The following is a 144,179-nucleotide window of genomic DNA, read 5'->3' as shown; positions in this document are numbered from 1 at the left end:
GGGCTTCACTAATCCACCCAAGGCAGGTAAGTAAAAGACCCACGGGAGACGCGTGCAGTGTGAGAACACAGCCACGGGTTCCCTATTGATTTCAATGGAGCAAGTCGCGGTTGGATTTTTAAAGTTTAAGGGTACTTCTAGGAGGTCTACAAGCATGCCACTTACAAGGTAAGTAGTTCGAGGGCCAACACACACAGGAGCACCGGAGTGCACGAGTTACCTCACCCAGGGAAGCCGGGTGCATAGGTGTCTTTTGGTGTCGGGTCGTGTCGTCGTTTTCTATGGAAGCCGAAGAAGTTTTGCTGCTTGTGAAGACTGAAGAAGTGTCCGGTGGAATCCAAGGCTCGATTCAAGATGAAGAAGACCTGAAAGCAGAAGGGACTGTGTTCACAGTCACTTGCCAGTGATCCGGGGCAAGGAAGATGGATGCCCACGGAAGTCGGGTGATTTCAGGTGATCATGGGTGTTTTGACTCTTCAGCCACGAGGTCCAGGAGGCGTTGAGGATGACCAAAAGCTGGATTCGGAGTGTCCCACAAAGTCTGCAGCTTACTGGGGTGTCAGAAACCGGATTCGAGCCAACAGGCCTTGGCAACAGCAAGTCTTGTGGAATCTGAAGAAAGTCAGCGGTGCAGACCAGCAAGGTCTGAGGGACTCACCCAGCAAGGGTAAGTCAGGGCAGGCCTAGAGCAACCAGGGTGAGCCCTTTGGTTTGATGGGAAAGTCTTCAGGGGACCCACAAGCCAATGGGCAAGGGATCGCGTAGACGCCTCGTGAGGATTTGCTTCACAGTAGACCATGGTCAATTGGGATGAGGTAGGCCTCTGATTTTCAAGGGAAATCCTGCTGGGGGCTTGGACCACATGTGGTCCAATGCACAAGTTCGTAGAATGTCGTGAAGGGGTTGCACTCAACAATAGTGCACGATACCCGGGTATTGCTGTTCCTCGTCACTCGTGGGGTCCACTTGCCTCAGCTCTGCTGGGGACTCACAATGGCCGTTGAGAAGTCAGAAAATCTACTTCCGGGGCTGCAGGGACTTCGGACTCCGGCGGGAGAAGGAAAGTTTGCGACAGTTGATTCAAGTTTTTGGTGCCTGCCAAGCAGGGGAGTCACTCCTTGACTCCAAGGGAGATTCTTTTGTCTTCCAAAGGTAGTGGAATGTCGAAGGGCTAGGATTCTTCTTGTAGAGCGTCGTCCAGGTATATCTGTTTTGCAATGGCAAGGGATCCCTAACTTATACTAAAATAAAGGGAGGGACTAGCTCTATGACCACTCCTCTGGGAGGGTCAGGTGAGTCGATGGTTACACCCACTTCCCTTTGTCCAGTTTCGCGCCAGAGCAGGGGCAGGTAGCCCCTGAACCGGTTTGAGCTGGCATATGCACAGAGGAGCCTACTGCTCCCCCAGTGCAGGACTTCAAAGCACTCTAAGAGTGCACCCACCCAGCCCCAATACACTAAACCCTGTCCGGAAGGTGGTGACACCTCCCTGTGACAGGATGCCTATTGTTGGGCCTCCTCCACTGCGAGTTTCAGTCAGCAGCAGGAGGGCAGCCCAGTGTCTGTGCTGGTGGCATCCATTTTGTGATACCAGGGCTTCTTCAGAGTTCTACCGTGTTTCCACAGTAGGTACATGTCGTCCCCTCTAGAAGGGTGGGATCATACTCCCACACCAGTTGCTGGTGTGGGGGTATGATTCCAAGTTGTTTGACACCAAACACGACATGTTTTGATGCAGTCATTCTAAAGTTAGCATTTAACGGGAGGTTATAATGCACTTAAGAGTATATGGTTTAACCGCATCCACAAACAGCCACAGAGGATAGACTCTGCCAGCTGCAGAGGGGTCCTGCTCATGCAGAGGCACCCCTCACATTGGAAACCAAGCACCCTGCCCTCAGGGTTTATAGGGCCTGCCTTAGGGGTGACTGATAGGTTTATATGTGTGTGTAAGGTGAGATATAGGACCCTATACCTCAGTGAGGAGTGCAAACACTACCTCACCCAGGCTGCAGTAGCAGGCCTGAGGTGTCAGATTTAGTCTGCTTCTCAGGGGTGGCATAGTACATGCTTCAGTCCCTGGTAGGCCTGTGAAGTACCTATGCCCTAGGTACCTAAGGTACCATATACTAGGGGCTCATAAGGTACCACAGTATCCAATCACTAGTGCATCTAATATGCACTCCAAGTTGTTTAGAGAGAACAGAGAGACTGGGGCCCTGATTAGCAGGGACCCAGCCAGACTATAGCCAGAAACCAGTGTTAACATCAGAAGTGGGGGTAACATAAGTGCAGATCCTACTCTCCTACACAACCCCCGCCCCCCCGAAACACAGGGACACTAAACTAACCTTGACCAGTTAAGTCTTTGTGTTCTAAGTGGAAATACCTTGAGAGTCCATCTGCATTGGCATGTTGGGTTCTAGGTCTATGTTCCACTGTATAGTCCATCCCCTGTAGGGAAATGGACCACCTTAGCAGTTTAGGATTTTCACCTTTCATCTGTTTGAGCCATAGGAGGGGCTTGTGGTTAGTCTGAACTATGAAGTGAGTGCCAAACAAGTATGGCCTCAGCTTCTTCAGGGCCCACACCACAGCAAAGGCCTCCCTCTCTATAGCTGACCAATGTTTCAGTCTAGGGGTCAGCCTTCTGCTTATAAAAGCTACTGGCTGGTCTTGACCTTCATCATTCAGTTGAGACAGTACAGCTCCCCCACCTAGCTCAGAAGCATCTGTTTGGACAATGAACTTTTTTGTGTAGTCTGGACTCTGTAAGATGGGGGCAGTGCATATGGCCTGCTTTAGGTCATCAAATGCCTTTTGACAGCTTGCTGTCCACTGAACCTTTTTTGGCATTTTCTTTGAGGTAAGATCATTTAAGGGGGTCACTATAGATCCATATCCCTTAACAAACCTCCTATAGTACCCAGTCAGGCCTTAAAAGGCTCTCACCTGTGTGTGGGTGGTTGGAGCTTCCCATTCCATTATGGTCTGGAGTTTGCTCTGCAATGATTGAACCTGGCCTCCACCTACAAGGTGGCCCAGGTACACAACCTGACTCTGCCCTATCTGGCACTTAGTGGCCTTGATAGTGAGGCCTGCTTTTTGCAGGGCCTCCAAAACATTTCTGAGGTAGACCAGGTGATCCTGCTTGGTGGAACTAAATACAGAAATATCATCTAGATAAGCTGAGCTTATATGTTTCCATACCTGTCAGAACTTTGTTCACCAACCTCTGAAAAGTGGCAGGTGCATTTTTCAAACCAAAGGGCATCACCACAAAGTGGTAGTGCCCACCATGGGTTGAGAATGCTGTTTTGGCCTTGGCATCATCAGCTACCTTGATTTGCCAGTAGCCAGCTGTTAGGTCAAATGTACTCAGATATTTGGCTGAGGCCAAAGTATCAATGATCTCATCTGCCCTGGGAATTGGATAGGTATCAGTCCTGGTGACTGCATTGAGGCCTCTGTAGTCTATACAAAACCTAATTTCTTTCTTACCACCCTGGGTATGAGGTTTAGGCACAAGGACTACTGGACTAGCCCAAGGGCTATCTGAAGGCTCAATTACACCTAGTTCCAACATTTTCAGGACTTCAGTCCTGATACAGTCCCTGACATGGTCAGGTTGCCTGTAGATTTTACTCTTGACAGGCAGACTGTCTCCAGTGTCCACCTCATGGGTGCACCAGGAAGTCTGACTAGGGGTCAGGCCAAACATATGTCTGAACTGCTGCAGAACTTGTCTGCATTCAGTTTGCTGATGGTCAGTGAGGCTGCTTGCCAAAGCAACACCATCTACTGACCCATCAAAAGGGTTCTGTGAGAGCATGTCAGGGAGAGGGTCACTCTCCGCCTCCTGTTCCTCATCAGTTACTATGAGCAAGCCCATGTCAGCCCTGTCAACATATGGCTTTAATCTGTTGACACAGAGCACCCTAAGGGGGCTCCTGGGAGTTCCCAAATCCACCAAGTAGGTGACCTCTCCCTTTTTCTCATTTGTATGGGGGCCACTCCACTTGTCTAGGAGAGCTGCTGGGGCCACATGCTCCAACATCCACACTTTCTGTCCTGGCTGATATACAGTCAGTACAGCCTTTTGGTCATGCCAAGCTTTTTGTAGTTCTTGGCTTGCCTCCAGGTTTTTGGTTGCCTTCTTCATGTATTCAGCCATCCGGGAGCGGAGACCAAGTACATAGTCCATCACATCCTGTTTGGGAGGTTTGAGAGGTAACTCCCAGCCCTCCTTCAGCAAACATAATGGACCTCTTACAGGATGCCCAAACAGAAGTTCAAAAGGGCTGTAGCCAACCCCCTTCTGTGGGACCTCTCTGTATGCAAACAGAAGGCAGGGAAGTAAAAGGTCCCATTTTCGCCTAAGCTTTTCTGGGAGGCCTTTAATCATTCCCTTTAGGGTTTTGTTGAACCTTTCAACTAACCCATTGCATTGTGGGTGATAGGGAGTAGTGAACTTGTAGTTTACACCACACTCCTTCTACATTGCTTTTAGATACCCTAACATGAAGTTGGTACCTCTGTCAGATATAACCTCCTTAGGGAAACCCACTCTGGAGAAAACTCCAATGAGGGATCTTGCCACCACAGGGGCTGTGGTGGTCCTGAGGGGAATTGCCTCTGGGTACCTGGTGGCATGATCCACTACCACCAGGATAAACCAGTGCCCAGATGCTGTTGGAGGGTCAAGGGGGCCAACAATGTCAATCCCTACCCTTTCAAAGGGCACCCCCACCACAGGTAGTGGTATCAGGGGGGCCTTTGTTGTGCCACCTGACTTGCCACTGGCTTGGCAAGTGACACAGGAACGACAAAACTCCTTGGTGTCCTCTGACATGTGTGGCCAATGAAAATGGGTAACAAGCCTATCCCAGGTTTTGTTTTGGCCCAAGTGTCCTGCCAATGGGATATCATGTGCTAGGGTCAAGAGGAACCCCCTAAACCTCTGAGGTATTACCAACTTCCTGGTGGCTCCAGGTGTAGGAGCTCTAGCGTCAGAATATAGGAGTCCCTCATGCCAATAAACTTTATGGGATCCACCAGCACTCCCAGCAGCCTCAGCAGCTGCCTGCTGTCTGAGGGGTTCAAGAGAGGGGCAGCACTGTTGCTCCATACTCAGATCTTCCCCGGAAGGTCCCCCTGCCCCCAAGAACTTAACCTGATCAAGCTCAAGTCCCTCTGGGGCAGTTCCTTCTTCAGGATCTGCTTCTCCTCCCTCAGGAGGGGAATCTGAGATCTGAGACAGAGGGGAAGGCACTGCCTTAACCCTACTGCTCCTCCTCTTGGGTAGCATCTGGTCCATAGTTTCAGGATCCAGAGCTGGTTCAGCTTTATGCATTTTGGCTTGTGACCTGGTCACAGCAAATACCTCTGCAGGTATGCCCAACATCTCAGCATGAGTCCATAACTCTACTTCAGACCAGGCTGAAGTCTCTAGATCATTGCCCAATAGACATTCGACAGGGAGGTCTGCACTGACTACCACCTTCTTGAGGCCAGTTACCCCTCCCCAGGAGAAATTCACAACTGCCAGACTATGGTTGGTCCTGACATTGCTTGCATTGGTAACCTGGTACATTTCACCCAGGATGATCTGCTTAGGGTCCACAAGATCCTCTGCCTCCATGGTGACACTAGCACCTGTGTCCCTGAATGCCAACGCCTGTTTGCCATTTATTACAGGCTGCTGTTTGTATTTGCCCAGATTACTGGGGCTCACTAGGAAGGACATATCAATGTCTCCCTCACAAACCAGCAATGCTTGAGTGGATACTCTGACTAGGCCAGAGTCCACTTCAGAACCCAGGGTCAACCTTACTACACCCTTATTCTGATTACCACCTCCACTTGTAGCTGTACTAGGGGGAAAAGTTGCCTTAGGGGCAGGAGTGGTGGTGGTTTGGTCTTTGGACTTGGTACAATCAGAAGTCCAGTGCCCTTTCTGTTTACAGAATTTGCACCAGGGCTTCTTTTGGCCTTTTCCCTTTGTAGACTATGAATCCCCACAAGATGCAGATTTTTGGGGCCCTTGTGAAGCTTTCTGGTCTTTTGACTTATCCCCACCTTTCTCAGAGCCTTTAGGATCCTGCTTCTTAGTGTCACCTCCTTGGTTCTGGGTTTTCTGCCACACCCTTGTTCTGACCCATTTGTCTGCCTTCTTTCCTAATTCTTGGGGAGATGTCAGATCAGAGTCCACCAGGTACTGATGCAACAACTGGTTGTGGCAATTATTAAGGATCTGTTCTCTCATCATAAGATTATACAATCCCTTAAAATCAGTAACTCTACTACCAACCAGCCAACCCTCCAGAGCCTTGGTTGCACAATCTCCAAAGTCTGCCCAGTCCTGATTCTGAGCTTTCTGGGTGTCTCTGAACTTCAACCTGTACTGTTCAGTGGTTAAGCCAAACCCATCTATTAATTCACTTTTCAGGATATCATAATCATCAGCATCCTCTTCTCTAACAGTGAGGAGCTTGTCTCTACCTTTATCTGAAAAGGAGAGCCACAAGATTGCTGCCCACTGTTTCTGGGGTACCTGTTGTACTTTACAGGCCCTCTCCATAGCAGTTATCCACTTGTGGATATCATCCCCATTCTGGTAGGGAGGAGCAACCTTGGACAGGTTCCTATGGTCTGGGATATAATCTCTGATTCTAGGGACACTGTTGCTGCCACCAGGGGTTTCTAACCCCTCTTTTCTAGAAGCTCTCTGGGGCTCAAAGGCTTCTTTATCTAATGCCAACTGCTTGGCCTTAAGGGCAAACCTTGCTTCCTCATACTGCAGCAGTTTGTACATTCTTTCAGTGTAGGTCTCTCTTCTATTAAAATATGAGCTCCTCTGATGAACAGATTCTCTTCCAGAGTGATATGAGTGATTCCCTTGAAGGGGACCTAACCCTCTCTTCTACTCTGTCAGTTCTCTTAGGGTGAATTCCTCTGTTCAGTTCAGGCCCTTCTGGATCTGGCCCTTTAATCACAGAGTCCTGGTCATCATGATTTTCATCATCTGACCCAGACACTGTAATTGACCCACTCCCTGTTTCAGATATGTTAGCTCCTAGAGCCAACCTCAGATCATCTGTTGTTAGCAGATCTATCAGGCCTAGTGTGGAGGGACTCTGTCCTAGCTTCAGGTGTCCCAGGTTTTACAGCGCCAAGATGCTCCCTTTGGAGCGAACGTTTGCGCTCTATAAATACCTATCCAATATCCAATATCCAACACACATGGCCTTCAGGTCAAAGAAGGTCATGTCCTTATACTGAGGCTGAGTGGACCCACTGGCTCCACCCTTTGAGGACATTCTAGTGTTGTGCAGTGTTGTACTACCTACACTAGTTTGTGGCCTACTGATCCTAGCTTGAGCTGTAGCAAGGGTGTGCAAGCTTCACAAACAGCTCTAAGTTCAGTAGAACTTATTGATACTAAGCTTGACTTTTATATGTACCTTAAGTACCTTTAGTGGTTTTCAGTTAGTAATTCAAATAGAGATTTTCTGGTAAAACAATGGCAAGCTGGAATCCCACATGCTGCCCACCAATGTGAGAAGTTGGCCTGGCATATGCTGGCCACTAGTTATAGTGGCCACCTTGCACCAGTCCAATTCAACTCTTATGGTAGATAGGTTTTAGACAACCTTTTAAAGAAAGCTATCCTAGTGGTAGCTGTGGAGAGCAGCCTTCAGGCTAAGTCTCAGAGGAACGTAAAGCAGCTTGTTTTACCTTATAATCTCTTGAATTACCAAATGAAAGGACACCACACAGGTATATATATCAAATATATATGTATTTATGTCTAGACACACTCTACTAATCTCTTTATGAGATTAGAAGTCAGGAACATATGCAAATATCAACGTTTCACAATAAGTTAAGCACAAATATGGCTGGGGCCCTAGGGGCGTACCAGACCATATACTAAAAAAGAGGTTTAGGAAAGTTGACTTGCAAGGGGACAAGGCCTAGGGCCTGTAGAATCGCTGGGGCTTCACTAATCCACCCAAGGCAGGTAAGTAAAAGACCCACGGGAGATGCGTGCAGTGTGAGAACACAGCCACGGGTTCCCTATTGATTTCAATGGAGCAAGTCGCGGTTGGATTTTTAAAGTTTAAGGGTACTTCTAGGAGGTCTACAAGCATGCCACTTACAAGGTAAGTAGTTTGAGGGCCAACACCCACAGGAGCACCGGAGTGCACGAGTTACCTCACCCAGGGAAGCCGGGTGCATAGGTGTCCTTAGGTGTCGGGTCGTGTCATCGTTTTCTATGGAAGCCGAAGAAGTTTTGCTGCTTGTGAAGACTGAAGAAGTGTCCGGTGGAATCCAAGGCTGGATTCAAGATGAAGAAGACCTGAAAGCAGAAGGGACAGTGTTCACAGTCACTTGCCAGTGATCCGGGGCCAGGAAGATGGATGCCCACGGAAGTCGGGTGATTTCAGGTGATCAAGGGTGATCAAGGGTGTTTTGACTCTTCAGCCACGAGGTCCAGGTGGAGTCGAGGACAACCAGGAGCTGGATTCGGAGTGTCCCACAAAGTCTGCAGCTTACTGAGGTGCCTTGGCAACAGCAAGTCTCGTGGAATTTGAAGAAAGTCAGCGGTGCAGACCAGCAAGGTCTGAGGGACTCACCCAGCGAGGGTAAGTCAGGAGCAACCAGGGTGAGCCCTTTGGTTTGATAAGGGGACCCACAAGCCAACGGGCAAGGGATCGCAAAGACGCCTCGTGAGGATTTGCTTCACAGGAGCCCACGGTCACTCGGGACGAAGTAGGCCTCTGATTTTCAAGGGAAATCCTGCTGGAGGCTTGGACCACACTTGGTCCAATGCACAAGTTCATAGAATGCCGTGAAGGGGTTGCACTCGACAATAGTGCACGATACCCGGGTATTGCTGTTCCTCGTCACTCGTGGGGTCCACTCGCCTCAGCTCTGCTGGGGACTCACAATGGCCATCAAGAAGTCAGGAAATCCACTTCCGGGGCTGCAGGGACTTTAGACTCTAGCGGGAGCGGGAAAGTTTGCAACAGTTGATTCAAGTTTTTGGTGCCTGCCAAGCAGGGGAGTCACTCCTTGACTCCAAGGGAGATTCTTCTGTCTTCCAAAGGTAGTGGAACGTCGAAAAGCCAGGATTCTTCTTGTAGAGCGTCGTCCAGGTATATCTGATTTGCAATGGCAAGGGTTCCCTAACTTATTCTAAAAGAAAGGGAGGGACTAGCTCTATGACCACTCCTCTGGGAGGGCCAGGGGAGTGGGTGGTTACACCCACTTCCCTTTGTCCAGTTTTGAGCCAGAGCAGGGGCAGGAAGCCCCTGAACCGGTTTGAGCTGGCATATGCACAGAGGAGCCTACTGCTCCCCCAGTGCAGGACTTCAAAAGCACTCTAAGAGTGCACCCACCCAGCCCCAATACACTAAACCCTGTATGGAAGGTGGTGACACCTCCCTGTGACAGAATGCCTATTGTTGGGCCTCCTCCACTGCGAGTTTCAGTCAGCAGCAGGAGGGCAGCCCAGTGTGTGTGCTGGTGGCATCCATTTTGTGATGCCAGGGCTCTTTCAGATTTCTACCGTGTTTCCACAGTAGGTACATGTCGTTACCTCTAGAAGGGTGGGATCATACTCCCTCACCAGTTACTGGTGTGGGGGTATGATTCCAAGTTGTTTGACACCAAACACAACATGTTTTGATGCAGTCATTCCAAAGTTAGCATTTACCGGTAGGTTATAATGCACTTAAGAGTATATGGTTTAACCGCATCCACAAATAGCCACAGAGGATAGACTCCTCCAGCTGCAGAGGGGTCCTGCTCAGGCCCTCACATTGGAAACCAAGCACCCTGCCCTCAGGGTTGATAGGGCCTGCCTTAGGGGTGACTGATAGGTTTATATGTGTGCATGTAAGGTGAGATATAGGAACCTATACCTCAGTGAGGAGTGCAAACACTACCTCACCCACGTTGCAGTAGCAGGCCTGAGGTGTCAGATTTAGTCTGCTTCCCAGGGGTGGCATAATACATGCTTCAGTCCCTGACAGGCCTGTGAAGTACCTATGCCCTAGGTACCTAAGGTAGCATATACTAGGGGCTCATAAGGTACCACAGTATCCAATCACTAGTGCATCTAATATGCACTCCAAGTTGTTTAGAGAGAACAGAGAGACTGGGGCCCTGATTAGCAGGGACCCAGCCAGACTATAGCCAGAAACCAGTGTTAACATCAGAAAAAAGTGAGGGCAACATAAGTGCAGATCCTACTCTCCTACAGAAAGTCACTAGTTTAGGCCAACCACTATGGAGCACAGACCAGATATATGAACAAGGTAAGCCTTGCTAAAATGTTACCTGCACAAGTCCGGCACAATGAGTTCCATTCACCTTGGAGTGGGCCGCAAGGAGGAGGCTTTCGGTGTGAAGAGCAGGTTGAGCATTGCAGATGGTCATTGCTATAGTGCAAAGAGCTGATCGTCGCTGGAGCTTCACGTTGGTTGATTGTCGCGGACCGTCCCTGTTGGTGCAAAGTGCAGATCTCACATTTGTGGGCATTGTGGACGATCATTGTTGACACAAACAGGAGGGTCTGCTGGAAATTCACGTTGGTGATTGTTGCGGGGGGCAGAGTCTTTGCTCATATCAGCTGTTTCACAGTTATGAAGAGCCAAAACTTCAGGATTTTGATCTTCTTCAGGAAGAACTTTCATTGATTCCACCCAAAGCTCCAAGACATAGGGGGCACCTCTTGGGGATCATAACTCGCACCAGCAGAGGCCAGCACCTGGGCTCAGGTAGGTCCTTCAGTCCAGTTGGTGGTTGTCAACTGGGCATGTGCAGGGAAGCCTCTTGAAGCTTGTTGTGTCCCTGTTACTTACAAATAAGGGCAGTCATCTGATCCACACTGTCACTCTGGATATCCTGGGTTCAAAGCAAGCAGGTCCAATCTTCCTTTTTCACAGGCTGCAGGGGCAGATCTGTAGTTTTACAGTGCTACTTTGTGGGTGGCACAATGAGTGCTGTGGCCCCCTATTAATTTACAGGCCCCGGGTACATGTAGTACCATTTAGTAGGGACTTACATGTAAGCTAAATGTGCCAATCAGGTATTTGCCAATTGTAACATGTGTTAGGGAGAGAGCAGAAGCACTTTACCGCTGGATACCAGGGAAAAAGTGTACAGAGTGCTAATGTCAACAAAAACGAATTTGGCAACAGAAGCGAATAATCTGGGGGCAAAGATGCAAAAAGGGCAAGACCCAACAATGACACATCATGTAGTTGAAGTGTTGTTCATATAAAAAACCCTATTGTAGGAACAAAGTAAAAGAACAAAATGTGGGGAGCTGTTGCTGTCTCATTTCACAATGTTGCGCTATTGTTGCGGACAAAATGCTTCCTGGTATCCAAAATAGACACAAGGACGCACTTTGTGCTAAAAAACAAGTGCAACAATGAATTTTGCCCCAGAAGATAGCGCTAAATGCCAGACTAGCGTTTTGTGCCACTTTTCAGACATTTCCATTAATTGTGTGTAATGTTTAGGGCATTTGGCCTAATTTCTTTAAAGGAAATTTTGCAAATTTCATCCAGTCCTAATACTGATACTTGCCTCGTATTTCTTTAATTCTGAGGTGTGAACAACTCCTTCCAAGTTTGTGGAAGAAACATAGAAACAGACATTCAGTCATATGAACGGTTGACATACTGACACATATGTAATAAACTCAGTTATCCATGTAAGTACAATATCTGTGACCCATTTTTAGTTCATGACTAGGCCCCCAACCAGCTGATCAAAATCAGGTTACAAATAGCTCATTTACAACCATTACTTAATTGTGATAAGCTTATGTCACATGTTTGGTCTTATTGAAACATGGCTTGGGATTAGCACTATAATCACTCTTGATGACAGGATATTAGCAAATACAGATCATTTACAAAGAAGATGAGAATGGAAGGAGGAAGAGCAGTATTTGTGCACACTGGAGAGATTGCACCACAGTGCAAGTGAGCCTGCATTACAAGAAGGATAGTTTTTGTGTAGGAAGGGACAACTTAGATAAAGATATTTGACAAAAGTGTATTTTATTCAAATATATATATATATATATATATTCCAAACACAGTTTGCCCGCAGGGAGCCTGGACCATCACCAGGGCGGTCATGGCGTTTGGGGGCGGACAACCTCCAACTATATCCAGCACAAACCTCCAATCTTCAGAAAAAGAGGCACGCCAAACCAAAACTTCAAGATCAGCTTGTATTTTAATCCAACAGAAAAAGCAGCCTTCTTTCATCCTTACGCGTTTCAGCTAAATGGTTAGCCTTGTTCACAGGTGAGTTGCATCATGGATTTGCGGCGTAACAACTTGTTTTATACGCCTTCGGTTGGACTACTACAGTGCTACGTAGCCCCTACATACCACAAATCCCAGCATGCATTGTGAATATAAAGAGTCTCGTAATTTGCGTAAAGTCACTGAAAATCTTTTTCCTTTTAAATTTCATTCACGGGTGTTTTCACAGTGACTAATAAATCATAGAGAGTCAATTCACAGTGCATCTCTTCACTCAATGTTAATTATGGCTGTTAGTCCTTAATACAATTCATGGCAATACCTGACTGTCTTGAAGTCAAAACGTGAAGGACCGATGTCATTCACTTTCCCTTGCCAGCGGTGTTCACTGAAACTTCCCGGCTGAAACTTCATGCCTAATTGTTTCAAACAGCGCGGGCGGGTCCTGCTCCTTTTACATCAATTCCAAACACAGTTTGCCCGCAGGGAGCCTGGACCATCACCAGGGCGGTCATGGCGTTTGGGGGCGGACAACCTCCAACTATATCCAGCACAAACCTCCAATCTTCAGAAAAAGAGGCACGCCAAACCAAAACTTCAAGATCAGCTTGTATTTTAATCCAACAGAAAAAGCAGCCTTCTTTCATCCTTACGCGTTTCAGCTAAATGGTTAGCCTTGTTCACAGGTGAGTTGCATCATGGATTTGCGGCGTAACAACTTGTTTTATACGCCTTCGGTTGGACTACTACAGTGCTACGTAGCCCCTACATACCACAAATCCCAGCATGCATTGTGAATATAAAGAGTCTCGTAATTTGCGTAAAGTCACTGAAAATCTTTTTCCTTTTAAATTTCATTCACGGGTGTTTTCACAGTGACTAATAAATCATAGAGAGTCAATTCACAGTGCATCTCTTCACTCAATGTTAATTATGGCTGTTAGTCCTTAATACAATTCATGGCAATACCTGACTGTCTTGAAGTCAAAACGTGAAGGACCGATGTCATTCACTTTCCCTTGCCAGCGGTGTTCACTGAAACTTCCCGGCTGAAACTTCATGCCTAATTGTTTCAAACAGCGCGGGCGGGTCCTGCTCCTTTTACATCAATTCCAAACACAGTTTGCCCGCAGGGAGCCTGGACCATCACCAGGGCGGTCATGGCGTTTGGGGGCGGACAACCTCCAACTATATCCAGCACAAACCTCCAATCTTCAGAAAAAGAGGCACGCCAAACCAAAACTTCAAGATCAGCTTGTATTTTAATCCAACAGAAAAAGCAGCCTTCTTTCATCCTTACGCGTTTCAGCTAAATGGTTAGCCTTGTTCACAGGTGAGTTGCATCATGGATTTGCGGCGTAACAACTTGTTTTATACGCCTTCGGTTGGACTACTACAGTGCTACGTAGCCCCTACATACCACAAATCCCAGCATGCATTGTGAATATAAAGAGTCTCGTAATTTGCGTAAAGTCACTGAAAATCTTTTTCCTTTTAAATTTCATTCACGGGTGTTTTCACAGTGACTAATAAATCATAGAGAGTCAATTCACAGTGCATCTCTTCACTCAATGTTAATTATGGCTGTTAGTCCTTAATACAATTCATGGCAATACCTGACTGTCTTGAAGTCAAAACGTGAAGGACCGATGTCATTCACTTTCCCTTGCCAGCGGTGTTCACTGAAACTTCCCGGCTGAAACTTCATGCCTAATTGTTTCAAACAGCGCGGGCGGGTCCTGCTCCTTTTACATCAATTCCAAACACAGTTTGCCCGCAGGGAGCCTGGACCATCACCAGGGCGGTCATGGCGTTTGGGGGCGGACAACCTCCAACTATATCCAGCACAAACCTCCAATCTTCAGAAAAAGAGGCACGCCAAACCAAAACTTCAAGATCAGCTTGTATTTTAATCCAACAGAAAAAGCAGCCTTCTTTCATCCTTACGCGTTTCAGCTAAATGGTTAGCCTTGTTCACAGGTGAGTTGCATCATGGATTTGCGGCGTAACAACTTGTTTTATACGCCTTCGGTTGGACTACTACAGTGCTACGTAGCCCCTACATACCACAAATCCCAGCATGCATTGTGAATATAAAGAGTCTCGTAATTTGCGTAAAGTCACTGAAAATCTTTTTCCTTTTAAATTTCATTCACGGGTGTTTTCACAGTGACTAATAAATCATAGAGAGTCAATTCACAGTGCATCTCTTCACTCAATGTTAATTATGGCTGTTAGTCCTTAATACAATTCATGGCAATACCTGACTGTCTTGAAGTCAAAACGTGAAGGACCGATGTCATTCACTTTCCCTTGCCAGCGGTGTTCACTGAAACTTCCCGGCTGAAACTTCATGCCTAATTGTTTCAAACAGCGCGGGCGGGTCCTGCTCCTTTTACATCAATTCCAAACACAGTTTGCCCACAGGGAGCCTGGACCATCACCAGGGCGGTCATGGCGTTTGGGGGCGGACAACCTCCAACTATATCCAGCACAAACCTCCAATCTTCAGAAAAAGAGGCACGCCAAACCAAAACTTCAAGATCAGCTTGTATTTTAATCCAACAGAAAAAGCAGCCTTCTTTTGTATTAAGGACTAACAGCCATAATTAACATTGAGTGAAGAGATGCACTGTGAATTGACTCTCTATGATTTATTAGTCACTGTGAAAACACCCGTGAATGAAATTTAAAAGGAAAAAGATTTTCAGTGACTTTACGCAAATTACGAGACTCTTTATATTCACAATGCATGCTGGGATTTGTGGTATGTAGGGGCTACGTAGCACTGTAGTAGTCCAACCGAAGGCGTATAAAACAAGTTGTTACGCCGCAAATCCATGATGCAACTCACCTGTGAACAAGGCTAACCATTTAGCTGAAACGCGTAAGGATGAAAGAAGGCTGCTTTTTCTGTTGGATTAAAATACAAGCTGATCTTGAAGTTTTGGTTTGGCGTGCCTCTTTTTCTGAAGATTGGAGGTTTGTGCTGGATATATATATATATATATATTTTTTTTTTTTCTCCAATGGCCCACGCTTTTCAGAAGGCACTCAACAGCTCCCCCATTACTCAGCAGTACGATGTCTGATGTTCAGCCCTACGCGTTTCGAGGCCATCCGCCTCTCTTCAGGGGCTCGCTTCACAGTTCTGGCGCCTGCGACGTCTCTATGGTGCATGCAATTTATTCAATTAATGACGTTGGTACGTTATAAACTGTAGTTGCATGCTGGGACATGTGGTCCCTTAGAGAAATATTGTTACCCTTAGTGGGCTACATGCGCCAAACAAATTGAAGACACTTTCCTCCTATGTAGGAAATCGTCTGCTGGTACACTTTCCTTTAGTAGTTGGGCTCACTGTGCTGTTCGGTCGGGCTTTGTTCCCAGCCTCAGCCTCTTTGTGTTCAAGATGGTGCTCTTCTTCACGGCTGGACGGCCGTGTAATAATTTTTTCTCCAATGGCCCACGCTTTTCAGAAGGCACTCAACAGCTCCCCCATTACTCAGCAGTACGATGTCTGATGTTCAGCCCTACGCGTTTCGAGGTCATCCGCCTCTCTTCAGGGGCTCGCTTCACAGTTCTGGCGCCTGCGACGTCTCTATGGTGCATGCAATTTATTCAATTAATGACGTTGGTATGTTATAAACTGTAGTTGCATGCTGGGACATGTGGTCCCTTAGAGAAATATTGTTACCCTTAGTGGGCTCCATGCGTCAAACAAATTGAAGACACTTTCCTCCTATGTAGGAAATCGTCTGCTGGTACACTTTCCTTTAGTAGTTGGGCTCACTGTGCTGTTCGGTCGGGCTTTGTTCCCAGCCTCAGCCTCTTTGTGTTCAAGATGGTGCTCTTCTTCACGGCTGGACGGCCGTGTAATAATTTTTTCTCCAATGGCGCACGCTTTTCAGAAGGCACTCAACAGCTCCCCCATTACTCAGCAGTACGATGTCTGATGTTCAGCCCTACGCGTTTCGAGGCCATCCGCCTCTCTTCAGGGGCTCGCTTCACAGTTCTGGCGCCTGCGACGTCTCTATGGTGCATGCAATTTATTCAATTAATGACGTTGGTACGTTATAAACTGTAGTTGCATGCTGGGACATGTGGTCCCTTAGAGAAATATTGTTACCCTTAGTGGGCTACATGCGCCAAACAAATTGAAGACACTTTCCTCCTATGTAGGAAATCGTCTGCTGCTACACTTTCCTTTAGTAGTTGGGCTCACTGTGCTGTTCGGTCGGGCTTTGATCCCAGCCTCAGCCTCTTTGTGTTCAAGATGGTGCTCTTCTTCACGGCTGGACGGCCGTGTAATAATTTTTTCTCCAATGGCCCACGCTTTTCAGAAGGCACTCAACAGCTCCCCCATTACTCAGCAGTACGATGTCTGATGTTCAGCCCTACGCGTTTCGAGGCCATCCGCCTCTCTTCAGGGGCTCGCTTCACAGTTCTGGCGCCTGCGACGTCTCTATGGTGCATGCAATTTATTCAATTAATGACGTTGGTACGTTATAAACTGTAGTTGCATGCTGGGACATGTGGTCCCTTAGAGAAATATTGTTACCCTTAGTGGGCTCCATGCGCCAAACAAATTGAAGACACTTTCCTCCTATGTAGGAAATCGTCTGCTGGTACACTTTCCTTTAGTAGTTGGGCTCACTGTGCTGTTCGGTCGGGCTTTGTTCCCAGCCTCAGCCTCTTTGTGTTCAAGATGGTGCTCTTCTTCACGGCTGGACGGCCGTGTAATAATTTTTTTACCATAGAGACGTCGCAGGCGCCAGAACTGTGAAGCGAGCCCCTGAAGAGAGGCGGATGGCCTCGAAACGCGTAGGGCTGAACATCAGACATCGTACTGCTGAGTAATGGGGGAGCTGTTGAGTGCCTTCTCAAAAGCGTGGGCCATTGGAAAAAAAATTATTACACGCCCGTCCAGCCGTGAAGAAGAGCACCATCTTGAACACAAAGAGGCTGAGGCTGGGAACAAAGCCCGACCGAACAGCACAGTGAGCCCAACTACTAAAGGAAAGTGTACCAGCAGACGATTTCCTACATAGGAGGAAAGTGTCTTCAATTTGTTTGGCGCATGGAGCCCACTAAGGGTAACAATATTTCTCTAAGGGACCACATGTCCCAGCATGCAACTACAGTTTATAACGTACCAACGTCATTAATTGAATAAATTGCATGCACCATAGAGACGTCGCAGGCGCCAGAACTGTGAAGCGAGCCCCTGAAGAGAGGCGGATGGCCTCGAAACGCGTAGGGCTGAACATCAGACATCGTACTGCTGAGTAATGGGGGAGCTGTTGAGTGCCTTCTGAAAAGCGTGGGCCATTGGAGAAAAAATTATTACACGGCCGTCCAGCCGTGAAGAAGAGCACCATCTTGAACACAAAGAGGCTGAGGCTGGGAACAAAGCCCGACCGAACAGCACAGTGAGCCCAACTACTAAAGGAAAGTGTACCAGCAGACGATTTCCTACATAGGAGGAAAGTGTCTTCAATTTGTTTGGCGCATGGAGCCCACTAAGGGTAACAATATTTCTCTAAGGGACCACATGTCCCAGCATGCAACTACAGTTTATAACGTACCAACGTCATTAATTGAATAAATTGCATGCACCATAGAGACGTCGCAGGCGCCAGAACTGTGAAGCGAGCCCCTGAAGAGAGGCGGATGGCCTCGAAACGCGTAGGGCTGAACATCAGACATCGTACTGCTGAGTAATGGGGGAGCTGTTGAGTGCCTTCTGAAAAGCGTGGGCCATTGGAGAAAAAATTATTACACGGCCGTCCAGCCGTGAAGAAGAGCACCATCTTGAACACAAAGAGGCTGAGGCTGGGAACAAAGCCCGACCGAACAGCACAGTGAGCCCAACTACTAAAGGAAAGTGTAGCAGCAGACGATTTCCTACATAGGAGGAAAGTGTCTTCAATTTTTTTGGCGCATGTAGCCCACTAAGGGTAACAATATTTCTCTAAGGGACCACATGTCCCAGCATGCAACTACAGTTTATAACGTACCAACGTCATTAATTGAATAAATTGCATGCACCATACAGACGTCGCAGGCGCCAGAACTGTGAAGCGAGCCCCTGAAGAGAGGCGGATGGCCTCGAAACGCGTAGGGCTGAACATCAGACATCGTACTGCTGAGTAATGGGGGAGCTGTTGAGTGCCTTCTGAAAAGCGTGGGCCATTGGAGAAAAAATTATTACACGGCCGTCCAGCCGTGAAGAAGAGCACCATCTTGAACACAAAGAGGCTGAGGCTGGGAACAAAGCCCGACCGAACAGCACAGTGAGCCCAACTACTAAAGGAAAGTGTACCAGCAGACGATTTCCTACATAGGAGGAAAGTGTCTTCAATTTGTTTGGCGCATGGAGCCCACTAAAGGTAACAATATTTCTCTAAGGGACCACATGTCCCAACATGCAACTACAGTTTATAACGTACCAACGTCATTAATTGAATAAATTGCATGCACCATAGAGACGTCGCAGGCGCCAGAACTGTGAAGCGAGCCCCTGAAGAGAGGCGGATTGCTTCGAAACGCGTAGGGCTGAACATCAGACATCGTACTGCTGAGTAATGGGGGAGCTGTTGAGTGCCTTCTGAAAAGCGTGGGCCATTGGAGAAAAAATTATTACACGGCCGTCCAGCCGTGAAGAAGATCACCATCTTGAACACAAAGAGGCTGAGGCTGGGAACAAAGCCCGACCGAACAGCACAGTGAGCCCAACTACTAAAGGAAAGTGTACCAGCAGACGATTTCCTACATAGGAGGAAAGTGTCTTCAATTTGTTTGGCGCATGGAGCCCACTAAGGGTAACAATATTTCTCTAAGGGACCACATGTCCCAGCATGCAACTACAGTTTATAACGTACCAACGTCATTAATTGAATAAATTGCATGCACCATAGAGACATCGCAGGCGCCAGAACTGTGAAGCGAGCCCCTGAAGAGAGGCGGATGGCCTCGAAACGCGTAGGGCTGAACATCAGACATCGTACTGCTGAGTAATGGGGGAGCTGTTGAGTGCCTTCTGAAAAGCGTGGGCCATTGGAGAAAAAATTATTACACGGCCGTCCAGCCGTGAAGAAGAGCACCATCTTGAACACAAAGAGGCTGAGGCTGGGAACAAAGCCCGACCGAACAGCACAGTGAGCCCAACTACTAAAGGAAAGTGTACCAGCAGACGATTTCCTACATAGGAGGAAAGTGTCTTCAATTTGTTTGGCGCATGGAGCCCACTAAGGGTAACAATATTTCTCTAAGGGACCACATGTCCCAGCATGCAACTACAGTTTATAACGTACCAACGTCATTAATTGAATAAATTGCATGCACCATAGAGACGTCGCAGGCGCCAGAACTGTGAAGCGAACGCCTCAAGAGAGGCGGATGGCCTCGAAACGCGTAGGGCTGAACATCAGACATCGTACTGCTGAGTAATGGGGGAGCTGTTGAGTGCCTTCTGAAAAGCGTGGGCCATTGGAGAAAAAAAAATATATATATATATATATATTCACTGAAAAAACCATAGGTTTCACACAAGTTATAGTTAGCTGTACATTTCACTCGTAAAAAACCAATGAAATTCCCACGTTATAGTTAGTGCAGGCAACTATAACTCACACGACCGCAATCCTCTGCTGATGCTAATACTGTATTTGGACACTTATTTGCCCATGTCTTCTTCCATTAAATTTTAGCTATACATATATTACAAATATTTTTTTTTCATAAAGACACATATGTCATCAGCAGAGGATTGCGGTCGCGTGAGTTATAGTTGCCTGCACTAACTATAACGGGGGAATTTCATTGGTTTTTTACGAGTGAAATGTACAGCTAACTATAACTTGTGTGAAACCTATGGTTTTTTCAGTGAATTTGCAAGGTTTTTTAAATGCTAATTCCTAACTATAACGTGTGTGAAACCTATGGTTTTTTCAGTGAATTTGTACGTTTTTTTAAATGCTAAGTTACTTTACGCCATTCGTGGCGTGCGCTTCCAGTTAACGCAGTTCGTTTCGTGCGCGCACGGTGCGCTTCGCGCACCGCGCGCCCACTTTACGCAGTTAGTGCCGTGCACGCACGGTGGTCACGCGGTGCGCTGCGCGCACCGCGTGCCCACGTTACGCGGGATGGGCCATGTACGCACGATGCGCTTCGCGCACCGTGCGCACATGGGGGACATATTATGTGCTTCGTTGTGAATGGTATTCATTTATACATTCAATGATTACACATGCCAGGCACAAATGGTGCCCTTCGGGCACCATTTGCACACGGGGTGGGGATAGTGTGGATAATTTTTTTTTTTAAATAATTTTAACCGTACGCGTACGGTAAGCGTAATCGGCGATTTTTCGAAAAAAAAAATAAAAAAATTTTTTGGGCCTTGGGGGTTGTTTGGGGACACCTATATCGATGCTGGGTGGTTAAGAACTGAATATACTGCCCCTTTAGATGTTTTTTGTCTTGGTTTTTGCTGCCCCCCTCAGAGTGCGAGAGAGAAAATGGCGGCCGCCGCTTCCTGGTTTCGACCGATTCGAATGTTTACTTAGATCGAACAGCCAATCAGAATCACGCTCGCGCACGTCCCCGTACGCGTACGGTAAGCGCACCGTAAGCGCACCGTAAGCTGGCTCAGATATATATATTGATTTAAAGGCTATTTTCTCAGAATCTACTGAACAGATTTACACCAAACCTACAAAAGGCACTTCCTTGACCTGTAGACTACCTCTCTGCCAAATTTCAAGGAACTCTGTTCAGCCGTTCGGGCTGTAGCTGTGTCTAAAGGTCCTATGGAAAAATGCATGGGAAAAATGCGTTTTGGGACCCCCCTTTTATCTCAGCCCCCGCTTGACGAATCCCCCCGAGACTTTCAGGGTAGGAGCGAAGCGGAGCGCCCCACCTATTTTGAACATTTGGCGAGGATTCGTCGACCGGCGCCAAAGTTATTCAAAATAGAATGTTGCGGTTTTCCTATGGAAACAGGGTCCTAACTATAACTACCTACTGGCGACCGCCAGTAGGTAATATATATATATATATATATATATATATATATATATATATATATATATATATATATATATATATATATATATATATATATATTGAAAATAAAAAGATTGTGGGTTACAGGTCAATTGCCCGGCGCTTAAAACAGTCTCAGAAACTGGTCCCCACCAGTGTAGTACAGTATATTGAACACAGATTCTTCTGAGATCAATGTAAGTCTAACATTCAAAAACAGAAACAGATGATAGGTCTCCTTATTCATTTGTTTTTATTCTTGTTCCGTCAGAAGTCAAACTTCACAAAAATAACACACAAAGTGCCAACACGTGTTTCGCGCCAACTGCGCTTCTTCAGGGCTGTCACATAAACAGAAAATAATATACTTTAGAACTCATAAGGACATACTTTTTCATTTACAAACTACACACATTTTGAAAAAATCAATATTCAAATAAAGAGGAACTCCATCTTTGTATTATTCATATATACATACTTGTTTGTATACAAATTACACATACATTGTATAGATCAATATATTTAAATTAAATTAAAGAGGAACTCCATCATTATACATTTTAACAGTACCCCGCAACTCAATACAGAAAGGAGTTGGAAAAAGGAGTGAAAAGAGAAAGAAAGAGAAAAGTGATAATTGGGTAATTCAGTAATTCGGGGGATTCATGGAGGACTGGCCTAAGCTCGAAATTTTGTACATTTGAGTATTTAATAGCTATGTGATCTAATAATCGGTTTAATGTACGAAAAAAGTGTACCTTTTGATTCCTTATGTAATCTCTGTTAGAGTGGCTCCAATGTTGTTCCAAATTATATCAGGCTTCCTATTTTAAAACCAGTTCCTAAGGGATAAATCTATTATTTAATATAATGTTCAATGACTTGTCTGATTAGACCCACGTTTATTTATACCAAACTAAAATAAAATAATCTCACCTTATTTATGATATATATATATCGAACCAAGTTTCCCTCAAGCTTAAGGACGCCACTCCACGAGAAACAGGTTCTCAAAACCAATTTATTAATGAGACCAGCTCCGGCTTTTCAATGATTTACTTCCCCACGCGTTTCAAAGCTCCCGCTTCTTCTCCAAAGGGAAACACCATCTGTCAGCCACGGAAGGGCGCAGCACACCTTCCATCCTTTTTGCATTTCTTTCCTTAATTGAACCCTCCAGTTGGCCTCACACTCGCAGGTGAGTAATTCCCAATGCATTATGGGAATGGAAGTCTTTGAATATATATATATATATATATATTTTTTTTTTTCTCCACAAAGTGTTTCTCCCAATGCCTCGAGAAAAATGAGAAACTCTCTCAAACTGGCAGCAATCATCTTTATTGTAGTTTAAAACTCGGAATAGTGCTTGCCTCCCCAACGCGTTTCAGTGACTTCCACCTTGATCACGTTGTGCGGTATCACAGATATATATATCAGCCGAAATGCGTATTGGCTGTTTGAATGATAAATAATATTTGCACAGATATCGTGGTTTATGCCCGTTTGTGGAAAGAATACTGCAGTGCTTGACAGAATCCAAAATATATATACGTACTTTGCAGAGGCTCTCTCGGACTACTTAAAAGTATCTTTGACTTACACTTAGTAGTGTGAATAAAGCTGAAGACGTACTCTGAAGGAGCACTGGGGTGGAGTGCATAAGGATAAAAAATCAAACAAGTAATATATTTAAAAACGTTAAGAATATGAGGTCCACACCAAACCAATGTATGAAGTACTTTTGTGGTCACAAAACCTGTGATTCAGAACGTGGCAGGTTTAGCCACTGCAAAAAGAGAATTTTCAATGCGCTAGAGGCACTTTAAAAATCTGTCCGATTCTCTAGCTGTATTTTGCAACTCATTCAGAATCACAGAGGAGAAGCCCTGAAAAAGAAGCTTCGGTCCCCATTGCAAGTTGCAGTGGTATGTATCAGTCAATCAATCAGGTGTTTGTTAAGCGCGACTACTCACCCGTAAGGGTCTCAAGGTGCTGGGGGGGGGTTGCAGGTTCCAGTCCATCAAGGAAGGGGTCTGTCGAAGCCAGGTTTTGAGGTTTCTCGTGCAGATGGGGAGCGATGTTGTCTGTCTGAGGTGGAGCGGAAGAGCGTTCCAGGCCCTGGCCGCCAGGAAGGAGAAGGAGCGGCCTCCCTATCTGGTCTTTCTGGTGCGGGGTACCACGGCTTAGGATAGCTGGGCTGATCGTAGGGTCCTTTGGGGTGCATGGAATTTGAGTCGGCAGTTCAGGTATGCTGGTCCAGTGTCGTGGAGGGCTTTGTGTGCGTGGGTGAGAATCTTGAAGGTGATTCTAGCCTCGATGGGGAGCCAGTGGAGAGTGCGCAGGTGCTGGGAGATGTGACAGTGTCTTGGCAGATTGAGGACGAGTCTTGCGGCTGCGTTCTGGATGTTTTGTAGCTTGCGGGTGAGGTTTTTGTTTATATCGAGTGCGTTGCCGTAGTCGAGTCTGCTGGTGACGAGGGCGTGAGTGACGGTCTTTCTGTCCTCGAGGGGGATCCATTTGAAGTTCTTACTTAGGAGGCGGAGGGTGTGGAAGCAGGAGGATGTGATGGAGTTGATCTGGGGGGCCATTTTGAGCTTGGAGTCCAGGATGATCCCAAGGTTGTGTGTGTGTGGTCTGTGGGGGTAGGTGGGCTTCTGAGGGCAGGGGGCCACCAGGTGTCATTCCAGGTGTCGGGGTTTGGGCCCATGATGGATACTTCTGTTTTGTCGGTGTTGAGTTGCAGGCAGCTGCTTTTCATCCATTTGGCGACGGCTTCCATGTCTCATCCCTGCGTCGTGGAGTCTGCGTGTTAGGGTGAGGTGAGAGACTGTGTTGAACGCCGCTGAGAGGTCGAGGAGGATGAGGGCTACTGTTTCTCCTCTGTCCAGTAGGGAGCAGATGTCGTCTGTTGTCGCGAGGAGGGTGTTTTTTCTTCTGCAGCCGGATTGGGAGGAGTCGAGGATGTTGTGCTCTTCGATGAAGCGGCGAGTTGGCTGTTTATGGCTTTCTCAATGACATTCGCTGGGAACGGGGGCAGGGAGATGGGTTTGTAGTTCTTGAGGTCGGTGGGGTCCTCCGAGGGCTTCTTCAGGAGGGGGTTGAACTCGGCGTGTTTCCAGTCATCGGTGAATGAGGTGTTCGTCAGGGAGCAGTTGATGGTGTGGCGGAGCATGGGTGCGATGGTGTCGGCGGCTCTGTTGAAGATGTGGTGGGGGCAGGGGTTCGTGAGGCCCCAGAGTGGATTTACTTCATTGTCTTCAGTGTGTCTTCGGTGGTGAGGGCTGTCCAGTTGTCAAACGTAGGCTTCAGGGTGTCGGGGGTGGCTGGTGAGGGTTCAGTGTGTTGGTTGTCTTCGTCAAAGTTGTTGTAAATATTCTTGATTTCAGGTGGAAGAAGGTGCTGAGTTTGTTGCAGAGGTCTTGTGAGGGAGGGATGTCAGTAGACTCGCTGGTGGGTTGGGCGAACTCCTTGATGATGCTAAAGAGTTCTCTGCTGTTGTGCACATGTGTGGAGATTCTGTCTTCAATTGTTTTTTTTCTCATTTTTCCGATGAGTTGGTGGTGTGCGTTGGTGGTGGCTCTGAAGTCGTTGTGGGCCTCTGTGGATTTGGAGTTCCTCCAGGCCTTTTTGAGGCAGTGGCAGATGTGTCTGGACTCTCGAAGTTCAGTGGTAAACCATCTGGCTTTCTTGGCATGAGTGTTGTTGTTTTTCTTGAGGGGGCTATGGTGTTGACGCTGTCGGAGATCCATCTGTGCAGATTTCAGGCTGCGGTGTTGGGTTGTCGTCTTCTGCGATGGTTGGGGTGGAGTTCCTGATTGAGGAGGTGAGCTGGTCATCAGTGATTTTGGTCAATTTTCTTCGTGGGAGCAGGTGCTCGTGTCTGTGGATGGTGGGTGTTCTGAAGGTGAAGTGGATGCATTGGTGGTCTGTTCATGGGAGTTCGGTGGTGTGGCTGAAGGTGATGGAGTTTCCTGTTGTGAAGAGGGGGTCGAGGGTGTGTCCTGCTGATTGTGTGGCTTTGGTCATGATCTGGTGGAGTCCAATGTTGTGGAGGTTGTCCCGGAGGGATTTGGTGTTGGGGTCCAGTTGGTTGTCGAGGTGGAAGTTGAGGTCTCCCAGCAGGGTGTAGTTGGTGGATGCGATGACATGCAGGGAGATGATGTCCATGATGGAGTTGGCAAATGGTCCGTGTGGTCCAGGGGGCCAGTAGATGAGGGTTCCCGGAGGGTGGTGGTAGGGCTGGCCAGTATCCTGAAGTGAAGGTGTTCCATCAGGTCTGTGGGCTCATCGGGGAGTGTGCTCAGGCGGAGGGTGGATTTGTGGATGATGGCGATTCCTCCTTCCGGGCAGGTGGGGCGGTTCTTCCTGGAGATCTTGTATCCTTGGGGAATGGTGATGGCGATGTCCGGTCCCGAGGTGGTGTTGGTCCAGGTTTCGATGAAGAATGCTACGTCTGGGGCGGTGTTGTCAAGGAGGTCCCAGATTTCGGTGGCGTGTTTGTAGAGTGATCGGACCTTGAGGAGGATGCATTGCAGGGTCTTCGGTTTCGGGTGTGTTCTTGCAGGCAGGTTGTGCTGGGTCCGTGTTCCTGGTGCTGCAGCAGGTGTGCCGGCAGCAGTGACAGCTGAAGGGTCCATAGGTGTCAGCTGGTGATGCTAGCTTTCAGTTGTTGGTGCGGCCTGGTTTGAGTGCCGCTGGGTTGTAGCATTGGTGGTGCAGAGGTCCAGGGTTCCTGGCGCTGGTCGCGGACGGGTCACGGACGGCTTGCCTTTGCCGCGTCAGCTGTGCACCCGCTGCACGCAATTAAGTAGGGATCGCGGAGGGCTGGACAGCTGGGAGGCGGGGAGGGGAACTGGATTGGGCCGGTGGCGCCTGTCGTGCTAAGGGGGAGGGGCTGCCGGGGCAGCAGCGGCGGGGAAAAGGATCTAAAAAAGGGAAAGGAGTGGAATAAAAGGAGAATAGAGCAGAAAATGCAAGAAAAGTGGATGAAGAGATAGAGGGAGAGTGAAAGGGAGAGCTTGAAATTAGGGTAATAAACGAGTGAAACGGAGAGGAAAAGCGGAGCGAGAGAAAGAGACCGAGGTCCACTGGACCACCAGGGATCAGGTGCAGGTATAACCTGCGGGTGGAGGAGGGCCTCAAACACCAACACTCGAGAGTGCAGGGGCTCAGGAGGGCCTCACTTGATGGTGGAGCTGCGAGGGTGGGAGAGCAATTTCACTGACAATGAGTCAGTGGTCTTGCTCGTCTGTCCCCGCAGCGACTGCAATTAAGTAGGGGTCGGGGAGGGCTGGACAGCTGGGAGGTGGGAGCAGGGAGGGGAACTGGATTGGGCCGGTCGTGCTGGGGGGGAGGGGCAGCAGCAGCAGGGAAAACAGTTTAAAAAAGGGAAAGGAGTGGAATAAAAGGGGAATAAAGCAGAAAAGTGCAAAAAAGTGGATGAAGAGATAGAGGGAGAGTGAAAGGGAGAGCTTGAAATGAGGGTAAAAAATGAGTGAAACAGAGAGGAAAAGCTGAGCGAGAGAAGGAGACAGAGGTCCAGTTGACCACCAGGGAAAAAAGTGGAATAAAAGGGGAATAAAGCAGAAAAGTGCAAGAAAAGTGGATGAAAGGGATAGAAGGGGAGTGAAGGGGAGAGCTTGAAATGAGGGTAAAAAACGAGTGAAACGGAGAGGAAAAGCGGAGCGAGAGAAGGAGACAGAGGTCCACTGGTCCACCAGGGATGAGGCGCAGGTATAACCTGCGGGTAGAGGAGGGCCTCGAACACCAACACTCGAGAGTGCAGGGGCTCAGGAGGGCCTCACTTGATGGTGTATCAATGCTTTGTGTCCGTAATTATGCTCACAAACCATTGACAGATTACTGACACCAAACATTGGGTGGTAACTGATTTGTTTAGTGGATGCTGTCCATACATGACAGCTTTCCCCTTGTGAATGGTGTCATGTGGCCTCGGTTATCACTACCTGCTTCCCTTTATGTCCCTGCATGCCAACTTTATTTAAGAACAGTCCCTGCCTCTTCAAGTGTCATTCAGGAATTGAGAACATAATGCTGGATGTCTGCTGTCTCCTTCAGGTCGCCACCTGTACATTTGCAGTGAGTATCAAAATGCTTTCTGCCTCATACACATTAATGAGGCAGGAGTTTTTTGCAATCTCCTGCAAATTAGGGGTGGGATGAATTTGATTCTGTAGAATTATATGAAAATTCTGCAAGTTTCCATGAAATTCTGCAACGGGCAGAGTGGGCATTTGGTGCTTTTTTACCCCTCAGCACCCTGACATACTCTGCAGTGATTACTGCAGAGTATGTAATGGAGCCGCCACCAAGCAGTATGCAGTGATTTCTAAACTTTAGAAACCACTGCATATAACTCTGCATTGCATACCCCTAAGCACCCTTAGACAGGGGTAGGCACTACTGTGTAGTGATATTTAAACAGGGTTTAAAGAGGGAGCAGTCCCTCTATGTTTAAAAATCTCTGCAGATTAAACTTTAATCTGCTGTGATTTTTAAACATAGAGGGACTGCTTACTCTTCTAGCCCTCTTTAACAACTTAGTTTACTGCAGATTAATTCCACCAGTGGAATGGCAGAATTTATAAGTAATTCTGTTCTACAAGAGTAACTCGGAATTAGAAAACCCCTCCGAATCCGACGGTGGAATCAAACATTTTGCTGAGACCTACTGCAAATGTGCATTCTGCGACTCGACTTAGTACATCAGTCACATCGCAAAATGAAGAACAGGAAAAAACCGTTCGCTGGGGCAAAAAATAATTTGCACTATAGCCCCCAAGTTCCTAAAAGAAAAAATGGGATAATAACCACATTATCTTAAAAGAAAAAGAATTAAGGGTAGGCCGAGAAAAAGAGGTTCAACAATTTCTTATCAATGACAATGGAAGCAGTCTTTATAATGGAGTCTATTGAGATCACTGTAAAGCTATAGGAACAAATAACAATGGTGGAAAAATCACAACTTGTTTCCATGGGACTTTTTTTTTGGGGGGGGGGGGTCTTTGACCAACAGGGATCTGATTTACAAGTGTAGATAGGATCAACCTTAACACTTACCCTCTTATAGTTTGGTGGAGTGGGAGCTCTACTATAAGTATGAAGATGTCCTGACCTACCAATCTTGTGTCTCCTCCACCTTATTTAAAGTTAGAGGAACTGCTGGGTTTCTGATGGTGGAGCTTTAACAGTCGTGTTGTCCAAAAAGCTTGACCTGGTGACCTGTGTTCAACAGGTCACATTGTGACAGCTATACCATATTTAGGGCAAGGCTACCACCACTCATTTTCTATGCTCGGGGAAATACAATTAATGTGGTGATAACTGTGAGCCCTTGTGTTTTGGACTTGGAGCAAGCAAAGCTATTTTAGCTCTAGCAAGTACAAAGGATACACTACATGAATATTTAGGGTGTGTGGGTCATTCAAAATGTATGGTACCAGAATACCACCACCAAAATATCTCTGAAAGAAATATTGTGTCCTAAATATCATTTGCAAACATATAAACCCATTGGAGCTTTAATAAACTAATATCTACACCCAATGGAGTGATACATTTGTAAATTATATTTAGGAAAAAAATATTTCTCACAGGTGATATTTTTGCCAATTATATTTTGACATGCAATGTTGTAGACAAGGTTAAGTGGAGAAATACCACACAACCTTCTCAGGAAGTCCGCAATGTCATTTAGAAGGCAGATCTTGTAAAACAAATTCTATCACTAGTTGTTTCACAAAAAGTTACGTAGTCACCCTACAAATTTAGCCTCTACCACGATGCCAATCTGAATTTATACTTCTATGGCTAGATATTAATACCAGAGGGTTTGTAAGCATCATTAGCTTAACTCACACTGCCATGTCAGAAGACGTAGAGGCACAGTTTAGAAAAGAGAAGCTGATTTTTCCTTTTGTGTCCCTTTAAAAATAGAGGAGGCTAAAAAAGGTTGTGTGATCCACAGCCAGGATCACTAAATGTTTTATGTAAACAGCACATCCTTGCACATACAGCAAGGCCTGATTGGTTTTACATCAGCCTCATTTTATGAGTGTGGCCTGCACTTAGGTGAAAGCCAGTTGGGCGTGGCTGGCACAGGTAAAAGTGGTGGTGTGAAGCCGCGGGTGCAAAGTAAGTGGTTTTGTTTATTTTTAAATTTTATTTTACCTATCCCGTCGTCTGTCGACTCCCTCCGCCTTGGCTCCGCTCTACCGCTCTTACCTGTGCCGGCCACCCCGAAGCCAGTGTTCATTTAGAGAAGCAAATGAGGACAGAGGCACTCAGTAGAGATCAGTCAAATGATATAGCAAACGTAAAAGGTTTAGATTTTCTAGTTCCCACGTAGAGCAGATAGAGTCCCTACAAGCAAGAAGGCCTTAGTACTCTACATGATTGGCAGTCAGCTTTCCAGCTGATCAGTGAAGCAAAACGGTTTGGCCAAATTAAAAGAATACTTGGTCAACTCCTTGCACAAGTGTTTCCGTGTTCTAACTCCAGGTGATGGCAAATTTGGTATAGCTTACTAAACAGATGCCTGAAAGTTCTCCATTGACTACAATATTGTAATATTGAACTCTTTTGGGGACATCGGGTCTGATGTATTAAGTGATTATGTGGTTACAAAGCCTGCAGTCAGTTTTGAATGGCCTATAGGGGTATCTGGCAGTGTCCGAGGGACTGGATCTGATAGGTCATGTTTTTGGAGGTGCATGGGCTGGTTTCATTGTCTGGTGGGCCAGTTTTTATTGTTGATTTCCCTGATGTTAAAACAAACAGCACTGGACAGTTTGTGTTCTCTGAATGCACACTGAGTGTAAGTGTGCATATAATGGTACATTTCATGGAGGACCCTATGTTTTGGGAAGCCCAGGCCTTCCTGGTGAAGAGATGAGGAGTAGACTAATTCCCCCAGACAGATTTGTGAATTACTGCATTCCTAGGAGCTGAGCGGGAGTGGCTGTGCACCGATCGGGTCGTTGCCCGTGTGCAGTGTCGGTTCGGTAAGCCTTGCCAAGCCCGTACCAACGCATTGCGGTGACCCCAATATGCCAGAGTGGGCCACCGTTGTAGTTGCTACTGCAAGTGATAGCTGAGATTTTAACCACCGTGGTAGAGGTGACTGCAACGGAGGTGTCAGCGCTTGATTTGTAAAGTGCCTCAGGAACCTCGTACGCCCAGAGGGGTGCCAGTACCAATGCTGATAAGAAGATTGGCCAGTCACTGAGGGAAAACTGAGGCTGTGTTTGGCAGGTTGAGCCTGCACAGTGAGAGAACTGCTGCTGACTGACCCCCGAGGACTGTGGAGGATGCCACAGATGATGTTGCACTCTTGCTGGGCTCAAGTCGGGAGCTGAAGAACCAAATTCCTTTCACCCTCCCCTGGTGTGGGTAAGATTGACTTACCTCATCTTCACAGTCTGTGAGAAACTCTGATCACTGGGAAAGAGAGCCCATGGCTGCTGAGTGCTGTAGCATGTACAGCGAGCAGCCTGGCTTCTCCAAACAGGATCAGAACTCTTGAGTGCTTGCAATCATGACACTCACTGCAACGACAAACGATTCCATGCTGCAGGACTGGGAAAGACTTTAACTGGGCCTGTGGGGTCCTGGGGGACCCGCTTTTGATGGGGCTGCGGCACCATAGACACTTTTGACTACATTCTAATGAGTCAAAGGGGAACTCTTCAGTAATACCTAGTTGTACGCATTCCCTGGATGCAGCCACCAGTAAATGAGGAATATCCCAAACCACTTTACAAGAAGGAACGCCTAGAGCTCTGACTTCAGTGGGATTGTGTTTTGCTAATGAATCTAGTTATTCCTTTGCATATGTAGAGTTAGAAAGGTTTATTTATAAAATCAAGTATTTGACTGGACACTGATTTATTGACAATACAAGTTATGAGTCACTAATTCACAAATCTGTACATTCACTTTCCCCCTGAGGCAGGCTGTAATTGCTCATCCACAGCTACCATTGAGAGTCAAGTGCAGAAGGGATACCTGGCCTATTTACCCAGGATCCATAGTAGGTTGGTCCCCCATATATCAGGAGTGGAAGACCTCAACTACCACAATTGGGCACAACAGCTCTTCTGTAATGGGTTCTGATATAGACCCTGTCTGTAGTTCACAAAATCACAGTTTTGGAGAAAACAAAATTACAGGTCTCAATGCACAACATCCATTTTGTAAGACAGAAAAGACTTTCTGACTTGCAAAATGGCTTTCACGACCCATTCCAACTCATATATAAAAGGGAGCATGAAAGAAGTAACCTCCTCTTAATTGTAAATTGGAATGTAATGTATCAATATTGTACGACCATAAATGCAAACCATCGATCAGTTACAGATGCATGGCTTTGGATGGTAATTAATTTGCATTGTGGCGTCTGCTGCCAAAGTACAGCTTCCACCTTGCGAATTGTGGTAACTGGCGTGGAGGGTAACAGACAGCAGTCCAGGAGACCACTGAAGGCTCTGCTCAATGTTATTCCTTAGATGGAAATATTCTTTTTAATAGCAACCCCTGCCTCTCTAATTATTCATCTTTCAAGCAAGGGGATACAACCATAAGGATGGAGGGCTGCTGTGCCTTTCAGGTTTACTACAGCCCTATGTTCAGAAGCATTTCCAGAGAGTCACAAAATGCTCCTGTTTCAGTTATATTCACAAGATAGGAGGCTTTTTGTCCCCCTGCAGATGTACAATTTTCAATGTGACTTATTTGTGATGTAGAAGTTGTTGTGTATTTTTTGATTTTGTGCATCATTAACAATGTGCAGAATATAGATATACACTCCAATGTATATGTATGAATTAAAATTATTTTGCTAATGCCTGTTAAGTGAATTTTCATGGCTGTTGCTAATCAGGCCTTTACCAGGCCTCAGCCCCATCTTGTTCAAAATGAATGTCTCGTCATGTCACATTCACTGTTTATTATTTCTGTTACACTCAGTCAAGCAAACTTATGTTTATTTATTTCCTATTGGCGCTGTTCTTGGAGAAGGCTTTCTAAAAGGGTCTCAGTATTGTATACTTCTCAAGGTTTCAGCAGCTTGCACTCTGAATTGAATTCATTCACAATGGTACACTGTTGTTTTTTAACTAGTTTGTTCTAATACCTCCGGATGACATTATCGTAGAAGGGGCTGAATTGATAATTATGTAGTGGGCTAATGCTAAGGAATAGGGGTATGTGATGTTTATTAATTTCACTGTTCTGATTTAAATAATTGTCTTCATAGCTCACACCATGATGAATCTGCACTTTCATTGTTAGTCTTGAAAAGATTTTCTATTTCAACCCTTAAATTCGGGGTTGAGCCAGATGACTTTTCAATGCTACTAGGCTGTCTGATTTCATACTGATTTTGCTGTTAATTTTGGACTTAGAATATTTTTAACTCTGCCCATCATTGTGAATTGCCCTTTACTGAGCGCTCTTATGGCAATGCCTTTATGTATCTGCATTTAAAATTTCTGTATTGTATCCATTTCAATTTTTAAATAAATCATTTTAGATCTTCCACTTGAACTCGCTTATTGAGTTTGCCCTTTCTTAAATCACTGTATTTTGATATGCCATTTCATATCTATCTTAAGACCTATTACCTCATGAAATTGAAGTTTATCATCATCCTTCATCCATCCACCCATTGGAGTATTGTTGAGGTATAATTCCGATGTAAGAATTGTTGGCGTATCTTGCGCCCACAGTACATTAGTCACAGCATGAAATTTAGTCCTGTTAACTAAGCAGCTGATAGCAATTAGCACCTACAGTTATGCACACAGGACTTCAACTATCATTCCAATATCACCTGTAACCAAGCACCCCCCTCTACTTGGCCCAAACATATTTCAGCGTAGGATAAAACTGTAACACAATAATAAAATCCTTAACTGTTATGTTGATATGGATATCGATGCGTTTATTAATAAAAATTAACTATCGTCCTTATTAATAGAATCACCGGTTCTGAACTCCACATCTACCTCGACACGCAAGTATGTAGTCAGGCAGGCCGTGCAACCTAGGACTGGGAATACTGATTGATAGGTCACAGATGGGAGGCTGCATAGCTCATAGGCAAACACTCGGGCAGGAAACTGTTGATCAATTCCACAGATAGGCGAAACAACATTACAATGGTCATGGGAGATTGCCCCAATAAGGCACACATGGCCAGTGGGGGTATGCACTCCTGAAAAACGCCATAAAGTCAGAAGCCACGTGAGTTAGGAACACACAGCCAATCAGAGCCTAGCACACGTAGTGATCATGCGTGCCCCATGCCGGACATCTGGACACCTTCACCACTGACCGCCCTGTGTCCACGCAGGGCAAGAACCACCTGTAGTAATCATTGACCATTAATCTATGACTAAAGGCAGCAACCAACATTCCTCACCATATATAGTATGCTGGAAACCTTTATTGCTTGTTGTAATACTGTATATAAAGAGACCTCAAACTCTATGTAAATTGAGATAGTCCTCAGACCTAGTGACTGTAAGTAACTGTTCTCCCGACTAACTGTTTAAACAAACAAACTGTTCCTGTTTTGCCAAACACCTCTTCTCTTCTGTTTTTATAAGGAAATACAATTCGAGCACCAGCTGAAAGGTTCATGGACAACAGATTATTTTCACCTCGAGGATGAATCTGAGTAATGCATGTGGTCTGATGAAAAAGGCAAAATAATACAGAAAAATACATTAATAAATGCGCGACCTCAAAAATTCCTGTTTGTGACATGTTTTAGATTGCAGAATTATGTAAAAATAAATTCGGAATAAAAATAAAAATACAAAAAAACAAAACTAATGCTTTCATAATTTAAGTCATTATCAATGATGCATTGAAGATGAAAGCAGCGATGGGAAGGCGGCTCGTCCAATGGAGAGAAAGCTGAAGAGGTTTGTGAAAGCAGAAAAACACCAGGCGCAGAATGAGGATGCTGAAGGACAAAAATAATGGATTTCGACTACAAAGGATGAGCAGACATGAACCGCCGGCGGCTGCGCAGGGGACTGCTTCTTTCCCTTGTGTGTCTGCCTTTGTTGTTGGAATGCGCGGGACCTTCACAGAGGATGTCAGGGAGTTTGAAAGTGGATCAGACAGGGGAGCTCAGACCTTTGGCCCTCGCGGTTGCAGGAGGTGAAGTCACATCTTATGACAAATGTGATTTGTCTCCTGGGCCTTTCGTGCTCTGGTAGCTGCTGAGAGAGACGTTGCTGGGCTGAAAAGAGAAAGCACGAGTTGATGTTATCAGAGCCTCTTAGGCAAGGACAAGGGATGTATGACGTTACAACAAAAGTTGCGTTGTAAAGGTTGTTTCCCAGGACAAGGGGATGGCTAACACGTGAAGCTTGTTGAAGCAACCTTTGGCAAAGCCAATGGTTTTGACGTTTGTATACCGAAAAGATGCCTGCAAGAGGCAGTTATACACAGAAAAAGTGGAACCAGGGCTACAGCAATGGATGCTTCTCCCTCACTTGTCGGGGATCTTGATTTGCTGCTGCATATATTGTGCTTATTTTTTCACTAAATTAGCAGCCGCAGCCCGTGCAGGTAAGATCGGTTGAGCGGTAGACCCGGTTGGGAGAGGGGGGATTCGACAGACGACCATGAGGGAAAATTAAATAAATAACTAATTTCCCTCGTCGTGGTCTGTTGAAATCCCCCCTACCGGATGTATGTCGTTACAACGCACACTTTTACAACGCATGCACTTACAACGCATTTTTTACAACGCAACATCCACTACAACGCATTCCATTACATAGCATGACACTACAACACATGTTTAAAAACTACCTTTACAACGCATTCCATTACATCGCATACTACCTTTACAACGCATACCATTACAACGCATAATATTAAATTGCATTTAAGGTAAGTATTGGATAGTATAGGGGTAAAAATTACTATTCTAACTCCAGGGGGTGCAACAGTAGGGTAAGTGTTGGATTGCGTTGTAATGGTATGCGTTGTAAAGGTAGTTTTTAAACATGCGTTGTAGTGTCATGCTATGTAATGGAATGCGTTGTAGTGTAGTGCGTTGTAATAGTTGCGTTGTAAAGGTTGTTCACCCCCCTACCCAGCCTGACCGCTCTTACCTGCATGGACCGCAGCTTTAAACATATACTGCGTTACCGTGCGGTATGCATGCTGTAAATGTTCTTTGTGTTAGGGAAGCTTTCCTGCTTCAGAACATGCTGCCTCTGTCGTGTACGTTAGTGAACATCTTCTCAATACAAACATTTCTAAGTAATTGTCAATATCGAAGGTAGGCAGGTGCAATGCAGAATGAAAGAGGGTACACCATATGATTCAAGGGCCAGTGCAAAGTTGGGTAGGTGCAATGCAGAGTGCAAGGGGTAACTGCACAGAATGCAAGAGGGCAGTGCAAAGGTGGGTAGGGGCATTGTACAGTGCTAAGGAGTAGCAGCACAGGATGCAAAGGGCAGTGCAAAGTTGGGTTGGCTCAATGCAATGTGTAACGAGGGTAGCAGCACAGGAATAAAGGAACAGTACAAAGGTGTGTGTGCTCAATGCAGAGTGGAAGGGAGTAGCAGCACAAGGTGCAAGGGGCAGTGCAAAAACAGATCGGTGCAATGATGAGTGGAAGTGAGTATCGGTACAGGGCGCAAGGGGCAATGCAAAGGTCGGTAGGTGGAATGCTGAATGTAAGGGGTAGCAGCATAAGATGCAAGGGGCAGTGCAAAAGTTGGTAGGTGCAATGCAGAGTGCAAGGGAGTAGCACCACAGGATACAAGGGGCAGTGCAAATTTGGGTAAGTGCAATGCAGAGTTCAATTGGGGTAGCAGCACAGGATGCAAAGGACAGTGGAAAGGCAGCTAGGTCAATGCAGAGTGCAAGGGAGTAGCAGCACAGGATGCAAGTGGTAGTGCAGGGGTTGGTAGGTCGACTGCAGAGTGTAAGGGGTAGCAGTACACGATACAAGGGGAAGTGGAAAGGCAGGTAGGTGTAATGCAGAGTGCAAGGGTGTGGCAGAATAGAATGCTAGGGGCAGTGCAAAGTTCGATTTGTACAATGCAGAGAGTAAGGGGTAGCAGCACAGGATGCAAGGGGTAGTCAGTGGTTGGTAGGTGGACTGCAGAGTGCAATATGATAGCAGCACAGGATCCAAGGGGCAGTGCAAAGGGTGGGGAGTTGCAATGCTGAGTCTAAAGGGGCAGCAATGCAGGATGCAAGGGGCAGTGCAAAGGTGGGTAGACTCAATGCAGGGTTTAAGGGGGCAGCAGTACCGGATGCAAGGGTTAGGGCAAATGCAGGTAGGTGCAATGAAGAGTGCAAAAGGGAGGTGGATAGGATGCTAGGGGCAGTGCAAATTTCGGCTTGTCCAATGCAGAGTCTAAGGGGTAGCAGCACAGGATGCAAGGGTTGGTGCAAAAGTTGGTAGTTGATGCCAGGGTTCCAACTTTCGCCACTGCATGCCCCTATAATGTGCAACTTGTGCACTAAGAAGCATGGACAACTGGATCCTTGGTTTATTAAAAAACTGCCCTCATCCCCAGGGTATGTGAAGCGCTAAACTGAGGTTTCTTGATTTATACATTATTTTGTATAGCTATAAATATCATTTGTGGCAGTGGTAGCTATACAATGAATGATGTATTTGTGATTCACTTCTTCTGTAAAATATCTCTGTTGGCAGTGGTTGCACTGCAACAGAATCCTGCACAATCTAGAAAGGCACATGCCGTTTACACGTGCTTTCACAAGTTTTCACCAATGTGTTCTAATGGTCGCATCTGACCACACCCAGCCACTTTAACACCTGATCCAATGGCTGCACGTGTTTCTGGCTCCCATGTGCAGACACGGCTATAAAAGCTCCTTCCACACGCACGGCGGTGCTTGGCCATGTTGCATCATGCACCACTTTCTTGCTCCTGGCTTCTGACTCCCGCGGCAATTTACCAGTTAACAACTTTTGCCTCTCTCATTCATCGGCATCACCTTCGGCCTCTGGGTCTTCTCAACCTTCCGCTTCCTGCAAGTCCAGCTCCTGCAAAAACAAACATTTGCAATGCAATTGGTCTCGCCTTTGGGTGCCTAATGTATTTGGCTATGCAGCACATTGCCTGGGTGCTGAACATCTACTGTTCTTTAAAATGGAGAGAGAGTAAGCACCAAACTGTGTGACACGCCAGGTATGGGAACACATGGAGAGAAATATTGCCTTTCAGCTGGGAAATTGTATAGTCCAAAGCTCTGTTTGCAATATAAAATCAGGGCCTTCGGTGGTCATATCACTGAAAATACAAGATTTGAAAAAAATATTTTTGTCTACGGGTGCTCGTGGAAGACAATTTCTATGGACTGGAATCTAGAGCATGCTAAAGTGATTCTGGTCTTTTACTGACCTCTGCTGGTCGTTTTCTATCAAGAGAAATAGAGGCAGTTGAACAGAAAAAAAAAGTCCTTAAGCGGAAGCAGACAAGTCCTAGGGCTGATCTCCAGAGCCCACATAGTACATACACATATATGTATATAATGAGTGTATACTAAAGTATATACAAGAGGTCTCAAATGCTTAACCTAAACACACAAAGGGGAAAGAAGAAGGATGAGAAAGACTTAAGTACCGTGACAAAGCGAGACAGCAGGAACCAGCAAGAGGAATAAACTAGCCAAGGGTGTCAGGTACTGGATTAAAGAGGCCTGAGGTGGTTTCAATTCTAGAGAGCCCTGGTATTTGGCCCGCCGACATATATTTAATAGGGCTTCCGAGCAGAGCTTTGGGCACCGGTACTCATTATTTGACAAATGAAGCACTGACGCATCTGAAAAATACTTTACCTTCGACGATGCACACAGCACTCATCCCACTGTGGCGCAATGCTTTCCTATTCACATTCCACTCGCAGGCTCCCGTACCCCGCATGTGGAAGTGCTTCGGGCTCGTGCTCTGACCAACTTGCTCCTTTAATGGACTGTAATGGAAGTGAAGTTCCTTGTGCGCTGCAGGGCTCGGGGTTTACTGCTCCGGTGTCCCGGTGGGAGAAACACCGAGCAGCTGAAGCACGAGGCAGGAAATGCAGAAAATTACCCGAGAGCATAGCTGCCAAGGTTTTAGATTGCTATGTGTGACATTTTCATAATTTCTGTGTAATTATGAGTGCCATTAGAACCACTATGAGTGACACTTTTCTCGCCAGCAAAATCAAACCATAAAAGATGAGGGAAACATAAATATCAGAAATCTGACCCATTTGAGCAACGAGAAACTCTAAGATCTTAAAACTGCTGCAAATTCATGAGGTGGCTGAGTCATAATTACAACAAAATTATCAAAATATCATACATATCAATCTGAAACCTTGGCAAATATGAAAGAGGGCAAGCATCACTTCACATGACATAGGATTGAAGACCATGCCCATACTTCTGTTCTTGACACCGAGTCTTGTTTACTTAAATATTTCAGAAAAGTGATAGGAAGTATGTGTTTTATTCTATTGCTATTTTTTTGCTTCTCTTGTGCAATGCTGATCATATAATAAACTTGTGAATTTTGGTTGGCATAATGTATTGACTAATAAGAATAAAAAGGCAGAAGCAATGCCAATTAGACAAAAAGAAAAGAAAAGGAGCATGGTCAAAAAAAAGGAGAATAAAACAAATCACTTTTACCAGGTGGGGTTTGTTGTCCAAGATGAGACCATGCAAAAATTAATGTGATGGAAAAAGGTTTTTCACTTGGAGTGGGGTGAAGTAAGTCGGTAAAGCTGTCACTGCAGGAGGCACCTTTTTTATAAGCAAATGCTGTAAGCAGGAAAGTAGGACTTGTGAAGTAACTACTAATATTAGCCTCAGATGTCACCACTGGGAAAAAAAGCGGACAGCTAGAAAGCAGGTCACATGGCTCCGCTAAGAATTAACACTAAAAGGAGCAAGGACTTGCGTTTATACTGCAGAACCACCTAACATGGTGTGAGAGGCCCTAACACAGAGCCCAGCTGCCTCGGCCTATAACGTACATTAATTAGAGTCAGCTGACTCCCGGACTCCGGCTGGTGCAGCTAGCAGTGTCATGACAGCATGGTGCTGGGCAAGCCTCAGGAGAGGCTGGGAGATCTACACAGTGGTCACAGCAGGCTGTATTATTTCAAAATGTAACACCGGTGAAGTGAGCAGTCCAGGAGTCTGGTGCACCACAGCTACACAATTCACTTACTTAAACAAGCCAATAAACTAAGAGAACTGCATGTATTATGTAGCAAAGAGAAACCTTTTAAGTCATTTTTAAAACATACTTACTGTATATTTGCTGCGCACGGTTCACCCTGCAGCAGAGCCTCTCTTCCTCCTGCAGAGTACATCTTCTTGCCCGCGCTGTGACCTGGGAAATGTCTGGGATCCCCAGGAGATTGTCACATACAGGAGACTGGTCGGGCCAGGAGAGGTAGGGGACACGTTTGTACACAGCAAGGAATGTTCGAGTACTTAAATCTCAGATTTTTTTAAATTAAATCCCGGATGTTTATTTTCTAGTGCAAAAACACTTAAGTCGCTCTTTTTAACCTCTTCAGTGCCCATGACGAGATAGTCTCGTCATGGAGCACGGTTGCGCTGTGCCCATGACGAGACTATCTCGTCATGAACCCCACCCACTAGTGCAACGCCCGGCACAGGGGGGGGGAAAGGCGTGGCACTGAAGGGGTTAACGAGTAGATAAACCTTTCCTCTTGAAGCAATATCGTGATTGGAACAAGAGGACAATACTCCCTGGGGCGCAAAATGGAAATGTCTGAAATCAGTTCTTAAGTGTGTTGGATTGCTGAATTTTACTTAGCCCCCATATATGGAAATGGAGAATTTTCATATTGTGCAGCGTACATTGAAATGATGGTTCCGAGATGGACAGTTTGATTGTCTTGAAAATAAATTGCTGCAAAGTCATTTTGTTTGGAGCTCTGCTGCCCTCTTGTGGGCACTGCCATTGGCACGGCGAATAAGAGAAAGACAGAGAGCATGCATTATCTTTCGTCTAATGGCTGAACCGCGGATATTGTCTCATCTAAAGCACTGCGTGAAACAGACTAGAGTAATACCAACAAACATTGGCAATGCAATAGGACTCGCATTTACGCGAGACCTATTGCATTGCAAATAGCAATGCGTGTGGGCAACGAGGCATGTGGGGGGACGACGGCGAGAAGGCTCGGACTGCAGGAGGGTGCACAGGAAGAAAGTAGTCTGTGCTGTGAAGGGGCCAATAGCCATGGAATGAAACAAATGACTGACATGGCTGTTATGGGGAGGGACTAACAAGCTTAAAACCAATCGAAAGGCAGCATTTAGAACCTAAGCCAATGAAGAAAATGGGCTGGGGAGTGGGCGGAGCTTCCACAAAGCTTCCACACTATAGTGTATACTGCATGCCTCACAAAGCGATGGGCATTGGCGCTGCAACGCTAGGGAGACCTAAGAAGACGAAAGTAGTCTGTGCTGTGAAGGGGCCAGGAGCGGTGGAAGGACACAAATGACTGACATGTCTGTTATGGGGAGGGACTAACAAGCTTAAAACCAATCGGAAGGCAGCATTTAGAACCTAAGCCAATGAAGAAGATGGGCCTGAGAATGGGCAGAGCTTCCACAAAGCTTCCACACTTTAGTGTATACTGCATGCCTCGCAAAGCGATACCAGCGCCTTCGCGCTGCAACGCTATGCGAGACCTAAAAAGGGATCAAAAAGAAAATGACATAAACAAGGTTTGATTCACATGCATAGTGCGGCGCGCCACCTGCATAATCATAAGCCTCAAAGACTCGCATGACCGGTTGTGGTTGTTGGCGTTAAACTTTTAAAGTGCTATTGTTGGTGCTACACAGACTCGCAAAGAGACCGAAGAGAGAGTTTGTGATATATGGCATATTACGCTAGTGCTAGCACACAGACACTTCCATGATAAAAGGAAATGAAGAGATATTTCTAGTGCTACAGAAAGACGAAGTTCAGAGGTTTATTGTATACGTTTGGAACTGTATCAAGCATTGTCAAAGAACTTACATGATTGTTATGCAGCTTGTGATAATGTATCTTATGTTTCCTTGTTCATGATCAAAATTCAAGCGAGTTTTCCATGATATGGCAGACAATTCAACTGCTCCTTATGTTCCTAATCATCTGTCCTAATGCATGTTATATACTCCATGAACCCCTCAAGCATATGAATCCTAAGAACAAAATGTAGTTTCTAGGCGACGCCCTTGTCATTTAGGGGAGCGATACAGACAAATTTAGACTAATGTATAATATGAGTACATTTATGAGGAGTTAGAGTTAGTTGTTTATTTTTCATTGACAGATGCCCAGTGCAGTATCTCTGCCAACATCCTAAGGCCAAACATCCTTAGGTCCTGAAGCCGATGAAGAGTTGCCAGTGCTGACGCAGTTGTGCCGTGACCAGGTGAAATGCTCTACATCTCTCTCTCTTGCCAATCCCATACTCCCCTTCCCCTCAGGTACTGATACCAGCACAGAGTCTATCATCTTACGCTGAGGTTAGTGTTCAAGTGGAGATGGGATTCAGCGTTTCCCCATTGGGGCCACCTGGACTCCAGGTGAGTGGTGCAGCTTAGAACGTTGAGAGTTGCACTGTAGAGTGGAAGGGAGTAGCAGCACAGGATGCTCAGGGCACTGCAAAGGCAAGTAGGTGTAATGCAGAGCGGAAGGGGGCAGCAGCATAAGGTACAAGGAGCACTGCAAATGTCGGTTGGTGAAATGCAGAGTGGAAGGGGGCAGCAGCATAGGGTACAAGGGGCAGTGCAAAGGTCGGTAGGTGCAATGCAGGATGGGGTGGTAGCACCGGATGCAAGGGGGCAGTGAAAAGGTCGGTAGGTGCCATGCAGAGTGCAAGGGGGTAGCAGCACAGGAATCAAGGGGGGTAGTACAAAGGTGGGTAGGTGCATTGCAGAGTGCAAGGGGACAGCAGCACATGATGCAGGGTCAGCACGAAGGTAAGCAGGGGTAATTATAGAGGGACAGAGGGTAGCAGCACTGGATGCAAGGGGGTAGTGCAAAGGGCAATAGGTGCAATATAGAATGTAAGTGGTAGCAGCACATGATGCAAGGGGTAGTGCAATGGTTGGTAGGTGCAATGCATATTGCAAGAGGGTAACAGCACAGGATCCAAGGGGCAGTGCGAAAATGGGGAGCTACAATGCAGAGTGTAAGAAGGTAGTAGTACGGGATGCAAGGGGCAGTCCAAAGACAAGTAGTTGAAATGCAGAGTGCAAAAGCAGTGGTGAAATATAATACTAGGGGCAGCAGCACAGAATGCAATGGAACAGTACAAAGGTGGGTAGATACAATGCAGAGTGTAAGGGGGTAGCAGCACAGGATGCAAGCGGCAGTACAAAGGTGGGAAAGTGCAATTCAGAGTGTAAGGGGGGAGCAGCACAGGATGCAAAAAGCAGTGCAAAGGCAGGTAGGTGCAATGCAGAGTGTAAGGGGGCAGCAGCAGAGGGTGCAAGGGGCAGTGCAAAGGCAGGTAGGTGCAATGCAGAATGTAAGGGGGAAACAGCACAGGATGCAAGGGGGCAGTGCAAGAGCAGAGCAGTGCAGAGTGCAAGGTTGTTTCTACACAGGATGCCAGGGGCAGTGCAAAGGTGGGTAGGCTCAATGCAGAGTGTTAAGGTGTAGCAGAACAGGATGCAAGGGGCAGTACAAAGGCAGGTCAGTGCAATGTAGAATACAAAGGGGTGCAGAATAGTATGCTAGGGGCTGTGCAAAATTCGGTTAATGGAATGCAGTGTAAGGGGTAGCAGCACATGATGCAAGGGGTAGTGCAAAGGTCGGTAGTTGCAATGCAGATTGTAAGGGGATAGCAGCAGAGGATACAAGGGGGGGTGCATAGGTCAGTGGGTGCAGTGCAGGTGGCAAGGGGGTGCCAGCACAGGATACAAGGGGTAGTGCAAGGATCGGTAGTTGCAATGCAGATTGTAAGGGGATAGCAGCAGAATATACAAGGGGGAGTGCATAGGTCAGTGGGTGCAGTGCAGGTGGCAAGGGGGTGCCAGCACAGGATACAAGGCGTAGTGCAAGGATCGGTAGTTGCAATGCAGAGTGCAAGGGGTTATCAGCACAGGATGTAAGTTGCAGTGCAAAGTGAAGAGGCGGAATGCAAAGTTCAAGAGGGTAGCTGCACAGGGTGCAAAGGAGTAGTGCAAAGGTAGGTTGGTGAAATGCAGAGTGCGAGGGGGTAGCAGCACAGGATGCAAGGTTCAGTGTACAGGTCAGTAGATGAAATGCAGAGTGTAAGGGGTAACAGTACGGGATGCAAGAGGACAGTGCAAAGGTGGGTAGATACAGTGCAGAGTGTAAGGGCATAGCGGCGTAGGGTAAAAGGGGCAATGCAAAGGTGGGGATGTGCAATGCAGAGTGTAAGGGGCTAGCAGCACAGAATGCAAGGTGCAGTGCAATGGTTGGTAGGTGCGATGCAGAGTGTGAGGGGGTAGCAGTACAGGATGCAATGGAACAGTGCAAAGATAGGTAGATAAAATGCAAAGTGTAAGGGGTGGCAACACAGGATGCAAGTGACAGTGCAAAGGTGGGGAGGTGTAATGCAGAGTGGAAGGGGGTAGCAGCACAGTATGTAAGCAAGGGACAATGCAATGATGGGTAGGTGTAATGCAGTGTAAGGGGGTTGCAGCATAGGATGTAAGGGGTATTACAAAGGTGGGTAGGTGCAATGCAGAGTGTAAGGTGGTGAAAGAGCAGAGCAGCACAGGGCTGACGCGGGAGCAGCACAAAGGGCAAAGTGAGTAGCACAGGATGCAAGTAGAGCAGCACAGGGTGGAAGGGGGTGAATTGCATGTTGCGACAGGGGAACAGCATATGGTACTGCACTAAAATGAGGGAAAAACCAGTGCAGGTGCAGGGAAAGCAATGGAGGATACCGGGGTTGCAGCCGTGCATGATGCAAGCAACGGATGATACTTTGGAAGCAACTAATGCTGCAAGGTGGAGATCAGCACAGAATGCCAGGAAATATGGCATGTTGACAGAGCGGGGGAATGCATTTGGACAAAAGGGAAGAAGTACATTTTGAAGGGGTTAATAGTCCATTCTGCAAGCTTCCCTTACACACAAATAACAGATACAGCACAATAAGCAATGCATGCTTTCACTACACTAAAAAGAGAACGGGTACCACACAGACAGGTATTAGCAATGAAGACTTCCTCACACAAACAGAACATGTACAGCGTTGGAAGCAGTAGAGCATGCTCTCTCCAAACGATTAGAGATGAGTAATCCCTCATGGGCATGTCACAGAGCAAGTAGGCACTACATGAGATTGAGCCAAGAGATCTTCCTCCACCCACAGGATTAGTGCCTGCTTGCAAATCCACCCTGCTTAACTGTACCATGTAGACCTCAGAAATGTAAGCTTCTCTCACCCAAAGAGCACTGGGTGAGGGTCTTTCCTGGATCTTTGCTTTGGGATGTTAGGACTTTGGGCTCCACATGTTATCTGGTTTGGGTGGAGCTGCTCTTATGACTTCGGCAACTCAAATAATTGAGTGAACCTTACTCGCATATTGTTGTAACGTAAGGTCCGTCTTGACTGCCACATGGCTGCGGGCCTTTCTTCGCCAGCAGCAGGGCTTGCCTGCGTGGTGCCAGTTGTGCTGCAAAGATTGCTCCTTTTTTAGTTGTTCCTCCATGTAAATGCTGTAAGATCTGGTTCTGGGCATTTGGTGGCAAACTCATAGTTTCTGTTACTGTTAGTACTGCAGAGGTGATAGGTTGGCTGGATGGCAACATCCAGAGCTGACTCCCTGACAGAAGGTCAGAGGCAATTATTAAAAAAGACCACCATAGTCAAATAGCAGACAGTCATTTCCCAAATCAATCAAGGACAATGTAGTATTTACTAAAACAATTCAATCAACAGGTGCTCTATGTTGATGGAAGAGTCCTCATTTGCTTAGTGTGACAAGCTGATCACTTGTCACCAATGCAGAAGGGTTGTATGACTTTACAACGCATTCCGTTGCAACGCATGACTTTACCACGCATGCGTTACAACGCGAATGCCATCACCACGCATATCCTTTACCACGAAAATCCCTTTTACACGCATACTTTTACAACGATTTTCGTTGTTAAATTATGCATGTTAATGGCATTTTCATGTTAAAGGATATCACACTAAAAATGTACCCTTTAAATTTACTCCTGTGCGACACCACCCCCTCATTCCCCCTTACCTCTCCTCTCCTCGATCTTCCTTGGTGACGTTGCACGTCGTTAAGAGGAAGCGGAAGTGTCCTTCTGTTTCCCCTAAAGACACCGATTGCCTCCACATCTCCTTCTTTACACGACGGAAACAGGTGCGTTTTTTAAATATTTTATTTTGGGGGTGCCCCCCCAAGCCCCTTTTCTTAATCCCACACTTTTTGGGGGGGAGGGAGACCCCCCTTTTTTTTCTTTTTACTTTAGCACACATGCCTTTACTACGAATCTCGTAGTAAAGGTATGCGTGGTAAAGGCTTTTCGTTGTAACCACTCATGCGTTGTAATGCATGCGTGGTTATGGTCATGCGTGGAAACGGCCGCGTTGTAGTGGCCGTTTCCCATGCAGATGGTTTCTAGTCCAGGTCTTCCATTTAACAAATAAAGACACTTTCTGAGAATCATACACTTGGTTGGCATTAGATGAATCATAGAAATGAACACCTAATAGTAAGGATTTTAAAAAGAATTCCGGGACTGAAATGGTGCCTTTGGGACATGGAAGCATTTGGTCACTCACTGACTGTGGCAACAGGCAATCAGAGATGCTCTCTTTAAATCATTCTGACCATTTAGTATCAAACCTTAAAGGACTTTTCCCTCCATGAAGGCTGGTTGTAGAGAAATCTGAATTAATTTTCGAGAGGACAATTGATTGGATAAAGTGTCAGATTTACATGAGCGGGTCCCCAATGAAGATGGGTTGGTTGACTTTACTACGAAAGATAAGCCTTTCAAAGGCACTGGCCGGATGGAAAATCTCAGACTTGACCTGTAGGCAACTCCAATGTCTCTGCCTCCTACTGCTCAAGATGTCACAGGAAGAATCCGCTGAAAATTGCTGAAAGAAGAAGAATTCAAAATCAGCCACCCAAGCATACACATGAGCATGGAATTTGTACCTTGAAGAGCAGATTTGCTGCTGATTGGTCTGCACATATGCCAATAATTACATAAAGTCAATTCTGAGAAAAAAATATAATTTTAAACAGACACAAACAGAGCAATGACTTATATTTCGAGAACCAAGGTAGGTAGTAATGCTCTTCAGTATTTATGCATTGGGTGCTTAGAGGACACACAAGTGAAAGCGACGCTTCTACAAATATTAAATAACAATAACGTGATGGATGTAGTAGCTTCTGTTGGATGTACATTGTAAATATATTTTGCCCCTGCTGTCATGAACATGTAAATGCCTGCAGCTTGGCCTGGTGCTTATGGAGGATCTCATACCACACATAAAAGCTCTACAATAACACAACCTACTCGTACTGTCACCTTCCCCAACATAGTGAGACAGAGTAAAACACAAGCAGTCCTATTCACAAAGTGTATTCGGTCATAAACATATGTTTTAGACCAAATTAGGTCGGAAATGTCATTTTATGACCAAATTTATCTTTCTTTTATGCTGCCATGATTTCATAAATGGATTCCTGACAGACGTAGATCCATTTAAAGGCGTCAGTGATCACTGCCATGAGTGTGGACTGCTATTCCCAGACGTGGGTCCTGTGCAGTCCATGCCGCTGGAGTCAAGCTAGCCTGGCTGATGAGGGGTGAAACCCCGAAACTGGTCTCAGGATGCTTGCTTCCAGTCCTACTGTGCTGAGTTCTCTGCTATGGAAAACTCATACAGCGGGAATAGGAGTTTGCTGATAAAGTCACGTGTGATAATTTGTACCTGACACAGCTTTCCAGAATGACTCCTGGGAATCTTTGTGAGTAGAAAAAGGTAGAAAAATCCCATTCAGGGGTGTCGCAAGCCCCGCCTTTATTTTATCCACTTTTTTGTGTATCACACACAAGGCATCTATATGCCCTTTGCGGGGTTTGATCAATATGTGCTGGGCCGCTCAACATGAATACACCCATTAAAATACCTGGTGATGTGGATCCTGTCAATAACATTGCAGTATTATTATACCTCGTGGTTACGCCCTCGCACAGGTGTAAAGGTGCCAGCCTTGCATGTCATCTACAGCTCACAAGTTTTAATCCTGTTTAGACCAACTCACTCTTCCAGTACTTCCAACCTTGGTCACTATTGCACTGGGGAGCAGTAATAGCTAGTTTCATTTGTAGCCAACACTTAGACATTTCTGCTGTTTTCTTTCTCCTTGAACGTAGGTCAGTGAGCGTGATTTAAAGTGGGTCAGGGCCCCTTCAAGTAAGTAAAAATAACGTTTCTGTGTAATACATTGGTTCTCCTGGTTATCAACACCGCTTTAGACATCAGAGGCTGTAGCCGCCTTTTTGCAGTCCAGCTGTTCTACTCGCTGGAGCTGCTGTGCTTGAAAATGAGGGCTCGGTATGAAAAGCACCATTCACGCTGCAGCTCCCTCACAAGCCTCTTTGCACGCGGAACAAGTGAGAAAAGCCTTCTGGTCATAGCTGCCAGGAACCCGCTGTTAGTCCTGGCACACTGCAACTGAGAGGAGGCGCGCGGGAAGATGCAAACACCTTGTTGCGCGTACACGCCGGACACCTCACATGCCACACCAATGTTATATTGTCTACGTTGTTCAAAAGATTTTCAAATCTACAAATAATCGTTTTTTTATAAGAAAACAGACAAAATCTAAGCTATTCTGTCTTGGACACTGCTGTCAGAAATGTACTTTTTAATCCTTTGGTATCACTAAACCCTTTCAACCTGGTAGTCACCTCGTGGCTTAAGGAGTCGTCTGTGTGTTGAAACCTCCCGTCTTACATATGTCTTTCTTGTCTGCGTGATCTCCTCCAATGCGCGCTGAGGGCATGTCGGAAGCATGCCCACTAACATGCCCCTATTGCCAGCCCTTGCCTACACTACTGTCTACACAAATGGGGTTGAGACGTAAAATATGCTGTACTAGAATATATGACGTATATCTATCTATGCCTCCATGTTTCATTGAGCAAAGCATACAATGATGACTACCTCCTGGAGGCATGGACAGATGCCTGAGGTCAAAGGTTAGAACATCTGATATACAAGTCCATGTTCTCAAGACAACAAACAAAGTATTATTTCAGTTTCGCATCTACATTATGCCCCTCCTTGCCAGTAGTGGATCTTGTGGCTTTGCTCTCTTCCAGTGGCGTCACTAGGGTTGGTGTCACCCGGTGCGGGTAACTCATGGTGTCACCCTCTCACGACTTACCGCATGGACCTCCTCCGCTCCGAGTCCGCCAGTGGACACAGTTGGCAAATAACGGGACCATACAGAATCCTTAGTAACGTTTGTAAATGTAGGTCCTATATTTACAAAATGTGCCTGTTAACTACAGTGTGATAATGACTCATTAATCAGGTTGTACAGTGGGCTACCTGCTGGTCAACAGTTTATTGGAATTTATAATATCATAGGTATGGTACTTTTTACTGGTGTGGTGTTCCCACTATCCAAAAACACAATATATCAGTGGTCGAAGTGGGGAAAAAAAAGTAGGGGAACTGTGGGCGGAGAATCAGAGGGCGGGAATAACCCAAGGATTGGATCAGTGGGCAGAGCCAGAGGCGTGGCCAGAATGCGTAAACTTCCCAGTTTTTTGTATTTGTTTGGTTTCACTGCCCAGTTTTATCAACCAATGGATACACATGATTAGTTAAGGTTATAATGAGTTATTGACAGTAAAATGTATTCACAAAGTGGGATATGCTTCTAATCACAGAATGTCCCCAAATACGATAAAATGTGGAAGCCCAAGCCATTTGTCTCCGAGCCATGGAGTTTCTGTCATCAGCACTTCTCCCTTTTCCAAAACAGCAGTTCAAACATGAATGGCTAAAAATCCTAGTTTGCAAATGTTTTCTAAATAATAATGGCTCTGCCATATTTGCCTCATAATGCAAGATCTGTAGCATGATCTGACCATTTAAACTAATACATTGTTTGTAGCTCAACCGTAGAAAAAGTTAATAGAAAATGTGACTTGTGTTGCTGCGGAGTAGATGACAGTTAATAGCTCACTGTTCTATATTAGGATTTTAACTTATAAACTGCAAGTAACAATAGGGTCTCTCTGACAAAAGAAGTAGCCCACTGGCCTATTTACATTATGTGCACTTTGTGATCTGCATGGTACATGTTCTTTGCAGCAGGTACATTAACCCACTGAGCTACCTTTCCATGAGTCAAATTTTCCATTAGACAATATTCCGATCTCTCTGTAGGAAGAACATTAATCACCAGTCATCATGACATTTTTATTGTTACCGTAAATTACTGGAGGCCAGGAAGGAGGCAGCAAGCGCTTTTAAAACCATAATATACTTGCAAAAATGATGCCTCCACCTAAAGTCAGCACCTGGTGTGGTCACACCGGTTGCACCGCCCTAGAGCTGACCCTTCTCAAGGGTCCTGTGATCTCAGTGACAGGGTCACTGTTGTTCTAGGGTGTACTGCTTCATAGGCCTGCCCACAAGACTGGAGGTGAACTTCAGTATGAATAGTGGTGGACAAGCCTTGTAGATTAACCTACACTTGTCATGCTAGGGTCCACCTGCTGGTGCTACGACACCAGGGATTCTAATGTCTTGCGAAGCCTTCTAAGGTCTAGCATGAGATAGTGCTCTCTCAGGAGAGTGGTCTGGCGGACTGGTTATTAAGTCTGAACCTGGGTCCCCAGTTCCAAATTCAGCAGCTCTGGCCATAGTGCCACATCCTCTCCCCCACTGAACACCATACTGCCCCACTGAGAAAAACTCAGACTGCCTTCAACTACAACCCAATTGTTGCCAGCAATAAACACCTGGATGCGGCTCAATTTAAATTACGCACTGGGCAAGAGCAATATGTGGCCTACAAAAAAAAGTGACAGCATCCTGTAAAAAGCAAACAATCATAGGGAATACAAACTTTTGCAAACCATGTGAAATGTAAGCAGGAACAACATGGTTACCTTGACGCTTTTACACTCACTGTTCAGAAATCAGTGAGTGCTTTTGCCTGATGAGTTAAGGACATGACAACAGGGCCCTGAATGGACCCATTTCAATGGCCATTGCTTATATCCTTACAAAACGAAAGCAGTATGGTAAAAAAAGACAACATCCCTAGATACAGAGCAGCAGTACAAATTTTGTTTTTCAATCCTCACATTGCAGTACCTCCAGGATTGGTGCACTAGATCCAAGCCCAGGGAAAACAAAGCCAAGACAACAAAAATAGCGCTTCACTGGCAAACTGTAAAAATGGCGCTAATGTGTTTGGGTGGGAATAAAATCAATCTGGCCAGTTTGCTACCACTCTGTCTTACTTTCTGAGGCGAGTGAAACGATCTGGAATTGGAGGGGTGCGGCAGTGGAAGTGGTAAATATCCCAGTAATACTGGGTCCGGTCTGTTATTCCTCCTACTTGTAGTGGACAGTAAATGAGCCCAGCATTACCCCCTCATTTTATCGACCAACTCGTAATTGGGTCCAATGTGGTTAGACTCAACCCGGCTCTCCAGCTGCGAAGTCGGCAGCTCTGACCATTACGTCACCCCCCCCCAACCCTTTCATGGTTAGTAATTGGTTCTATATTAGGCGGCGCTAACAGGAGAAATGCGCTGGCGCAAGCTGCCTCCTGAAGCGAGCCCCGGCACTTTTTTTTTGTGTGCAAATTACCCACTAATAGTAAATCCTCCTTTCCTCGAATATTTGAGGTATTCCTATGCCTCTTCTCTGAGGTAGGGCGAGGCTTTGACGTACAGGCACTGTCCGGGGGGAGGGAGGAGCACGGGCGGAAGGGGAGCTCGAATGGTTCGACAATTGGCTGCGGTGTTTACTTGCTGTGGGTGGGGAAGCTGATGGCTTTCGCTGGCAGTAAGTAATCTTCACTTACCTGTGAGACAGGAGCGAGTAGTTATGGACTTAAGCAGGCAACCTGGCGCTGTGTGCGGTTTCAGGTTACAGGACGGTGTTCTAAGCGCGCGCATTGTTGTGCTCTGGGCGCGGTGAGGCCTGCGCAGCCGCGCAGGGGATTGTTACGGTGGCCTCTTCTCACGTGGGTGGGCATGTCTTCGTCCTTTGAAACCCCCCACCACTCTACTAGAGTTTGGATTGGTGAATCACTTTCCCCCCTCCAGGCGGCAGCCTAAAGGAAGTCAGTGGCTGAGCTCCAATTCGAAAGCACGCCCCCAGTACCCCGATGGTGTCACGGTGCCGGGTGTCACCCCATGTGATGGTGTCACCCGGTGCGGTCCGCACCCCACGCACTCCCCTAGTGACGCCACTGCTCTCTTCAGCTGGTTCCAAAGTACTGGATGAGTGGGACCAGTTTCCCAAAAGATAAAAGATGTTTAGCTTGCATTTGAATTGTCCATGTGTATTTTCAACTAGAAACGTAAGACTTTCTTAGCTGTTGTAGAGTAGAAGAAGATGTTCTACAGAGATATTAAATGAACATTTGGAAAAGACATGCACATGCCAGTTCATACCAGGTTAGCCAGTCTCCTTTGGAAATAAAAGAGAAACAAAAGCAAAGAGGGCAATTTACCACCCTCTTTAAGTTTGGTATGACACCACAACTGTTTGTGACCTATTATTACTAATTCTTTCAACTGTAGGTAGAGAGCGATGGCTCCACCAGAGGAGTATTTTTCTATTGACTTTTTGGTGTATCATTCGGCCTCCTGTGGAGTGTATTCATTGCAATGCACAAGAGATTATTTTAAAACTCAAAAGCACACTGAATCATCACACATAAAATAATTTTTTATGCGTACTATGTATACAGTCTTTTTTTGGTTTCTATTTTCACTGTAGCACTCATCACAAGTACATCATATGTAGTAGCAGTGCACTCTTCCTTCACCTGCACTCTCACAGAGCACATGTATAGCATTGGAAAAAACTCATCATCCCTAGAAGGCAGGCCGTGGCTCCTTACATGAGAATCCCCCAGAGTGTGATGACACCATAGAAGGTATTTATGGCCACGCTTGTATGCCAGAATAATTAGAACAAAATATCACCCTAAGAAATTATTGTAGCACAAATATAGACTACCACATTATCATGAAGGTAAGTTTATATGGGTAAGTATGGATTTACTATTATTATTCTACATCTATGCTCCTTGAAGCATATATATATATATATATATATATATATATATATATATATATAAAATCAAACTTTTGCTAATGTGTGATGATAAAACCGTAGCAAATCCATGTTTTCATGTTTACGTTGTTTTATATTTTACTGTATCCTTTTTCAGCTGGGTCTGTTTTTCTGTTGTCATGACGACTCAGTAAAACATCACCCTTCTATGTCTATCAATATGGTGGGTTGCTGTGACAACCAAAGGAGAGATAAGAGAGTATATATCTCTAAATGAAAAAATGGCAGAGCACTTGATGCAGTGAACAAGGCGGTTGTTCTGCCGAAACGCGTCTGGGTCGGAGTTGGAATAAAACCTTCTTTGCCAACTACTCACAGAGTCGGTGCCTGTTTGTTGGATGCTGGCAGTATGGTAATATATACTGCGTATATATATATTATCTACTGGCGGTCGCCAGTAGATAGTTATAGTTAGGACCGTGTTTCCATAGGAAATCTCAAAATTCTATTTTGAATAACTTTGGCGCCGGTTGACGAATCTTTGCGAAATTTTCAAAACTAATGGGGCGCTCCGCTCAGCTCCTACCCAGAAAGTCTCGGGGGGATTCGTCAAGCGGGGGCCGAGAAAAAAGGGGGGTCCCAAAACGCATTTTCCCCATGCATTTTCCCATAGGACCTTTAGTCGAAGGTACAGCCCTAACGGCTGAACAGAATTACTTGAAATTTGGCAGAGAGGTAGTCCTCAGGTCAGGGATGTGCCTTTTGCATATATGGAGTCAATCTGTTCAGTAGTTCCTGAGAAAATTGCAGTTAAAAGCACATATATATCTATAGCCGCGCACAGTGCGCGCACCGTGCGCGCACCGTGCGCGCACCCTAACGTGCGCAAGCGTAATTCTGATTGGTTGTTACATGTCAGTCAACGTTCGAATCGGTCGAAATCAGGAAGTGTCAGCCGCCATTTTGTTTGTTTTCAGTGCGAGAGTGGAAAAGGAAGGTGGAGAACGTGAAAAGGGGGCAGGGTAGAGAGTTCCTGACCCCCTAGCCTTGGTCAGGGGGTCCCTGAAGGACCCGAAGGCAGAAAAAAACATTTACATTTTTTTTTTTTAAATCGCGGGGGTGCGCTCACCGTGCGCGCACGGTGAAAAACCATAAAAAAAAAATTATAATACATACATAACTTAGCATTTAAAAAAACGTACAAATTCACTGAAAAAACCATAGGTTTCACACACGTTATAGTTAGGAATTAGCATTTAAAAAACCTTGCAAGTTCACTTAAAAAACCATAGGTTTCACACATGTTATAGTTAGGTGGATATTTCACTCGTAAAAAACCAATGAAATTCCCCCGTTATAGTTAGTTGAGATAACTATAACTCGCGCGACTGCCACTCTATCACAAGGATGATGTCATCAGTGATGTCATGAGTGATGCCACTGACCATGTCATGAGTGATGTGATATGTGACGTCATGAGCAGAGGATTGCGGGCGCGCTAGTTATAGTTATCTCAACTAACTATAACGGGGGAATTTCATTGTTTTTTTACGAGTGAAATATCCACCTAACTATAACATGTGTGAAACCTATGGTTTTTTAAGTGAATTTGCAAGGTTTTTTAAATGCTAATTCCTAACTATAAAGTGTGTGAAACCTATGGTTTTTTCAGTGAATATATATGTATATATATATCTATATATATATATATATATATATATATCAGCTCCAGACTGTCAATAGGTAATCGCACCCTGAGTTCCAACAGTATATTTATTTCCAGGAACTCGGGGCGCACAACAGCCGCATTTCGGCAATATCTTTTTTTTGTTTTTAAAACATCGAAAAAGGTGACCTGCCGAAATGCAACTGTTTTGCACCCAGAGTTCCTGGAAATGAATATACTGTTGGAACTCTCCCCCGTGAGTGCTGTCTTCTGTGGAACAGGGTATGATTACCTATTGACAGTCTGGAGCTGATATTGAAGGCGGGAGCACCCCCACCGTGACAGGCACCGTTCATGTGTGCGTTAGGTTGGTGCAACAAAGGAGCAAGAATATATATATATGGGCATGAGTTTTGGCTCTCTTCTGTGGCTCCAAGGTGTTGGATTTGTTTTGACCCCCGCATCTAAGGACAGCAATTTACTGCTGTGTGACACACAGTCCGTGACTGTACGGAGAGAACAACTTATTACAGTTGTGTCTCCGGTACCGCTGGACTTGGGCATATGCGGTATGGCGTCTAGGGGCCAGGGAGAAGAGTCTTTGCCTCCGCGACACCATGAGATGTTTATCTGCACGCATTTACGTTTTTTGAACTTACCAGCACTCACTATGAGATCTAATGTGGCTGATGAAAGATGCTTTCCCGTTTTGCTGAGATGGTGCACTCTGGGAACCGTAGTCTAGTGGAGAGGACTACGGTGACGTTTCATGTGATTGATTGCCTCAGCTGGGCTCTCACCAATGGGAGGAAGACTAACTGTTCAAATAACGGACTGATGCAGTTGTTTGGTGACTAAGGGCATATGAGTAAGGTATTATCGCCGAACCGCGTCATGCCGACGTTGTAGCAATAAACGTAATCTTCCTGGAATCCTGCTGTGTCCCTTCGATTTCTTCTTCGCGGAAGCAGTCTTGGTGTGAATATATATATATATATATACATATATATATATATACACACACGCACACACACACACATATGCACACATGCACACACACACATATCGTCAAGATACATGCACTCACATTCATATATTTAAACGAGATATTCCGGGAGAATTTCTGTGGTCACACATAGACACCTGCCAAATCTGAAGCAAGTGTACTTTTTCCTTCAGTGAGCTATGCTTGCACTACACATATTCTTCACAGAGCCAGCCAGCACTGGTAATATATTCAGTCCATTGTAGACAGTGCCTATTGACCAGATGGTAAAAATGGTTTTGTTGCTAGTGGGAGGGTATGAGCAGATAACAATAGATAATGTTGCTTGTGAATCAGAAAATTCTTAAGACTTTTGGAATTATTAGCCTTGGAAAAGCTATTGGGTCTGGCTTTAATGTGCTAATCCACTGTGATGGCATTTGTGCTTGCATGCACTTGCATGAGCCAGCACATTGAAGCCAGACTTATTGGTTAGGCCAGCTCAACTTACATCCAATCCATCTGTGAGGGGAATGTTCATCCCATTCTCTGTCTTTGGCATGCACGATAGTTGTATATTTGAATATTTCATAATATTTTCCTTGATATCCATGTAGTTAGAGAAGAACATGTTTGATCTCATCAAAGGTGCAGTACATGTACCTACATGTGCATTGCGAAACCAAATCTTTTTCTAGGAAAAAGTCTTATCTGAACAAATCACCTCAAATATCCCTATTTTGAACTTGAACTTGCATGCCAAAAGTGTCATATCTTCTTTAGTGTGCAAGAGAGGTAACTTCTGTCTGACACTACTTTTCCATTGGCTATAGCATTCATAACTAGCATTGCTAGCAATAGTTACATCCAAATATGGGCCAGTGTGTGAATTTCAAGATTACTCTGGACAGACTGCACCAAGATAAGGCTTCCTCTTTTTGACGTGAGCTACTGATCAAATGAAATTAAAGAGTGTAGAGTGTAGATCACATGTCCCACAGACAGCATGTCACCTGTTCTCTGTACAAATATCTTGTTTGTTTGTGAGGTGAAGAGAAGAAATGGGAGATCTACTACTCCCTCTTTTCTTCCCCTTCAGCTTACCTGCAACTTGATCATGACACCCACCTTCCACCCAAACAGGGGTATGTTTGCTCTTTCCACATCTCGACTCACCCTCGCAGTCATCTTCTTGACTTGCTGGAATGCTATTGGATGGTCACGGCAGGGCCGGACTGGGACCGAAAACCGGCCCTGGCAAAGTTCTCGGCCGCCCCCATTCCCCCCCTCGCGGGGGGTTGGTGGTGCCGCCGAGCTCTTTGCCAGGGCCGGTTTCCGGCCGATTTTGTTACAGGGCCGATTTTGCAGCTATGTTGCAAAAACGGCCCTGTAACAAAAACGGCCCCCAGGGGCCCAAAACCGGCCCCCACCCGTGCGGCGCACCGGGGGATTGCCCGGTGTCGCTACGGCCAGTTAGGCCCTGGGTCACGGTCATATCAGCCAATGTTGCCTGAATGGATTATCTTCCCTGTGCCCCTAAGGGTTTATAACTATATCACCACATTTTAAAATAATATTTACACTTAATCTCCTACATGTGACAAGTGTCCTCTTTCCCCTCATTGGGGGAACCTAACATTCGACCCCTTTCCCGTTCACTCCCCAAAACTCCCTGCAGGGTTTCCAAGGATACAGTTGAGGGGTCATGTTGCACCACTTAAGATCTTGTGATTTAAGAAACTCTGGGGCAGATTTACAAGCCCCCTGCGCCACTTTTGCGTCACTTTTAACATTGGAAATGTGACGCAAAAGTGGCGCAAGGGGCTTGTAAATCTGCCACTCTGAGTTTTTGAGGATTCCTAAATGTTTTCTTATCTTGCTCTGCCCCTACAGCCTCCCTGGAGCCGAAGCAGAGTCAGCCTCTATCTTATCAGGGGGACTATTCCCTCTTTACCCTTCCAATCTTACTCACACACACCCCTCTGGTAGTCTTACTGGAATCACATTGATTGGCTGAGATCACGAGACCTAGTGCGATATTGCCATGCGTCTTCCTTTGCGGCCAAAAGGGTTGAAAATGTATATATTGCAGCTTACTGCTTCCTCTCTATGTATCCCCCTCCAAAGTACGCTGCCACAGGGTAGTTAGTAGTGCTTTTCAAAAACTGCAAATCATACAAGATAAAATAAAGTTCAACCTCGAGTGACTGATTACCACGAAAAAACTCAAAGCTAGCTCCAACTAAATGTGAACAACCTCCACAGAGGGTAGAAGGTGAGTAGGAGCACCTCAGGTAGAAGGAATGCAGGATACTAGTGGATAATGTGTCAAAGTTGGCACAGAGCGGGAGGAATTCCAATTCTAATACTGCTACATATAAAACTTAAATAGTGGTGGCCAATAGAGATGATCCAGCCCATCTAGTTTGTCCTTGTCCCCGTCTGGTGTGTCCATGCATGCGTACAGCCCATGCGGCCTCCACTTCAACCTGTCTGTTCACACTACGATTACTTTGTCTATTAGTCTGATGCCTTTATTTATTTGTTTAATACTAGCTTGGATTCCACCATTACACGCATGTGACCAACTTTATATTTATGAAGAAACCCATCCTTCTGTTAGTCGTGAGTCTCCACCCAAAACACCTTCTCTTGTGATGCCTAGAATGACACTTCCGGGGGAATATGTCCCCTTCTCAAGATGGCAGAAGCCAGCAGTTTACAGCAACATTAACATATGTATTTATTTAAATGTATTAGAATGTCTTCTGCACATGTCCCATATCTCTCTTTCAGGCTGTACAGATGTAAGTCTATGCATGTCTCCTTTTATAATTTCTACTGCAGACATTCACCCCACCTGGCAAATCTCCGTAGGAATACCTCTTGTCAGGGTGGATTTTTTTGGGGTATGCAGCACATTTTTGGAAGACCAAGGTCACTGCTTAAAAACAGTATACACGAGCCAATTGTCAGTTCTGTTAAAACTGCACACTACACAAGATAAAAAACACCCATTACAACCTAATATTGCAGATCGCCTTTCAGTACTTTATTTTTCCAGCTGCGGTTAAAATACAAAACAAGTCAAAACTTTCATTGAACAAGTGCTTCCCATGAGTGCCCTGGGCTCAAATGTTGCCGCAATTACTGGTGTTTGAGGTATTTAAACGCAAATGTACTCACGAAGATTAGATCACTTTGTTCTTTGTCAAAATCCCTCAGTGCCGAAAACATTAAGAGCTAGTGCTCTCTGTTTGATGCTCATTGAAATAAATTGCGGGATTCAGTAATTATTTGGTTTATTCAGCTACACTGACTATGTGATTTTCGGTAGTAAACTGAACAATTATATTTGATGGAAATGGCTCCAGATAATAATAAATTCACTTTTCTTTTTACGTGTTACTATAATATGTTTCTTGAGTGGTGCTGTTAAACTAAAGGTCTATATTTAGGTCTGCCCTAAAATAAAGATGTTGCTGTTTCACCAGATCTTTTGTGCATAATGCATGAATAATACATACAGCAAACATTGAGGGGGACTTTGTTTGATTGCCTTTGAGCCATTGAATTGTTGTTATTCACTTTTCTTTTTGAATCAGCCCACAGGATGACATACAAGCTCTTGGTCAGCCCTTAATTTGTAGGCATTGCTTTGTTAGTAGCATTATCCAAAATGTGGATCAGATCAAATGATAGGCATTAGGGTATAGGGATTTGCATTGTGGTAGTGCCACTTTTTTGGGGGCAGCCATGACGCAAAATGTTAGTCGAGATTTACAAAGCTTTGAAAATCTTGATTTGTGTGGCTTTGAGTTATATTTTTCTCCAAAAGTTACGAAAAGCAGTGCATAACGCTGCCTTGCATTACCTTGCGTTGGGGAGGGGTTACATGGTTTGAACTGCAATGGTGCGCCCACTCGAGGCTAGCGTTATGTCTCCACACTACTTCTTCAATGCAAGTATGCTTTGTTCTGTAGAACATATACAAGAAGAAATACACATCTAAGGATTATTTTTGTGCAGGAAGGTACCACTTCCTGCGCAAAAACAATCCTGAGCACGAAGCAGGCACCCTTTCACCATGCCACAAGGGTGCTTGCATTGATGTTGGGCTACCACAAATGTGCCAACGCACTGGGATATGGCTCATTCCTGCTCTCTCCGTTTCATGCAGCACATGGCAACAAATTCCCTTGCTACATTGCATGAAAGATTAGTGGAAATGGCCCTTGGTGGTTGGAGAGTCAGGCAGTGTGAGTGACGTAATTTTGACTATTCTTGCCCGAGTCCCAAACAGGAAGTATGAGCACCAATAGGCAAAAATGTCTGTCACTATTCACCATTTGCGTACCACACACAGCCTTTCCAGGCAGCTGTTATGTCCTGTGGCAGGGATGATGGCCAAGAAAGGGCATATGCGGTTGTCTGGGATTAACCAAATAACCCTATTAGAACTTGGGTACAAGCACTGTGTTTTGAACAGGGTTCTCTATAGGGATAAATTGTTCTTTTTACTCAAAAATAGCACTGCCAGTCGCTGTTGAGATACAATTTATGAATGTAACATACTTAATATGGATTTTTAAAGTTTGCTTTTGCATTGATTCTCATCTTTAGTACCATAAGCAGTACTCATTGATAACTCATTCATCAGTTTATTAATATAATTTCTCCATATTGTACATCAAATTTATATTGCTTGCATTTGGCAGTCCTTGCATTTCCTTTTTTGGGAAAATTATGAAGGGATCCAGTTTTGTGAACTGTCCAAGGTACCTGTGAGTGTGTCCACCAGTACATAAAAAAGTCTGAGATTGCTTTATAGTCTTATTTCTTGTTATGATTAATTTTACTGCTGAAACCTCCCTTCATCATTCTGTTGATGTGTTTCGGCCACATGATTCTGACTTCCTCAGAACAAAATACAAGAAAATGAATATATAAACCACCTAATTAATAGTAACTTCTCTCATTCTCTACAATTCATGGGAGTTGCTATTCCTGGGTTACTATTTACTGGTGTATTATTTTAACCGCTCAAGCTTTCTGTTCATTTGATGACTAAGGGACAAGAAGCTGAAATCCTAACAGCAAAATAGAACTCAGCAATCTTAATGAGCCTTGTAATCCCTCGACCATGATTTTGAAGTGGGAAGGCCTTTGGAGGTGATGATCCAAAATCCTTTCAAACAAAGTGATCCTGCACACCTGGGAAACGTGTCTTGATCAGGACACAAGTCAGAGGTACACATGGGTGGACGGTGTCCACACACTACTTTCACAGGGTGGACGCCGTACACCCTGCCCAGAAGTTGAGCTCCACTGAATAATGTGCTTAATTCGTTGCGGTGTAATTTTCAAACACCAGGACACATTCAGCAGCGACTGCACGTTGTCTACTTTCGATAAGCAACAAGGTGCCGGCGGGGACGGGGAGTTCTTATTTCAGACTCCTGCTGGGCCTATAACAAAGGCCTAATTTGAGGGGCCATCAGGCCTCCAGTTGTTCAATTCTCCTGGCTGGTAACAGTAAGGAGCCTCACACCTAGAAGCAAGTGCAGCAGAGATAACACACAGATTCACACCTTGTTGGCACTTCACACATACTTTAAAGAGGCAGCTTTTCACTTTGTTCAGGCTCTGTTTACAAGATATGCATGCACTGTAAGAATGTCAGATGTGTTGGACTTTGCCAGTATTTACACAAAATAAATGTAATTTATATAGCGCTTACTACCCCTGAGGAGGTGTTGAAATATTTTAAGTACCACTTTGTTTTCCTGTATAGTGCTTGTTAGATCTGGGGGTCTCTAGTTGGCAGGGTAGGTACCTCTGTCCAAGTAGGGACCCTTGCTTCTAGTCAGGGAAAGGGGGATACACTGTTAAGATAACCCCTGCTCACCCTCTAGGTAGCTTGGCCTGAGCAGTCTAGGCTATCAAAGGCAACGTGTAAAGTATTTGTACCAACACTCACAGTAACACAGTGAAAACACCACAGATTTACTCCACACCAGTTTTAGAAAAATAATGTATCTTTACTAAAAACTTCACAAGACCAAATACTACAGACAAACCAACATATAATTCAAAAGGTTACTATAAAGATAGTTCAAGAGCTTGCAGAAAGTACTCCAGGATGTAAAAGTCAGTGTCTTGCACAATGCGACTCTCAATGCACAAAATGCGACACTTTCGTGCCCAACAGTACCTGTAGTTGCGATAAGGTTCCCAAAAGCTATAACAAGGAAGCTGGCAAAGGCGATGCGATACTCCTGAGATCCTGGGGAGGCTTTGCAGCAGCCCTGCTTCACGCAGCAGAGGTGGATGCGCCGGCTCCGATCTGTAAGGGGAGGATGCGATGACTTTGGCCTTTGTTGCGTAGGTTTCTTAGGGGGAAGCTTCACGCACAAGTTCGATGCGACACTCTTCGATGTGGTGCGATGCGTGGCACAGCGTTGCCTTCCGGCGCCGCAACTCTCGATGCGCCATGGAACGGGACTCTGCGTCGACGCACCCGATGACTGGAGACTTTCACGCACCGGCTCGCAAACTGGTTCTGCGACGACCCTCGCAATGTCAGGAATCTTCACGCTTCGGGACGATGCTCGACGCACTCGGCGATGCGGGGACCCTGCGTGTTGCGATGGTGCCGCGATGAAATTTTCCTCGCACTCTCGTTCTTGCGACACGCAATCGGATGATGCGTTGGGTACCAGTTACTCTTTTTCACGCTTCTGCTTACCAGCTCCCAAACACAGCAAAAACGACCTCCTGAGGCCCCAAGACTGGGCAAGCACTCCAAGGCAGGTCAGAACTCCTTCAGCAGAGTTCCAGGGGAGCTGGTGGTGAAGTCCTTTTCTTCCTGGGACTTCTTAACAGGGAGCCAGCTCTTCTCAGGCCCTTGGAGATCAGAATCAAAAGAAGGGGACACAGCAAAGTCCTTCCCCTCTCCTTGGCAGCAAAGCAAAACAGCAAGCAGGCAGTCTTCTCCACTTCAGTCCTTTTCAGCTTTCTCCTTGGCAGAGGTTTCTTCTTAGTTCCAAAGTGATCTAAAGTTTAGGTGTCTGGGGTCCTCTTCTTATACCCCTCCAAGTCTTTGTCTCTCTGTGTTCCAGTGGGGGGATTCCCCTGCTCAAACCGGTTCCTGGGTGTGCTCTGCCCTGGAGCACCTGGTTCCTTTTCAGAGTGAGGGGCAGGGTTGTTAGACGCTCAGCAGGAGGTGGAGCCTTCTTTGTGCCAGCAGAGGCAGAGTCCTCAGCCTGGCCAGCAGGGGGTGGAGCCAGCTTTGTGCTGGCAGAGGCAGCCCTATTCAAACCCAGGGACTACTCCTACCACCCATCTAAAGCAGATCTCCCTATTCACCCTGCTGCTGATTCATCCAGGCTTCCTGGAGCCACCTAGCCCATCACATGACACCAGTCAGCCAACCAGCACACAGGCACACAGGAAGGTTAAACAGGAGAATAGCTACTTTCTAAAAGGTGCTATTCTCAGACAGTGAATTTAAAAACCATCTTGTTAAAAAGATGTATAATTAAATTCTGAACACAAAGATACCAAACTTGGATTTTCTATCTTGCCCTTATGGGAAGATAGGCATGTAAACAGCCTTCCCCATTCTATCCTATGGGCAAGATAGCCTCTCAGCAGTGAAAAACGAAAATGGCTGTAATTCACTACCAGGGCATGTTACACACCTCAGTACATGCCCTACCTTTCAGATACACTGCACCCAGCCCAGGGGGGTACCTAGGGCCACCATAGGGATGCCTGACATGTACAGAAAGGGAAGGATAAGGCCTGGTCAGTGGGTGCACTGGCCAGGTCGACATGGCAGTCCTGGACTGCACATAGGCACTGCAAGCAGGCCTAAGACATCATTTTAGCGCTACTCCTGTGGGTGGCACAATCAGTGCTGCAGCCCACTAGTAGCATTTGAATCACCAGCCCTGGCACACGCAGTGCACTTTACTAGGGGCTAATAGGTGAAACAAATATACCAATCATGGATAACCAATCAACACAACAATTTACCAAGGGAGCACTTGCACTTTGACACTGATCAGCAGTGGCAAAGTGCCCAAAGCATCTAAACCAGCAAAAACGAAATCCAGCATAGCATCAAAAAACACAGGAGGTAGAGGCAAAAAGTCAGGGGTAACCACGCCAAAGATGCCAGGTCTAACACGTGTCCCCTCCAGCTGAAAGTGGGGAGAACTACCCACCCTCTTGGGAGTTCTCATCGCTAAGGCGGAAAAACCTGGACAGACCATCAGCGTTGGCGTGTTCTGTACCGGGGCGGTGTTCCACTGTAAAGTCCATCCCCTGTAGGGAAATGGACTACCTCAACAGCTTAGGATTCTCACCCCTCATCTGCATCAACCATCTGAGGGGCCTGTGGTCCGTCTGAACCCGTAAGTGAGTCCCAAACAAGTAGGGTCTCAGCTTCTTCAGCGCCCAGACCACAGCAAAAGCTTCCCTTTCAATCACACTCCACCTCTGTTCCCTGGGAAGTAGCCTCCTACTAATGAAAGCTACAGGTTGGTCCAAGTCCTCATCATTTAGTTGTGAGAGCACCGCTCCCAATCCATGCTCAGAAGCGTCTGTCTGCACTATGAATTCCTTGGAGAAGTCAGGCGCCTTGAGTACAGGTGCTGTACACATGGCCTCCTTCAGGGCATCAAAAGCTCCTTGGCAGGCACTGGTCCAAATCACTATCTTCGGTAACTTCTTGGAAGTTAGTTCTGTCAAGGGAGCCACAATGGTGCCATACCCCTTGACAAAACGGCGATAGTACCCGGTGAGTCCTAAGAAGGCTCTCACCTCTGTCTGGGCCTTGGGGGGTTCTCAGGCCCGGATGGTATCTATCTTGGCTTGTAGGGGCGCCACCTGGCCGCTTCCTACTTGGTGTCCCACATACACCACCGAACCCTGCCCTATCTGGCACTTACTGGCCTTGATAGTGAGGCCTGCACTGTGCAGAGCCTTCAACACTGCGCAGAGGTGTTGCAAGTGTTCTTCCCAAGTGGAGCTGAACACAGCAATGTCGTCCAGATATGCGTCGCTGAATTGCTCCAGCCCGCACAATACCTGGTTGACCAGTCTCTGGAATGTGGCAGGGGCGTTCTTCAACCCAAAGGGCATGACACGGAACTGGAAGTGCCCCTCTCCTTGGCCCCATCAGTTAAGGCAATCTGCCAGTACCCAGAAGTTAAATCAAACGTACTGAGGTAGTTGGCAGCTCCCAACCGATCCACGAGCTCATCAGCTCTGGGGATGGGGTGTGCGTCAGTCTTCGTGACCGCATTGAGCCCACGGTAGTCCACACAGAACCTAAGTTCTGGAGTGGCACCTGGCGCAGCAGCTTTCAGTACAAGTACCACTGGGCTAGCCCTGGGGCTGCTGGAGGGCTCAATCACCCCTAGTTCCAACATCTTAGAAACCTCCTTCTTGATGCTGGCCCTGACCTTGTCAGCCACCCGGTAAAACTTCTGTTTCACAGGCATGCTATCTCCCGTGTCCACGTCATGGACACACCAGTTGGTGATACCGGGGGTCAGGGAGAACAGAGATGCAAACTGACCCAGCACATGGCGACAGTCCCTTTGCTGTTCTGGGGTCAGGGTGGGCGAGAGGACCACTCCATCCACTGACCCATCTTGCTCCTTAGCTTCCAGGAGGTCAGGAAGAGGATCACTATCCTCCTCCATACCTGCATCTGTAGCAAGTAGCATTGTTATTTCAGACCTCTCAAAATGGGGTTTGAGGCGGTTCACGTGTAGGACCCTCATGGGGTTCCTGGGAGATCGCGAGCTGACCAGGTAGGTCACCTCACTCTTGCGCTCCACCACCTCATATGGCCCAGTCCACTTGTCTTGGAGCGCGCAAGGCTCCACTGGCGCCATCACCCACACCCTCTGCCCAGGTTGAAATTCCATCAGAGTGGTATGCTGGTCATACCACCTCTTCATCTCATCCTGGCTGGCTTCCAGGTTCGCCTGAGCGAGGGCCCGGAAGCGCTGTGTCTGGTTGCGGATGGCCAGCACATAGCTGAACACATCCTGGGGGGTTTTCCCAGGGGATTTCTCCCAACCCTCCTTCACCAGACTGAGAGGTCCTCTAACAGGGTGCCCGTACAAAAGCTCAAAGGGACTGAACCCCAGAGACTTTTGTGGTACCTCCCTGTAGGCAAATAATAGGCATGGCAAAAAGACGTCCCACTTCCGTCTCATGGGCTCTGTCAGCCCCATGATCATGCCTTTCAGGGTCCGGTTGAACCTTTCAACCAACCCAGTTCCTTGAGGGTGGTAAGGAGTGGTGAACTTATAAGTTACCCCACACTCCTCCCACAGAGACTTCATATACCTGGAGATGAAGTTGGTACCCCGGTCAGATACCACCTCTTTGGGGAAACCCACACGGGAAAAGATCCCCATCAACGCACGGCCCACCACCGGGGCTGTGGTTGTCCTGAGAGGGATAGCCTCCGGGTACCGGGTGGCATGATCCACCAGGACCAGGATGAACCTGTTGCCTAAGGCTGTCCTGGGGTCCACTGGCCCCACAATATCTATCCCCACCCGCTCGAAAGGGGTGCTCACTACTGGAAAAGGCTGGAGAGGGCCTTTGCATTTTCCTCCAGCCTCGCCACTTGCCTGGCAAGTCTGGCATGATTTACAAAAGGAAGCGACGTCCGTCTTCATCCCGGGCCAGTAAAAGTGGGTGGCAAGCCTTTGTCGGGTCTTGTCCTGCCCGAGATGTCCTGCAAGCGGCACGTCGTGAGCCAGACCCAGTAGGAAGCCTCTGAACCCTGCGGGTACCACCAGGGTACGTGATCCACTGGGCTCAGCAAACCTAGGCTCACTATACAACAAGTCATTCTCCCAATAGAGAAAGAAGTTCTTTGGATCAGCACCTGCTGCCTGGTCTGCAGCCTGGTGCCGCAGACCTTCAAGAGTAGGGCATGTCTTCTGCGCACGGCAGAACTCCTCTCTGGAGGGACCACCCTCTTGCTGCCAATGGGTCAGCTCAGGTATGTCTCCCAGCTCAGCTACCTGTTCCCCTGTAGGTTCCAGGGCATCCCCCGCAGGTTCTTCTCCTTCCTGGACCGTGGGAACAGCGGGGGTGGACGCACCACGCCCCTTGCCCTTCCTCTTTCTGGCAGGGACCTGGGCCACTGTTTCAGGCTCCAGGTCTGCTTCACAACCCTGTCTGGCTGCCATGGACCGGGTGGTCACACAGACCCACTCAGGCAAACCCAACATCTCCAAATGAGCCTGGCGTTCCACCTCCTTCCACGGGGAACTCTCCAGGTCATTACCTAGCAGACAGTCTACTGGCATGGATGGACTCACAACAACTCTGAGAGGACCTGAGACCCCCTCCCTCCCACTCAAAGGGAACATGTGCCACCTTGCAAAGGCGCACAGAGTTGTCAGCTGACACTACTGGGTGAAGTACGTCTGGAATGATCAGCTCCTCAGGGACCCACTGACACCTGACCGTAGTCACACTGGCTCCAGTGTCCCTGAGAGCCTCCACCCTCCTCCCATTGATGGTCACCCACTGCCTGTACTTTTTAGTGTTATCAGGGACAGGGGTTTCCTGGACCATCTCTGTGTCTCCTAAAGAGACAAGGGACATAACTGCTAATCCCTCCAAATCGCTAGAAATTAAATCCCCACCAAAAGCTACACTAGCTATACCCGGGGTTGGAACACCAGAGGGTGCCTGGGATTTCTTGGGACACACAGGAGCTTTGTGACCCAATTCCTGACAGTGATAACACCTAATGGGACCCTTGTTATCCGACCTGCCCTTAGGGGGCCAGGTTGGTTTGGGTTTTGACTTGGGGGGGCTGGGACTGGTTACCCTGGGAACTGTTTTGGGGCCCTTGTGGGAACTCCTTTTGGTTACCCTTGTCCTCCCCACTCTTCTGTTGGGGACCCTGCCCACCTTTGGCAATGGTACCCACAATTCCTCTGTGGACCCTGGTACTGGTCCAGCGGTCCGCCTCCTTAGCAAGCTCAATGGGGTCCGTCAGCTTGCTATCTAACAGATGCTGGCGCAGCTCTGGAACACATAGACTACTCAAGTGCTCCCAACTAATTAAATGTAACAACCCCTTATAATCAGTTACCTTGCTGCCCTTCATCCAACCTTCCAGTGCCCGCGAGTACAGATTCACACACTCCATCCAAGTCTCAGACTCTTTCTTCTTGGAGTTCCTAAACTGCAGTCTATACTGTTCTGGAGTAAGTCCATACCTGAGACATAACGCCTCCTTCATATTGGGATAGGTCATGGCACCTGCTAATTCTAAGGGCTCTAGAGCACTCCTCCCAGAAGCCTCAAAATGTTTCCACAGGCCCGCCCCCAATGCTGTTCAGGCACACCATTCATTCTCAATGCAATTTCATATGATGTAAACCATGCATAGATATCCTCACTCCTATTGTAATTCTGTACTAAATCCTTGGGGATATATACTTTACCCCCCTGCACTGGCTGTGCGCTGCCACCATTTGAACCGGACTCCACCTGCTTGGCCTTGATGTCCAGTTCTCTCGTGCTGACTTCATGAGCCAGAAGCAACTTCTTCTCTTCCAAGGCACGGGCATTCTTGCTCTCCTCCGCCGCCTTGTCCTTCTCTACTTCCAATTGCTTCATTTTCATTTTCATCATTTCCATTTCATGGTCTCTCACCCTTTGATTCTCCTCCAGCTCCTCTGGAGTGAGCCCCCTACTGGAATGGGAGCTGCCAGCCCTTGAGACTGTTCTGCCCACGGGCAGATCTTGGGGAACAAAACCATCCTCTTCATCTGCATCATCCTCCTCTTGGGCCTCCCACCAGGCCTTCAAGACTTTTTAGAGCTCATCCTTTCTAGCTTTGCTTTTAAAGGGGCAACCACAGTCTTTGCAGAATTGCTTGAGTGCTACAACTCCGTACGAATACAAATCCGCAATGGAAAACTCCACTTCTGCCTTCTCACTTGTTGCCACCTGAGACATGATGCTCTTGAAGAGTTATTCAAAAATAGAATCAAAAATAATACAGTATGTGGTTGTCTATTGGTCTGCACTCCTAGTGATGTACACCAATTACTGTGGGTCAAGTACAAATACAAGTTCAATCCTCACCGCTGACCACCAATGTTAGATCTGGGGGTCTCTAGTTGGCAGGGTAGGTACCTCTGTCCAAGTAGGGACCCTTGCTTCTAGTCAGGGAAAGGGGGATACACTGTTAAGATAACCCCTGCTCACCCTCTAGGTAGCTTGGCCTGAGCATTCTAGGCTATCAAAGGCAATGTATAAAGTATTTGTACCAACACTCACAGTAACACAGTGAAAACACCACAGATTTACTCCACATCAGTTTTAGAAAAATAATGTATCTTTACTAAAAACTTCACAAGACCAAATACTACAGACAAACCAACATATAATTCAAAAGGTTACTTTAAAGATAGTTCAAGAGCTTGCAGAAAGTACTCCAGGATGTAAAAGTCAGTGTTTTGCACAATGCGACTCTCAATGCACAAAATGCGACACTTTCGTGCCCAACAGTACCTGTAGTTGCGATAAGGTTCCCAAAAGCTATAACAAGGAAGCTGGCAAAGGCGATGCAATACTCCTGAGATCCTGGGGAGGCTTTGCAGCAGCCCTGCTTCACGCAGCAGAGGTGGATGCGCCGGCTCCGATCTGTAAAGGGAGGATGCGATGACTTTGGCCTTCGTTGCGTAGGTTTCTGAGGGGGAAGCTTCACGCACAGGTTCGATGCAACACTCTTCAATGTGGTGCAATGCATGGCGCAGCGTTGCCTTCCGGCGCCGCAACTCTCGATGCGCCACGGAACGGGACTCTGCGTCGACGCACCCGATGACTGGAGACTTTCACGCACCGGCAGTGGTGCGGCTCGCAAACTGGTTCTGCGACGACCCTCGCAATGTCAGGAATCTTCACGCTTCGGGACGATGCTCGACGCACTCGGCGATGCGGGGACCCTGCGTGTTGCGATGGTGCCGCGATGAAATTTTCCTCGCACTCTCGTTCTTGCGACACGCAATCGGATGATGCGTTGGGTACCAGTTACTCTTTTTCACGCTTCTGCTTCCCAGCTCCCAAACACAGCAAAAACGACCTCCTGAGGCCCCAAGACTGGGCAAGCACTCCAAGGCAGGTCAGAACTCCTTCAGCAGAGTTCCAGGGGAGCTGGTGGGGAAGTCCTTTTGTTCCTGGGACTTCTTAACAGGGAGCCAGCTCTTCTCAGGCCCTTGGAGATCAGAATCAAAAGAAGGGGACACAGCAAAGTCCTTCCCCTCTCCTTGGCAGCAAAGCAAAACAGCACGCAGGCAGTCTTCTCCTCTTCAGTCCTTTTCAGCTTTCTCCTTGGCAGAGGTTTCTTCTTAGTTCCAAAGTGATCTAAAGTTTAGGTGTCTGGGGTCCTCTTCTTATACCCCTCCAAGTCTTTGTCTCTCTGTGTTCCAGTGGGGGGATTCCCCTGCTCAAACCGGTTCCTGGGTGTGCTCTGCCCTGGAGCACCTGGTTCCTTTTCAGAGTGAGGGGCAGGGTCGTTAGACGCTCAGCAGGAGGTGGAGCCTTCTTTGTGCCAGCAGAGGCAGAGTCCTCAGCCTGGCCAGCAGGGGGTGGAGCCACCTTTGTGCTGGCAGAGGCAGCCCTATTCAAACTCAGGGACTACTCCTCCCACCCATCTAAAGCAGATCTCTCTATTCACCCTGCTGCTGACTCATCCAGGCTTCCTGGAGCCACCTAGCCCATCACATGACACCAGTCAGCCAACCAGCACACAGGCACACAGGAAGGTTAAACAGGAGAATAGCTACTTTCTAAAAAGTGCTATTCTCACACAGTGAATTTAAAAACCATCTTGCTAAAAAGATGTATAATTAAATTCTGAACATAAAGATACCAAACTTGGATTTTCTATCTTGCCCTTATGGGAAGATAGGCATGTAAACAGCCTTCCCCATTCTATCCTATGGGCAAGATAGCCTCTCAGCAGTGAAAAACGAAAATGGCTGTAATTCACTACCAGGGCATGTTACACACCTCAGTACATGCCCTACCTTTCAGATACACTGCACCCAGCCCAGGGGGGTACCTAGGGCCACCATAGGGATGCCTGACATGTACAGAAAGGGAAGGATAAGGCCTGGTCAGTGGGTGCACTGGCCAGGTCGACATGGCAGTCCTGGACTGCACATAGGCACTGCAAGCAGGCCTAAGACATCATTTTAGCGCTACTCCTGTGGGTGGCACAATCAGTGCTGCAGACCACTAGTAGCATTTGAATCACCAGCCCTGGCACACGCAGTGCACTTTACTAGGGGCTAACAGGTGAAACAAATATACCAATCATGGATAACCAATCAACACAACAATTTACAAAGGGAGCACTTGCACTTTGACACTGATCAGCAGTGGCAAAGTGCCCAAAGCATCTAAACCAGCAAAAACGAAATCCAGCATAGCATCACAAAACACAGGAGGTAGAGGCAAAAAGTCAGGGGTAACCACGCCAAAGATGCCAGGTCTAACAGTGCTACTCATCCTAATGCAGGGTGTCAGAACACTTTATATCACACTTACATATTACATTTACAATAAATAATTTGCATTTGTAAATCCTTGTACAGGATGTGTTACATAAAACAATGGGGGAGTTCAAGGTGTAGAACTCACATATTATCTTCCATACCTCACTGTGCTATATTAAAAGGTTTACAATGCAACTGCAAGTAACATAAGGATTGTGTTCAAAGCAGTAACCCACTTACCTACCTACATAAAATCAAATCTGTCATTTGCATGTTACATGATGTGCTTTGCATTAACCCTCTATGCTACTTTGAGTCAAAACTAAGGCTAGACAAAACACAGATCTTTCCAGCAAGTGCATTAACCTCCATCCAGAGGTATTTTACAATTATTATTCATTCAGATTTACTGGAACACACAGATCTCAGCAACAGGTGCCTTAACCCCATAAGATATTTTAAAATACAGTCTTTGCAACCAATTAACGAGAACATATTTAGTGTCGGTTTTCTTCTTGTTGTCACTTTCTTTGTGGCAGAGTTGAATGAAAATAAAGGTATAATTTGAGGCCCAGGTTTTACATCTGTTTTGAGATTTACAGCACCACACATTGCCCTGCCTTTCATTACCTTTCGTCAGTTAGGCATTATATGGGTGGTGCTAGGGCGACCCTGTGCATCCATCAATGTATTTTGATGCAGAACCAGATTTACAAAGACTTGTAAATATAAATTTGCATCAAACTGGTGAGTCTACCTGAGGCTGGCATAGCAAGAAGAAATATATCCATTTCTCCTTGTTATTTCCTCTTTGCATGTATGCTGCATTCTGCAGCACACATACAAGGAGGAAATAGGCTCATGGAATAGTTGTTGCGTGGCTTTGGGAAAACAAATATGCAAGCTTTTTCTTAGGGTCCTATTGCTGAATGCCAAGGTTGCAATAACCTTTTTCTTTCACTACCCTAAAATCGCTTATTCTTGCAAGTTCTTTTTTCAGCCCCTTTTATGCATTCATCATTGTGTTCTTATCTCTCTCCTATCTTCCCTTTCTGTCTTTCTCTCTTGCTTTGAGTCATGGTCTGTTGGTGAAAAATGAGCCCCAATCTCCTAAAATGAGTGCAGCGGGTAAGGCTGAGTAAGAATACTTTACATAGGAGAGTGGTCTCACCTCTGGAGACCGCAGGCAGCTAAAGCTGTCACATCTACATAGAAATGTGCTGCATATGGAATATTATGCCTAATTGAGTAGGCTGGCAGTAGAGTTAGTTTGTTCAATCTTTGGGTAAAGGAAGCTTTATGCTGACAAATGGCAATATTGTTTTATGTGTAGCTTACAAAAGTGTGAATCTTCTACCTAAATCTGAAGGGTCTGCATGTATACTCGAATTGCGCTCAAATGTACTCATGCTACACCTGCTAAACATACATATGAGGGCTTAAGATGTGATGTCACAGTGACGCCACTTCCTGTAAAGTCGTGACTTGTGATGCCACTACCTATGATGTCAATTCCTGTGATGCAATGTGTGATGTCATGTGCCGTGATGCCATATGCCGTCATGTTGTGCACCATGATGTTGTGAGCCATGACGTCGCACGCTGTGATGCTGCGCGCCATGTTGTCACGCGCCGTGATGTCACTTGCATACTGCCTAAGTAGGGTAGTCCAACCACTTCTTTTTTTTGGACTTGTGCCCTGGTCTTGATGTTCTTCCTTGGCATTTCACAGCAGCGTCCAGTCAACATGGTTTACTCAAATGTTCTCACTACTTTAACCACCAATAGCCACTTTCTCTTTGAAACATGCAGTCTTTCCTCTCACACTCCCTGTACTCTAACAATAATGTCACATAATTCACTTTAAAGCATCCTCTCACTTTGTAGCCAGAGAAAGAAAAGTGAACTCTAATCCCAATGTTAAAAACATAAGCAGTGATTAAGGATACGATATCGCACCCACTCCTTCCTGCCCACTCTCGGTATGCACTTACATCTGCCCGAAACATTAACAAATGTATATGTGTTTTGAAGGTAGAAAACCACCTGATAAAATGAAAAATATCATAATATGAGATATCATGTTGCGATTGAGAGCATAACCAGATTAACAGGCAGGACCATGGATTGGGTGAAAGTACAATTTGGTATATTTTGGTTTACTTTGATTTAAAGTTCAGAGGAATTAGCTGCCTCGTTTGCAGTTTAGGACAGGCTGCAGGCAGCACCATTGAATGAATTAAACATTCTTGATATCCATTCTGCTGTTCATAATTTGAGGTTTAAATATGTAAAAAGGGTGATAACATGAGCCGAATTAGTGCAAATACCCAATTTGTAACTGTTCTGCCCCTCCCAGCGGATGCAAAAACTTACCTATCAGCTGCTGCAAATACTTTTGAGGCAAAAAAAAAAATATAGCCCTGTATTTAAACCCAGATCTCAATAGTGGGCAATGAATGCTCTCACACAGGTATCACTGCTGTAGGTTCTGGCCGCCATTTTAATGAAGTGAGGCAGTGAGTGCACAGCCACTTTCACGTCGTCCTAATCTTGTCTTCTTGGCGCTTCGTACTTGTTTACGAAGACTGCAAAGACGCAAAATGAAAGGGCGATTGTCATGCCCTAGTTTGGCGTTGACTGTTGCTGTTTCTATAAAGAAAGTTGTGGCAGCTTGTTCTGCATCATACACAGAGCAGGAGCTAACAACATGCTCCGGTTGCCTTCGCAACGGGGCAATAATCAATGCGCGTTTGTCAAGAAAGCAGGGAGAGGGGAACAAAGGACGCAGAGAGGCCTTCCAGCCATCAATTAATATTGGATGAATCTGCTTCTTCTTTCATGTCACTTGGCTTTTGCACTATTAATTGCTCACTTTGCTCCCTTCTGCTTTCATCTCGCCTGTCAGCTGTCAGTCAGTACCCTTGATGATTACTGTAGGATCAGTATTGCATGCTCTCTGACCACTTACGCCCTCCGCTCAGGGGCGTAACTCTCAATGGTTCATCAGGTGCAGTGGCACCGGGGCCCAAAGGATTGAGGGGCCCACTGAACCATGATTATTGCATTATTTTACTACCCATCCAGCAGTTAGAGGGCGATTTTCATTGTTTGACCAGGGGCCATGGGATCCTTGTTGCACCACTGCATCCGTCCAGGGGCGTGGGTTCCATTTGTGCAGCAGGTGTAGTGGCACCGGAGCCCAGAGGCCTGAGTATTGCCGTATCTCACAGTTGAAACAGCGGCCAGGGACCCATTTCCTTCCTTGCACTATAGTCCTGGACACGCTGACCAAGCTACGGCCTTTGTCTGCCTTGCTTCGGTATTTCTTCATCCCTTTGGTGAAAAGATCTGAACAATAATTACTTTAGAAAACAGAAGAAAACAAAAATCACTTTACTATAAGATATCCTCCGCGACCACGCTGTTGTTTAAGAGGCAGTTCTCCCTGAGGCTTCACTGGGAGTTTAATTCAGAGTCGACCTTTGCGGATGTAGCGCCTTGGGCAGAATTCATTTTTGCCCCCTTGTCAACGTAGGTGAAAACAAAACTAGGTATCAGGGAGATCCTTTTGTGTTCATAGGTCACTCCCTGGCAGAGTAATGCCTGCCCTCTGAACACAGAACATCTTCACTCTCCACCACCCCTCTAGCCAGCCCCTACCTCACAACGATTACTCACAGTTTAGGTCCATCACGCTGGTGGCAGCTGGTTAGTAAAGAGTGTGGGGCAGATTTGCAAGCCCCTTGCGCCTTTTTTACGCCGCCGTTGCGTCACTTTTGTGACGCAGCGGCGGCGCAAAACCAGCGCCATGCTGCGGGGTATTTACAACGTGATGCATCTGGGAGATGCGTCACGTTGTAAAGCCGTGCGCCAGAAGTAGGCGTTCCTGCGCAGGGGGGGGGCGTTCCGTCGCAGGAACGCCTCTTAAAAATGGCTGAGTGAAATCTACAAGATTTCACTCAGTCACTTTTTAGCCCATGCTGCGTCAAAACCCTGCGCCTGCTTGAAGCAGGCGTAAGGATTGACACAGCATTGTGAAGATAGGGCACCCCAGAGCCTTGCTGGAGCGGCGTCGCACTTGCGACGCAACTCCAGCAATGCGCTGCCTTTACGGCACAAATGCGTCACGCATCTGTCCGTTTTTTGCCCCATGGTGCGCCGCATTGTAAATGCGGCGCATCCATGGTGGTGGAGCCGTGACGCACAATAACTGGCACATCTCTGCTGATATGCAGGGATGCGTCAGTTATTGTAAATCTGCTCCTGTGTGTTTTGTTGCAGCGTGGAGGCAGGGGGTGAGAAGGTGAGTGGTAGGAAAGGTGTTGAAATTGAAAGCAATTTACACTGGGCCACTGGAGCCAAGGGACTCACTGCTGTTTGCATAACCTTAATGCAGACAGCTCCTTGGCCTCTCTGAAGGTTGGCGCACTAGGCGTGAGCTCAGCTCACCTATGCCAAAGGCCACCCCTTGTCTTAATGGCGGTGCAGTTGTTTCAGTGTAAGAGTATCAGGTAGTTGGAGAGAGAATGGTGAGAAGGGCTTGGCTAAAGCCATTTTTTTGTTTTAGTTCAGTCACATTTTAGAGCCATTAGGGTATGGAAACACCCCAGGACATCGCACCAGCCTCAGTAATCTTTTTGTTTTTGTTTGGGAGGAGGGGATTTAGGGGTGGGGTTCAAAAGTGCCTCTTAGGTACTTCTCGACACGTGGCCCGCCCCATTGAAGGCCCCGCCCCCTGCTCACACGGTGAGATTGCTCTTCAAGTTGGCAGGTAGGGTGATGTAGCAAAGCAGACTGATCAAAATCAGCCATCCTTTGAAAGCAAGAAGATGCCCGTGTTGGAAGCAGAGATGAAGCTGTGCGGTTCTTTTGCCACTCATGCCTTCAGCGATGAGTAAAGCCAATGTTCATGCATGAGCCCAAACAAAGACATCGGATAAATATTGGACTGGGATTGAATGGGATCGTTTGTGCACGACTTTAAGCAGATGAAAAAGTGTGGTGTGGCTAAAAGGGGCGTGGCCTAAAACATATCTAGGAATCTCTTTTTAAAAAGCGTTACCTGTGTAATTAATGGTCTGGCGTTAAAGTATGTAAACTAAAATCCTGTTCTTGCCATAGCTACCATCTGGCCAGTATCTTAGTGTCCATTTTATGAGCTATTTGATATTGTATCCAGACATATCACACAATAACAGATATGCATTTAAAATAAGCCGCCCCCATTTGTTTTGGCAATGCTTGTTAGCAGTGTCAGACAAAAAAGTAACAACAATGATGTTGTTGTGAATAATTAGAATTGAAATTGTTTAAATTCTGAAAATATGGGACTGTGAAGTTAATAATAATGAGGTCTACGGAAAGGGAAGTGATCCCAATAGCTGCTTTTCTCCCCTTCACACTCCTTTCCTTTGTAGCCTCCCAGTGAGACACACCATTTCCTCAGCACATCATTAGAAAATCCTCTCGCTGCATATTTCACACCTTATCTCTGTCCCCTTCTGCACATTATTTTCACTCTCTTCTGCATGCACTTCCTTGCATCTCCTTCACTTTGTTCGGATGGGTTGGCCCTCAGCTGGATATAATCTCTCTTTTGAAAGCAATCAATCACTCTCTCCCTTCAAACTAAAATCTAAAGAGCTAAACTATGGAGTGCAATAGGGCTCTTAACGACATTTCTCCTGTCATGTCAGGTCAGGGACGCCCACTTTGCATCTCATTAGAGATGCATAGCTGGGCGTTAGGAATTCCTACGCTAACGCAAGTTTTCACGTGTTAGCGTGAGCTTGCTAATTAGGCGATAAAATTATCACCGCTTTTCGGCCGAAAACGGCCGCAAAAGCGGCTATAATTCTATTGCCTCGCCTTGCTGATATGCCCCTATATTCGGATAAAATCGAGATTGTGATTTTTGTTGGGCTCAATCCATCTGGTTGGCTGATTGGTGACCTAAGAATCTTTGAGATTCCCCTTGCCCTGCTAGCTCTGGTTACATGCAGAATGTATTACACCAAATCACTTTTTCTTGGTCTTCCTCAGTGTTTAGTTAGGATGCTTCAACTGGTGCAAAATGACACATTTTGAAGATACCACACAATCAACATTTAATACAAATCTCCGACTCCTATAATGCCTCCCGGTGAGAAGGAGGGTTTAATTTAAAAGTCTAGTCCTTACATACCGGTCTTTTTTATGGTCCCAGGTATCTAGTAAAACGTGTAAAACATTATCTTACCATCAGGGATTTGACATTGTAAAATGCACAACTGTTAACAATTTCAAGGATGGAGCAGGTGAGGAAAAATGGGCATTTCTTTGCTCTCCTGACCGCAAAACTTTGGAATGATCTTCCTGTTGCTTTACATGGCACTGACAAGGAGATTTTCTTTGAAAAATTCGAAAACCTGGCTCTTTAGCAGGCCTGGACTGGAAACTGAAATTGGCCCTGGCAAACTTCTGGCCAGCACCCCTGGGGGGCAGGGGGTGCGGCTGACCTGTTTGAAAGTGCCGGTTTCAGATGATTTTGTTACAGGGGGCCGATATTGCCGGCCCCCAGTAACAAAAACACCCCCCCGGGCCTAAAACCAGCCCCCAACCTGGCGGCCCACCGGGGGAACGCCCGGTGCCCGCTACTGCCAGTCCGGCCCTGCTCTTTTGATCAGCTTAGCCCATGCTCACATACTTTCGTTGTGCCTCCTCCTTACTGTAGCACTTGGATACCCTAATTGGGTAGCTGCAGAGCTTTACAAATGACTGTAAGTATAATAATTAATTAATTAGCTCATTCATTCATTTATACTCTAAACACTCTATGCATCCACTCATCTCTGTACACTGCATTTTAATTTAATTTTGCACTGTAAATATTTCAGCAGCTATGTACCTCTTTCGCACACATTTGCGTAGAATCACAATTACCATTCCTGGAACTTGCTCTGTGCGATCAGCAGAGAGGCCAAGTTCTGGATAAGCATGTATTCTGAAAACCTTTATACCCCACTGAAATACACTGTGAGAAACTTGCAGTGCTTTTAACCTCAAATCTTGAGCTATCACACACAACGGAAACTTTTATTGTGTCACTTTAATGGAGCCTGCTGTTATGGCAGAAAAAATTTCCAATGGCTTTGTGTTTTTCGTGGCAATTGTGAAAAGTTAAAGCAAACACAAAGAGATTATGGACGGAGCGCTGAAACTTTTCAAACACTCAGCCCCATTCACAGATCTGGGTTGAATCCATCATCCTTCTTTAGCTCACTTCGCCTCCCCAGTTCAGACCCAGCCATATGCAAATCAGTCTTGGCCTTGTGCCTCATGAGAGCAGTCCAGCCCAAACTGCAAAGCCAGGTCTTCCCTGGACTGGAAACAAGCATTCTGGGACCGGCTTCGGGGTAACACCCCTCATCAGCCTTGATAGCTTGACTCCAGTGGCATAGAGAGCAGGGGACCCATGTCTGGGCATACCCTGCCAACTTAGGGCAAACAAAGCAATCACAAAGAGATGATGGACGGCGCACTGAAACTTTTCAGACACTCACAACCAGTCACAGTTCAGACCCAGCCAAATGCAAATCAGTCTTAGCCCTGTGCCTCATGGGAACAGTTCAATCCGAACTGACAAGCCAGGTCTTCCCTGGACCGGAAACAAGCATCCTGGGACCGGTTTTGGGGTAACACTCCTCATCAGTCAGGCTAGCTTGAATGTATAAAGTTCACAGAAAACTATAATGGATAAGAGAAAAAAATAACCATTGGGGGCATGAAGTAAAATCTTGATGGAAGTTTGACATGGATTCAATGCACTATAATATCAGTAAAATGTACAAATAAAACACGGTGTTATAAACACCCACCCGCAAACTGACTCACACAGAGTAATGTGCTGCATAAAAAGAAAACTACAGATAAACATCCTTGAACAAAAAGTACCCTTGGGAAACTAAATTCCGTAAAACATAAGGAATGTAAACAGGAGTTACTTTGCTGGAATGGATTGTCTTGACAGTTTGTACAGCAATTGTTCAGAAATCGATCAATGTTTTTCCCTATGCAGTTAAGGACAGAACATAGGGACTGTTAGGGACCCGTTTTAGCATCAGCTTCTAACTACTGCTGGTCCCGGACCCAAAGGACCCACCAGACTTAAAGCCCTGCTTTTGAGGTACATTGATTCATCATCAAGGCATGCACAGTTCAAGGAGACTGCATCTCATGGTGCAGCAGTGTCAGTAGCTTGACTTTCCCACTTATCCCCCAGGAGTCAGCTGGCCTGGACCTCTTTCCTTTGGGCCCATTTCCTCACTGGTGTACCTTTCTGGCCTCATTTTCTACTGCCACGTTCTCCCTTGCACCTGTCCCCTGCCCATGTCCCTTTTTTCAAAACCTTCTCTTGGGCCTCTCTCTGGTTTTTCCCCATGTCATGTAGACATTAAACAATATCAACAACTCCAAGTCAATGTTTTTGGCTCATAAATAACAAGCATTTGCAATGCAATAGGTCTCACAATAGAGAGATTTTAAGCTATTGGCATTGTAAATGACAATGCCTTTCATTTGTGTTTAATAAAGCTGCAATAATAAAAGGCATTGACATTTACAATAACAATAAGTCAAAGTTTCTAAAATGCGATACCTATTGCATTGCAAATGCTTGTTTATTTTTTAGCCATGCTGCACAGCAGATAGGCTGTTGTACAATGTGGCTAAAAAACATTGACAAAACCCATTCTCATAGGCAAGACCTTTTGACTTTGCCAATGCTTGTTTCCCTAACCGAAGCTTTGCCTTTTCAGGACATCTGCTAAACGAAGGTAACAATAGGGGTTAGAATACACAAATAACTATGCCTCATTGAAGTTAGCAGTTGGGGCAGACTTTCCAGTAATCGCGCTCCTTGCAAGGTGAGCTCGGTGAAGCGAAGGTCACGGGTGCAGGTTCGGTCTGCACTCTCTTCACAAACCACACCGAGGCGAGGTAACAAAACCACAGCTTTCCAGAAGGAGGTGGGGAAACGTTCAAGCTCATTGCGAAATCAATAGTGTGTAAACCGAGCCAGAAATAGCTAAGTATAGAACCACTTATTAAAGCACGTGAAATTTTTAAGCTCCGATTCCTTTCGGGACGGTAGGACATCACTTCTGGGTAGTTGGACAGCTTTATCCAGGGCGGGGCAATTTCTTTTTTCCACCAATCACAGACTTTATGAATCGGTAGTGCCACCAAAGTAACACTCCTTGGCCTGTCGATCACAATAAACTAGTTTTCCCAACGTCCACTAGTGCTTGCGTTTAAAATCGCTGTTACAGTCATACGCAGATCTAGTCGTGTTTTTTTAAAATCTGCGTGTATTAAGGCAGGGGTTAACCCACGTTCGTTTAGCCTTTGGGGAGGGGAGACATTTATGTTGTCGTCTCTGCAGCATGGACAAGGACTTGCTAAAGCAGTCGCTGAGCCTGTACGGGCCCACGTTGTACTCCCTGCTCAAGTGCGAGCAGTATGAAAACCTGGACTTCAGGAACCTACTGGGAGAGGTGTCCAAGTGCCATGCCTACAGGTAATGAAAACATGAGCGCATTTCAAAGTTAATGATATCCCTGCGCCTTTTTGAATCTCTATACATTGCTTTAAATTAGAGTAATCTGTTAGCTCTTAAGAAGTGTAAGTAACCCCGCCCCTTAAATGTAGTGTAGCAAAACTCAAAAGTACAGGTACTCAGTACCAGACAGTACCCGTCCATTTAAAGCACCGGGGGACCAATGGACGAATGACGAGTTTGATTGTTCTGAAGGGGGCTCTACTGAAACTGACTAAGGTCAAACATTTTTGGATGAGAAATTTTATTAAGCGTGCGGGTCCACTGATGTCCATCAGAAGCATTTTGTTTGTCTGGAGGATGAAGATGAGTCAGAAGATGATCACACAGTTACAAGATGTAAACATGTATGCACAGAGAGCATGGAAATAAATACATAAATATCACGTGTCTTTTAAGATGATCCAGTGTAGTGAACCTCCTTCGCACACCAAACCGAAACTGAAAGCTAAATCAAGCGCGCGCGGTGGGAGTGTGTGTGGCAGAGAGGAGACGTCATGCGCGTGCACATCGGCTGTCCGTGCACGCACATGGTTTGTCTCCCTTCGGCCATCAAAACCACAACAATAGTCTCACCAAGGCGAACCAGCGCATGCATTGCGTTCGCTAGGCGAGACCAAAAAAGACAACATAGGCCTATTGATTTTTCCATTGCTTTTTTATCTTGATCAATAAGACTCACTTTGAGTGCCTCTTTGGATTGGGCAGATTTATTCTCAGTGTTTTTCACACACCAATACCCTCACTCCCCCACTTTGCTACACCACTGCTGTGTGCGCTAACAATTACACCGAAAACATACATGCACTCCTACACCACAAGACTAACACTCACACTGCAACTCACCATTGCAGCATTGGACATCAAACAGCACACACCCAACATTAAGTACACCAATGCTACAACTTGTGACCAATCACAGAGAATCAGATACTAACATCACACATATAACACCTCACATTTAAAGGCCATCACATAAATATAACTAATACACACGCACACCCATGAGGGAAACTTGCACATTTGCTGTGCATGCTGTAACCATTCTGATTCAAGCAAGCCTGGCTGAAGACGGCTGAAATGCCAGAAACCGGTCCTAGGAAGCTTGTTTCCGTTCCAGGGAAGGCATGGCTTGGCAGTTCGGGCTGGACTGTTCCCATGAGGCACAGGGTCAGACTCATTTGCATATGGCCATGTCTGAACTGGGGTGGCAGAGTGGGCTAAAGAACGGTGATGGATCAAACCCAGATCTGTTGACTGGGTGTGAGTGTTTGATTGGTTCTGATGCTCCGTCCATCACCACCCCCTTTTGTACCGTAACTATTCTGAGTAGCAGGAGATATGCACTTATGTTGTTAATGCTTTAACTGTTCTGTGCATGTGAGAGAGCTTTCACTTTTGTTTCTGCATATGCTGTACACATTTTGGTAAAAGACTTCTGACTTTACAAAAGCCAAAATAATTGGCATTTTCAGTGCTTTATGATTGTCATAATAGCTCCTCAATTCTAGTAAAGAAAAATATTATTATATTGGTATGTGAAGAGGGAGTCATAGGATAGAAAGGTGCAATACAATTTGATGTTTTTGCCTTGTAACAAGTACATCCCTTTTCAGTGCATCTTACATGTGGGCATATTCATGAAAGCCTGGTGACTGAACATCTCGTATGCAAATTGATGTTGTCTCCAGCAGCATTTCACAAAGTGTGACATTCTTGCCATAAAATCTCTTTTTTTTATTGTTTAAATTAGTAGTGGTGCATAATATTATGATATTCGTAAGAAATCGGGTTGCAGAAGGGGGAGAGGAAGCCCCAATCAGACAACAATCGCAATCCTTTTCAGGGTAAACCACTAAAAATCACTAAATGAACCTGTGCTTAGCCCTCTGGTAGCATGGTACGAAGTAGTTAGGGGCATATTATCTAGGACGGCGTTAAAATTATCGCCGCTTTAGCGGCAGGAAACTGCCGCTAAAAGCGGCGATAATGGGCTTGATAATATGCCGCAGAGAATTCCCATAGAAGCCCATGTTCTGGTGTGAATATGACAGCCACAACAGACGACATCTGAGCCATCATCAACTGTACCGACTCAGCAGCCCTGATCCTCCTGAACCTCTCAGCTGCATTCAACACCATTTCCCATCACACCCACCAGACTCCACCACATCGGTATCAGAGGAAACGCCCTCAAGTATCAGCTCCTTCCTCACAGCACTCACACAGAACATCCATCTACCGCCCTTCAATTCTGAACCCAAGAGCATCATCTGCGAAGTCCCCCAAGAAGCCTCCCTCAGACCCACTTCCTTCAATACCTACATGACTCCACTGGCCGACATCGCCCACACACACGGACTCAACATCATCTCATAGGCTTATGACACCCAACTCATCCAATCTCTAACAAAAGACACCACCATCACCAGATTGAACTTCGAGAATGCCATAACTAATGCCACCAACTGGATGAGATCCAACCGCCTGAAGCTGAACATGGACAAAACAGAAGAGCCCATTGTTAGAAATGGGATTTTTGGTGAGCTAGGGCATGTGCCACAGCCAGGCAGAAACCACCACTCTAGTCAGGATAAGGGAGTTACACTCCTAAAATAACCCCAGCTCACCCCCTTGGTAGCTTGGCACGAGCAGTCAGGCTTATCTTAGAGACAGTGTGTAAAGCATTTGCACATAACCAACAGTAATACAGTGAAAGCACTACAAAAAGACACCACACCAGTTTAGAAAAGTATTCAATATTTTTATATACTTAAGACAAGACCAAAACGATAAAAATACACAATAGAGTACTTAAAAATCCTTGGTTATCAAAATATGCTTGAAAAACAGTTCCTTGATGTCGATAGCTCCGTCCGGGGCTATCACGGCGTCATGAGCAAACAGATCCAAACAGTTCAGGCTGACCGCGGTGTCGCAGGCCAGCTATGGTGTCGAGAAGGCCCACAAACAGTACCTTTTAGAAATGCAGGGCATCGGCGACCTCTCATTGGGCTTCCGAAAGCACGGCGTCCGCAGGTGTCGGTTCCGGAGGTTGGTGCAGGAATCGTCGGAGCCCATGAAGTCACACGCGTTGCAGATCAATCTCTCTGTTAGAGTCAGGAGCTCTAGCGTCGACAGGCATTGGGTGCTTCTGTGCAAAGGGCAGCCGTGTGGCGTGCGGTGCCCACAGGTCACGGTGCGAGTAGCGGCTCGGTGGTGGCATCAGATGGCATCGTCGTCGAGACCAGGGTCGCGGTGCGAGGTGAAGGCGGTGCTCGTTGTGGTGCTGGCCAGTCACGGTGCAAGCAGCGGCGTAGTTGTGGCTGAAGCGCTGTCGTCGGCTGACCAACTGGAGTCGATGGCACCGGCGTCGGTAGGCCAAGGCTGCATTGCAGGATGAGAGCGGTGCGTCATGTACCTTTACCACTGGTGCCCTCAAACCACGGTGCAAGTAGCGGCTTTGATTTTGGCGTGAAGCTGCGTCGTTGGAGATACCAAGGCATCATCATGAAGCGAGGCGGTGCGGAGTGCGGTGCCCACAGGTCTCGGTGTGAGCAGCGGCTCGGTGGCGGCATCAGCAGGTGTCATCGGTTAGACCAGGGTCGCGGTGCGGCATTGTGGCGGTGCCCTCTGCGGTGCCTTCAGGACACTGAGTCGGCAGCGGCATCGTAGACGTCGTCGGGTTGCTTTTCTTCTGTTGCAGCACAAAACACACAGTCCCCAGTGCTGAGGGCAGAAGAGCTTGAAGTCTTTGCTGTTCCTGAGACTTCTTGAACAGGGGGCAAGCTCTACCTCAAGCCCTTGGAGAAACTCACAAAGTAGATTGCAGAAAGTTCAGTCCAGTCCTTTCACTGCCCAAGACAGAAGCAGCCACTGCAGGCCAACACAGCAAAGCACACCGCAAAGTGGTAGTTCCTACTCACAGCTTCTCCAGCTCTTCTTCTTGGCAGTCTTCTTGATCCAAAAGAGTTCTAAAGTTCAGGGGTCTGGGCCCCAGTATTTATATCCCAAAACCCTTTGATCACTTAGGCAGAGAGTGTCTGTGCCCAGCCATAACCAGTGACTTCCTGGCAGGAGGTGGAGATGGCATGGTCAGAGGCACACCAGGCCCTTTGAGGTGCAAGGAAATCTCCCCCCCTTCCCCAATTGCAGCCCAGGGCTATTCAGCCCTTTCCTGACCCACCTAGACTATCGGAAGCCGCTCCTGCTCCCAGCCTTCTGTCATCCAAAACCCAGATAGGCAATCCACATTCCAGCAGAGGCACACGGGATGACTGAGCAAGAAAATACCTACTTTCTAAAAGTGGTATTTTCAAACACAGAATGTAAAAATCACCTTCACTAAAATATGCATCTTTAGATTCTGAGTTCAGGCATACTAAACTTTATTGTCCTACCTAATTCCCAGGGCCAGTTATGTTTATAAGATGCCATAAACAAACTCCCCATTCTTGTCCTAAGGGGAACAGGTAGCCTTGCAATAGCGAAAAACGAAATTGGCCGTAATTCGCTATCAGTACATGCCACACACACCAGGGCATGTCCTACCTTTCACATACACTGCACCTGGCCCACAGGGGAACCTTGGGCCTACCCTAGGGGTGGCTGACATGTAAGAAAAGGGAAGGTGGGGGACTGGCAAGTGTGCGCACTGGCCAAGTCAACATGGCAGTTACAAACTGTGCGCAGACTCCGCAATGGCGGGTCTGAGTTACCTTTTCAGGTGAGTGGCACAATCAGTGCTGCAGGCCCACTAGTTTGATTTGATTATCAGGCCCTGGCACACTCAGTGCACTTTACTGGGGACTAACAAGTAAATCAAATATCCAATCATGGAAACACCAATCCATAACACCATTTACCACAGGAGAACTTGCACTTCACCACTGATCAGCAGTGAGAAAAGTGTGCAGAAACACTACACCAGCAAAAGCAGAGTCAAAACCGTGAGGTTAAAAAGCAAAAACTCAGGGAAAACACGCCAAAAGATGCCAAATCTAACACCCATCTTCAGAAAGAACTCCTCCCCATGGGACGACACGTTGTGGCCCTCTGCATCATCCTGGACAGCGACCTCTCCATGAAGCACTGGGTCAACGCAGTAGCCTCATCCTGCTTCCACACCCTCCGCATGCTTCGTAAGATTTTCTGGAGGATCCCCACCAGCACCAGAAAAACATTGACTCAAGCCCTTATCACCAGCCAACTCGACTGCTGAAATGCACTCTATGCCAGAACCATCTCCCCTCTTCTCAAACGACTACAGACCATATAGAAAGCCTTAGCCAGACTCATCCTCGACCTCCCCAAACAGACCAGCATCACCCACCACCTCAGAAGCCGTCCAGAAGAGATTACAGTTCAAGCTGCTGATGCACGCCTAAAGGGCCCTCCACAATGTTGGACCCTCAGACATCAACCACTTCCAGACTTTCCACAAGGCTATCAGACAACTTGGATCTGCCACCCTTGTCCTCGCACACGCACCTCGCATCCAGCAGAGCCACAGTGGTGGTCGCTCTTTCTACTACCTCTCCGCCAAATCCTGGAACGACTTCCCATTCCACCTCTGAATCTCCCCCTCACCTGCCTTCAGGACACAAGACCTGTCTCTTCGACTCACCATCCCCAGCTCCTGGATACCCCCTGGGGTGATAAGCCATGCTACACAAACACTGAATGATTGATTGACTGTTCCAACCTAGAGGCAATGTGTAAAGTATTTATGCAGCACACAAACAGTAATAAAGTGAGAACACAACATAAGAAAAATCCCAAACCAATTAAGAAAATAAAAATATACCAGAATGACAAAAATTCAATCAGTAGAACCAGAGATATTGACTTTTAAAGCTTTCAGTAAAAATTACACTAAAAGCACAAAGCACAAACTGTGGTCATCTGGTCGCGCTGGACAGCAACAAATTCAAACGTTCAGGCCGACCCTGAAGGAGCGTGGGCTAGATACAGGGACCAGGTTAGATCAGCTGAAAGTCCTACCTTATATCCTTGCTGTGAGACTTTGTGTCTCTAGGAGTTGGAGTTGCATTGCACTGCGTCGGTTCCAACCAGGAGCTGAGAGGGCTACGATGGAGGCCCTGCATTGAGTTACACTGCTCTGCGTCAGTTCCGACGAGACCACCGATCAGGAGCAGCGGGGAGCTGCGATGCAAGGTCCTACAACAACCTGGGTTGCACTATATCAGATTCTATGACACTTACAGATTGGCAGGGAGAAGTACACGCTGATGCCTGCCAAGGGTCCAGGACCTAGGGGGTACCTCTTAGGGATCAGGACTCAACCAGGCAGAAGCCTGAAGCTGGGCTCAGGCAGGTCCAGTTGCAGGTCCAGGCAGGCCTAGTGCAGGAGGTCAGCTGGGCAGTTGCGGGGAGACCGCTGAGGCTTGTTGTATCCCTGTATCTCACGCAGGAGATCAGCCAACTGACCCTAGAAGTCACTCTGGTTAGCCTGGGATGAAGGAATGCAGATCCAGTCTTCCTTCTCAGAAAGCAGGTCAGTCCTTCAAGCAGCATAGCAGTTCTCTGCCAGCAGGCAGGTCTTCTTTAGTAACTTCCACAAGCCCAGTAATGTTTTTAAGAGTGGTTCTGGAGATCCAATATTTATACCTGGTGCCAGCCTTTGTGAGGGGAGACTCCCTGTCGTACCCCTACACCAGGTTCTGGAGCATTCTTCACGTTCCCTTGTCAAGGCTCCATAAAATCTGGAGGTGATGAAAGCCAGGGTATACCTGGTGTCAGATTCCTTTGCATGTGCTGGAGGCAAAGTGTATGAAGTCTTTGGTTCTTAGAGAATGCTCTGTCAGGTAGTAGTAAAAAATAGTGTCATTTCATTTGGTTATTTTCTCATTTATTCAGTCCCTGTAGTGTTTTTTTAGCCAATTTCAGTGAAGTATTCCTTCACTGGCTACTCCTTGGGTGCTTCCTGGATTTTCTCCTAATATATGATGGGAATTAACAGGGTGATCAATAGTCCTCTTTTTGTTAGTCTTTATTTCTTTCTATGTTTGCAATCCTTAGAGGTGGAATGGCTATTCTGCCTATTCTTTGCTGCAGATCTTCCCAATGATGCTGCTCATAGTCCTAGATATATGTCTTCTCCTACCACATTTAGGTGCAGGCCTGCCTATGTATCGCCCAGCTTTCCCGAGCAAGACTAGGTCTTTGTCTGGTTTCTCTTCATCTTTCTCTAACGATGAAATGAAGTCACCAAAATGCTATTGCTGGGCAGTGCTTCACAGGACCAAGCAACACACCAAGGGGCAGATTTATAACGGACTTGCGCCACTTTTACGCCGCCATTGCGTCACTTTTGTGACGCAGCGGCAGCGTAAACCCTACGGCATGTTGCGCCCCATTTACAACGTGACGCATCTAGGGAGATGCGTCACGTTGTAAAGCTTGCGCCGGGGGGGGGGGGCGTTCCGGCGCAGGAACGCCTCCGAAAAGTGGCTGAGTGAAATCTACAAGATTTCACTTTTCCGGCCATGCTGCGTCAAAACCCTGCGCCTGCTTGAAGCAGGCGTAAGGATTGACACAGCATTGTAACGATAGGGCACCCCTGAGCCTTGCTGGAGCTGTGTCGCGCTTGCGACGCAACTCCAGCAATGCGCCAACCTTCCGCCATCAGATGCGTCACGCATCTGTTTATCCTTGCGCCACGATGCGCTGCATTGTAAATGCGGCGCATCTATTGTGGCGCAAGGGTAAACTTTCGTGACGCATCTTCCCTGGCGCATCAATGCTGATTTGCAGGGATGCGCCGGGGAACATAAATCTGCCCCATAGTTTATATCCGCTTCTATTCCTCCTCATCTTTTTGTTCTCGCCCATATTCAGTCATTCTTTCCTCTATCCATCTCCGTCTCTCTTTCTGTTAATGTTTGGGTTTCAGTAAACATAGAAAACAATGCCTGTTTCTACTTACAAGATGCTGTAGCTTAAACGGTTAGGGGATATGTTGAGGCTAACAGTGACTCTAGTATTTTTTCTTTAACACAAGTCGACCAGTCGGAATCCCGTGATAAATGAAAAAACAATTTCGATGGATAACAATCCACACTGACAACTTTGGACCGTTTTCTACATCAGTGGAGCACAACCTCAGTGAATGCAATGGGCACAAGACCAGGTGTGGCGAGTTCTAACCCAAGAGCGTGTACTGTAGACTGTACAACGTCTTTATATCTGGCCCTTCAAAAGCAAATGATAGTCTGATTACAGATGATCTAAATATTTGCAGCACGGATCACTTTGGGCCTTGCTCACAGATACTCTGTTTTACCATATGGACAGGGTTCATTGGTCCATTGGGTTCATTGGGTACTGGTTACCACACGTCTTGCTCGAATGCCTGTGTATCTGACACGTGGCACTGAACTATTCGGTCCCTACATTCCTATAATTCATGCCTAACCAGATTTATGCATCCATTCGTCACCTAGAAATGTCTAACATTCGCCAGGCATGCACAAGGGACTCTTTCGATTTTTTATACATTTCAGACCTGACTACACTAATTTCCATAACTTAGTGGCACATGGTCTAACCAGTGTCACGGTTTTTAACAATTATTTTTAGAGACAGGATCCCTCTTGATGTCCTTGTAGTTTTTAATAAAACCATTTAATTCCCATCATCATCAGGAGAGACTCTTCTTCGCTATCCACCAGTGAATTCCTGCCCCTTCCCTTAGTTCTGAATTTTCAAGTTATATCAGTAAGTCCACAGTCCATTGTCTCCATTCAGACCTATAAAGTCCTGAGCCACATGAGATGGACGGCCCTGACCATAACTCGAGTCCTTGAAAAGAGATGCTCCCTGCATTCTCAGGCTGTTTGAGCTCGAGAAATGGCTTCCCAGTGGGCAAACCCAATTTGCACCCACGCCTCTTCTGCGAAGGGCCTGAGACATCTGGCGCCTAGTGGGAATCTCTTGATCCATCATTCTCATTAACTGCTATTTGCTGAGAGTGAAAATCAATTTACACCATGTGTCTATCTGCTGGCTCAATCTTTGCGTGCAGGAACCTAAACTGCCTCTCGGAGGGGCGCCCACATCAGACGAGACGCTGCTGCAACCTGACTGGTACAAATTGCACAGCACTAGAATTTAAAGATCTGAAATCCAAATGGTGCAGCAGTCAGCAATAAAACAACATGCAGAATGACTTGGGATCTGCAAAACCCTGCACTGTTACACTCATTTCTCATTTATTCCAATTATAGCATGTGGAAAGTGTACAGTCGGGGTCTCCTTTGACAGGTGTGTTATTTAACTGCAGCAGTGTAACAGTGACAGAGTGTGAGACGCAGAGCTATCTTGGAGCACACACGCTCCACTGCGTCCCCCTTAAGTAGGTCGTCGCACTGCCACACTTCTCTTACCCACATGCATTCCTAGTCGCTTGGAAGTTGCATTTGTGTTTACTGTACTTAATTCACTTCTTTGCCTGCTTCTTCCAGCTGATGCTCATTTAACTCTGCTATGAGGCTATTCTTTTTCTCACAATTTAATCTTTGGACGGGAACACGTACAGATGTGAATCTACTCCTCTGGAATAACAAAGCCTTGGACATCTACCTGAGACTGTAATGGCATGCTGTTGTGGTAGACTGACCTACACATAACAACTACGAGTGTGCGACATTCACGTAATATGCTTTCACTTAATTATGCGAAATTACAGAAAAAGTTACGCAAAATGCCAATCTGTCATTTCCTGGTTTATTTTAGCACAAAATGTGTCCTTGTGTGAATTTGTGGCGTGAGGACGTATTTAAACAAAAACACAACAACCTACAGCCGCTTACATTTTGTTATTCCGATGTATTCACTTTAATTTGTTACCACAAATTGTGTATTTGCTGTAATGTTTTATTGCAAATGGCATAGTTACGTGAAATGACAGAATTTCAGGAATTTCACATAACAAACGTAATGCAAAATTACCAAAATTATGTGAATTGTGCCGCATAATTAAAATTTCGCCCTGCCTAATATCAACATGCATGAACACTTGCAGACACACACGCACACTCAACCAGCTGCGTCTTGATACTGGGGTAAGTTATAAAGCGAAGCTTAGCAAACGTAACTGCAATTTTAATTGTGTGTTAAACTTACTCGAAAGTGCCTAAAGTCATTACAAGGAGTGGTCCTCATTGGGCACTGGTCCTCAGAAAGATGGAGGCTGTCTGGTTTTGATAGGGTTTACCAAGGCTGTGAAGACAGGGCTGGTCCTAAAAGCACGGAGTAAACATGGATGCACACACACAAACATATGTACTTATGCTTGATAAGTACTGCCAATTATGACAAGGATATTGCAAATCACTATAACTATTAGAATGAGCAGCAATCTCAAATTTTGGGTAGATCTTCCTTGAGTGCAAGAAAAAAAATCCATTTGGACTAAACATTCTTGGGAAGAGGAGGCTATTTGACGTTCTACAAGTTGATTGTAAAGAACATAAAAAATGTAAAATGTTAGGAGGACCCAACAAATAATTTGTTCACTGAATTGGGCTCTGAATACCTCGTAAAGGCACCAGTGTGCAGGACATGTGAATTTATAAGTCATAGACTTCTGAGGTAAGCTCTTTCTGCTGTTGCATCAGTTTATTCATGCACTTCCTTCCATGGGGAGAGTGAGTTGACAAAGAGCTGTCTGTGATGAGCTAATTCTGGTATGACAAAACTACGGAAGTTTTCAGGCATATTGTCAGACGCAGACAGGTTACCAACACTAACCTTTTGATACATATCCAGCGGGGGCGATGTACACTTCCCAATTCTCCTTTGCAACACCCCACGTGGAGCATGAGTATCCTGTCACGTACAGTATTATGCAAGGGAAGGGGGAAAACAGGGATAAAGAAATAAAAGGTAGCAGTCCACTACCCATAGGTTCTCTCGTCTGATGAGAACCTGACTTCCTCTCATGAGAATCCCAGATGCGAATGGTGACTCCCTGTATTGTAGTGTAGTTCCTCTTTCCCTTATAGGGTCTGCACATTGGAACAATATACACTATAGTTTTTGCATAGGACTAAGGTCAGTATGCTCCTATCGAGTACATTAATCTTAATTACTTGTGTGTGCCAGCTAATTCAGAGGTCACTAGAAACTTCTCAAATGAACAAGAAGGGATTAGTTTCTGACAACCGCATAAACATGACAACTTTGTTTCCCTTATAATCGGAACGCGTCTCAGAATCGTGGAAACAATAGATAACAGTTTCACTCAGTCATTCGTGCATGCTTAGTTTCTCCAGAGTTACACAGAAATAGATAGACGGGCGTTTCAATAAAAGGGTTTATTGAACAGTCTTGTTTCCCGTGTAAGAGATATGAGCTATTACAATCGTTAGACAGTAAGCAAGATATAATACGCACAGCGTAAGCAGTAAGAAGGAATAATACTGCAATAGCATTGTCTTTTTAGCTATGAGACATATATTCATATATACATACCTAAATAACACAGGCTAAAACGTGAATACTCATCTGATGCTTCTAAATAGTTCTACCCCAGTGTACCTAACCTAAGTGTAGTACGAGGCAAGAAGTAAGTGCCGTTTTCTATAGCATAGTATATACTAAGTTTAGTATGCCAAGAGTCCCTCTAGGTTCTAGTCGGCTCCATATCGTAGAATGAGAGAGGTGGGAATCTCTTTCCGGGTCTCAAACTCTAACACCCCGCGAAGGGAGTCAGAACACTGGAAGCTGGATTCTCTGCGAGCAGGGATGACAGCGTCTGGTCAGTGCGTCAGGCCGGGATAGGGTCTCTTCCGAACTTGCCATGGTGAACAGTGCAGTCAAGTCGTGCTGAGTCGTGCCATGGTGTGCCATGGGAAGGGAAGGTATATTGATACGTCTCACACTCTACTAGTAATGAAGCGACGAGCAAGCAATACTTCTTACTAAAGTGGATGCTCCGTATGAGCTTTTGAAATGCGCGAAAGTACGGAACCAATAAAGTTACCCCATTGACCACAAGGTAGTTCAAAACGTAATGCAGTCCTGCTCCCCTAAAGAAAAAACAAGGTTCAATAGCCTCGAGGAATACCACACACCTCGAATAGCGAAGACTCTCCAATTCCAAGAGCATTACAAAAGAACACACAGATTCAATGGAAACGCTATTGCTTACTGAAACAATGTAGCGGATTCCCTTTCCTGTTGTGAGCGGTCTTGAGAACAGCTGCTGCCGCTCCGTGAATAGTCCACGGTAATTGGAAAATAGGCAGGCAGGACGTCTCCTCGCAAGAAACACAGCGAGACAGGAGGATACGCCGTCTTTCTTCGAAAGGCCCTCGGAAACTCTGAAGTAGCCAAGGAAATGATCCACAAGAGCCACGGTCCAGCGGCTCGAAAATCCAAAATTAACAAGCGCCGGATAACTACGGAGGAGGGGCTTATAAAGCAGGCCCCCTTCTCTGAAGAAGAACCAGCAAGGGCCCTGTTGCATTCTGGACCCTGTAGTATCTCTCTTTCTGGCCCATTCACACCATGGTTTCTTCATAAACAGCCAATGCCATTGAAGACTTCAGGAACGTCGTTTAGGATGTGACTAACTTCTTCTTGGTGTATCCCGAATGCAAAAGTGACTGTTCCCAGGGCTTCTGTGGACCGACATCCTAATAGCATGCTATGACCTATCTTCATCACATACACTTCTGACTCAATAGACGTTTGTTTGTATGTGATGGTGGTCTTGAACTGGCCTCTGATGACTAGTGGTCATCTCTGTCCATACGCAAAAACCTAGATTTTTGTTGGAGTTAGTGATGGCGGCGGGTTCATCTTTCAATAGGCCTCTGAGGACATGATGTTAATGGTAGCCCCCATGTCTACTACCGCAGTGGATGGGTGTCTGCCTACTGTTATGTGACATTGGGGTAACCCGCTCGACTGTTGGGCTGCTGTGCCAATGGTGAAGACTGAGGAGATGGTGTGCTTCTCACTCTCATCATTGTCCGTGTCACTGCTTCTTTCCTGGATCTCCTGGATATTGTTGACTGTGGATCACGGGGTGCGCCCTTTGCTGGAGCAGCGTACCTTCATGAAAGGATTCAGTATTCCACACGCCGTGTAATTTTTGCCCCTAGCCAGGCACTCCAAGGGGTGATGGGACGGTCCCCCTGCAGTATCCGCATGACCGGGTTCTTGTGTCCTGCCTTTGTTTGACTGCACCAGTGCGTTGTGGTGATGACATTAACCGGGTTCGTCTTGACGGGTTTTTGAAGTGCAGTCTGCATGTGTGCTGCCCACTCTCTCGATAGTTCCTTGGTCCTGCCCAGAATGAGGAGGTCCGCTACTGTTTTTCTGGACTCTTCTAGGATCCTCTCTCACAGATTCACAGAGGCACGCCCTTGAATGATTTGTCCCCTTGTCTCTTAATGTCTCGTCGTGAAAACCACAGGTGCTGGCTAGTTCTTTCAACTGCGCATAAAACACATCCAGGGATTCTTCTGGCTGTTGTCTCACCTGCATGAATATGAATTTTTCATAATCTTGATTCGCTGTGGGCTCGAAGTGAGCAGTAAGTGCCCCAATGAGGGAGAGGTGTGTCTTGGGTGTTGCTTCTGCTACTGATTTGGATATTTTGAACAGGTCTCTCCCTCTTAGATGAAGCAGCATTGTGCGTTTTTGCACGTTGTCCACTTTCGTGGCTTTGAAGAATAAGAGAACACGCTCCACCCACTCCTTCCACTTTGGGTCCTGTGCTGAGGAGCCCCCCTCCACTGGAGGAATTTGGGCCATTCTGACAGTTAGTCTGCGCAGCCCCGTGTTGTGACTTGCCCAGAGTAGACGTTCGCTCTGCTGACCTCTCGCCCCTGCGTGGGTAGGACTTCTTCTGTAGGCTGGTGGTCATGTATTATGTACCTCCAGCTGTGTGAGCACACTGGCTTTGTTTCCTCAATCAGAAGTAGCAAATGCAGGGGTGCTGGGCCCTACTCACTGATTAAAGAAAGTTGCTCCCAGTCCTTCAGGCAGCAGCAGGACACCAGTTGTCTGCCCTGTGGAATGTGATGAGAGCTTCCAGAGGATCTGCATAGGTGGGGCTGCTCTGACTTCGCCCGCTGATCTGCAGCAGCAGGGCCTGTCACTGAGGCAGAGCGCAGTTGAATGCTTCACACACCGCACTTTCTCATGTAGGGCATGATGCACCGCAGCACGAGCACCGTACACACCTGGTGGTGGTAAGCAACAGGCCAATGGGGTGTCGGGCTGATGTAACTCAACACACCATCCGAGCGCAACCTACAAATGACTGAGACCACACACTCTTTCCTGGTCTAGTGCAGTCGCGAGGGGTCTCTTCTCCCAGAGCCCGCCTCACAACTGTGCTCTTTTATTTTATGAGCCCATGCAGCGTGGGCGCAACCAAAACTTTTTGCGCCGTGGGGTAGGCCGAAGCAGATCCCCCGGCTCCAGAAGACAAAGTGTAGTTGCCTGGATGCAGCAGTATCGCGATGGGCGGTATTAGTCTCCCTCCCGACTCAATCAGGAGCTCTCCAGCCAGAGTGTTGGGCTGAGTGGTCCCCCCGGAGCCTTATTCATACCGGCCTTGTCAGTGCCCTATTATTTGTTTTAAGATTTATGTAGCGCAAACTCGACCCAAAGGTTTTGCAGGCTTTACATGAGCACCAGTTACATTACAGAAGGGGTAGGCACGGGTAGATGAAGTTATTTGACCAGAATCACAGGATGTTGAGCTAACGCCGAGGCTCGAACCTGGTTCCTCAGCTCCAAAGTCAGCCTCTCTGGCCGTGAGGCCACATCCTCTTTCCAGTTGGAGGTTTGCTTATCTTTTTAGAATGCAACAGACTAAATGTGCTTTCATCGATGCTGTCGCATTCCTTCATGATCCTTACCTCGATTGAGTTTTGGTTGTTTTTATCTTTATGTTGTGGTCTCCTTATTGCCTCTACTTGTACTTAGTTTTGTCCTTGTGGGCCACAAGGACAAAAATTGTGGCATGTAACCTTTGAAACGTTCTCATGTAATTTTGTAAACATAACCTAGTAGCTGTCCTGAGGTAAACTGCTCACACAATGGCAAAGGTCCTCGTGTAAAGCACTCTGATACCTCTTGATTTATTTTGCCTTATATAAGGACTGCAAACAAAGGCACCCTGTTGCATCTTCCCTGAAGAGGCGTGGTCAATTGCATCTTGATTACCTGTCATACGCTTCTATGAGAGCACTCTTGATTGGTGGCTCGCTGAGTATACGTGAAAGCACAAGTTTCTCTTTACACCTATGTGGCAAAAATGCTTGTGAACTTCTCAATATCGTAATTTCGTATTCCTTTTACAGTCATAGGTTAATACGTACCCTGTTGGATGCATCACTTTTGAAAAGCCCACCGCACTTTAAGGCCACTGAAGGTGTATTTTATTACTTTCACGCAATTAAAAAATGTACACCTCTAGGGAAACTTCTTTCCACCCGCTGTAAATTTGGGAGCAATGTCTATGCCTTTTGCACCCTATAACCATATTGCTGCCAAAATTTTGCTGATTTTAATTTACAATACTTTCATAGTGCTAACTTTCTTGCAAGCTTTGTTTATCCAACATAATTATGACGCTGTGGGAATCTGCAAAGCTTCTTCCATGCATTTTGTCCTGCAAGCCGAACCCTATGAGGCATGCCAGTCTCAACATCACCCGTAGGTAGATACTGACCCTCCGAGGTGCCCCACACTCACAATGCTCATGCTCTTTTTTGATGCAATACTCAGTGATGGCCCGTGTAGTGCGTTTTACTGGGGCGGTGACGTGGCACAGAGGAGGGGCAGGGTGGGGGGGTTGCAAAATGCGGCATACAGCCGAGTTCAGGTCGTAACTTACCTGAAATGGGCGTTTGCCGCATTTTGCAACCCCCCACCCTGCCCCTCCTCTGCGCCACGTCACCGCCCCGGTAAAACGCCCTACACGGGCCATCACTGGCAATACTGCTGGGTTTTACTCAGGGCCGGCTTTAGCGCTGGTGGCGTTCTGTGCGACAATGTTTGTTGGCGCCCCCCAAGGACTCCCTTGCTACCACCCTTTAACAGTGCCCCCTAAAGTCTCCATAAACACTCTCTCTCTCTGATTATGTAGTTATATAGCCCCACCTATACCAATGTCAGAGCACTTTACATCACATACACATTACACAGAGACAATCAATCATATGTGTGTATATCAGTGTATAGGAAATGTTACTTAAGCCAGAAGACTACAAGGTGAGTCACATGTCATCCATACTGGTAAACAGTATAGTTTAAGAGTGCCTGGTCTGGAGAACCACAGACTCAGAATTGAAAACATAACCCCAGGGGTGGGAGTTACATTTAATAATAAGGATTTTTTTTTACCAAAATGAACACTTTTTGAAACATTAGAATAATGAAAGAGTGAGGAAAAAATCATAATGCTCTGATCTATACCTTGCCGATTCTTTGCAGTTCTTTGATGGCAAATATTAGCTCACTGTTCCATGTTAGGAACTTAACATCTACACTGATAGTAACAAAAGGATCTATCTGACAAAAGCACTGACCTATTTAAACTATGTGCACTTTGTGATCTGCATGGAACACATTCTTTCCAGCAGGCATATTAGCCCTCTGCCCTACTATGAAATGAGTTAAAACTTCCACTGAACAAAACTCCTTGTCTCTCCAGAAAGAACATTAATCACCACAGTTAACTTGACATTTTTATTGTATGACAATTACCGGAAGCCAGCAATGCAGCAGCAGGTGCTTTTAAAACCATAAAATACTTCCAAACACGGTGCCCCCAGGAAGAGTCAGCGCCCGGGGCTGTGGCACCGGTCGCACCGCCCTAGAGCACCGGCCCTGGTTTTACTTGTGAGAATAGCCCGCTCAGTGACTGATGTGTGTGTAGCAGACGTTCCTGAAACCGCAGATCAATATTCCAATTGGCCCTTTAGCAGGGTGTGAAGTGAGAACGGCATCTTGCCTGGATGGCTGACATTAAACATGGTAACGAGATTCAACAGACCCAATGGAGAGTCGCGGAGAAGCTTCTGTCCGCTCGGTCTTTGCTGTTAATTCGATTGTGGTCCAAGCTTTGATGGGAAACTTTCCCTGTTTCCTTTTGGTATGGCGTCAGTGTCGTCATCCTCCCAGACTTCCTGTCATTGGATGGAGCGTTGTCCCTCATTGACTGCTTTCAGAAGTTTAGGGCTGTGTCCTATCAGAAATCCAGAGAACAAAGTTCTCCGAAACATAGAGTGGTGCATAAATTATGCACAATTGATGATGGAGTTCATCAAAGAAAGGTGCTGATCATTCACAGTGTGACCCATCAATTCACCTGTTGCCTTCTATTTTCCTATCAAATATCAGAGAGGCCCAGTTTTCATTGAGCCAGGTGATAAATACAATGGGGCAGATTTACAAGAAACTAATGCAGTGCGGGTCCGCAGGTCATTTTGCTGCCCTGCGTTAGTTTCAACGCACAGGGACGCAACATATTTACAGTAATATGTCTCACCTCTGTTCTTTCCCCTGCGTTGGCGCACAAACTGCTGCCATGCGCCGGCACAGGCAAACTTGAACCATGATGCAAGGAGGCCTGCGTCATGGGGAGCACCTTCCTGCACAAAAGCAATCAGATGAGGTGAATTCCTCTTCCAATGCGTGCTGTAGAATGCAGCACGCATTGAAAGAGTAAAAAAATTAGGAGAAATGAAAACATTTCTCCTCGATGCACCTCGGTATGCCACCCCTAGGGTGGCGTAGTATTCTGACGCATTAACATATTTACGATTGCTTGTAAATCTGGAAATGCATCAGTGGACATGGGTGTTGCATGGGAACACCCACAGCAACACCCATGTCATGCCCCTAACACGCAAAGTGTTGCATGAAAAGGGTCAATTTTTACAAGCACAGGTAAAGCCACGCAGGTGGCTTTACGTGTGCTTGTAAATATCATGCTACAATGGTTCTGTCACGGAGAACCCAATTGCTTTGAGGAAAGTAAAATTAAAGAGAAACTGAAAGAGTTGCTTAATACCTATTAAATATGACAAGTATAGCATTTACATTGGTTAAATCATAAAACGCATATTAAATAACATTGGAACGCATATCAAATGACATTGGAACTTAGACTAAAGCAAAACACCGACTAGTATATGCTTGCAAAAGAATCTTCTTTTAGATCAATTAATGTTTTAAATCACTATTTACAAGAAATTAAAGGGCTGTCAATACAGAAAATACTGACACAAGTGACATGTGGTAAGGTGTCATTAAGTGCTCAGTGATGGTGTTGCAGTGCATATATACAAGGTGATATTTATATACAAATTATTTACATAGGGGACTAGAATGCGGTCAGAACGAAGGTAGGCAATAACTGGTGAACAACAGGTTTGCTTATTGATTTGCCACACAGAGATTTGATTGATCTGAACCAAATATATTTGTCGACGTTTTGACCCTGACAGAGCGTTATTAGAATGTCATGGCGGGTCTTCTTCAGGACGACAGCCCAAAAAGTGGGATGACTCGCTGAGGCGTCCCTTGCTTGGTGGAAGCAGTCAGAGGATCTGCACGTGTCAGATAATCGCAGGGAGTGAAGATCGCTTCATATATTGAAAACCCTAACACAATGTGGTATTTAATTCCAGTGTGTGGGTGACACAAGGTAAATGAGGTCCATCAGGTGGGTCAGGCAACAGTCCTGAATTGAAGCGCTCCATGTAACAATGCTGGGCTGCAAACATTAATTGATATAAAAGAAGATTCATTTGCAAGCATATACTAGTTGGTGTTTCGCTTTAGTCTATGTTCCAATGGCATTTGATATGCGTTCCAACGTTATTTAGTATATGTTTTTCATGATTTAACCAATGTAAATGCTATACTTGTCATATTTAATAGGTATTAAGCAACTCTTTCAGTTTCTCTTTAATTTTCTTTTCCTCAAAGCAATTGGGTTCTCCCCGACAAAACCATTGTAGCTCATTATATACATACCCAGGTTCTGAGGGACACAGGGTTTCCCCATTGTTGCCATATTGTAAATATCATGCAGCAGGCTGTGCTGCCAGTGTGTCAAGCAACGTGACGCACAGGCGGTGCAAGGGGCTTGTAAATCTTATTTTTATTATTTTATGCAAAGTATTACAGCACTCGGATTGATAAGGTGCCATCTGTAGACACCTGAACTGACTTGTTTACTTTTCATTAGAGGTCATAAAGGAATTTTTCTAATTAAACACCTGCCGTTTTTTTTGCAGTTTTACATAGCCTGAACTCCACACGAAGGTGTTGGATTGCTTTACATGAGCACCGCTTACAATGCATAAGACACATTCATTTTTGGTAGGCACGGAGAGATCAAGTGATTTTCCCAGGATCATAGGATGTTGAGCCGACGCCCAGATTCGAACTTGGTACCCCCACTAAAAAGTTGGCAGTTCTGGACATTAGGCAACATCCTCTCCCTTTGGCACCATGTATGATTTACAAAAAACTCAAAATTGTAGGGTGCGGCATGCATTATGCAAAAAACAGAAGCAGGAGTAAGGGAGTGCTGCCAGCTTCACTGGAGTGCTTTCACAGGGAAAGATATAAGTGCATCATCAGTATTCTATTTTTGCCTGATTGCATGTCGGTACTTCTTTTAGGCTGTTAGCCACTTATATTAGGAGAGCTGCAGGGCTCATTTTCCAGTTTTTCCTTTGAAATCCTGTGTGATGCCTTTCCATTATAAGTGCAGTGAACAGCTTGCTGCAGGATTCCAATTTGTATCCCCTATTCTTCTGAAATCAGTAGGGTTGGGTTGAGTAGCAGGAGTACTACCAGAGATGGTCACACCTGCTCATATCAATAGCATTCTGAATCATCCCAATGGTCACCACTATCAATACGTCTTTTAGGTGCTGTCCCCAGTTTTTGGAACTCTCTATTCAAACAACTGAGAACCCTGTTAGCACTTCACTTTTTTCTGAAAAGTTCTAAAAACTCCCCTGTTTTGTCAATACCTAATACCTAAACTAACATATTCAGCTATTAACAGGTAATTCCCTATAAAAGTCTTCTGTTTTCCTTCTTCTGCTCTACCTATCAATGAATCTGTCCCATACATGGGTTATGTTTAGTAAGGTGTGCTTTCATTGGTAACTGAACAGCACATTAATATCAGATGGCACAGTCTGCATTATGTAAAACTGTTGAAGAATAAGCTAAATACCAATACAATTATCTGGTGGCACCCAGTATACCTTGTGAGTAAAAAGTATACATAGAATAACATCAGAGAGTCACATGAAGGCCATTCAGCCCCACTCCCCAGGACATAGTGTTGCTCGTGCATCAGTAAGCATGGAGAGCAGGCCCAAACTCTGGAGGAAAGGGCTGAGAGGAACGAGCAAGAGAAGAAACCGTGGGTGTGCCCTGGTCTTGTCTGGTGTACTTCTCTCATACTTCAGGGGACGCTTGATAGCATTCCAACAGGTTAACAGGAAACATTTCCTGGAGATGCAGAGATAACAAACATTTACTACGATTCTTAGTCGAAAGCCATAAAATAACAAAAGTGATTATCATAATTACTTGCTGGCTTCAGCATCGCTGGCTGCAGCGAAAGTAAGACAATGTGGAGGAAGCTAGCATTGGAAGCGATGAACTCCAGGGTGAAGCAAACCTAGAAACAAGTAAAGAGGATCAAGAGACAGTACAGAGCAAATCAAGCCAAATCATAATCTGTAAGAAGGTCAAAGTTCAGGCAAAAGTCAGGGAAGCGAATAAGGAGCAATACAATAAGAACCAGATTACAAGTTTAGGCAGTGCGGGGTTGGCCAGTACTCCACCTCTGCGTCCCCTCTCCGCTGATACTCGCCGTCGCTCGCCCACCAAATTACAAGTTAAATGTGTTCTGGCAGGCAGGTGGTGTGTTGTTCCCAGGGATGGAGCCTCTTTCAAAGGCCGCGGTGCCTTTGAAATAGGCACTGCAATGCGAACGCCTCACAAGTTTCCTGCACGGCGTGGACTGAAAAGTCCATGCTGTGCAGGAACTCTTGTGCCTGCACACAGGGGGCACATGTTATGCCCCCTATTGTGCATGCACAAGCGGAGGAGGCACTGGGGGCCCTGTAGGGACCCCTTTATTTCCTCTCCACCAGGGTTGACATGGAGTAGAAACCTCCATGTCACCACCGGCGGAGAGGAAACTCGTAATTTGCTTGGTGGGACTGCGGTGGTTCTGCCAAGCATATTGCGGCCTCTGACTACGCACCACCTCCAGGGAACACCGGGTTCCCTGGCTGCGGCGGCAGTCCCAGGGCGGTCCCACCGCCTAACTCTTAATAGGGCAGTCAGACCACTGGTGCGGCAGTGGCTGGACCGCCACTGCTGCACCACAATGGGTCTGGTGCACCACCAGACTGGGAATTTGGCTCTAAATGTGAAGGGCCAGTAGTACAAACTATTGTGATAGTGAAGGAGCAAATAGAACACGAGAATTTCCAGCCACCTTCCCTACAGAAGAGAATGTTTTACAAAGCACTGCTGACACTCGTGACTCGGACGTCCCACCCCTTGACCGTCCAGTCAGCCAGATCTGGGCCCCAGATGCGATAGGGCGGTCGGCTACAGTTTCACAGGGAACCTAGTGTCGATTCGGTTGCATCTTCTTCCCACAGCAAGTCCACATCTTCGCACACCCTGCTGATCCCTGACACCTGCCAGGTATTTGCTTCTAAACCCTTCTAGTGTATCCCTCTATACTTAGTTTACCTCTGCTCCCTACTCAAATCTAACTGGGGCTCTCCCGTCACCAATTGCTGGGTCAAATGGGTCGTAGTTGCCTTGGAAGTACGAAGTGGAAAGTGACACATGAGAAGTTTGTTGACTTGAAAATGGTGGAGACATAAAGGTTGTTACTTATGTGTTTTTGTGGGTAACATTGACTTCCTTACTGTTTACTATGTAATTGATGTGTCGTATCCTATAACATGAGGAGTCAACTGTGCTGGGGAGAGACAGACCTCTGAGAAGAAGATTTTGGTGAAAATGTGTGTTATATTCATGTTACTGATGACAACTACTGATGACGGCAGCACTGATTACTGTGGAGCATGATTTGATGAGCAAAATATTGAGTCTGCTCTTCTGGGTGAGGGCAGAGTCACAGTAAATGGAATGAGAATTTGATTTCTGGTATTGGTGGTTCAGATATGCTGAGTGCGGGTATATGTTGTATGCATGTGTGAGAGGGGGCTATGTGTAGAGTTTGTTTGATTAGATACTTTGGCCTTCATTATAAGTGAAAAAAGTGTTTGACGTGGCAGGTTTGACAACGGCTTTCTCAGTCTCACTGTGTAATTGTAATAAATAGTTGCCTATGTCTATGTTTTTCTAAGATTTACAACGTTTTGAAAAGAATAAAACACCAGATGCTACTGATGTAAATTAGGAAAGCAGAGCACATTGGCTTTTCTGGACCTGCTTGAATTTCAAGAGGGTGGGTGGGGGTGTCTGAAAATGCACGAGCATGTCCCAAACCTTGCCCACAATTAGCGCCACAAAGTATGCTGTCCAGCTTGAGGAAAAATACCATTTGCCCCACAGATTTACATGTGCATAAGAAAATGAAATTAATTAATTTTCACAAGAGTTGTGCACATATATACTACCTACCTTTGCTTGTATGTTGTGTATGAAGTTAATATAAATAACCTACATAAAAACTTGTGACTTTTGTTTAAATGTTTGATGTCTTGCTTAAGACTGCTTTCAATATTTTTGTTATACTCCCTATTAGTTTTCAGTAAACCTTAATCCAATGATCTGTGAATTGCGGACAATGTTGCGTTCCATTGGTAATGATTCAGCAATGTTGTCCTATATTCTGAAATTGCCCAAAAACATTTATTTAGAAGCAGCAAGTGGGAGGCGAATAACAATAGCCAAGGACCTACCTAAACTGGAACACAAGGAACCCAGGATCGGTTTCGCATTAGTTAGGGTGGACCTGGCCTGGTAGTTCGGGCTGGACTGTTCCCATTGGAACAGGGTCTCAAATGATTTGCATATTGCTGGGTTCAAAATGAGGAGGCATGGTGTGCAAAATAACGACGGACAGGAATGGGGCCCCCAAGTAATTATCAGTGGCTAAGATTAATGCGAACATTCCATCCATAACTTATTGTATACTTCAGGGTGTTGCTCTAAGTGTGACAGGTGTGCCCAGATGTGGGTCCCATGCACACTGTGCCACTGCAACCAAGGTATACCTGGCTGATGAGCCCTAGTAAGGGCAAAACTGCTCCTTGTTTGTTGTGTTCTGATTCAGGGGAGACCTAGCCTGGTAGTGCGGGCTAGTCTGTTCCCACTGCATATGGCTCAGTACAAACTTCAGAGTGTTTAATTCAGACACCCATAAATGCGTAAGTGCAGCGTTAGCCTATAATGTACTGATAGGCCCCTAGATTGACTCTGCTCTAAGCAGCCAGTTACAATTGTAAACTCTAGTAGTTCTGACTTTGCACTCACCAGAGAGAACGATGTCAATGATACTTGATTTTCTATGCCAGAAACTCATTGCACCCTGAACTGAAGAGCAGATTTAACAGGTCACTTAGAATGGAAATCTGGACATCCCCTTAAGCAGCAGCAGCCCATCCATATGGGTTAAGGGGCTATGCTCCCTCACCTTTTTTCAGAGAAGAAGAGTGTCTATCAGGCTGAGCAAAGTTCGGCCTGACAGACACTCTTCTTGGTCAGGTCAGGCAGGCAGGAGCTAGATATGTGCTAAATGTGCAGGCTCCTGGCTGCCAGAGTGAAACTTTGTCAGGCTGGGGATTTCACAGCCCTGTGTGTGTGACCTCCTCAGCCTGGCAAAAGTGCATGGAGGACCTCCCCCTCGTGATGACGGGTAAGATCACCAATTGCCTTGGATCTGTACACTTCAGTTTTAAGCCCTGAAGTGCCCAGTGTCGAGTTTCGATCAGTGATATCTCATCACAGAGAGGGGTTGGATCAGCAGTTTCACTGACTGCTGCCTTCCCTCATTGGCTGACCTCCTGGGACCTCCAAGGCTTTCCTTTCCCAGAACTGCAGGAAAGATAAGTTTGACATTTCTGAATGTTTGGTGCATGTATAAATGTGTGAATTTGGTGTGGTAGGTGACTAAGTGGTACGGAAATGTAACTGGCAAGAGTGAGGAGTGTTGTGTGAAAACTAATATTGAGACATGACAGCGAAAGCAAATGTTGTCGTAACATTATTTATAGGGACTGTAGTAATAAACACATATTGATATTGCTACAGAGCAAGTTCCAATGTATTTACCAGTGAAACACAACTGGTAAGAGAAAAACACACTGTTTACTGCTCACAGATTGCACACTACAAAGGTCCCTTACTACTCGTACATATACTACATTGTAAACATACCATGTTTTATAGTGGCTCGTGTAAATATGTCAAGCATGTACCTGTGTTTTAATATTCCACATTGTAGTGCATGAGTGGTAATGGAATGCACCACAGCATCCTAGCTGTAACAGGGTTCAAACATTAAGAGTAGCCTTTGGTTAGGTCGGTAGTATTTCTAGAGGGATAACAAAAATAAAGTGGCTTGAAAGTTGCCGTGCAAGTGAGTTCACACATCTTTTGTTGTAAGTGGCTGCCCAATCATATGCTTCATGATTACACATTATAACCTACCCCAACAATTTTACCTGTGGCTCCATCTATGCCCTTCCCCTCTTAGAAACAATTTCTTTTGCCACTACACCCAAGGTCTTTAGTGACTGGAACCAACTCAATACTGGCACTCCAAAAGGCTTAGACAGAGAAGGCCAGTAAACAAAATGCTAAAACAAATAAAGATGGAGCTCACATAGTAGAGTAACAGGCACACTTCCAGACACAAACACACCCCTCAAACAGAAGCAGCAAATCCAATAGGGCTGATAGATATTTGAAAATGTGTGTTCGCTAATAGGTGAGTTTGTGTGTGGTTTTATGAGTGTCAAATGGTTGAAAGAAAGAATGAGTGAATGGGTCAAAGGGCATTGAAGAGCTTGAGGTGTATGGGCTACAGCTACCAACTTTGACCCTGGGGAACAAGGTTTGAGTCTGGGCGTGGACTCAGCATCCTGTGATTCTGGGCAAATCACTTAATCTCCCCGTGCCTACCAAAAATGAATGTGTCCTTCTGTAATGTAACTGGTGCTTGTGTAAAGCGCTCCAATACCTTTGGGTCGAGTTTATGCTATAGAAACTGCAATATATATGTATAGGTGGGGTTTGCCCAGCCTACTAGCAATAATTTAACAATCATATCCTGGAATGTGGCAGGAATAAAGAATAGTAGGGAGAAGTTAAATTATTTGAGTTCTTTAGATGTGGATGTAGTGTGTCTCCAGGAGACCTGGTGCATGGATGATTTGAGCTGCAATAACTTTTTTACCTTAGATTTGCAAAGCACCATCTTCAAGGAGGGAACATGCAAAGGGTGGGGTGGCCTGCATACGGTCTAATAAGATCCAATGGAGATATGAATGTCATAAAGACCCTAATAATCTATTTTTGGCAGTAGCTCTATTTAACTCTGATGAAAATTTGAGAACTACCCTGCTAATGCTGATAAATGCTTATTATATTCCGCTAGAAGCCTCGTATGATGCCCTCTTAAGTTAGGTCTTCTCTTATATGGTAGGGGACTTGAATTGTAAGATTTCTAATTCTACATTAGACCGATTACGGGAGAAAGAAAGAGAGGAAGCCATGCCGATTCCACAAACTCTCTTTTCCCAAAAAATAAGAACTAATAAGAGAGGGAAAATGTTAGCGGTTGAATTGAAAAAGAGGCAGTTATAGCAAATGGGAGAATTCCATCTGATTCTCCTGCAGCTTTTACGCATAAAACTTCAGGGGGAGAGTCTATCTTGGACTATATGGTGGTGAGCAGTGCCTCTTTCTTCTTGCTAGGGAACTTAAAGGTCTCTGACTCCTTTTTTAGTGATCACAAGCTATTAACCCTCCTTGTAAATGTTACTACAACTCCCACTGGCCCTTGGCTATTAGATGGTGAATCTGCTAGTTTTGATAAGAAGACTGGGAGAAGCCATTGGAATATTAGGGCCATTTTAGGCCTTAATGGCATCTTCGAGGCTACTTTAGATATGTTGTCTGGTTGGATAGGAAAGGAATAAGAAAGTTTTAATACACTTATACAGCAATTAGCGAAAACTGCCAAACAAGTGAACCGAAGGAATGGTTTTAAAGGGGTCCCTCGATCTCTCCTCCAGTTAAATCGTGAAATAAATGCTCTAGTTAGGGAACATTATTTGAACTATAGCCCGGAAAGATATTCTAGAATATTGTTATTAAAAAGGAAGTGGAACTGATTGAAGGCCAGGCTAAGATAGTAGAAGGAAGATAGCATCTGGATAAAACTTAGGGAAGCAGTTTCAAAAGGCCAGAGAAAGAGCTTCTGGACTCTTGTCGCAGAGGGTTGTGGAGCTAGAGCTCAATCTATCCCTGTTGCTAATGAAGAATGCAAATTGGTTAGTTTAATTCATGGACTCTGCGCAGCAAATGAGGGGGTACTAAGTATTTTATGTTAAATGAAGACTCTGCCTTGTATGGACCCCCCCTGAAAAAGAAATAGAATTGGTCATCAGGGAATGCGCCCTTCGGCGGCAATGGGCCCCAATGAAATACCTTTTTACTGTTATAAAACAAAATGGTCCATTGTGGAGTAAAATTCTTTGCCCGATTTTTATCGCTATTAAAGAAAATTCCACTATTTAAGCAAGGAGATCGTGATCTACCACAAAATTATCATCAGATTTCACTTCTTGACGCAGTGGGTAAAGTCTTCGCTAAATGCCTCCTAACCCAAATTAACGATTGGGCAGATGCCAACAAAATTATGCCTATGGAGCAAACTGGGTTTACGGTGAAGCATGGAATAATTGATAATTTGACTGCCTTCCCGGTAATAAATGAAAAATATGTTATATTTAGAGGGGGAAAGGTATATACAGCTTTTATTGACTTCTACACAGCCTTTGACAAAGTAGTTCGTCCTTTGCTGTGGAGTAAGCTTTTTAAATTGGGTATGCTGGGCACCCTTTTAGAGTTAGTTTGTGCCCTCCATACCATACATGGTGTGGAGTTTTAGTAGGAGGGGATATAGGTCTACCACAAGCATTCCCCACCAGAAATGGATTAAAACAAGGATGCTTACTTGCGCCCCTGCTCTTCTCCCTAAATATTTCAGACCTCCCTGATTATCTGGCTCGATCTGAGGGCCAGGCGTCGGAAATTGGGGGGAAATCAACGGTAAGTCTACTTTATGCAGACAACATAATATTCTTTAATCTAACCCCTATGGGTTTAAATAGTCGCCTGTAGGCTCTTCAAAAATGTTCTGAGGCTCACCACCTAAAGATCAATGTAACTAAGAGTAAAATTATGTGCATGCATGGGAGGAAGAAGTTGAAATATGAAAACTTTGTATGGTCTCTAGGTGGCCAAAACTTGGAACTCGTAAAGACATATATCTTTTGGGGAAAATAGTGTGTTGCAACTTAAGCAACAAGGCCCATATAGAAAACAACAAATCTAAAGCCGCCATTCAGGGGAAAGGTTTGGGTTCCCTTTACAGGTCTACCAGGAGAAAACATTTTACACCTTTATTAGAGGTTTTTCGAGCAAATATTCCTGCCTCCCTGCTGTATGGTACAGAACTGATTGATGTAGGGAAATGGGTGTTTTTAAATATAGACAAGACCTCGATTTTTACTTTGTCCCTGTACCAACTAAAAGCATTTTGAAACAGGCCACTTGGTCTCTAAGTTTCTCTAGGGATTGGGAATCTTGCACTCTAAAGAAGGGTAACCATCCGGCTATTGACTCCTGCCTGATAAATAAAGTACAGGCTTAGAACTCATGAAACTAGCCCTGGGCAGGCTTCATTTAAATCATGTTCTGGCAAAATGGTACAGTTCATCCACGATCTGTAACCTGTACAATAATGGTCCTCAAGATGTTAATCATGTATTATTTATCTGTCCAGCTTTGCTATTATGTGGACGGAAATGGCTGAGACCAATATGTTTACAGCTATCCTTCCTTTCTGCCTCAGCAGTACTAGAATCTCTTTATGCTCCTCCGAATGAAATGTTCTGTCATAAAATTTTGAATTTTTGTCAAGTGTTTCTTAAAAATATATTAGGGTGCATCAGTTATGTAGGGTGTAGATGTTTATATTTGCTTTACGTGGGTGATGTTCTCCTCTATTTATTGTTTGATGGTATGTTATGGTACATAAAGTATTTTCTCCATATTTATCTTTCAAACCCTTGCACTAATGACGAAGGTAACTTTAATATTTACTGTATGATATGTTGCTGTTTTTTAATGTAAAACTCTTTTATTCTTGGCTATCGTTTAAGATTCTCTAACCTCTTGTTGGAGAGGAATATCTTATTGTGTTTATTTATTTGCAAACAAAAATTGTCTTCTATCTATATGTTAGTAATTTCGTGATTTATATAGACCTCTTCGGAGTTCCGAGATTATAAATAAATAAACTTGAACTTGAATTTGAACTTGTGCTGAGACGGCTCCCTATCGGGCTTTCCATTTTTTGCCCTCACCCTCAGGTTGAAAAAACAATCTTAAATCTGCAGCAGTATCACCCTTCACTGCCTTTGATGTAACTTCAAAGATACTCGTTATACTTCTTTCACAGTCTCATCATTTCAGAACTGAAGCATTTTCAAGATGATATACTATGAAGCCGTAGTTGTTGCTTTTTTATCTTATGCAGCAAACAAGCATTGACAAAGCCAATATTCCTGGCTTATTGTAGGTGTAATGTTACTTGTTGTTTTATATAACTGGATGCAATGACAGAAGCAGCACAATACCAGTCTGGCGACACACTATGCTAAGCACTGATTTCCGGCGTACATATTTTTAAGTCACGCCCTTAATTACATTGTCCACGCCCATTTGAGAGACCCCCCCAGTTTTTTCATCCCACTTAATTAAACCCCTGCATTAGACTGAATCCTGCACTTGTTCGTCCCAGTCCCTCGGGGACTGACTGAGACTGGGACCCCTCTCTTCGGGGGAGGAAATGAGTTAATGTATTCATATTTAGAAGGCAGTGCTGAGCTTGTCTCAAAGGACAGGTCGCACTCATGATATTAGGACTAGAACTAAGAAGAACAGGACCCCTCCCCCTCCCACGCCTACGCCTTTGAGTGTTAGACAGGAGTGTGCTGCTTTGACATGTACTGTTTAATTCAGAAATGAAGGCAGCCTGCGCTCTTATACTCAGAAAAAGAAAAGAGCTTGGATTATTTCTGTAATGGTAATAGCACCTTTTTTTTTTGCAGATTTATACAGCGCGAACTCGACCCGAAGGTATCGGAGCGCTTTACATGAGCACCAGTTACTTTACACAAGGACACATTCTTTTTTTTTTTGGTAGGCACGGGGAGATTAAGGGGCATATTTATAAGCACCTATCGCCAACCACAACGAAGTGACAGTGTGGTGGTGATAGGGGCTTCGCATTATATACATGGCGGCGTTAAGCTTAACGCTGCCTTGCAAATAAGGCACCCTTTCACTCTGTACTCAGCGTGAAAGGGGAGGGCAATGGTTGTTGCGGTGGGCGTTCCACCGCAGCACCCATTGATTTTGACGCTGCCCCCTATTTACAAGGGTGGCGTAAATAGAAGGCAGTGCCAAAATTAAGACCTGGGAAAACCTGGTCTTACCCTGGTGCAACGAGGAGAAATGCTTTATTTCTCCTCGTTTTTGCTGTTTACATGTGTGCTGCCTTGTGCAGCACACATAGAAACAGGAAACTGCCAATGATTGTGTATGTGCAGGAAGGTGACCCTTTCTGCACATACACAATCCAAACAATAATGACGCTTTGCAACTTCTATGCGTGCTGCATTAAGCAGCACACATAGAAGTTTCAATACGCCATGAATGATTGTTTCTGTGCAGGAAGGGAGACCTTCCCGCACATAACCAATCATTTCCCAAATGCAGACACCCTGTGTTGGGGCTAGGCAGCTGAACTCAGCGCCAGCAGAAACGCAGGGGTGTGCCCCATTCTTGTGAAAGCATTGCATCCCTGCGTTTTCAGAATGGAGAGGCGTATCATTAGCAATGTTTGCCTAACGCTTCGCTTCTCCATTCTGTTGTAAATGTGCCAAGAATCACAGAATGCTGAGACAACGCCGAGGCTCGAACCTGGTTCCCCAGCTGAAAACTTGGCAGCCTCACATCCTCCCCAGTCGTTCACGGAAAGGAACGCGCACACGTTGCACCCAGTAATTGGGCTCCCCTGCGTATTTCACGCCCGCCCACCCACTGATCCATTACTCCCATGCCTTCCTCCTTAAATATTGGTCTCTCAACAAAACCATCCATTTGATGTCAGAATACTCATTTTAACAAGCCATGGTTAGGTCCAGGGCGCATAAAGGCAACCATATCCAGCCATTTGCTTTTTGCGCTTCTTTGGGCTTATTTACTTTAGACAGAGATCCCGAGTCCTTGTTTGTCTATGGTGTGAATGTTTGTAGTCAATATCTGAGCTTCAGACTTTTATGTTGCGTTCTTGCTCTCTGTCTAACCAGTGACAACAGCCACACATTTGAATGTGTCAGAGGTCCATAGTTTCGGGGTATGTTGCCTTAATTTTGGTTATTTTAATGAACGTGACTTAGCATTCGGAGAGATAGCAGTAAGGAGAGAAGTTTAGTGTAAATAACACTAGGTCCTGCCACCAGGTGGCAGCACCTCCCCGTGCTGTCGGGAATCGCAGCTCCTTTTTGAAGAGAAGCACCGCACTGCTGTGATTCACAAACATTGATAGACACTAATCTAATGGTTTAAGTAATTCTAACCTGCGTTAGACCTTGATTATATTTTCACTTAAGAAGTATTCTCAGCCTCATTAAATAAACACCTGGGCCACTAGTCTCCCTGTTTGGTTTGCACGCACCCGCTTCCAGCAAGCTGCATAATAAATAATGCCTCTTAATGCATATTTTTTTTCAGCCAGCCAAAACAGGACATGGTGGTGCTGAAAACAGCCAAGAATGCAAGGAAGAGAGAGGGAAATTGTTACAAAAGTGACGCTAGGGCAAGGGACATTGGGGCATATTATCAAGCACCGCGTTAAAATTACTGCCGCTAAAGCGGCGATAATGGGCTTGATAATATGCCGCAGAGAATTCCAATAGACACCCATGTTGACACCAGAACATGGCCTTCTATGGGAATTCTCTGCAGCATATTATCAAGCCCATTATCGCCACTTTAGCGACAGTTTTGTGCCGCTAAATTTTAACGCCGTTTCTTGATAATATGCCCCCTAGTTGGCACGAAAAGTTGGAAACATTCATGACACTGAATCGGGGCCACTACCGCTGCGGTACTGAGTACCGCACACAAGAAGCCCAGCAGGATGTGACTGGAGGATAACCCCGAAAATGTTGTCACAGCACCCCACACCACTTTAAGAGTTTGCTTACAAATCCATTCAGCCACTCATTCGCCTCTTCGACACAATCTATGCAGAATGGCCATCGTTTATTCATCCATTCGTCCATCCATTTATCCATCAATCCATCCATCCGTTTTTTAATCTTTTCTGGCTCATGATTACATTGTGATGGACTATGCAATGATACAAACCGCTCCAGGGTGGGGCCTTCGTGCCTGCAGTCCACGCGTGGAACGCGCAATATGCTGTGTTGGCCACGCGTTCATCCCCGGAGTACGGCCATTATCCGCGGCTTCTCGCCCTGGCCTCGAGGACAGTACACAGCTCGTGCCTCTTGCCTGCTGTTTCGCCTGCGTCATTCATCTCTCTGGTGCAGGGCTGCGCGCAGGGGCAGTGGCCCGTGGGGCGCCGGGCAGGCAGGTGCAAGGACCGGCTGCTCCAGAAGAGGCGATGCCCTGAACGGATGCACATCGGCAGGGCACTGGGCTGGCAGCGGACATGGAAGGCTGCGCCAGAAGAGGCGGTGCCCTGAATGCATGCACTGGGCAGGCAGGGGGCATGGAAGGTTGCTCCCAGCCTTCATGGGCTGCCCCGTTTACATCGTTAATTTCGTCTTAGCAATTACTGCTCATGTCTGATTAGTGGAAAAATATACCCGCGATAATGCAAGCCGTGTGGAAGTGAGCACGGTGTCAGGCCTGCGTCCGTTGGCAATGGCAGGATGCGGTCTGGGAATGCTTTTTTCTTGGTGTAGCATTCAGAACGCGCAGGTGAGATGATGTTTAGGTAAAGAAAGTGGATCTCGGGGTCGACTGGGTATGAATGAATGGTTCACTAAACAAGACTTATAGGAGACGCTAAAGAGGCCCGGGCGTGACAAATAAAATTCCACTAAGAGAGGCCGCTTTAGGCATGAAAGTAACTGTAAGCTGCGGTGGCAGAAATCGCAAAAATGACCTCATTAAAGAAAGTGTAGGTCAGAGACAGTAATCTTAATGTGAAAAGGCGTCAGTGTAGGGCTAATGGACGCTCTCAGAATCGGGGGTCAGCAGCCCTACATCAGTGCGGTACGATAATTAGCACAAAGGTGGTCCTCACGCACATCAACACAGTTCTTGGGACTCCTCGCGGTAATAGCCCAGATTTTCCTACAGGTCCTTAAGCAGGGATGCTGTGGCTCTTATGGGGTGCATGCCGGTCGCAGCCACACCAGGCATTTCATTTGCTCATATCAGCTGTATAACAGTGGGCAGTGCCATCTTAGCACGTGTTGTCCTGATGGGTGTCTTCCGAGGTGTGCTGCATTATAAGAGTTTCTTGGTGACCCCTCAGTTGCTGAACAGCACTCCTCCATGGGGTTAGGACGGGTGAGATGTATGATATATGCTTTGGGTTCTAGATCAGTCGGTCTGTAGTCCAGTTTGTGATTGTTCCTTAGTTTGTTGAGCGATGATGTGATGCTCACTTACGTGGGCCATCAAGTGATTGCGTTCTGTGTATTCTTTCTAGTGCAGGTGAGCCAATGGAACTTGAGGGGGCAGATTTACAAGAAGGTGCCCCAGCGTGGCACCGCAAGCCCTTTGGCTGCGCCACGCTGCGGCACTTTCAGAGCACAGGAGTGCGACATAGTTACAAGGATATTTCGCATTCCTGTGCTCTACCTTGCGCTGGCGCACAAACAGCTGCCATGCGTTGGCGCGGGCACCCTTGCACCATAGTGCAAGGATACCTGCGTCATGGGGGGATCGTTTTTGTTCAGGAAGGGGCACCTTCCTGCACAAAAACAATCACTACAGGCATTTTCCTCTTTCAATGCGTGCTGTAGAATGCAGCACGCATTGCAAGAGAAAAAAAACGAGGAGAAATGAAAACATTTCTCCTCTTTGCACCTCGCTACACTGATGAATACAGGCCCCAGCTAGGCCCGCAGGACACAAGGGTTCGCTCTCCTGTAATGGAATCTATAAGGAAGTTGGCACGGAAACTGCAAAGTACAAAGACAGCATTTATTAACCCTTAAGGGTGGTCCTACAATCCACACAACACTCTTCAGTATTGCATAGAGTAGCACAAAGAACTTGCGTACACGGTCCCCTTTTATACACAACAGAGGGGCTCATAAGTGGGCGGATACAACATGAGGCTGAAGAACATTACCATTTATGGTCATTTTCGATACTGAATCAATATGTGGGCGGAGCTAACACACTCCGTGAGCCCGCGAAAACATGGTCAAGCAAGACTAACTGATAACAGATGTGGTCAAGTCTGGGCATGTGCCAGATGGACAAAGGAGCTATTTATAGACTGTTACTAGGCAGATTACAAGAGCAACTAACACAGAGGTTGGACTCTCCTCGTGGGGGAACACGTGGAAGCATGATAATACAAAATGGAGTCCGAACTTCGGTCAACATAACAGAGAAAACATGATCTATAAGAGGGGAATTAATGTCTTTAGTAAATGCTTAATCACATCGTTGTTTCAATTTACAACAGACGACCCTTTCAGCATTTACTGAAGACATCCGGCTTGTTAGGATAATCATCATGTATGTCAATTGTCATCATCTCTTCTACTTCCTTAGCTAAACGTTTCTGATAAGTGACATTGGCAATAGCTTTCTTATCGGGGATACAAAATGATACACATAATGAGCAGAGTAAAGGACCACACTGAATGCAGATACAGCATGAAAACAGAACCGCTACAATAATGCAGAGACCAGTTAGAACCTTCCATCCCCAGGCAGTAATTAACGCCCAAAACCATCCAGAAAAGGACCAAGTGCCGTTTTCTGTATGGATCTCAGCTGCAATTTTATGCAGTTTATTGATGGCATTATAAACTGATGGCGTATGATCAGGGATAAACACACAACAGCTACTTCCAATAATTTTACAAGCTCCACCTCTGTCAGCTAGCATAACATCTAATACCATACGATTCTGCAATGCAACAATTCTAGTAATTTGCAATTCCTCCGTAAGATTCCCAAGTGCAGCAGCGGTCTGATTTGTCACCGCTTCTACCACTCTTGTTAATCTTCGGATCTTTCTACTGTTCAGGGCAGCTCCAACAAAGAAAAACAATCCTAAGTTAAAATCAATATACTGCTGCAGACTGGTATCAGTCTGATCTACATCGTCAAGTGATAAAGTACGTTTATACCTATTTACAGTCACATTATTCAATAATTTCAGATCTTTATGATAAGATGCGGGAGCTAGGAATACAGGAGGTAATAGGAATGATACATAGCATACCCCAGACCACCCAGCCGGCAGACGGTAATAACCTTTATTTCCACACACAAAGTACGTATTATGGGAGGCTAAGAAGGTACTATTGTTCAACCCATCAATATTCAGAACAGTAATACAATCACTAACACCAACAGGGATAGAACCCACACTCTGGACACACAGGTCCGCTTGAGCTTGTGCTACTTGAATTACAAATCTATCCTTTCCCACAGTGTCTCTTGTGTTCGTGAAGATGTAGGGAATGGATTCATTGTCTGGTCGGTACTCCTCCCACTCCCAAATTGTCCCATTCGCTTGTGGATACCCATTTTTGTCTTGATGGCATTCTTTATTGAGTCTGAAGAGCAATCGTCCCACTGTCGGTTTCCGAGTAGCAAAAAGCAAAGTATACCATGCTCTACAAGAGCCATTATGAGAGAAAGGAAGTGGTATAAATGGAGTTCCTCCTTTCTTCTGATGAGCTGGCATCATCCCACATATCCAACAGTTCGTAGCATTCGTAGCAACGTGGGTATGATGCAGCATCTGGATGAAAGTGTTATTCAAGTAAGACTGTCGATGCTTCAACTCTTGATACGGTAATGTATAAAAGTAGTGTTCCTCAGGCACCGGAGTTGTCAACACAAGAATCTTCCGAGCAGGAGTTACATCCTCCACGAACCATGTGGTTATCCCAACAATGGCTACTGTCAACATGAACCCTAATGCACAAAGGATTTTCTTTTTCTCCATGTCAAGGTAAAAAATGAAACCCAATATCTTCCTGAAACTAAAAGTCTGTCAGAACTCTTCCCCTTGGGCAGCGGTTGATTTCTTCACCAGCGGGCCAAGACGGGTGTCGCTACACTAATGCAGGGCTGATCCCCCCCCCTTGCCTCATCGGCTCTCCGTTTCACTAACCCAAGGGCCGTTCTGACAGTATGTCCCGGTACTGGAAAACTCACTTCCTTGGTCGAAGATGATATCGCCTTCCTCCAGGAGTCGCGTGGTCCGGAAAGAGCTCCTCGGTGGCGTTTGGCTCCGCAGCACGGCCTGTCTCTGCAGCCAAGATTTCTCGTTGATCGGTCAGCACGGCAGGTTCCACCAATCCGGGCGGCACCTTCCTACAGTGCAGGGAATGGATCCAATTCTTTCTGTTGGAGACTCGCACAGCCGTCCTCGTTGCGAGGAGGACCTGCTCAGGGCCCACCCATCTCGGTTCCAAGCTGTTCGTCCTGTCGAAAACTTTCACCATCACATGGTCCCCAGGCCGGAGACCATGTCCTTCACCGGTAGACCGATCAGGGAGCGCCTCTCGGACCTGTTGATGGATAGAAACCAAGTTATCCGTTAACTGTGCCAGGTAATCGCTCATCATTACACAAGGTACATCATACATGGTCTTAGGTCTTGGTGGGCCCCAAATATTCATTGGGCGTCCGAAGACAATTTCATAAGGTGTAAGGCCAGTTCGAGAGTGTGGTACCGATCTAATTGACAATAACGCCAGTGGCAGAGCGTCTGGCCAAGTCAAAGACGTCGAAGCTTGAATCTTAGCGATCTTAAGCTTCAGTGTACCATTGTACTTCTCAACTAGGCCTGCAGACTGAGGGTGAAACACGGCGTGGAACTTCTGAGTGATGCCTAGGCCCTTCAAGACATACTTTATAACATCCGCTACAAAGTGAGGGCCGTTATCACTCCACAGAAGTCTACAGACGCCATATCGAGGGAAGAACTCTTTCAGCAGCAACTTCGCAGTAGTCATTGCAGTATTGTCTTTCGTAGGGTACGCTTCAACCCATTTGCTGAAAGCGCAGACCACTACTAGAACATACTTCAGATTGTTACAGCGCTCAAGCTGGATGTAATCCATCTGCAAAACCTCGAAGGGCGCAGTAGGTGTCACAAATCATCCTGCTGGAGTTCGAGTGCCCTTTCCTGGGTTATACCTCAGGCAGATCATACAGGTCTGCACCACCCTCTTCGCTGTGCTAGCAATCTCTGGATGCTCCCAGACTTGGGTAAGCAATTTCACAATTGCGGAAGCTCCAACATGTGCTAGCCCATGTGCCATCTGAACCATAGGTTGTACAAAGGCCGTGGGTAATTTCCATCTATCCATCTGCTTATTTCTCCAGCAGCCCTCGTCATCCAGTTCTCCCTCGCTAGCCCATTGTTCCCGCTCTTTGTCAGAAGCGGCTCTTTGCATTTCTCGCACTTCCTCCTTCGCATCATGCCATCTTTCCACCTGTGACTTTACTACATACATGGCAGTAGCACCGGGCTGCATCGCAGTCTCCCGTGCTACTCGATCTGCCAACGCATTCCCTTCTCCAACTTTATCAACTACTTTCCTATGGGCGCTACACTTAACAATGGCAATTTTCTTCGGATATGTCAATGCGGTTAAAAGATTATGAACTAACTCCCCATGCATTATCTGTACTCCATGTGACGTCAAAAACCCTCTCTCCTTCCAGAGTAGGCCGAAGTCATGCGCTACTCCGAAGGCATAGCGGCTATCTGTATAAACATTCACACATAGTCCTGTACTGAGCTCACATGCTCGTGTTAATGCTATCAGTTCCGCTGCTTGAGCTGATTTCTGTGGTATGCGTGCTGTCTCCACTATTGTTTGCAATGTGGTAATCGCATACGCTGCTGAAGTCGTACCATCTGGTAGCTTCAGACATGATCCGCCCACCCACAGTTCTCCATCTACATCTGGAAAGGGCGTATCCTGGAGATCAATACGACCCTTTGTTTGTTCCTCAGTCACGAGAATACAATCATGCGCTTTCCGCGCCTCAGGCTGGGTTTCGGGGTATGGCAACAATGTTGCCGGGTTTAACGTTACGCACCTTTTTAACGTAATATGAGGAGCCAAAAGCGTCAACTCATATCCCGTTAAACGGGCGCTGGTCAAATGCTGCGTCTTCGTTTGATTGAGCAGGGCATCGACAGCATGGGGGACTAATACCAACAGCTTATGGGATAACACAATTCCCTCACTTTGGCGTATTGACACAGCTGTCGCCGCAACCGAGCGAAAACACCCCGGTAATGCTCGGGCGACAGGATCAAGTACAGCCGAAAAATATGCACAAGGGCGCTGCTTATCGCCGTGCATCTGCACTAAAACTGACAATGCACATCCATCTTTCTCATGCACATACAACGAAAAGGGTTTTGCATAATCAGGGGTCCCTAGCACTGGTGCTGAACAAAGGGCCTGCCGTAGTTGCTGAAAAGCAGTATCACACTCATCTGACCAAGGGATTGGGATAGGCGTGTCCTTTGTCAAGAGGGCTAACAATGGCTTAGCTATGTGCGAAAACCCCAATATCCACTGTCTACAAAAAGAAACAAGACCCAGAAATGCACGCACATCCTTCTGTGTGGACGGTCTCGGTGTATCCAGAATTACTTGGATACGATCCGGTGTGAGTGCACGTCCCTCCTTAGACAAAAGGTGACCCAGATAAGTCACCTTTGGTCTACAGAATTGCAATTTCTTCCTAGATACCTTATGATTGTGGGATGCTAAAAAGGAAAGTAAGGATAACGTACTTTTTTCACACAACTCCAGGGTGTCAGCCGCCAGCAAGATGTCGTCGACATATTGAATGAGGGCGACACCCTCGAGCAGAGCAAAGGAATCCAATTGTCGTTTCAAAGCCTGACTGTAAATGCTAGGGCTTTCTGTGTAGCCCTGGGGAATCCTACAAAAACGATAAGATCTATTATTTAATGTAAACCCAAAAAGATATCGGCTATCAGGGTGAATGGGAATGGAAAAGAAGGCATTCTTCAAATCAATCACTGAGAACATGGTTGCCGTAGGCGGGACCAAAGTAAGCAACGTCGTGATATCGGAAACCACTGGGTACTGAGGTATCACGATCTTGTTCACTTCTCTCAAATCAATTATAAACCGATAAACTCTGGCATCCGTATCCTTTTTCAGTATGGGAAGAATCGGACTGTTACAAATGTTGTAGGGGACTTCCTCCACTACCCCTACCGCCATCAAATCCTTCACTATCTGTATGAGAGCCACCTCGCCCTCCTGGGAAATACGGTACTGTGGGAGGCGTGGTAACACCGCCCCCTCCTTGACGCTAATGTGGACCGGTGGAATCACCATTTGTCCCACATCAGTATCCGAAGTTGCCCACAAAGCACGAGGGAGGGTAGCTAACAGCGCATCCTCAAACATCGTACACATCCGTTCTGATCGGGGGTAATTGTCATTCAATATTACCCGTACACCAGCAGGGGAGCAACGGATCGTAGCCCTAAAATGCTTTAACATATCAAGACCCATAATGTTGTCCGGTGTGTACGGGGCAAGCAGAAACGGACAGGGTGCAGAAAAAGAGTCAACTTTAAACATGAGGGGCTGCGAAAGAGGGCTTCGGGAGAGTGTTCCGTCAAACCCTACCGATGTGACCATTAAGCCGGATGGGGGAGCCCCCGGAACCAATTGCTTAGACAGTGCACTACGTGTCGCTCCTGTATCCACTAGGAACTGATCAGTAGAGCCCAAAACCTCAGCCAATACATAAGGGCCCTTCTGATCGACCGGCACCTCAACTGATTCTAACCCCCATCCAACGCATTCCTATGCATGCTGAGAGTCATGGTACCCTGACCGGTCAATCCCCGACGCTTGGTACTGATGCTGGCGATCAAAAACGTTTGATCTATCGCGGTGCTGCCCAGCAGAGTCAAAACGAGCCTGTTCGTTAGAATTCCCTCGAAAGTTCGAGAAACCCCCTCTACCTCGCGGGCCACCATAGGTATGCCCCTGACGCGATGCATGCAACACCGGGCAGTCCCTAGCCCAATGACCCGATTGCTTACAATACGCACATTGGTTCCTATTTAAATCAGATCGGCCCGAGGGAGGACCATAAGATCCTCCCCTACCTCTATTACTACCCCGCCGGGGCGGGCCATAGACTTGTGCCAACATCACCTTTGTCTTCAAATCTTTCGATTTCTTTTCCTCCTGGCCCTTTGCTTCTTGCTCCTGACGCTCATAATACTGGGCGATAGTCAGGAGGGCCGTCGGTGTAGCGGAGGACCAAGAACTTTCACTCGCTTTTAGGCGGGCCGCAACTGCCGGCAGCAGATTAGCCACATATTTATCCGCAAAAAGGTGGCGGCCCGTATCGTCAGTAAGCGACTGGCCACTAAAATCATGAAACGTCTCCTCAAAGCGCGTAAAGAAGTCCGCAACCGACTCGTCAGCTTTCTGTTTACATGCAGCTAACATATTCCAGTCAATCTTTTTAGGGGGAATAATTGTCTTCAGCTTAGCCACAATAGCAGCAGGAAGATCTAAAATAATCTGGGGCGGTTTCTGCGCGGGCTTCCGTTCCCTATCCTCATCCTCAAGGTCAGACCACCGGGCCTTAAAGGCAACTGTATCATCTACTTTTCGGACAGATCGCCACATATCCGGTGGTAGAATAAGGCCAAAGAACAGGTCTATATCCGCTAAAGTCATAACGCAAGAATTCAAGGCCCCCTCGACTTCTTCGTAGAAGGCCGCTGGATTCTTGCGGGGGTCAGGCAGCGCATTCTTTAATGCCATCACATCAGCTCTATGCCACGGAGTATAAACCCAATTATACACAAAATATCCCTTAGCATCGGCGGAGGTAATGTCCGAGCTAGTCCCCGCTCCTTTAGGAGGAACATACAAAGGCGCCGCCTCGCGCATTGGCTTAGCATGTACTAGATCGCTCTTATCTGATTGAGAGGTGGATGAGTGGCCTTCTGTAGTACACGAATCCGACTGCATCTCCTCCCCTGCTCGTTGGCGCGCTTTTTCTTTATGGGCCAGCACCGCGTCCCGCAAGGCGAATAGCCGCCGAGCCGTATCAGGAGCCTTAAAGGGAGAAAAAACACCATCATGCAATGCTTTAGCATCCGATGTCACTTCTTCAGGCTCAAAGACACTAGAATATTTCCGAAAAGCAGCAATCACTTCCTCAGCGAAATGACTCAAAAAATACAATCTCTCTCTATCCTGCCACGACCCCCAAGTATGGAACAATTCATCCACGGACACCTTACCCTTAAGTGCACGGAAAGAGATTTGCCGAAGCTCAGCCATATGCTCAGCCGATAACATGGACCGCGTATCTACCTTACCCGTACCCGGGACGGAATCTTGTGGCCTCGGAGCAGATGCGCCAACATAAGGGGGCGGAGAGCGATCTAGTAAATAAAAATCATCTTCAAGATTATTAAGGACAGGATAGAGTGGCTGCCGAACAGCATATTGACCCGAAACTTGCAGCCTACGCTCTTTCTCTTGTCTCTCTGTCTGTTCTCTGTCTTCCCGACGCTTCGCTTCCTGGGCTCGCACATGATCATTCTTCCGTTGTTCCTTATCAAACAGCGCTTTCTCACGCTTCTCTCGCTCACGCACCTCCTTCACCCACAACCGCACACACTCAAACATATCCTGACGAGCACGCCGCTTGCACATACACTGTTCCACATACTCAATCTTACGTATATCAAACGATCCATACAAAGGCCATCGCAACTCAGGATCTTTTTTTGTATATTTCCTCCATACTGTGCTGTACATTATGGAAGAAAGACCATGCTTCACGTACATATCCCTATTAGGAGTCCCCTCTGGGGGAGCTGGAGCAGATTCCTCGAGGTTCAACCGGTTTCTAAAACAGCAACACCACTTACGGAGTGCGCTAAAAGCAGGCATGCTCAGGAATAATGCAAAATATGCAATATTATAGAAAAAATGGCACTTAATCGTTGCGCCGTTCAAAGTTACACAGCTCCGGAGAAATCTCTCCACATTACCTGCCTATATGTGTTGCAACGCATATATATTCACAAAGACAAATACAAAATATGACTAGTCATCACAAATCAAACTCAAATAGCCGGACCAGGCTTCAAAAACTCGGAGCAAGTACCGTACACCGGTTCTTACCAATCAAGAGTCCAGATTCCAACTGCCAAGCTCCACAATCGCCCAAACGGCTTTCACGGCAGGACCGACAGAAGAGGTCTCAGTCGGGGACCGGCGCCACCCAGACGGTCAGCTCGGAAGGGAAGGAAGAAAAACCTCGGGATGCCAGGGCTAAAACGCCGCTGGCAGTGATCACGTCCCCGGCCAAGTTCCTCACCTTCGTCGCGACCAATCCTTCGAGCATCCGAGTCGCCGATGAGCCCCACGTGACGGGCGCCAATTGATGAATACAGGCCCCAGCTAGGCCCGCAGGACACAAGGGTTCGCTCTCCTGTAATGGAATCTATAAGGAAGTTGGCACGGAAACTGCAAAGTACAAAGACAGCATTTATTAACCCTTAAGGGTGGTCCTACAATCCACACAACACTCTTCAGTATTGCATAGAGTAGCACAAAGAACTTGCGTACACGGTCCCCTTTTATACACAACAGAGGGGCTCATAAGTGGGCGGATACAACATGAGGCTGAAGAACATTACCATTTATGGTCATTTTCGATACTGAATCAATATGTGGGCGGAGCTAACACACTCCTTGAGCCCGCGAAAACATGGTCAAGCAAGACTAACTGATAACAGATGTGGTCAAGTCTGGGCATGTGCCAGATGGACAAAGGAGCTATTTATAGACTGTTACTAGGCAGATTACAAGAGCAACTAACACAGAGGTTGGACTCTCCTCGTGGGGGAACACGTGGAAGCATGATAATACAAAATGGAGTCCGAACTTCGGTCAACATAACAGAGAAAACATGATCTATAAGAGGGGAATTAATGTCTTTAGTAAATGCTTAATCACATCGTTGTTTCAATTTACAACAACACCACCCCTAGGGGGCATAGCATACTGACGCATTTCCAGGTTTACGAATCCTCGTAAATCTGTAAATGTGTCTGGTTCTATGGGTGTTGCGTTGGAACACCCTCAGCAACACCCATGGAACGCTCCTTTCATGCAAAGTGCTGCGTGTAAAGGGGCCGTATTTACGAGAACAGGAAAAGCCACGCAGGGTTCTTTTCCTGTCCTTGTAAATTTGGGGCAGTGTAATGCGCTGCTGGTGCGTCACAAAAAGTGACGTACTGGCAGAGCAAGGGGCTTGTAAATCTGCCCCGACGTATTAAGGCAGAGTATCGGAAACAGAAATACAGTGGACCTAAATGTTGTGTCAAGAATATTAAGGACACAAATACAGAGAAGGTAAGACTCTATAGGTAAGCAGAGTTTTATTTGATATGATTTGATTTGATTTTATAATTTTATATAGCGCTGAATCACCCAGAAGGGTATCTCTGCGCTTGCAACAGCGGACTGTCAAGACTGGAAGAGGTATGTTTTCATCAGCCTTCTAAAACGTAGGAGGGACATTTCCGTGCGGAGATATTGGGAAAGGCTGTTGCAAAACAAAGGAGCCAGGTACGAAAAGGCCCTGCCACCGGAACGAGCTTTATTTATTCTAGGAACAGAGAGACGTTTTTTAGATCCTGATCTGAGTGAGGAAATAGGATTGTAAGACTTCAGTTTCCTAGTTAGATAGCAGGGGCTAAGCTCATTTAGAGCCTTGTAAATCATGCAACCTGTTTTAAATTGCACTCTTTTCCTAATAATATTAGTTAATATATAATATATAATTAATATTATATGTAACTGTAATATATGTACGTTGACAATAGATATATCTTCAAGGTACGTAGATGTTGAGTTAAGAATAGTAAATCTATAGCTACCTATTTGTGTTTACCTTCTCGATATTTCGGTCCTCGATATTTTTGACATCATATTCTGTCCACACCATATTTCTGTTTCCGATATTCTGTTAGTGATCTGAACTTGAGTATCGCTGCTTGTTCCCAGAACTTCATTAGTTCAATTACTATTGTGAATGTTCCTTTTAGCTATTTAGTTTTTTATTGTACAGTGTGTTGTGATTGGTGGTTGTTAGCATACCCTTCTTAGATGGAAGCATGAGTCGGTTTTGTAGGTTAGCTAACAGCTGCATTTATAGTTTGCCAGATGGTATGACATCTGTCAGGGCACCAGAGCATATTAGGTCAGCCACTCCAACAGAATATCATCACCAAACTAAGAGCTCATAGCTGGCCAAGCGCTAATCTCTTCATCTTGAACCACTTTTTTTTTTTTTTTAATAGACTAACTTCCAAGGAGGGAGTTGTTTATGAAACTCAAAAAATGGACGACCCCCAGCCATGGGAGTTTTCTCCCAGGGGGTGGGGGTTATTAATTTTCTTTTCTGTCCTCCAACACCATGTTTTTCCTGGTGGTGAGGGACAGAAAATAACCCATCAGATTGTCCACTTTAAATAGAGTTCTCGTGTGGAGGCTTTACTCCGATGACTCGTACTCCATTAGGCTGATGGGCGTAGCTTTCCATTGACTGAGCCAACAGGGGGGGTCCCTTGCTGGAATGCTATGGTACACCCATCTCCATATGAGGTGGGCGGACTGTCAGTTTGGTAGACAGGGTTCCCCTTACATTTGCGATGGAGTATTCCGTTCGCCAGTCTCAAATTAAACTCCTTAGTACCTATAAAGGAAGAAACATTGTCACATGCGCATGTTTACAGAGAATGTATCATAGTGGCGGTAGTTTCTGGTTGTATTTTATCACTGTCATTTACTGTATTACACAGGTGTCAATTCGTGCATGTGTCACATTTCCCAATTTATGAAGATTTCATCATTTGGCGTTGCAGCACGCGCAATTTAATTTGTTTTATTTATTTATTTCTTTACCGAACTCCGATCTGCCTCATGCCGGAGTTTACTACCCGACACCCTGCCCCTCCCCCGCCCTCCCCACCGCCCCGCAGCACTCCCTCCAGGAGCCGCTACTGAGAGAAGGAGGCTCGGATGTGTATTGATAGGTTGCTCCATGCTTTAGGAGCAATGGCGCAACCACCGGCTCTGTTTCTGTTTATTCGTGGGATGTCTGTAAGAAGAATCCTGGTGGAGCTTAGATGTCTGGAAGGTTGATGGAAGGAGATCCCCGTGTTCGAGTATGCCGGACCTGTGTTGTAAAGGGCTTTAAAAGTCTGGGTGAGGAGTCTGAACTGTGCATGTTTGTGTATTAGTGTATTAGGAGTCAGTGGGCCCGGTGTGGTGTGATGTGAGTTCTGTGTGAGAGGTTTAGGATTAACCTGGCTGCTGTGTGAGTGGTTTGCAGTTTTATGGTGAGTTGCTTGGTGATTCCAGCATAGAGGGCTTTCCCATAGCCCATTCAGCTGATGATGAGGGTGTGGGTGACGGCTTGCCTGGTGTTGCTTGGGAGCCATCTGGAGATTTTCTACAGCATCCTCAGGGATTTGAAGCATGATGCGGTGAAAGCATTGACTTATGTGGACGTGTTGAGATTGTTGATGATAATTCTGTGGCTCCTGGTGTGTGAGGCAGAGGTTGGACCAGGTCAGAGGGCGACTGGTCACCAGGAGTATTGCCATGATTAGATGATATTTCCATTGATCACTATTTCTGTCTTGTAGGTGTCGATTTTAAAACAGCTGCTTTTCATCCAGGTGGCGACTTTGGTCATGCAAGTTGTGAACTTGTTCATAGTGTTGGGGGTTTTGTCTGAGAGGGACAATATGAGTTGCATGTCATTGATGTTGTGGGCATAGATGACAATGGGCAGTAGGAGGAATGATCCATGTGGTACTCTGCAGATGCACTTCTGTTTTTGATGAGTAGGACATCAAGTTGACAATTTGAGTTCAATAAGCAACAATGAGGTGGCACAAAACACTGGTGGAAAAGGCAAAAATATGGAAAACGGTAAAAAACAGGGAGAGGCAATAATGAGCTGGCACAAAACAGACAATGGCAAAGCTAGACAATGAAAGATCAGGTAAACCTGGAAGTCAGTTGGGTGCCTTAGCACAGGACTGGGGTCCACAAGGGCCTTGTCTGGTCAGAGGACCTGCTTAGTGACGCATCTGCTTAGATGAATCACTTTGTAAATATGGCACAAAGTGGCACATTATTTATGCCACCGCAGCGTCACAAAAAGTAAATTATAGTAAAGGTAAATGTGTTACAGGCCGTCATAAATATGAACCAGTATCTTTATGTTTGATCCTATGCAGTGCTTCTCTACCTTTTGGACATGTTTGTGGTATGCAAATGCCATATACCTACACATCTAGCTCACGGTTGGTACTTTGATAACAGAACAGCATTTTAACACGCATACGTGGTAAAATGTAAACCAAAGAGCAAGAAATAACACAATGCAAAAAAAAAACACCAACAAAAAACAAACACATGGGTTCATTTATAAAGTTTGGCAGATCACAAGCATTGCCATAAATAAATGTGCTCCAGACCCTACGACTTTGGAGTAGCCCAGGCTCCATTTAGAGGTTAGGGAACTGCTGCATTTTGGCGTGCAGGGGCTGAGTCAGCTTTGCTGTTGAAAACTATTGATCGGGCAGTTCGTTCACCACTGGCATGCCTGGTGACAGTATTGGTTGCCCAACCTTAATAGGAAGCGGTATCCATATCTATTTTGTTCCTGCACGAGACGCAAAATGAGGCTCGCAGGTTCCTGGAAAGAAAATGTTCAGATGTCCCAAGCATGGGGGGAAAACTCCTGCAGGTGAGGGACATTGTCTCTCTGTTTGCAGCCACAAGATCACACTTTGGAGGTTGTTGCTGCAAAGCAAACGAGAAATCTGAGTGGGCTGCTTCAACATGGTGGCCCCACTCGGCATTCAGCATTATTGAAAGTGCTACAGCCACACCAAGCTCTCTGCTGACCTGGTAGGTTTCTGGGCCACTCCCTGAGATTGAAATGACCTTTAAAGTATCAACAACATTGATAAATTATCAACAATGGGTGCACAAGCTACTCTCTGTTGTGTTCTGGTCCTCCTTAACCATCAAAGCAATGAGGGTGAAACAGGGCCGCTGACACATGCAGCGGTGCCTGCTCTGAATTTCAAACAAGACACCATATTGACACTAAATGCCATCATGGGAAATATATATGGTGTTTTTTTATTCTAAATATTTTATTATTTTCTTAAGGACCGTGCGAAACAGAAAGCATACTGTAAATACATACATATATGAGACCCAATAGAATACACTTGTGACAGAGGTGATCATCGTTAATATCCCCCATATCCTTGCACAAAGGGAAGAGTGGACAAACATATTCAGATGTAAACATCTTGGCAGGCTGAATGCATCAGCAAGGACAGCAATGACTCCTTCCAAATAATGCATGCACGAGCAGGATAATGATATTGGGCGGAAGATAAGGAAGCCCTATCAAATATGGGTGTTGACGAGGGTTCTAGTGGGCATAACCAATGGAAATCAGCAAATCAAAAGGGAAAGAAGCGGAAAAAGAAGAGAGTGGATACGTGGGTGGGGGGTTGCCCTGCGGGGGACCGGTAATATGAAATGAACAAATGCACCAGCTTATGTTCGAAAATGGAGCGAAGTGAAACAAGAGGCCATTAGTTGATGGTCATAAACCTATCAGGTGTTTCCAAATAGTTTGAGTAGAGAGCGGATTCCCCGAAGAGTGGGCCATGTTTTTATGAGTGCCTCTAAAATAAGTGACCCATGCCCACCAAGTGTGAAATGAGACATTATTTAACGCCTTCCATTCTAATAGGATGACCTTAATCGTCACTGTTAGTAAAAGAACAAATAGCGCTAAATCTTTGACAGATGTGTCTCATGGGAAGTGGATGCATGTCGGCCTAAGAGTAAAAGAGTTAGGGCCATATTATCAAGGAACGGTGATAATATTATCGCCGTTCCTTGATGTTCTTTGATGTTCTGGTGTGAACCTGGGCTTCTATAGGAATTCACAAGGGCATGTTATCAAGCCCATTATCGCCGCTTTAGCGGCAGTTTCCTGCCGCTAAAGCGGCGATAATGTTATCGCCGTTCCTTGATAATATGGCCCTTAGGGTTTGTGGAAATAACTTGATTCCTTCATTGACCCAAAATGGATAAAATAATAATAAAAAATACACCCTCCCATCACTTTTGTAAAAGGAGGAAATGGAGTGTGTAAACAGCCCTCAAGTGCCTTGCACATAGGTAGAAAGGCCAGGCAGCAATCAGGGGATGTGGCAATCATATAACCTTTTTTAAACTAAAAAAAAGTATTTGTCTGTGGGGCTTGGGCCTCCCAATGAGCATTACAAATAAAACCCTCCCACCCACCAAAAAAGGGGTTTCTCTGTTTTTTAATACCTATTGGTGTTTTGGAGAACCTAGAGAAAGTTGACGTAGATGTTAACTTTATATTTCCTTTCTTTTTTGTATATTTTATTCCCATTGGGATTTTCTGCCTAGCATTCTGATCTGGGGCAATGGCGAATAATCATTTCTTGTGCCACTATTGATCATTAATGCCCGAGTCCATTCAAGGTCATCATTGTATGGGGCCATTATTATTCATTACCGCTTGAGGCACATTGATGTTCTCGGGCCAAGTGTGGCATTCGGCCATATACCTGATGTTATGTGTTGTTGTGTGTGACATACATTGTATGATGATATAAAGAGTGCAACGCAGAGGCAGGGGTAATCTTTAATAAAGTTGCTCAACTAATACATGTCAGTCTTTTCTGTTTTCGTGTTTAGCCATAATTGTCAACCTCAACTAAAGTTTTTTTCTAATCGATTTAAATGTTTTTTTGTAAAAAATTCCAATCTTCTGTCATATATGGCAACACTATGACGTTTAAGGTTCTATGAACTATTTAGGCTCAGAAGGTTGGAAACTACTTACTCTGGTTGGTCTCTATGATAATGAACCAGAATGTTCACTGGCCTCAGACAGTAATAAAAATGATGGAGCCAAGGCAAATGAAACCTTCAAGGACTCCACACATTAATGACCTTTAATTTTTCAAGTCTACTCGGTAAAGAACACGAGTTCACCGTCCTAGTAATGAACACCAATGGCTAGACGCAGTAACTAGTATTTTTTACTCTCTTCTCGATTCTTGCTAACATAAAAAAGATTGTTTTTGTGGTTTCATTTTTATTTGCAATGCTCCGCCGGGAGCTCAAACACCACAAACCAATTGTTTTTTGCTATGTATGCTGTCAGAAATTGGGTTACTGGTTGACTGGGGTGTAAGCCCCAGTCAAGCAGCAACCACAATCCTAGTCAGGGTAAGGCACAAGCAAACCTTTTAACCTCACCCTCACCTCACCCTCTGGTAGCTTGGCACAGAATTGCCAGGCCTAACTTGAAGGCAAAGTGTAAACTATTTGTGTAACACTTCAAACAGTAAAACTGTGAAAACACTAAACAAAAGATCCCATACCAGGGTTAGGAAAACAGCGTGATTGCTCGTAAATAAAACAAGACCAAAATGATACAAATCCAATCAGTAAAACTGGAGATATTAAATTTGAAGGCTTTAAGGTAACAAAGTGCCAACAAGGGACATCTGGTTGTGCCGGATCGGGACAAAGTCTCAAGTTCAGGCCACCCGCTATGGAGCAGGGCTGGCTACAGGGACCCAGTTAGACCCGCTGAAGAAGTACCTTTAATCCTGATTTTGGAACGTTGCATGGATCTGAGGCAAAGAAGCGCCACACAGCCAAAACGATGTGATGTGTTCTTTTTGACATCTGTCAAGGCTGCAGTGCGAGCAGTGTGAGCTCTTTTTGTGTTGAGGATCGCATTGATGGGTGTTGCAATGCGGAGTCTGGGTGTTTAGGACGCAGTGCGCTGCTGGCGAGGCATCAGTTCCAAACAGCTGTGAGCTTTGTCGAGCTGCTGTTAATGAGAGATGTAAGGACCTAGGACGGATATGCGCTGCACCGTTGGCAATGTGACGGTTCCGAGGACTGCGAGGGTGATGCAGATCTTCTGTGCCGGGTCCAATCCATGCAACAGCAGCGATGCATCGGCTCTGCCTGAGGATACGCCGCTCAGCCGAGGAGATATGTTGTTTTGGTTCAGGGATGCTCTGCTCAGCAAGGAGGATGCATCAGTTCACTGGTAAGCACTTTGGGCTCACTTCCAAGGGTCCAGGACTGGGGTGGCCCCACTTGGTAGGGTAGACTCAAAGATGGCAGAGTCCAGGTGCAGATGCAAAGTTGTTGGAAGCCTGTTATGTACCTGAGGCTTTAGATTAGGTGGCCTGCCAACTACCCCTTGGAGTCAGTCTGGATTTTGGGTTCAAGAGATGCAGGTCTAGTCCTTCTCACTTAGCAAGAGGGCAGTAGGCAGCAGGTCAGCACAGCAAAGCAAGAGTCTAGCAGATTAGCAGTCCAGCAGAGTGACAGTCCTTTAAGCAGCACAGCAGTCCTTCTTCCTGGCAGAGTATCCACAGGTTCAGAAGTGTACTGAAGTGCTAGTGTCTGAGGTCCTTTTTTTATACACAGTTGTGCCTTTGAAATTGGAAGACACTTCTTGAGACATGCCTTTAAAGTACACAGATGCCCTGCCCTGCTAGTCCTGGCTCCAGACTAAATACAGGGGTTATGTAGCCCTTTGTGTAGGGACAGGACACAGCCTATTCAGGTGTAAGTTAGGCTAGGTACAGCTCCTTCCTCCCACCTTGTCGGTGATAGTCCACTTAGACACACCAAAGCTCTCATTGCTTGTGGCTGTCAAGGTGGAATACACAAAGCCCAACTACCAACTACACCCAGTCATGTGGCCAAAGACAGGCAGCAGGCAAGAAAATGACAACTCTCTAAAAGAGGCATGTTCAGAATTGGAATTTAAAATCTAACTTCACCGTAAGTTAGCATTTTAAATTAGTATTCCAGAGAAAAAAAAAATGAACCAGTTATTTCTTCCCGTTTGAAATTACACTTATAAAATGTAATAAGATAATCCCAATGCTATCCAATGGGAGATACAGACCTTGTAATAGTGTGAAATAAATGTAGAGTTTTTCACTACCAGATTATGTAAACTTGAAAGTACATGTCCTGCTTTTTAAATACACTGCACCCTTCCCTTGGGCTGTTCAGGGCCTACCTTAGAGGTGACTTATATGTATTAAAAATGAAGGTTTGTGCCTGGCAAGAAGTTTAACTTGCCAGGTCGACATGACAGTTTAAAACTTCACACACAGGCTCTGATATGTTTAAAGGGCTACTAAGTGGGTCGCACAATCAGTGCTGGAGGCTCACTAGTTGCATTTAATTTACAGACCCTGTGCACCTGTAGTACTCTTTACTGGGGACTTAAAAGTAAATTAGATATATCAATTGGGGATAAACCAATGTTACCACATTTTAGGGAAAGAGCACACGCACTTTAACACTGGTTAGCAGTTGTGTAGTGCATCGAATCCTAAGACCAGCAACAATGAAGCCAGCAAAAACAGGAGGTCCGAATGCAAAAAGTTAGGGGACAGCATGCCAAAGATGCCAAGTCTAACATATGTTATGTTCCCATACCCTGGCTAATGTTAAACACTTTCAGCCTTGCCAGGGATCCTGGAGCATTTTCTGTGCCTTCCATGTCCACCACCATGTTTATTGCTGCCCTATGCGGGTCCAACCTTGGTCACCCAGAGCACTCACAACTGTTTCCTTCTAGATTTGTCCTCCTTGTGTAGAAGGAAGGAGGATCAGATTAGCTGCCCGGAGTCACAACTTTGAAAAGGACAGAGTGCCAGCTCTTAGCTGCCTCTGTCCTGATTCAACCTATTTGTGTTTTGGCTGCAGAGGAGGACTCTAGCTGCTTTAGGGTCCTATTTTCAACATGTGAGGAGGGCACAGGGGCAACTAGCAGCTGCTGCAGTAGGAAAAATAAATTTAAACAATCCTGTTGTGTACGTTATGACTTTGGTGTAACTCTACAAGGTGTGCTTTCCCACCCCCAGGTGACATGGATGAACTTGGTTCAATGCACCAGCGATGAATGTAAAAGACAAGTTATTGTAGCCCCGCACGACACTATTCAATGTGCAATTGATCTAGAAGTATTGCTTTTGGGTTACTAACAATCTCATAAAGGGATCGGGGGTACTGTGGAAAGAGTAACAAACATCATTTCATTGTTCACAGTATCACACACACTGTACAAAGAAGAATGAAAACTTTTATGTTAAAAGTATTTATTTTACAACAGGAGCAATCTTCCTATCTTCCTACTACAAACTGACGCGAAGACCACGATAAGAGGCACCCTCGCCTACAGACCCCCGGGCAGTGCTTAATTTGTAAAATATTAAGTGCCAGGGCTCTGACCAGGAGGCCACTGCAGCTTGCACCACCCATCGCCCTTGTCATCGCTACCAAAACAACTACTAACCATCTCTCTCGCATGTAAATGCGACAGTTCAGATTATTCCAGGTCCCCAAAGCTAAAGGAATGCAGCGGAGGCAGGTATTAGCAATTTTAACGTATATTGTTTATTCCTAAACAACCGTTGTTCTGCTCATCTCTAAATTAGATGAGCAGTGCCACCATGTGGTAGACTGTTCCAAGTATGGTGTTGACAGTTAGGGTCCGGTGCTGAGTCCGGAAATCAATAAAGTGCTGGTACTGAGCCCCGGAAAGCACCGGCTCAAGTTAAGCACTGCCCCGGGTCCCTAAGCAACATTCTGCGATGCCATCCCAACCTCATCATGCCCCCTGGCAATCGACTCTCATCACTACGTCCTACTCGGTGACCCCAACTTCCACATTTACGACTCCAACAGCGCCAACTCCATCACCCTCCTGGAGAACCTGAACAACATCAGCCTCACCCAACTGATTACCGAACCCATCCACAAAGCCAGCACATACTCAACCCCATCTTCACCTCCAGCGACAGAATCAAATGTAGACACACCACAGAAACCACCCGAACAGACCACAACATCGTACACTTCACCATCACCGACCCTCAGCACTCCATCACCAGGCATCAGCTCCCCCCACTGCAGCTAGAGCAAGCTCACTGAAACCGAGTGGTCACAGGCACTCACCACCTCCCAAACTGAGGCCTCAACAGACCTCGACTAGGCCGTCCAGAACTGTGCCATCTGCATCACCGACAGCGCATGTAGAGTCACCCCACTGAAAGCTACAAACTGCCAAACATGCAAACTAGTACACCCCAGAACTCAGGACCACCAAGCACAACTTCCACCAGCTGGAGAAACGACGGCATGCCACTAAAAACCCCGCTGACAGAGGAGCTAATAAAACAGCCCTCAGAAAATATCATCAACACATCAAGGAAGGGGAGAGGAGTAAAAAATTAGCTAGCATTCGCGCCAAGAATTTTCAATTCTATTAAGGACACGGAGGCGAGGATTATGCTTCTCTTTCTATTTATTGCTACTCTCAGCAGCCAATGAAAACTTTTCTTATGTAAAACAAACTACATTTCCCATGATGCATATACCACATCACTTCCTGCAGGGCCACATAAGAGCCAGTAACACCGGAACCAGTCCTCTTTCTTTGCTCTGAACAAAAGTCCAATAAGTATTAAAGTTCAACAACAGCTTCCAATGTGGAAGAACACCAGACCAGCTGGGAAGAACGTCAATCTGCACACCGGATTAATCCATCTTCTTGTCAGATCCTGAAAGAACAGAGATAATACAACCCGTAACTTCTGTAAAATCAGAATATATACACAACGGGTGGGCAAAAATTACATTACAGTAATTTAACCGGGTGGGATAATCCTCGCCTCCGTGTCCTTAATAGAATTGAAAATTCTTAGCGCGAATGCTAGCTAATTTTTTATTCTATTACAGGACCGGAGGCTTCGTATTATGATAGTTTAACGCTGATTAAAAACAACAGAGGATATATCACCCACCGGTTTATAATAAAACTGCTTAAACGTTGATTCAGACGACCAGTCTGCAGAATGCATAATATCTTGCACCGTAGAACCCAGCATGAAAGTCTTAGAGGCCATGGCGCCTCGAACAGAATGTGCACCAAACACTTGGGTATCCACCCCTGCTTCATGCATAACATCTTTGAGCCATCTGGCTATGGTAGCCGCAGTCACAGGTTTATACGGTTTTTGCAGAGCTATTAACAATTGCGCCACACCATCAGGCCTAATAGACCTGGTACATTCTTCATAAGCCTTGAGGCATTGAACCACACAAAGTTTAGTATTATCGGGAAAAGCATGATAATCCACACTACGTGACATTGTTTTAGTCCTAGCCGTAATAGAGAACGAAACTCCCTCCGGAGTAAATACTCTACCTGTAATATCCAGTGCTTTAACATCTGAGGAACGTCTGCAAGCCGCTAAGCAAAGCAACATGGCCAGTTTCGCCGACAATTGTTTCCTGGACAACCTGTTGTTGTCCGGCCAGTTATTAAACAGAGACAGAACCAGTGAGACATCCCACAATGAAGTGTACTTAGGTTTAGGTGGATTAGCTACTCTGATACCCTTTAGAAGTTTACATATTAAAGGATGCATTCCGACAGACTTGCCTTCAATCTGAGAGTGGCCTGCCGAGATGGCGGAACGGAAGTTATTAACCGAGCGATACGCCAAACCCTCTGCCGCCTTTTCTGACAGAAAATTTACAATATAGGGTAATCCTGCCCCCACGGGATCCACATGTTGTCCCATGCACCAACGAACCCAGCCTCCCCAGGCTGAAGCATACCGCTTCCTGGTAGAGGGGGCCCACGCTTGATCGATAAAGCTTGCAACCTGGTCCGAAAACCCTGGCATTTGCCAACGTTGCCTGAAAGTCTCCAGGCCATCAGGGACAGGTGCCCCGATAGAACCATCGGGTGTCTCTCCCCCTGAGGGCCCTGGAGCATCGTCGAGGACCATGGGATCCTCCTGGGGAAGTCGCAGCTCGCCTCCAGCAACAATGGGAACCAAGGCTGCGACTTCCACTAGGGAGTCACTAAAATCACTTCTGCTTTCTGGCGCATCACTTGAGTGAATACGCGCGGAATGAGGATGAATGGTGGGAACGCGTAATTCAATTTCTGAGTCCACTCTTGCGCAAAGGCATCCGTCGCCAGCGCCAGAGGGTCCGGCCTCCAGCTGAAAAAACTCGTCATCTGACGGTTCAGTCTGGAGGCAAACAGGTCTATCTCGCAAATCCCCCAAATCTCCTGTAGCCACAGGACCACTCGTGGGAGAAGTTGCCAATCGCTGTAGTCCCTGAGGTGGCGAGAATTCCAATCTGCCACCACATTGGACTGACCCGGAATGTATTCCGCTATCACCGAGATCTGTTGGTTCAGGCAATAATGCCAAAAGGCTTTCGCTATCTCCACCAACATTGAGGACCTCGTGCCCCCCAGTTTGTTGATGTACCGTACCGCCGATATGTTGTTCATCCGAAGAAGGATGCAACATGAGATCCGTTTGGGAGCCAGCGTCTGGATCGCAAACGAACCTGCCAGGAGCTCTAGACAATTTATATGAAGATCTAACTCCCCTAGGGACCAACGTCCCCCTGTGGAAATATTTCCGCAGCGCGCTCCCCAACCCCAACGGCTGGCGTCGGATTCTATGACTACCTCTGGGAGAGAGCCAAAAATTGCTCTGCCGTTCCATGCCTCGACGTGGGCTAACCACCCGGAAATATCGCTTGAATGGACGATGCAAGAAGTCCCACTATCCGGGCACTCCCCCTGAGCGAGACCATCTGTTTGGTCAGGAACGAACAAAGCTCCTTCTTTATATCCCGAAGCCTGGAATTTGGGAGACTGAGTTGGGCCGTCTGCGAGTCTATGACGAACCCGAGAAAATCTATCTTCTGTGTGGGAGACAAGACCGATTTCGGTTCGTTGACCACAAACCCCAGGTTCTGAAGAATATGAATGGTCATGCGCAAGTGGAGCGCTACTAACTCCTGAGATTGTGCCATGATGAGCATGTCATCCAAATAGACAATCATGCGAACCCCTTGTTCTCTGAGGTAAGCAACGACCGGTTTCAGAACCTTGGTGAAGCACCACGGTGCTGAGGAAAGTCCAAAAGGAAGGACCAAATATTCGTACCATCGGTTCCGCCATTGAAACTGAAGGAAGCGGCGATGGGGGCGATATATGGGAACGGACAGATAGGCGTCCTTCAGGTCCAGCCGGACCAAACAGTCCCCCTGCTTTAGTAAGTCTGCCAGCAGATGGATGCCCTCCATCTTGAAGTGTTTGTAGGTCAGAAAGTGGTTGAAATCTTTCAAATTGAGTACCAATCTGTAACCACCGCCTTTCTTCTGCACCAGAAAAATATTGCTGCAGAAACCGCGAGGGCCCCCGTTGCAAGGAGCTATTGCGCGTTTCCGCAGCAACTCTTCTATTTCTGAATCTATAAAATCGCACTCGAGTTGGGAAAAAGAAAGCTGTCTGGGACGATGTACCTGACAGGGAGTCTGAAAAAACTCTAGGTGGAACCCCTGAACTGTCTGCAACACCCATGCGTCTTGTGAGATCTGAACCCAATTGTGATAGAAATGCCGAATACGCCCCCCCAAGGGAAGAGGAAGTAAATCTGGAGCGCTCACCTGAAGACTCGGTGGCTTGGAATCCTCCACGATAGGATCCCTTGTTAAAGCGCCGCTTGTTGAAGCGCTGCCTGGTGGGGTAGAAGGTGCCACCGCGGGTGGAGTCCCAGTCTCCTCTGCCGCGTCCGAAATCTCCTCCCTGAGGACCTTGGGAATGTTGCAGGCCATACGAGCGTCCCCGACCTCGTCCGGCCCTGTTGAAAACACCGGCGTGGAAAACGCGTTTAATCCCGGCCTGAGCCTTGTCCAGGGTCGTGAACGTGCCCACGTATTTTGCAACGTCCTTGACGAATCGGTCACCAAAAAGGTTGCCGTCCGCCAACGGCCCAGGTTCCGCCGCAGCCAATTCTGTAAGATTAGAGTCCATGCGCATCAATATTGACTTCCTGTGCTCCGTTGAAATCGCGCAGTTGGCATTCCCGAGCAGGCAGATAGCCCGTTGGGTCCAGCCTGCCAGCACATGGGAATCAATCGTGCTCCCCGATTCCTGTGCCTCCAGAGCCATCTCCAATATTTTCACTAGGGGTCCGACCACGTCCAGGAGCTTATCTTGGCACCCTCGCCAAGCGTGATCTATCCCCTTCTTGGGGTCTTTGGCGAACTTTTTCAGGAATGTAAGCATACTAGGATCAATGTCCGGCGTCTCCGCCACTTTGTCCAAGAGGTCCGGTCTGGGACATTCGGACCGCAGCCTGTTGCGCACCTCCTTATCAAAGCCCTTGCGCAAATTCTCGTGTAAATACGCAGCCACCTCGGGAGCAGGCAACCAGTCCGAGGATCTGGGGTGAACGATATCCGAGGGGTTGAATGTAAAGGGCGTGGGGGCTGGTGGAGAAGGCTCCACATGTTTGACCTTCCGAGACTTCTTCCTGGGAGGGGAGTCATCAGGGGTGTCAGAAGAGGTGGAAGTGGACTCCGAGTCAGTATCCTGTACCCTCTCTCGCTCCCTGGCTGGGCACGGTAGTGACTCATAAGTATCTGAATGCGGCCAAGACCCCGTCCGGGGCTCTCCTTCCGGCCCCTCCGATGGGGCAGTGAAGCCATGCTGCTTCGCAAATCTCTCCAGCTGCTTAGTGATAGGCTTTAAAGCAGTCGCCAAAGCTTGCTGCACAGTTCCCGGAACTGCTTTTTCCAGGGCCTTGTTGACTGACTCCTGCACCGAAGCGTCCAGGGCCTCAACAATATTATCCTCAATGGTAGGTCCCCCTACCTCCTCCTCATACAAGGTATCATCCTCCTCATAATGCACCCAATTCTCCATGGCAGAACCAAACTTGTACACGTATCTGCTCATAAGGCAACAGCCAGGAGGGAAAATCCAAAGGGGGAGCCAACCCAAGCACAACAGCACCGGTACCTAGCTCCTCAGCAACAGCTGTGATTCTATTATTACAGCCCTTCAGGGCGTGGTGGAGCCAAAGAGCAAGAATAAGATGCAAGGAGGTGTGCTCCCTCCAGGCCCAGGTCGTTTTTGCAGCCAGCCAGGCGTCAGGAGTGCTCTCTGAAGAAAACACAGGCTAAATGACGAAAAAGCGAAAACAAAACACCAAAAACGGGTCGTTTCCAATCCTACCAAAACAGCCCAATTGGGCTACGCACGTGGGAACACTACCGAAAACAAAACTACCAGGCTCCCGGCGTCATCGGCATACAAGGGAAGCCTTAGCGCCCACAAACCACAAATCTTGTACCCGACGAAGGCGGGGCGGTACCGGGTGCTGAAAGGAGCGAAGCGCTAACGCGCTGACTTGGCATGCAAAGCGGCCGAGCGCCGCGTCTAAGTTTAATTTCAAATATTTGCGCTTTCGCGCCTCAGACCGCTCGTCGTCCGCAATGCCCCCAACATCACCGCGCACCTCCGCGGGGCCCACAAAGCGCCGCAGCGCGCTACTAAGACCGTTCAACCCGAGGGTGATAGAAAAGCAGGGCGCTCTCGCCGATGCTACCGCAACACACTAGCGGCTGTCACAGCGAACATAAGCATTACCATATCTACAGTCACAAGCAAAATCACATTGCAATTAGAAATCAGTCACAATCAAGATTAAATTCCAATTAGAAATCGGAGGTCTCAACTTAACTGTCTGCGTGAGCAGCAAAGAAAGAGAACTGGTTCAGGTGTTACTGGCTCTTATGGGGCCCTGCAGGAAGTGATGTGGTATATGCATCATGGGAAATGTAGTTTGTTTTACATAAGAAAAGTTTTCATTGGCTGCTGTGAGTAGCAATAAATAGAAAGAGAAGCATAATACGAAGCCTCCGGTCCTGTAATAAAATTGGCCTAACGGCTAGGGCGCTCGACCTCAGACCTGGGGAACTGAGTTCGAGTCTCGGTAATGACGCTGAACATCCTGTGATTCTGGGCAAATCACTTAATCTCCCCGTGCCTAACAAAAAATGAATGTGTGTCCTCATGTAATATAACTAGTGCTATGTAAAGCGCTCTGATACCTGATTGGATTCGGGTCAAGTTCGCACTATGTAAAACTCTGCAAAAAAAATAAATAAAAAGGGAAGCCAAGAAAGCAGCCATCACCACCCACATCAACTCCGTGACCAACCACACAAAAGAACTCTTCAAAATAGTCAAAGATTTTTTGAACCCAACAGCCACAGAGAATACCATCCACCCCTCCCAAGAACTCTGCAACACCCTCTCAGACTACTTCCACTGCAGGATCACCAACATCTACAACAATTTCAACCTCCAACTTGCCACCCTCAACCCCAGCGACCTCTACCAACCAGCGAACATCTGCCAAACCATTACCACCTGGTCTCCACTCGCCGCCCTGACCACTTGCGCCATTATGTCTGACATCCACTCTGGAGCGCCCACTGCCCCCCTGCCCCACCACCTCTGCAAACGTGCAACAAAATCAATCAGCACACAACTCACCAGCATCTTCAATATCTCCATCTCCACAGCAACCTTCCCGGACAGATGGAAGTAGGAATATGTCAAACCCCTCTTAACGATAGCCTCCGCCGACCCTAGTGATGTAAAAAATTATCGTCCGATCTCCCTGCACCCCTACCCAGCCAAAGTCCATGAGAAAACCATCAACCAGCGACTCACTGAATTACCGGAACAAAACTATCTATTGGACACCTCACTATCAGGATTCTGTGCCAACCACAGCACTAAGACCGCACAGATTGCCTCCACAGATGACATCAGAACCCTCCTCGACCTCTCTGCGGTGTTCAACACCGTCTCCCGCAACACCCTCATCAACAGATTCTACAACATAGGCATACAGAAAGACGCCGTCAAGTGGATCACCTCCTTCCTTACAGGATGCACACAGAAACTCCCTTCACCTCCGCCCCTAAAAACATCATATGCGGCGTACCACAAGGATCATCTCTCAGCCCCACCCTGTTCAACATCTACATGACCCCTTAGCAGACAACGTCAGATCCCACCAACTCAACATATTCTCCTACACAGATGTCACTCAACTGATCATCTCACTCACTGAGGACCCCTCCAACGCCAAGACAAACTTCTGCAGTGCCATGACCAACATAGCCAAATGGTGACAACTGCCTCAACTCAACTTCGACAAAATGGAAGTACTGATCTTCGGGAAGAACACCTCCGCATGAGACCATAGCTGATGACCTGTAGAACTCGGGCCTACACCCACAACGACCGACCATGCACACAACCATGGCATCATCCTAGAAAGAAAGCTGACCATGAAACGACAAATCAACGCAGTCGCCATCTCCACTTTGGTCTGCAGAATCTTCAGAAGGATTCAAACCAACATGAGAAAGACTGTCACTTAGGCCCTCATCACTAGCCACCTCAACTTCGGCAACACCCTCTAAGCCAGCATCTCCACACAGCTCCTCAGAAGACTCCAGACCTTACAGAACTCCGTAGCCAGGCTCATCCTGAACCTCCCCAAATGAACACACATCGCCCTCCACCTGAGACCTCCACTGGCTCCCCATACAGAAGAGATGCCAGTTCAAGATCCTCACACACACCTACAAAGCCTTCTATAACCGTAGGACCTGCCTACATAAACCATCGACTGAACTTCCATCAACCCTCTAGACATCTTCGCTCCTCTTCACTTGCCCTCACACACACCCCTGCATCCATCACAGCCGCAGCGGTGGCTGCTCCATCTCCTACGTCCCCCTCGAGCTCCATACAGCCCCTCGCTGGCAGACTTTCGACCTGGCTCTTCGATGGAGACACAGCACCCCAGGGGTTCTCAGCCCACCCTGACTTGAAATCATACCCCAGAGTTCAGCATAAAAGTTTCTTATAGATGCCTACCTTATGCTCTGATGCAGAATAATAATGTTTCTCATGACTGTACAATACCATACATGACTGTACCATACACTAAAATATTAATATTTTTGCTTTCCCCTTAAAGCAGACTGTAAAACCAATAGCTTTCAACTAAAGAAATGGCAGCAAGGGATGATTAAAGCCGCACTAACCCTTTAATCACTATATGTGTTTCAGAATGAAATTATAATCAAAAGCATGCCCACCTCTAATGTCCACTGCCACAAGACCTAATACAATTACATACACAAAAAGTCGCATATAATATGCAATCAATGACGAATCTTTCAGAGTCTTAAGTGTGGACGATTCTTCCTTATTGATTCCACAAGAAAAGGGATACACACAGCCTCAGCCAACGCGTTTCACCCCAACGGGTTTCCTCAGGGCTAAATTAGGAACAGATCGCTCAAAAACCATGGACTGGTATCCGGTCTTCAATCTTCCGCTTGATACTTAAAATGTCTTTTACATCTTTAGACACTAGTCCAAGTCTTGGGCAAATTAATGCTTCAAAGAAAAGGAATAACTTTTTAGAAGAGCTCAGGGCGCTCACCAGTATACACCGAGCTCAGGCTGTCATCGCCTAACAAAACATACACAGTCCGATTGGCGTGTAGTCTGATCCTTCGCCAATAGCTTTGTAGCCATTATGTTTGTAAAAATATGGTTCAAAATCATTCGTTTGGGTCTTTTTTTTACTAAAAGTTATTCGGGTAAGAACTCACACCATATATCTCAGCAGATCATTTAGAGAGGTCCAGCTCCCCTGCACTTAAGCTGCACTTATTTAGTGCAATATGAGATAATTTTACAATATTTATTTGGGCTATATTTAGCTTCCAATGCAGCCATTATTGAATCTATCATGTTTTTGTGGTAATCATTGAAACAAATGAAATCATTGATAAGAACACTGGTACTAACACATATCGCATTCTTACAAATATTTTTTGTTATTCTTTAAGAGAATGGACAACCTGGCCTATAACAGTTCTTGTGGTCAAATTCTGTAATGAGAGTGATAAGCTTAAGAAAGCATGGGCGGAGCCAATGAATTGAACTTGCCAATGCTTGTTGATGGCTGGTATTGGCTTTGGCAATGTAGCGCAAGCACTGGCAAAGCCAACACTGGTAGGAAGCAACCTTGGACTGTTATTTTCTATTCTTCCAAGATGGCTTCCAGGTCGCATGTAGACACAACGTGGTGGTCATCATGGAACGAACTATGAAGACTAATGTTGCAAGATTGCTGAATGTTACAAGAATTGGCCATGTCAAAAAAGGCAGCAGTAGGCAGCTGGTGGAGGGAGGGAGAGAAATAGAGAAGTGGGGTAGAGGAGAGAGAGAAAGACACTAAGGGGCACATTATCAAGGATGGCGTTAAAAATGATCGCCGGTTTAGCGGCAGAAAACTGCCGCTAAAGCGGCGATAATGGGCTTGATAATATGCCCTTGAGAATTCCAATAGAAGTCCATGTTCTGGTGTGAACATGAACTTCTATTGGAATTCTCCAGGGCATATTATCAAGCCCATTATCGCCGCTTTAGCTGCAGTTTTCTGCTGCGAGACTAGCGATAATTTTAACTCCGTCCTTGATAATGTGCCCCTAAGTCACCACATGGGAGGAAGAGAGAGCAGAGAGCAGTGGGGTGAATTAGAGCTGATGGCGGGGAAAGCAGAGGATAGGAAGAGAGAGACGGGGAGTGAAGTGTAAAAGAGCGAGAGAGAGAAAGAGGAGAGACTGAAAGAGAGATAATGAGAGAGACAGTGAGAGAGGAAGGGGCTGGGAGAATAGGACATGCACTCCAGCTGAGTATTAAAGCTCAAACTGTAAAGTAAAAAGCGAGAAGGGAAAATAGCTCCCTGAAGTAAGCCATGAAAGGATGCACCCAACTAATCAAAAAGTACTGTGAAACCTAAATGTTCCTGGGAATGGATAAACACAAGGAGAGGGAGTAAAGCCATTTAGTCAGTCGAGGGAAATAAAAATGGATAAGAAAGCCATCCGAACATACGCAAGGTGCAGACCGAAAGCCCAGTCTAAGTTATTGGTTACAGTGTGGTCTGCAAAAGACAGCTAAAGCTGTCTAAAAAACGACCATAAAAAAATAGAATGGAGTTTTTTCTATAATAATTACTAAAAGCTCAGGAATATTGTCTCAAGCTGTTTTAATGTCTCTCCTCAGTGGATGGGATCTGCCCAGATGTGTTCACTGTACATAAGAAACGAGATTGCACTGAATAGATGAGCCATTTGACGTTAAAATGTGTCGTTTCTTGTGTTTCATTGATAATGGGACATGGCCTAGCCATTTTGGCTGGATTTCTCCTTTGAAGTAAGGTTATGTGGTATTTACAAACATCTAGAAAAGATATTTGATAGCGCAGACAAACTGAAATTACAGAATGGAATCCTACCAAGAGGGTTTGTTGGTAGTAAATTGTTCTTTCAAACATATCCTTCACATTTATTACAGGGGTTAGATTGTGAAATACCTCTTTTTTTCATAGTAAAGATGATGTAAATTCACTTTCTCCACATAGACCTCTCAGGCTCTGCATACATTTAATCTATTGCCCCCACTCCCTCCCTGTGTCAAGGCATCCAATTAAGGGAGCATAGACTGACATATTGACATTTTCTGACTTTCTGGTGCATGTGGGTAGGGGGATGCTGTGCACAAACTTTACTTTGTGAGATTCCCCCCTACCCCCCACATTCAGCAGAGCAGAAGAAAACCAGACGGGAGCGATGAGGACCATTCTGTAGTTAAGGAGAGGATGTAGCCTTACGGCTAGAGCAGTCGACCTCGAAGCTGGGGAACCGTGTTCGAGTCTCGGCAACAACGCTAACAAGCATTTGTATAGCCAATAGGTCTCGCCTTTGGGACCTTATAAGTGTTTAGCCATGCAATAGTTGCATAACTAAATACTTATATGGTCCCAAAAGCGAGACCTATTGGCTATGCCAAGCGGCCGCGAAAGTGATCGCAATCGTGACCACGATCAAACATCAAAGCGGCCGTGCGGTCGCTAAAGTGAAAGTAATTGCGGTAAAGCA

The sequence above is a fragment of the Triturus cristatus genome, chromosome 9 (assembly GCF_964204655.1).
Source record: "Triturus cristatus chromosome 9, aTriCri1.1, whole genome shotgun sequence".
Taxonomy (NCBI): Eukaryota; Metazoa; Chordata; class Amphibia; order Caudata; family Salamandridae; genus Triturus; species Triturus cristatus.
Note: the sequence above shows the minus strand (reverse complement) of the source record.